This window comes from Malaclemys terrapin, chromosome 22 (assembly GCF_027887155.1).
Source record: "Malaclemys terrapin pileata isolate rMalTer1 chromosome 22, rMalTer1.hap1, whole genome shotgun sequence".
NCBI lineage: Eukaryota > Metazoa > Chordata > Testudines > Emydidae > Malaclemys > Malaclemys terrapin.
In genome coordinates this window covers 16,863,817-16,989,349 of record NC_071526.1, presented here as the reverse complement: position 1 = coordinate 16,989,349, position 125,533 = coordinate 16,863,817, and the positions used below count along the sequence as shown (strand labels likewise).

Genomic DNA, 125,533 nt, shown 5'->3' with positions numbered 1-125,533 from the left:
TGGCACCGGCTCGGTCACTCAGCTGCGGCGCTGTAAGGGGAGGCGGAGGCACCGGCTGACAGAGCGGGGGGGGGGGGAGAGTCGCTGTCCGGGGGGGGGGGTCTGAGCCGTTTTAAAACCCGTTCAGTTACAGTCAGAGGTTGGCTTTGGGCCCCTGCGTCACTTCCGCTGAGCCGGTCTTGTGCCAGTTTGTTGTCCCCACTTGCACGGGGGTGGTCACAAGGCTTTTCACCACGGAGGCAAGAAAACCTGCTTAGCAGGACGGTCCAAAAATGCCCGCGCTGCGCTATTGCTTGCTCGAGGTGGCTAGTGTGACAATGGGGGGCTCGGGTCTGTCTGCCCCATTTCTGAATGGGGGAGATTGTTCTTAACGGGATGATGAAATGACGGTCAGGGCAAGCCTGTGGGTACGTGGAGGTCCCATGCGTTAGCGGAGTTGTGTCACGTCTCTGGCAGGCCAGAGCCAATGGTGACTGATCAGCGCTCGGTAATTGTCTGCTGCCAATAGACTTGCTCAATGTGGGAGGAGACACTTCCGCCTTCTCTGTGAAGGAAAGCGGGGTTTGGGGAGTAATGGGAAATGACTGAAAGGTCGAACAAAAGAAGCAGCAGATGCTAGCTGGAGTCTGTAAAGGATCTGAGAGAGGGGAGGTCAGAGAGCTGCCCAGGGGAATGAGCTGATTCTCCCCAGATTAAGATGAGGGAGGCAGTTTGGAGGGGTGGGGGTGCAGAGAATCTTGCCTACCTACAGAACACAGATGATCTCCCACGGGAATGGGAAGCTACTGAGGAACGTCATGGTTAAGCTGTCCAGTTGTTTTGTATGATCGATACTCTTCTATGCTTTACATGATTAAATATAAAGTAGATTGAACAAAGTGTGTGTGGACTGATTCACAACTATTGCATGCCCCTGAGAGAGTTAAACTGTAACCAGAAGCTTCACACTGTTGGATGGAGTTTTGGCAGAGAAGTTGTGTTTAAATACATGGGAGTGTGAAGGCTCAGGTTGGGCCCAGAGAGTCTAGGTAGCTGGGTGCCAGATCTGCACCGTGTGTGTGTCTAGGGCCCCTGAGATTGGGGTAGTGGCTGACCTCCATTCAGACTCCAGGAGCTTGAAACACCCTGGGGATCCATAGCACAGAGGCATAGGCTTTGTCTGCACTGGCAACTGGAGGATAAAGCTTTTGTCTTTCAGAGGGGTTTAAAAAAACCACACACCTCGAAAGAAAAGTTATGCCAACAATAAGCAAAACACAGGAGCATTGACAAAGCAAATGCAGCTTGTTGGGGTGGAAGCTCTCTCCTGCTGACAAACAGTGGCTACACTGCGTGCCTTTTAGTGGCGGCACGACTGTAGCAACAGAGCTGTGTTGCTAAAAGCTGCGTACTGTAGACGTAGCCTTAGATGCTCTCTCCTCACAGCAGTCTTAGTGGGAAGAGGTGCTTGCTAGGATCTGTGACTGCTAGTACTAGAGCAGTTGCACCACAGCTTGTAAACAGAACATGATGACTCAAAACAAGAAAGGAGGGAGTTTAAATAGAAAACAACAAGGGAGAGGGGAAAAGAGTGATGTGTGGCTAGATTAACTGGTTAAGGCAAATGAGACAGTACTAACCCACAAGAGACAACTTTTAGGCTCAGTGAATTTATTCTGCCCCCTTATTTTATTGTACAGTACTTCCACTGCTGGTCTTGTTTAAACAAAGTGAAGGAATTTTAAAAACACCTTCACCTGTTATTTCCTCTTTGCATTTGTCTCAATTTAATCTATGAAATTAAAGTCAGTTTCACTTTTGCTTATTCTTGGGTTCCCTTTCAGGTTTTCAGTGCTGTACCATTTGAGATGCAGTGCTTCTGTGTTTTTAAAATAGCTGTCTTGTCTCTTAAGCTGTGGACACATTTATATTGGTCTTAAGTTTTCTATGATCTTTATTTTTACCACATTTAAATTTTGGCATAAAGTGAACTGTGTACCTTTAAATCTTTGGCAAAAACAAGAGGAAGTAACCTGACATTTTCCAGAATATACATAAAATGCATCACATCTGAAGGTGTCTGTCTTTAAAGGGTGGATGAAGTGATGCTTATGTGCAGTTTATAGTCCAGATTATTAATGTTGGAAGCTGGCAGGATGAAATGTACTAAGAGACATGTTATTCCCTTAGTAGATGTGTAGAGTGTTCCTGTAATAAATCCTCAGGAGTAACAGTATTTTTTCCTCATTTCTTTTCAAAACAAACCAATCCACAATGGAAAATGGATACACACTTATCACCCTTTGCATGGCTATGGCTCCCCCCACCCCCCAACAACCAGCATGAATTACTTGTAAGGATCACACTTAAAGGGTGGGAAAATAATGCTTGTGGAATAAACCTCTTGGAAAAGAAAGTAGGGGTAGAAGAGGGTTCAGCTGAGACTCTCATATATGGTGCATGCTGCAGAAAAAAAGTCAGCAGCCATTTTTGTGTTTCCCCTCAGCTGCAATGTGTTGCCATCTCTTCCTGCTATAATTAACTGTGCCCAATGCTTGCTGCCAGCCCCAGCTGTTACTAATGGGGGCTTGGCAGTAGCTGCCCTGTTTCTTCAGTGATTTAGGACAGGATGATTTCCTCCCAAGAGCTGGGAAAAGCAACATGGCAAGTTTCTGAAAATTTCTTTATATGCAGAAGCCAACTGCTGTTCTTGGAATTAAAGCTGGTGCTTACTGCACTGCCAAACCTGGGAGGAGAAATACATTTTCTGCTATGCTAAAGACATTGAAAGCTATAGCCAGGGCAATGTATAGAGTCATAGAATATCAGGGCTGGAAGAGACCTCAGGAGGTCATCTAGTCCATCCTCCTGCTCAAAGCAGGACTAATCCCCAGTCAGATTTTTTTAGCCCAGTTCCCTAAATGGCCCCCCTCAAGGATTGAACTCACAACCCTGGGTTTAGCAGGCCAATGCTCAAACCACTGAGCTATCCCTCCCCCGTATTAAACAACAGTTTGACAGGGAAATTTAATACCCTGATTTTACATTGATGCTGTTGGGAATAAAGAACTGGATCACATACCAAAAAAAACCATAACATGGATAAAGGCCTTGTGGCTTTGAATAGGGTGAGAGGTGGTTAAACCTCCATCTTCATGAAAATAGGCTCACATAAATGACACCAGTAAGAGGGGGAAACCCCAAATATCTGAACTAAACTCTCCCTCTACTTAAAAACACCCCAAAACGTTTTCTGACACAGGCAGCCCAGTATCAGAGCAGGACATAATGTTCCTGGAGCAGGATAAACCACAGCTGCTTGTGGTTTATGATCCACTTCCAGCCCAAGGCAGTTTAAAGTGGGATTCTAAAGAAATGCTATTATGTCTCACACCTGAAAAGCAGTGGTGACTTCCCTCCTCTTATTGACCTCAATGTTAAGGTTTTCATCCGCACCCAAAAGCCACTGCATAAATAACCTTATTTAACACTTAAGCAGCAGCGCTACTTTGCAATAGTTGAAGCCAACTTCTGCTGTTATCCCAACTCCTCATTGCTAGATCCCGGCTCCAAGGCCTCTCCAACGCCGGAGGGTTACCGCAGTGGAAACACTTGGCACCTCTGTACAAACAAAATGCTTGCATTGGAGCTCAAAGAGTTGCCAAAGCTGCTACAATTGTAATTGGGGAAGCAAGGCTCACACCCACTGCGTGCTGCACCGAATTGCTCTGCACTTCCGCCGTGCCAGCACGGACATTTTAGTTGAGCCTGGCAAAAACCCACAAATACCCCCAGTATTCCTGCTCTGCACTCAAATCCGTATGCTATCTCACTTTTGAAACTAAGCATTTACATTTTATATGTATAAAATGGGTGAAATCTGAGTGCTTATGGCAGAAGAGTGGACGAGGAACTACTGGGAAAAGCAGGAGATGTACTCAGTGAAACTGCAATGGTGTAAGGAGTGTTCTGTGTAGATGCAGTGGACTTGGTACAGCTCAAACAGGATGGCTAGTCACAATACAATCTCTAGGGTAGATAAGGCTAAGATACCAAGCACCTCTGCCAGCCCATTGGGTTTTTGCTACCACAGATACACAATGGGGAGCATACCTACAGCTAAGGGCCTTTGAACAAGCTTGTCAGGGGCATCAGTTGTATAAATGAAGGGGTAACAGTTATTGTGGCATGCAGGAAGCAGACACACAGGAACAGGAAAGGTTTTGTGGAGGCAGAAGGCCAGTGCTGGAAGAGACTCCAAGCCTAAGAGGAACCGAGTCAGAGGGAAGGGCAGGGGCAGTCAAGTTTAGAGAGCGAAAGAGATGCTGACTCCCCCACAACAGTAGACTGAGAACCACTCCATGCAGTAGTGCAGTTTAGAGAATGATCTTTGTTTTCTGGACACTAGGATCTAACATGGGTCCGGATTAAAAAAGGTTATACCCCTGCCACATGGCCATCAGTAACCACAGGCTCCAGCGGCTGCTACTACCACAATGATTACAAGCTGTCCCCTAAAACTGAATATTACACTGGCTCCTTCATCCGTTTTAAGCAAATCCCTGAACTGTGCTACAAGCTTGGCCTCGACCAAAGAACTTGAGGGACAAAGATGGTCTTTAGATTTCACAACACAACCTTAACGCAGACTTTTGGGTTATCTTCATATTGTTCCCTTTGTGCAAGACTCCTGAGAGGCTGGGGAATCAATTTGACAAGGATAAAGGCCAATCCCTTTGACGCTGTTTTTAATATCGAACCTGCAAGATTTTCCAAAGCCTGCCAAGACTTCAGGCTCACCATAAGCCTAAAAAAAGACAACGGTTCAAGGCATCGAAGAAGCATTCTCCACCAAGATCAACAACTTGGAGAATGAGTTTGCATTCCCGCGGTCCACTATTGCAGTCAGCCTCTCACCTGAAACGGAACTCAACCTCTGCATCAGAAAAGCCGCCACTACTGTATCTAGATTGAGCAAGAGGATATGGCAAAACAACAAACTGACAGAACACACAAAGATCTGTGTGTATCGTGCATGTGTTATCAGCACACTTTTGTACGGGAGCAAGGCATGGACCTTATATTCTCATCAGAAAAAGGTTCAACAGCTTTCATGTGCAGTGCCTTTGTCAAAACTTTGGAATCTCCTGGAGGAAAAGTGTCACCAACACTGAGGTGCTCAAATAGGCCATACAAACACTCCTCAAATAGAGACACCTCTGCTGGCTTGGGCATGGGTGTTGAATGAATAATGGGTGCATCCCAAAGGACATCCTCTATGGCAAATTGGCATCTGGAAAAAGACCCAAAGGATGCCCAAAATTGCATTTCAAGGAAGTGTGCAAGCGAGACCTCAAAGAAATGGATGTGAATGTGGATAACTGGGAAGATCACACTGAAGACCGCAGCTTTATTGAACACAGAGTGTGTGCGCTCTATAGAGTTGGTGCAGGAACTCCCTCACACCTACAGCAGCAAAACAGAGGAAGCAAGATGTACTGCTAACATGCTTTAGCTTTTCCACAGACCTTTATTGCTGCCTCAAGCAGTAGAAGAGTTGCATCATTAGCGGCATTTAGCCTCGCCTTGGAAAGCTATTCGCTGTAGGAAAACTGCTGTACAATATTATTGAGGTAAGTCTCGTTCTAGGTCTGACCAGCTCTGCCCCTCTTAGCTGCTTTTTGGAAACAGAATCGCATTTCCTAATTTTAATTGAGGAGGTGCCCATTTCAAACAGGGCTTTTCAGTTGAACACGGCTCTGCCTGGCAAGTCTGGGTGAGTGGAGCTCCTAGGGAAGACAGTTACAGCATGGGAGAATGTCTCAAACACAAGGAGTGGAGCTTCAGGGGGTAGCTCTCAGAGAACACAAGTTACAGGATCTAGACTTTGCTCATGGTACGAAGGGTCTAAACTGCCCCCACTGGAGCTGGTTGGATCAAGTTTGTGCTTCACACCGGTTAATCCAAGAATTACATGGTAAAATGACTCAAAAACTGGAAACTAAAAGCAAACATTTGTTTCCCTAACTGAAGTCCTGAGAGGAGTCTGTTCTCCCCTCAGTTTCAGAGTAACCCTTATTGCTAACAAGCCTGTCAGGTACATTCAGTTGAGGAAGAACAGGCCTTGCCCCCTGCACACATTCGAAAGTCATACAAGCACTTGAGTTTCTGCAATTTACATGAATACTGCCACCAGAACGGGGAGACCATTTGTAACACAAGGTTGCAGCTTTTTTCTAAAGTTAATTTCCATCCACCTGACAAAGGACACAAGCTGAAGCTGAATTTTGTTCATTATCCACTTCTTCAGCGTAAGAGGTGGCTTTTTTCCCCTGAAGAATGCACAATTCTGAGCGCAGAGTTTAGAGATTTTAATAGTTAGGATCATCCTGACCAAAATATTTTTTGTTCCTTTATGAAAGGGAAAGTACTAATGGCCAAAAACTGTTTACATTTAATAATAGTATTTTACAAATTCCCTTTGTAATAAGCAACAATTAATTATATCTGTTGAGTTTGAGGGTTCTATTAATACCCAATATAGTTCCACATTCTAATATATTTATTTTGGCTGACCACAGGCATCCCCCTCAAACGTTTGCTAAGAGCAGTGTGTATTAGCACCAAGGTGGCCTACCAGCATCTTCACTATCAACTCATAATTCAGAAGCTCCCAACCCTTGAAAATTCACTCCACACTAAACCTTGGAATATCCCAAGTTTCAGACACTCTCCCTATGCCCCTTCTCTGTGTCAGCAGTTCAAGGTCATGATGTGTTTCCGGAACCAGATTTATTTAATATATAGCCCGGGCCTTTAATCTGACTGCTGGTTAGTTCAAAAGACAAACCAGGGTCTTAAGGAATAAGAATAGCAGATGTTAACTACCACTTGGAATCTGGAATGCGTCCGGTCCATTTTTTCTATATTTTAGACCCATTCATCTAAACAGGACCCACTCCTGCAAACCTTACTCTCATGAATAGTCCCTTTGAAATTGCATGATAAACCCCTATTTTGGGCTATGGCTTAGTAAAATAGACACAGCACAAGGAAGTAGCATGACAAAGATTTGAAGGAGTACTTCAGAGGCATCCACTCAAAAATACACTGTAAAGCAACTGTTCTCTATGCTATGGCTTGACAGTTAGCAAGTAATTGCTTGTGTGGTTATTAGCAATCAATCAACACCTTCTTTTAGAAAGGGCCTTATGTTATTCAATAAATCACAATTATAATTCACTCACTAAATTCAGTTTTAAAAGTTATGTCAATACATATAGACAGGGCAAAACACAACTAGCGCCAAGCGCCTCATTAAGAGATAAACTACCTACTTTCACAGACCCCAAGCACTAAGGTGCATTGCTCTTGGCTGGTGAGGGGATTAAGTAGTTCATAAAGCATTCTGAAGATGGAAAGTGCTAAATATTATGAAATGGCACAAATCTAGAGAACGAGATTACACATACAAACCCGAAGGAAGCCTGAAATCAGTCGTTAATGCATCTTGGAGCCAGTGATGTGGGATAATAAATCTAGTATATGGAATGCAGTGCAGCTAATTTCTGTCTTAGCTGCATACTTAAATTGGAGGTCCCCCTCTAAGAAAAACTGGTTTGCCCAAGGAAGATCTATGGCCCTGTTCTATCTGGCTAGATAATGAGGTTTCACTGTACACTTTACAAACTGTACTGTTCTGGAACTTACAAGAAATAAAAAAAAATCCTGTGGGAAGATGTAAATTACACAAATGGAAGGGAACTCCTGAGCCAAGGAACAAATATATTCAACTTCATATTTAAATATGATAGCTTTCCCAACTTGGGTTTTGTAATTAAAGTCATAAAAATCTACAGAACATGTATTTACCTGTATGTTACCTGTCTGGAAACCATTAACATCAAGTGATATTGGGATCACAAGCCAAATAATTCTGGAACAAGTTACTTTTCCAGTGCTGTACACTGCTGTTTGATGTCTAATAAACTAGGAGTTCAAGTCCAACTGGAGTCAGCATTCACACAGAGAGAGGACACTTTTTATTAATAAACTTGGATTAGTTAATTAGTTAGGAAATTTTAAGAGAACTATTGGCATTGTTTTCCCTCTCATGAAATTAAAAACAGGCTGGAAACCAAGGAGACTGGGGACCCCGGAGTATTAGATGCAATCCAAGTACAGCTGAGTATTTTTGTTTGTACCTGAGCACTTCTCGATTATGCTTTTACCACTTTGTAGATGTGGTTTTCCCCAGGGGGTTCTCCCTGGATTTCACTCAGAAGTGCCACCCCAACATAACATTGCTTTTATTTATTAGGTCTTCTGCCAACAGTTACAGAATCAGACACTGGGGATTGCAAAGTTAAAATTGCAAGCATAAATCAGAACCAAGGCAAAAAATCCACAGAAGCAATAAAGCAAAATATAAATACAGTGTTCTGGAACTCTTTAATTCATTTTTTTAATAAAGAGGTGGTTATGTATTTTCTTTTGGCCTAATCCAAGGATATCATTACTCTTTACCAATCTCAATTCCCCTCATACAAAAATTGATATTCAACCTTTAAAATATAAGCCATTATTTTCTTTACAAAATAAGTTGTGCTGCTGCTTGTTTTTTAATAAGTACTGTACATCAACTGTTCATATCTATTTAACAAATGGACCATACAAAGTTCAATCTAAAGCAAACACACAAACACAAGGAAAAGAAAAAAACAAAGCAAATCGAGTGTCTTGTGAACATCTATGTACAGTTCAACAATTGCTTGAATAAGGAGGTACAAAAGGGGTTAGAAATTGAACACAAAAGCACTGGAGTCCCCAACAGTTTTCTTTCACAAATATTTTGAAGTGCAAATCACAAGCGCAAGATATGTATTTCACTTTTTTATTGCTGTTCTGCTGTCTCGCTTCCCCTCCCAAAAAGAATCAACCCATTCTTCTATTTGCACTAATTTTCCAAAAAGAAAACATTTCATTTTTGCAGTGTTCAACACTTGATCTTATAAAGGTTCAAGCTTTTCAATACTAAGTATCAGAGCATCTCAGTCTTGCAAATATCAGAACACCCTCTCTGTCCTCCTCCAAGTTCTTTTGAGGTATGTTCTGCCCTCAGACACCCCTAGTTGTTCAGATATAAGCATAATGTAAACAAGCTCATTAAACGGCTGACAGTTAAATTGAAGTTATTCTGTCTCCCACAGAACTGCAAGCACTTGGCAATGTTTCCAGTTGTACAAGGGACGTGTGCATATTCAGAAAGTCACAGGAGCTGTTTGAGTGGCTTACATGGGATTTGTACCTAACTATAAATTGTGATATGTATATAGGTTAACACCTATCTGCCCGGGGCAGTAAAACACACAGCACCCCAACATGCAGTTACTTCTTTATACTTCAGACAACAAAAGGGTAGAAATACAGAATACTGAAGCCATGTTAAAGGTACAGTGCATAATCCAATATACATAACATGCGGGTAAATCTAACCCATTGAAATGTCTTGGAAATGGAAACATGGTTCAGAGAGCACAGCAACTACAAAACTGATTTCTTTTTTTTATTGGTTTAAAATCCAACGTGCATGGGGTGAGATAAGGGCAGAACATGATCTGCAAAGTTTTCAGTGGAGCACTTCAAGAGCTATGAAGCTTTTGTGTAGTTATAAAAGTTGTTAGAACCAGGTCCTACATCGGTGTGTCTTCATTCACGGTTCTCTATGAACAGCCACCTTACAAATGAGTGCAAATCTTAAGGTCCATTTTACATTTCAAGTCTTAGTTAAAAACTGCTACAGAACAGACTGTTTCTGTAAATTCCCACACACTCCGATTTCAAATGGTTAAAAATGGCATGTGCTATGCCACAGCTACTAAAAGACATTTCAGCATTCCAGACCCAACTAAAACATTCACAAAAAATAAAACTAGAAACCAAAAACCTTTGATCTTACAACAGCAGCAAGGGACGTTCACTTGTAATGCTGGTGAATGAACTGAGTTTCAAAGAGAACCTCAACCTAAGCACAGATGTGGAGAACATGTGGAAAGACACACAACTATGTGTGACCTAAACTGAAACCCAATTTTTATCCTTAATTAGGAATGTACTACTACAAGATTGGGTGGGTTTATCCCTTCTGGGATCATCCTTTCAATTAATACCAAGTGGAGTTCTGGGAATGGAGTTGAGAGGTGCTGAGTTTGTGTCACTATGCAGGCACTTCTATAAAGGAATGTAGGCTTCTCACTTAGTGTTGATGCATTCCCTACTCTCTAACCCCCCCCCACCCAAGAGAGTTGGGTATTCGACCAACCATGAACACCTCCTGCCTCTGCCCCATGCAGATGTACAGCAGTGGAGTTCAATACAAGGTGGAAAGGAGACTATGATCCAAACACTGTAGTCTCGAAAAGTACAACTGTTCTAGATTTAGGTTCTTCACACAATGTGGCACTGGTGGGCTCAAGAGTTAGTTTGCATAGCAGACTGATCTTTTAATTCTTAACAAACATGGTGCCCAATTGGAAGGGTGGGGGTTACAAATAATTTATTGTATTTAGAATAGAGCGTGATGGTCAACATGATCTAAATTGATTTTATGGACTACTAGCAAGGCAAGTTTAAATATCAGAAGGTATGAAACAAAATGTGTTTCTAGTAATGGATATTGCTGGAGTACAGTGTTTGCTAGGCTTTTAAAACTGGTTCGCTTTGGCAGTAAAATCCTAAGAGCTGCTCCCCTTGTCAGTCCAGTAACTGGATGGACAAAGCGTTCCTTCTCCTGAAGAAAATTTGTGGTGCATGCTTAAATATTAGACTGGGATAACCTGCCCATTTACTGTAATTAATGAGTAGCTACCGCAGCTTTCCATGCAGAAGGGTAATTCCATACAGCAAAATGAGTTTAAAATACTGTCAGCGTGTTACTGTTGGGGGGAGGGGGAACCACGCTTTTTTCTTATTAGGACACAAATCAGTAGGAAATTCCCAGTGACAGTAAATTTCATTTCATTCTTCAGAATGATGAACAATCTGGCAGCATTTCAGACTTTAAAATCCCCGTGCATGAAACCAGTAACATGTGGTACAAAGAGCAGCAATACCTAGCAGCGGAAACTACCACGACAGTTTGAACATGCTGGAGTCAGACAGGTAGTAATTTAGAAAGCAGACAGCCCATAAAGACGTAATGGATTTACTTGACACATGGGAGATACACTAGAACACTCCAAAGGAATACCCCAAAGCTGCATGGACTGCAGTTAGTAATACACTCATTGGACAGGAAATTCTATAAATCTCTGGCATGAACATACAAAGTCTCAGGAAGTGCAGTGATGTAAACTCTGACAATGTTAATGACTTGTGAATTTTGGCAACAGACTTCGTATCATATAAAAATAATGCTTAGTAAAAAAAATCCCGATGTGTCCAGCATTATAGAAATTCAGAAAAAAATACTAATCTGGAGATTTCTGTCCTCATGGGATGAATGCCCCCATTTGTCAGAAATGTAGTTTTAAATAACAAAGTAGTACACTGGGAACAAAAACGGGTCAGCAGCTATTCAACTTGTCCTATATGAAAGTGCACGTCTTTCAATGGAGTTTAACCATTGTGAGGTTGTGATCTAACACCAACTGTAACTTTATGAATATAAAATCAACTCCTTTGGATGGAAATATGGACCACCACCAAGACAAGATTCCTATATTTTTTTCCTTACAAGATAAAAACGTTGAAATTTTGCAGCATCGTAGTAAGGCACTCACCCAAGGAAAAGTCTGTGACTGTTGCTTCAAATGGCAGCAGCTAACTAGCTTTTAACATAAGGAAGACAGATTTCATCAGTTCTGAGCTAAGTGCTAGGGTGCCTTACATTACCTGGGGGGAAATGTTAGTGTTAGAATTTTTCTATAAACTAGTTTCTTTCCTTAACCCATTAAAGCATCTTGTATCCTAAAATATTAGTTTATAAATCTAGTCTTCTGTTTAAGGCTCTAAAAATCCCCCCACCCCACCCCCAAAATACCAACCAGCATCTGTTTGGCAATGGAGGACCAATTCCTTTGTTTTGCAGTCGGAAGTCGATAGTGTATTGCATTTTAAAATGAAAACCTGCTTCTCTTTCCGTTTTATCCCTTCTTTAAACACCTTCATTGGTTTGGTCAGGTGAAGATTTGCAAAACCAGAAAAATAATCAGTCTCTTCCCGTACTACGAAGGTGTCTGGTCTCTCTCCTTCTGCACATGGTGTTGGTCTCCTGCCCCAAGCGACGCTGCCTGCCCTGGAGTGATTCTCATTGGAACAAACAAGGTGTCTCAATGCTTCCTTTTTTGTATGGCTCCTACAAATCTGAAAGCTTTCTTGAGTGAGGTAAGAAAAGTTAGGCTTTCAAGCAAAGTACATGGTACGTAAAGTGTCCTGATGAACCTGCACAGCCTTTGCCAGCGCCTGCGGGTCTCTGCCGTTGCTCTGTCCAGATATATGGCTGCCCTCTCCGCTGAAAGGGCAAAACACACAATTGGATCATTTAGCGTGTGCACTGTGGGAGCGTCGAGAGCCCGTCAAGGATCAGGGCCCAGTGTGCTAGGTGCTAGAGGCCCCTAAGGAAGAGAAAGCCCTCCTTGTCCTAGAGGGCTCAGAGTGTCAGTAAGTGACCAGAGTCGGCAGCTATAGCGAGCGGTGGGCTGGAGAGCACAAGGTAACTCAGGCGGCTAAGATCAGCGTCAAGCATTGGTCACAGCTCACCAGCTGCGTATCAATAGTTTAGAGTGTCCTGGATCCCCAGTCATGCATCACCATGCAGGAGAACTAGAGATTTCCTATCCCACAGTGGAAAGGGCTGGACTCTGTCCCTGGGGTCAGGGCCCAGGAATGTGCTCTTCAGCCCATTTACACTGGGTAGAAGGGCCAAAGCGGTGAAGGAGCTAAAAGTTCCGGCTCCAGCTGGTGGAGGGATTCCCCTAGCACAGGTACCTGTCTTCTGAGAACCCCCTCAACAAGCCCCTTTGTAGGGTGTGTCAAGGGGCGGGCCCACCGCATGCAGCACGGAAGCCCCCAGGGCAGAGCAGGAAGGCTGATGTAACTGACAGGGCTGTCTCGATTCGGCTGGCAGCCACTCCATCCCTCAGAGCAACTGAGGATCAGCATGGCGCAAAGGAAGACTTAAAGCCATTTTAGCATCCCCTGTCCTGGGGCTGAGAGCTCTGGGCCCCCTAGGTCTGCTGCAGAGCAAAACCAGTACCGCCCCAGTCTACACGTGCTGAGACCAAAGACCAGCAGGCTGCCTGTCCTAGCGCGGGCCTGAACGTATGACCGCTGCCCTCTTCTCTGGCCCCTCCCCACACTGCCTACCCTGGAGGGGTCCTCTAGAGGCCATCTGACGGCTAAGGTGGTGCCATACAGCCCGTGAGCGTCTCTGTGCAACAGCACCACTCACCTGTCATGCTCTTTGTCCACTAGGTGATAACGCGCCCTGAATGCCACCAATCTGGCATAATATGCTGGTGCTGGGATGGAGACGGAGCGGGTGCAGCGCACGTAGGTGTGGCAGAGCTGGTACGTAAGGATCTGCAGCTCATCTGCTGTAAACCGGTTGTCGTCCCAGAGGACGTAGTAATGGGAAGGTCTGCTCGTACCCTGGGAAGGAGGAGGGAGGAGGAGTTGGCGATACCGTCTGAGCGCATCTCGTGATCAGAGCCAGAGGTGGGTGGCTGAAAGGAAGTACACGTGCCCTCCCGCCCACCTGATCTACCTGGGAACCTGGCCAAAAGTCTGAGCAGGAGAGAGAGATCCAAGGGCTGCACTGAAAGAGGCTTTTTGCATGGGAACAGGCTGCAGAGCTGACAAACCAGCTGGGGAAACAGATGCCCCCGTATCAGCGCTCTCTTTACAGGCCTGGCAGAGCTTCTTTAGCAAGATTACACACAGACGAGAACGCGACGCAGTCTAGGCGCTGGATCAAGCCAAGGGGAGTCGGGGCGCCTGTGTTCTATCCCCGAGACCGCCAGTGTCTGGAACAAGGCAGTTCACCCTCTGCGGCTTAAGTTCAGCCTCATCTGTAATATCTGCTTCCCGACTCACGGGCCGGAGAGTCGAGGTCTTGAGAGGCAGTGAAGTGCTTGGCGATCGCTGGGTGAACGAAGCTCAACGCGAAGCACTGACTGCAGCTGGCCAGCCCATCCCCTCCCCCACAGAGCCAGTGCATCTGTGGCAAGTCATTGCCGTGGTGCTCAGGCTGGAATAATCTCCTGACCCTTCGCAATGGCAGCTGTAGCCTCGTGTGTTGGGCCAGTGACTCCCCCAGCTCCTCAGTAGCCAGAAGCCTCCTGTCCTCGGAGCGAGAGAAAGGAAGCCCAAAAGCCTCCCCTGTGGAAGCAGCTGTATGCACCGGCGGAGTTCCTGCCGCCTGTAGCGCTCTCAGCTGCCAACGCAACATCAGACTATTCGTGGCCCCTTAAAAACAGCTGCAGAGCAGACTCCCTCTGCCTCGGCAGCTGCTGGAACGGCGCTTTCCCTGCCCAGAGTCCAGGCAAGGACTGGTGTCCAGGTCCCCCCTGACAATGAGGAGCATCAGCGGGAATTCAGAGCCAGAGAACCCAAGTGAGCCTGGGAAGCACAGAAACCCAGCGGAGGCGTTTTCAGCGGGGCTGGCACTTTGGGCTGACTGTTTCCCAGGACATCCTAGGAAGAGGAGAACTAGAAGCTGCAGGTTACTGCAAACCAGCCGCTACACAGTATTCTGCCCCCGTGGATAAACTGAAATCCCAAAGGCCAAGAACGACAAGCTGAGCAGTTAAGAACCGAGTACCCTTTGCTGCCCAGGACAGGTAGCCTCTATGGACAGAAATATGAAGCAAGTCTCCCCTGAGATGGGCAAGGACCTTCTCCCCTCTGCAGAAATATCCCACAGCAACCCTGCTCAGCAACTGGGGAGAGAACAGAACACCCCCCCCCACACACACACTGCATCCAGTTGAAGCCACAGGGGCAGAGAACAACAGATTTCTCCCCACTGGAATCTGGCCAGGACCCTATCGTTAATGGCCATTGCTGGGGAAAGGGAGGTTGGGATCTTTAATGAGGAGGACTAGACAAGGCAAGGAGACTGTAGTTGATCTGCTAAGGGTGCTGGGCAGCCAGCAAACAACCTCTCAGGCCCTGAGAGAAGGAAGCCCCGGATGGTGTTGCCTCGCTCGGGCTTGGGATGCGGTACCTGAATGCCTGCATGACTGCACAGATAGAAGTCAAACTCGAACGGGTGGGTGATGTTCGTATCCACAGTTGTTCCAGCCGGGATGTTCCCACTCTTGCCAATCTGCAGAGATTGAACCAAGACCCAAGCACTGTATCCTCTGGTTACTTGCAGTGGCACAGCCCCGGGTCTGTCCCATACACCCCGCCCCCTCCAGGTCTGTCAGATTTATACTCCCCTGAGCCCTATGCGCAAAGTTAAACAGCTTCATGCCTGGCAGGTTCCCAGTGTGACCACTCATCTCAGCGAGAGCCGGGGACCATTGCTCTCCATGAGTCCACAACGGCAGGTTTCTGCCATAGCAGCTCCACCCTGTAGGGACCCTTAGCACACGCCCATCGCCCAGTTACAGAACAGGGCTCTGCAGAGCCGCTGACAGGTGGGAAATGGGAGGAAATCAGGCCCTCTGCACAGGGAGCAGTGAGGGTGGCAGGCTTGCTAGTGCTCTCTGCACACCGGAGGACAGTGCAAGGGGTGACGAGATGGAAGCAGAGGGGGAAGAAGTGCCCCAGTGTTTGCACTTTCCTACTGCAGAAATGGACTTCCAGTGGCCAAAAATTCTAGGGGCTCCGCAGAGAGCTTCAATCGCCCCATCCCCAGGCGCCTCTGTCATGCACCCACCCTCCTTCCTAGGCCAAGGGCAACAAAAGTCTCCCTTTCCCATATCTTCCCTCTGACGGGCCCACTGCCAGCTTAGGTTTGGCTCCAAATGTGGGTTTCACTTAGGAACCCTACTAGCAATAGGAGGGTTACCCTGATTTGTTTAAGTTAACCTCTTCCCTCTGTACCCCGCCCCCGCATTGTTCAGAACCCCATCACTGCAGCCAGCACCAGGGAACGAGAGCCAGGAAGAGAAACGGAGGAGTCCAGCTTTTTGCATCTTGCTGCTTGCACACTGAGAACAGCAGGGATCAAACATGTTTTCACAGTCCCTCCATCTTAACCCTCTGAGCGATTTTAACCCCTCAAGTGATGAAATGCGGAAAAATATTTTCAATCTGACACTTGCTTTTTAAATAGCATCCCTAGAGACTCACCTCCGGGGAACACGGAATGCAAGTGAACTGTGCCCGGCCTCTCAAGCCAGCACAAGAGGCTTTGCCACTGGAGCCAGGGTTAGGGTTGCAGGATCTCCTGTGAGGACTGCTCCGCTGGTTAACGCTACGCTTTCCACGCAAGGTTAGGCCGGTTCCTTTCAACAGGGCTGGCGACTAATCAATCATTCCCCACCCTCAAGACTACCTCCCCACCCCCAGCCTCGCCATCCTCACCCTTTCGTTCTTATCCGCACAGAAGAGGCGGGTGTGGTGCCGTTTCTGGACAACTATGTATGTGATGCCGGGCTGATAATCCTTCTCTAGTTTGATGCAGGCGTCTCGGATTGCCAGCAGCTCATAATGAAGAATCTAGAGGAGACCGTGTATAGAATGAGTGAACACACAGCTCTTCCCCCTCCACTGTTTGGGCAGAGCCAACACGGGGACTCCCGCCCCTTTACGTGGCAGTGCTGGCAAGACAGCAGCTAGTTCGCCAAGGGGCAGCTCCTTTATGGTAGATGATCAGCCCAGCCTCCCTGGCACCAGCCTTCTCTAACCCAAGCTTGGCACCGTGCTGCCCTTACAGCCAAGGGCACTGAAACAAGTAAGGAGCTCAGTGCATAGATCTCATGCACAAGGACAGATGTTAAGAAGTCCCAGCTCATATGTTGGGATCATTTCCCCTCCTCTTGTCAGCAAACATGTAACTAGGACTGTTGGCAACTAGACAACTGCAAGTCTCATTTTTTCAAACTACTTCTCTAGACTTCTTTCCAGTGTAATTCAGCAACCATAGCAGGGAAACCAGAGCTCCCTCTTCAGCAGCTCTGCCCGCAAACGCAGAAGGCTGCCTCAGATCCCCAGTGCACTCAGTGAGATTTGTTGCCTTTAGACCAGTGTTTCTCAATGGCTGGTCTTTGGGCCGGCACCAGTCCCCGAGATCTCCCTGACACAGGTTGGGAACGCAGCAAGCTGGACCGTGGTATCAAAAAGGGGGAGAAATGCTGCTTTAGACAATGATGTGGGGGTGGGGAGAGGTGAGAGAGGCACTGATCCCTGCCCTTCTGGCAGCTGTGACTCCTCAAGGAGGAGTGTGCGCTGCGGACACTGAAAAACAAGGAGGCACCATCAGTCTCTGGGCACTTCTCTATGCAGAGTAGGTGACAGCAGCCACGCACTCGAGCTCTTCACTTCTAGAGACCCAAGTTCAAATCTAGCCTCGGGTGACAGGCCAAAGCCAATAAACTGACTTCATCCCAGCCTGTCTGTTCTGCTCTGCAAAACAATCCCGCCGCTCTGTGTCTGAGCAGAGACTGACAGATGTCCAGCACGCCAAGTGTCAGAGGCTACTCCAGTTACGATTGTGGAGAGCTGGCAGAGGTGCCCATGCAGACCTTGCCCAGCTCTAGCCAGCGCGTTTGCTCTGCCCTTCCACACAGACAAAAAGAATATTGCGCACGTAACAAAAAACTAACCCTGGGCTGTGAAATCTGAATGAGGCACATCTGGAGCTCCTCATCTGTGTGAGCACCAGCAAATCCATAGGGGAGCGTGTGCAGGGCGCCCCAGCTTAACTGCAGCGCAAGCAACAAGCAGCCCCGCCGACAGGTTCCTTACCTGCGGGAGCTGCCCCTCTGGAACCCCGTCCCGGTAGAAGATGATCCTGGTGGGTTTGAAGCGGGTGGACTTGTAGAACTGGATGAGCAGCTCCCTCACCATGTAGGACAGGTCCTCAATGATCTCCTGCCGAGGGCGCTGGACTCGTACCGTGGCACAGTAACGGCTCGGGTGGGCATCCATGCTGCCCACAACCTGCAGTGACAAAGCAGATGGGCCGTGGTGAGCCATTACAATGAAAAGGGAGAGGGGGAAGGACACGCCTGGCTTGTCATGCTGCCTTAGTAGGGATGCCCATGACCAAGTCCCCTTGGTCAGAGCACCATCCCCCACTCCTGGAGCTGAGGGATAGAAGGAGTGTACAGAGAACCTATATCCAAAAGGAACCACTTCCAACAACCAACAGCCATGGATCCACGATGCTGGTCCACATGTCAGTACTGGGATCTCAGATCACTGCTGCCTCCCTCCTTCCCACCATGGAGCCAAGGCTGCAAAGCATTCTTCCGAGAGACATCAAGGCTGGCTGGACTGAACACGGGACTGGGAGACAAGATAGCAAGTAGAACATGCCACTCCCAGGAAAAGAAGTTCACAGATCCTTGCTAGGCATGTGCAGGTGAAGGGTTCGCTTGTTGCATTAATATAAATAAGGGAGAGGAGCAGCATGGACTGCGTGTTCCACATTGCCGTCCACAAGTGAAGTTACTGTTTTCACCCTCTTGTTCCCTGTTTAAATCAATGCAACAAAAAAACCCTCTGCAGAACCATCAAGACCTGCAGATGCCTAGTCTGAGGAACTCGGGATCTTCCCGCAGTAACCATCATCTCTTCCGTGGGTAGTCTTCCTCACCCTCCCTTACTGGGCCAAGCGTAAAGGGGACATGTGCTGAGTCGGGTAGAGTTGCCCATTTCCATGTGCTGTAACAAACCTGCCCCCCTCTGAACGGAGGCAAGGACACTTCCCCGCTTTTGTAAAGTGCTTTGAAACCCGCCGAGAGCAGCAGCTGCACATCATGTTGTTGGGCCAGGGGACAATGATTTCCAGAGAAACAGACCCAGGCTCTCTATTGAAATGCTGTTGCTGCAGCATCAGGCTACATTCCAATCCCTGTTTAATGACCACCTGAGAGCGCTATTCTAGTTAGGTTCTTATCCCAGGCCCATCACCATGGCATCTGAGCAGCATTCTGAGCTGTCCAGGAATGAGCAAAGGAAGCATTTCTGCCCAATAACCAACTCTCAGCTGGATAAAGATTTTTAAAAGGCATCTGCAGGCCCTTGGACTCTGCTAACCCTCGGCGAACGGTCCTTGAATGCACCCACTCAAGCTTGGAACTACAGAGCATCTCAGAGCCAGCAAAATCTGCCTCCGCTACTTGCTGTTCTTCTGGTTCCTAAGGAAGTGACGTGGGTCTGAGTCACCCTTCACTTCTCCCAGTTGCTAGGCAGCAGTCCTGGCCTGGGGTTCCTGCGGGAGTGGCAGGGGATTCAGCAAGAACAGGCTCTGAAAAGGAGACCTTGAAAATGTCAGGGGCAGGAAGGCCAAGAGCAGCCGCACTCGACTGTGACGCAGCCCTGAGAACGGCGTGAGTCACTGGAGAGGAGTTTGTAACGAGAGAACAAAGCTGCCCTGGAGTCCAGGAAAGGGACGCGGGGGAGGCCGCCTCGCCAGTGATACGGGAACGATTCTCTCTCCCTATCATGAGGGAGCAACTTCCACGTCAAGACTTCTTACCCGAAGAGCTACTGACCCTCTTTCCAAAGGCTTTGAGGCTGCGGCACTTGGGTAGGGATCGGCAGCATCCATCGGCTGGAGGTGCAACATACAGCGGGAGAAGACACACCCGCGCTAGCTCTGATCAACCTAGCGGACTAAAAGATGCACGGCCATGGAGGCACGAAGAGCCACCCAAACACGTACCGATGCTGGCAGACGGGATCCTACTCAGGGTGGCTAGCCCCCATCCTGGCACTTCCCCCTTTGTGGCTCTGCTGCTCTTTTTGGCACATTAGCCCCATCAGAGCTAGCGTGGGTATGTCGACCTGACCTGGAAATTACACTTCCAGCCTCGGGCTCAGATAGATCTGAAGGTAGCCAGTGCCAAGAGGCCACTACTGGATATAGATGTTCATTGAAATACTACAGCATGATTTGGGATTCACGCCCCCAACCCAGCACATCCAGTTGAAACAGACTGAATCCAATTCAGGGATCATATCCCCCGCTGTCCCCCAGGCTGGGAGGGAACTGCAAGTGCAGGAGTAGGGAATTATTTGATGGGAAAGGAGCTTGAAGGCAGGATGTGTTTTTCAGTTAAGTCAAGGGCGTCTACACCATATGGATTGGCACCATTCTATACACTGAATACATCCAGTGCTGTGTCCAAGTGCCTCCTCTAGCAGTCAGGAGCAGGAGCTGAGGAGTGTCAGGACTTGGGGATCTACACTCCGCTCTCCCACCAGCTCCTTCGATGGCACCGGACAAATTTCAACCTCCCTGGACCACGTGTACTTCCTCTGGAAACCTGGATATCAAGACACTCAGGTACCCTACACATGGAACACACCTGATTCTAGCAGAGAGAAATCTTTAAAATGGGCATAATAATCTACCTTGCCAGGGTATTTGAACTACTATTACTATAAACCTAGCAAAAGTGACCAGATACCATGGGCTTGTAGGATAAGGTAAGACCGTTAGAAACAACCGGACTGACTGCCATGCCCTACATCCAGAGTGATTTCTTATATTTCTTTTCTACTCTTCCATGTCCTGCCTACGAGTGCGAAGAAACGGCCAAAAGCATTTGTTGCCCTGCCTCCTCCTAATTAAGAAGGAAGGAAGGCTCCCAAAGATGATTTCACATGCCAAGGAAAACCTGAGCTCTGAATCCTGGAGGGCAAAGGGTTTATGAAGAACACCCGGACATGCTCCGTTATAAAGAGCGCTGCGCGGACCCCACAGCTTCCTCGGCTGGAACAAACACTGGGTGGGCATTATGTTACAATCCTGAGAAAGGGGCAAGCTGTACTGTCAGATGGTTTCATTTTCCCTTCGTACCATGCCAGCCCTGGCTGCCTCGGCCTACCAGGGGTGACTAGCGTGGCAGGGAGGGTGCCTTCCTTCAGGTCTTGCTCAAGGTCAAGCCACACTCCTGGCACTTTATTAAATACCACTGACTCCTCAGCAGGTGGTAGAAAAGAGGGCTCTGCTTCTCTTGCACAGGCCATATCTTCCTGGCTTGCTGTGACTGAAATTCACTTCTCCGGCCGGATAAGTTAAGCCCTGCTTGTACTCGAGCAGTAGATCTGCAAGGCAAGCCCAAGGGCAAAATGAAGTGGGGCTGGTGATTCAGGAGAAGGGCGTCTCTTCCCTTTGTTAGTACAGTTAATGCACTGGGCCCTTCATGGACAACTAAGTCAACGGGACAGGCTCCCCGCCCTGAAGAGCTGACACACGGAGCGTCTCTGCCCCGCTGACATTCTGCATGGGAAAGTGGGATAGGGTGACTGCTCTGAACACGGATGGACTCATTACCCTGGATGAAAAGCCACCTTTGGACATCCCCAGAGAGCTAGTGCAGCAAGCGAGCAGGTCTCTGGAAGATCGGATCGATTCTTCCAGCCCAACCCTGGAGGGAACTGCAGAGCCCAGACTGATGTGTCACAGGGTCAGCAGGATGCACTGACCTTTAGTTCACACCCAGCTCAGGGTGGTACCAAGCCCAAACTGTTAACCAGCTGGTTGCCTGTGAAATGACCGGGGAGGTCTGGGGCCAGGGTCGGAGTCCCAAAACCACCCCGAGCAGCACTCGCCCACCCCCCTCGTTGGCAGGAGGCCAAGCACTGGCCAGGGATGGTGGGACTGTGCTCCCCGCTAGCACCTAGCAGCAGCCCTGTTCCAGATCAGCATGTGGGTGAAGCGTCTTCCCTGGGGCGGTCGGTTCAGCACTGCTCACCCCAGCAGCACTCGGCACAAAGGCCCCAGCTGCTGGTGGCCGTCAGAGCTCATTCGCCTCTGCCCCAGGCTGGGAGCTCAGTCAGATGGGATCCCCTGGAGCTCAGGCAGCAAGAGTCAGAGGCCCGGGGGCAGGAATGCTAGAACAACATTGGCAGTGGCGGGGCAGGGAGAGGGCTGAAGGCCATTGAACCCAACTGTAATGCTTTTGGTTGCTATTGTTACTTCAACCCAGAGGTGCTGCCGCACACCCAGCACCCCTAGTTTGAGCCCCTGAAGAGGGGCTGAGTTCTAGCTGGGCAGCGAGACCCCCCCAAGCAGCTTCATGTGCATAGCATAGCAACAGCTTGGAGAATCCCACGGCCAGGTACCAAACCTTGGATTCATCCCCATGGGGCCGGGCGTGGCCAGTCACTTGCTCAGGAATTCCACACAGATCCCCCCCGGGACTCAACACATTTCAACACCGCCACCATCGAAGCCGTGACATTCACAGGGATCAGAGACAAGCCTGGCCTCTGCTTACGGGCCTAAACGATTTTAGGCAAGACGGCTCTGGCTGGACGGCACGAAGGGTCCAGCCGAAGCGCACCGCTGCGACTTCCTGCTGATGCCAACCCTCCCCCAAGGGCACCAGAGCGGCAGCTCCAGACGCAGCGCTGCTTCCCAACTTACAGCCGTTATGGAAGGCTTCTTCCCATCCCCTGCTGGTGGGTGAGTGACATCGGCACCCAGGAAGATCACTGGCTGCTGAAAGACGGCCGAGCTAATTGGAGAGAAGAGACAGTGGAAAGGTTTGCAGCTATTCCAGTCAGAGTCACAGACCGTGCCGGGGTTAGTCACATTCGCAGCCACTGAGTTAGAAGGAGAGTGCAGTGAGGAAACCCCTCTCTGGCCTCCAGTCTAGGCAGGACGAATTAGTCTGAGAAGGTCTCAGCCGCTGCCTTTTCCTGTGGTTTGCCCTGATCTTTGCTCATGGCATTGCAGGCTCGGTCTACCCTGGCTTGGTGCATCAGCCCCCCCAAAGTGTCACAAGTCAGCCACGTTTCTAAGCTGTTTGGGTTTAGAGGCATCTTCGCACCAGACCTCACTGGTGAGTGAGGGCAAATTAACAGGAAACACCGTGACATACCCAAACCAAACATTGAGGCCCCAATCCTGCAAACACTTCGGCATGTGGTTAGCTCGACACACTGGGTAAAGTTAAGCCTGTGTTTCACACGTATGACGTGACATATCTGCTTATGTCTTTGCATAACTGGGGCTTTAGTCGGAGTCATTAATCTTCGTGACAAAGAGGAAAATACAGACCCAGGATCTGCCGGGGCTGGGGATTCCTTTTCAGAACAGACCCTGTACTAACTTTCTTCACCAGCTGCACAAGCTGCCTCTGTTGCAGAGTGGGGACTCTATTCACATAGAACATGGCTTCAAAGTTCTCTCCTTTTGACTCTTACGAGATTAGACTGGTGGCCATGGCCTAGCTAGTGGCAGATGCAGCAGCACAGAGCTGTGTCTCGCAGCGGAGGACTGGGGGCAGAGCATTCTCAGGGAGGGGCTTCCCGCTTCGCAATTCATTTCCTTGTCTCGATTTGGAGCCTACGTTCAGTGACCTTCAGGATACACTGCCAGACTTGTCTTTTCCCTCGGGGATAGGAAGGGAGGAGTTCGTTCAGGGGCGGGAAAGGTTTATTTTGAGGCCAGATCTGTTCCAGTGCCCTTTTGACATGGTTCGATCAGTGCTGGTAACTTGCCTAGTGACTCTAGCGATGGGGGAGGGGGAGTCTCCATGGCCATTTCTGCAGCTGACTCAGTTTCCAGGTTCATGTACAAGGCAGCACCTGGGCTGTATTTCATCCCCCCCAATCCCAGAGTCAGGACAGGGGATTTTAACAGCCGCTTGCCAAGCTCTCCTACTGGTAAGGCCAGACAGAGAGAGGCTGGCACAGCAGGCTCTGCTGGGGACCCTGGTTCGGTCCCTTGAGCCCAGCCCCAAAGGAGCAGAGCGGAAGCAGCGTGCTGGGAAACAAGAGGGAGGAAAGCCCTGCATTCCTCTCCAGCAGCAGCTCCCCTCCTGACCTCTTCACCAGGGCAGAAAGGCTGCGAGAAGGTCCTCTAAGAGGGAAAGAACCCACAGAGATAAAGGGCAAGGGAGGATGTGGAGGGTCTGGGGGGCAAGCCCATCCCACTGCGGCTGGGGCCCAAGGCGGGCAGGGGACTCGTACGTACCGCTGGTGAGGCACGAGGATGTTGTTGATCCCGCCCAGTTTGACGTTGATTTTGAGGCAGAGGTTGGAGAGGGTTTGCGGGGAGGTTTTCACCACATTCTTGACCTGAACGCACTGCGTGGCCATCCCCAGGAGCGTGTCTCCAACACGCTTCACCTCCGCTGCCAGCAGAGAGGCAGAGTGTTAATCCCACAGCTCGGAAAGAAGTACATGCGTTTACAGGGAGAGCAGGGGCCGTGAGTCAGGACTCCTGGGTTCTACTCCCAGTTCAGACAGAGAGACCTTGGGCAAGTCACTTCACCACTGCGCCTCAGTGGGCCCATCTGCAGAGCAGGGATAACTCTTCCCTACCGCAGCGTTAAGCTGAGAGACTTAATGCCTGTACAGCACCGACGCCCACAGACCCTTTAAGCCTTACCAGCGCCACACGCTCTACATGGCAGGCTTGGCACTGAGTGGGAAGACGGGACACAGATTCAAGGCTGTTCTAACAACAGCTCTCTTTACCAGTGTTCCCAGGCGGCTCTTAACAATCCCAGATGCTTTGCACCATTTCATCGCCGCCTGCAGTTCAGCTGTTACTGCACTCCTGAATCCCACGCTTATTCATGGAGTCTAAGGCCAGAAGGACCCATTATGAACCTCTGGTCTGACCTCCTGCATGGCACAGGCCAGAGATCCCCACCCAGTGATTTCGGCATTGAGCCCATAACTTCTGGTGGAGCTACTGCACCTCGTTTACAAAGACATTAATTTGAGATGTAAAAACATCAAATGAGGGAGAATCCGCATGCTCCTAAATCAGTCATCCCAATGGCTAACACGCAGACACGGCTGGGATACAAATGCTGCTGAGGGGACGTCCCAATCCCACAAGAAGCTGCTTTCATCGAAATCCTTCTCTTTTTAGCATGAAACATTTCTAACCAACATTGGCATGGATCTCCCCTCATCCTGGCTCCAGAGCACAAGATGGAATCAACAGCCTGCAAGATCAGTTCTCAAATCAGCAGTGGATGGTTTCTGGACGGAGCAGCTGACACAAGAGACTAAAGAATTTCTATGACAGCCCTCCCCACATGGATGTACCATACACAGGTGTTTTCCCTGGCAAGATGACGATGATGAGCTGGAGCCCGGAGTAGGTGTTTTTAAGGTGTCGGAACATCGGCTCCACGCTGTCTGCACCCTGTGCGTATTTACAGAAACATGGCTGGCCTTGGATGGGCATCCCTGCATCCTTCGAAATCTTGCGCAGCTGGTCTGTGAAGTTCCTGTGCCGGGAGGGAAAGGAGAAGTCAGTTCCTGTGCACGTGTGGTTTCTCCTAAACGCGGCGTACTGAGCTGGTGTGTGCAGCATGGAACAGGAAAGGCGCCCATTCCATTCCCACCACTTAGCAGGATACCGTGACACCAGAGCCTGACCGATCCCAAGAAGAATGGAAAAAGGGAGTCACCCCCAACCCTAATTCAACATGCCTTTTGGCCAAGCACAGAACGACTGACATGTGTAACAGCTGAGCGGATCCAGCCTGGCAAAGATCTCCTTGCCCACGCTACGAGGAATTTATTTTGACGGTGAACAAGTTACAAGCAGCTTTTATTCATATGACAGGAAAGTGGGGGCGAGCAGATTTGCCTTGCAGGCTGGTGGGTTTCCATAGTTTTGGGAGCACTGATGTGACTCGTTCATGTGTTGCCAAACTTGGGAGAAGTTAGCGTTCTGCATGCAATCAGCTCATCCAGTGGCTTTAGATGTTTTCAGTTTGAAGCGGGCACACCCAAAAGCCCGGAGTGCCAGCTCAGCATGGCTACTCTTCACCTGCTCTTTAGAGAGGTCACAAAAGACAGAACTTCCCTTCGACTAGCTGCAACTCAAGTAGCCAAGTGGCGAAACAGTGCAAGGAGTTTAAGTGCAAGTGAGGCCAGAGGCAAGTACGCAGGGGGAATGGGAGGAACAACACCCAGGCGCGGATTTGATTAATCTGTGGGTTTGCTGGGAGTTTGAGATCCAAAGTCAGGGGTAACATTTCCAGACACCCAGCAGCCTCTCTCCATTGTTTAACGGAGGTCAGAACCCAGGTTCATGCATAAAAGCCTTACCCCAGGACAAGAGCTAAGTGGCTGTCGGTCAATGGCTAGGCTGTTCGAGCCATCCGACTGCTCCGTAATACACCAGCAGTGCTGGGGGACGGCACATTGCCAGAGTAGCCATGCATGAGACACATCCTCTTCCAAGAAGCACCACCAAAGGGTTAAACACCCTTACGAGCAGTAGGGAAAGTTCTCTGCCTTTTAAATGTAAGTTTGCTTCTCCCATTTGAAGAGAAAGCCAGAAGCAGCCACCTTAGCCTCTTCCTCTGTAGGGCACAGAGCAGACAAACCATGTTTAGTGTTATGCGTGGGTGGAGACAGCAGAGGGAGCTCGTGGGAACCAGAATCAGAGTCTGAGATGTGGGAGGGTGCAGATCTAATAAAGGAAACCAAGATTCTATATTAAATTCCAGCGTAAATCTGAAACGGGGGAAATAAACTCATGTTTGCCAGGCAGAGGGTGACAAACGTGGTACATTTCCAGGCCTCTGAGGGAGTGTCAGTGGAGAACATTACATTTAAAAGAGCTTCCAGCTCTTTACACAAAGCTGCTGTTTAAAAAAGCTAAGCAGATGTTTCAGTAGGGGACACTCACACGCCATTCCCCTGCTCTTCCCCCAGCCCCTACCGCAGGCTGCCCAGTTCCTTACTTCAGCACCTCCTCTCGACACTGCTTCTGGGGGGCAAAGCAGGCGATAGCCCAGACTTTGATCTCGATCCCGTTGTAGAACTGTTTCCCCCGCATGTCCCACACGCCCTGGTTGGGAGTGGCGATGGCCCGGTTCTGCAAGGCAAGCAATCGGACAGAGGTCACCCCACAGAGTCCAACCGGCCCAGCAATTTCCTTGCTAAAAACCCCTTTTTACATGGGAGATCAAACTGGGGAAGAGAGTGAGAGCAAGGTCATCTGCAGCGTAATGGAAGGGGCTCCCAGATACCACAGCTATGAGGGCCAGGAACGTACCTCGATAAAATGATCCATGCAATCACATTGCAAGGGTTGTTTTCTGCCCCCCCGCTACATTCCTTGGATGGAGGACAACAATCTAACTACAGAAATCCCTCAGACCCCCACTTCTTCACCGGCCTTGGGGTTTAAACGTGCTTGGTATCGAGATACAGAATCTTCACTCTTCAGATGACTGGTTCTAACCCAACCTGGGCTGGTCGTGATCCAGAGCTGTTCCCATCTGACTGCTGAGTGGTCCCATGTGATACAGATTTGGTCTCGGTATTGGTCCCAGTGGCCCACATGAAATGGGTTTGGGAGACCAACAGGGCAAAAAATAAATGTCAGATTTGAACCAAGATCTGCAGAGGTGAAAGGCCAAAGAATCCACCTGCTGGGCCACCCAGCCCCACGTGCCCCTCCATGCCACTGGGCTCCACTCAGCCCTGATAAAGCAGCATTAATGCCCAGTTAAGGAAATACTCTATTCCAAAGGAAGTTAATAGAGAAGAAAACTGCAGATCCAATCTGCACCTCTTAAATATCCCAGTTGCAAGAAATTCTCTGTCCCCCTTAAACAGGGGTCCTCTCTTTAGATGATGGAGGCTGGGACTATCAAAGGGATTTATTACTTAACCCCCCAAGACTCCTGGGGAAATCCCAGCCTTCAGGCACAAACTGAACACTCGGTTTTGTTCTGGGCAGAGAACCGCAGGCTGTTGAAACTTCCCAAGCCCCAGATTGCAACGTAATGACTTCCCCTTTGGCATGAAAACAGACAGGTGTCCAAGTAATGACACGCTCCGGCTTACCCGGCCTCCGTACTGTAAGATTGGTGCTGGAAGGACCCTCCCCGTCACTTCCGTCATGTCGTCCTTCACCTTTATCCCAAACTCCTGTATGTACGGATCCAGGTTGTAACTGGCATTCTTCATCTGGGGGAAAGATACCACTTCAGTTCCTTATACTGCTCAGTAAATGGTGTGGGCTCCTTGGCCAGCGTATGGGCAAAGCAGTGGTGGCATGAAACCTTTGAGCAGTAGCTCAGAGCTGGTTTGCAGCCCTGGGCAATGACCAAACTGACCCATTAAGAGCAGAGCTGAGGCTGCTAGTCAGAGGCGCCTGTACTGTCAGATGCAGGAAGGTGACGACTGCCATCCGGATCTGGGACAGGCTGAAGGGAACAGGTGCCATACTAATTCTCTGTGGTCATCGACATGGCAGGGATTTTAAAACTAAGGGCCAAACTCTGCTCTCAAAACTGCTCTCCATTGGATCTAACTCTGGGTTTATACCAGTGCAGCTGAGAACAGAGTTTGTTCCTAAGAATTAGAGCTTCACAACAGAGATTCAGTGTGTCAAGAAACCCATATTACGTATACCAGTAGAAAAATCAAATGTCCCTGGCTTCTGGAGCCCAGAAACCTATGCTAGAGTAACGTACTAACCACCAACCCCTCACCACCTGCCATCTGGGCAAAGAGAGGTCTCCAACCTCCTGGTGCTCCCTGATTTTCCCCAAGAGCTGCCCCAGGCAACTGCAGAGCATTCAGGCAGCCAGATGAGTGCTACGGGTAGCATGTCCCCTGAAGGGCTGGCGAGTTTTCCTAGTGGTAGAAAATCCTACTGGATCCAGTTAATGATCCCTGCCCCATGGGCTCTCAGGGGTCAGGTTTATTTCTCTAGTCTTTTATTCTGGTTTTCGCTCTAGCTCTTTTGGGTTGGGATTCCACCAATAACAAGGTTCCTGCACTGTGCACGTCGAGTTTGCATGGCCACGGAGGGAGCTGATTTTATTTGTGAGTTTCTATTTGTATATAAATACATAGGCTTCTGAAAGGGGACTTCTAGTACAATATGGCATTAGACTAATCAGATCATTATCCCCACTACGCTCTCCTGAATGGCTCATAGCTACTTCCCAGTAACAGCAGAATGGCCTATTGCGTGTGCCATTCATGCTTCACTCGCTTGTCTTACTACAGCCGTTCTGCCACTCGTACACTATGTGACAGTCGCTTCCATGCGGCTCAGAGTCCCACGTGGTTTTTTCGGGCGGGGGAGGGGGATGCTCCTCTTTCCCCCCCAAACCATCCTCCCAGAGGACAGGAACAAGTGCCACATACCAGTCGGCTGATTTCCTCTTGTCTATCCGGGGCGGATCTCGCCGTTGCTTTTATCATGGTTGATGTCTGATTGTCTGTTAGCTTCTTGATGCACCGCTGGCCTGCCACAATGTTACACACCTGCAGGGCATGGCAGAGAACGGGAGACAGCAGCCAGAAGAATGTTTGAAGACCCACCTGGTTAGCTGTCCTGAGCACTTGTAACCTATACCCCCCTTCTATGGGGTGCTCTGGCCCTCTCTAGTGGTGCCTGTGCCACAGACAGAAGTTGATGAGCCTGTCCCAGCCCTATATGGAACAGAGCCACTGAGATCAGAGGAGCTGGGTTCAATCCCTACTGCCAACAGGGGTGGTCAGAGTTCCTGCACCAGGAGAGACTGGTGGGAGGAGCAGTATCAAGAATACTACTCTGCCGAGGTACTTTGCCGTCCTTGCTTCCTGGAAGTAGCTCTCTTTAGACCCAGTCAGGGGGGCTCCCCTTAGCCTCAGCCCCTCCCTGCGGCACACGGCAGCTTACTGTCCTGAGGGTTGTAATGCTCTGGTCTAATGGTGGTGGTTGGGTTTGGCGTGCGGGTGCTGGGTGGAGGGGAGGAGGTCAGACTAGATCTGTGGTCTCTGGCTGCACACTCTAGAACACGGGCCAGGTTCTCTCTCTTCTTTGTGGTGCAAAACATTCACTCCCTGCTCACTGTGCATCTCTGCAAGCCAGCCGGTGCACCGAGGGATGGGTACCTTCGCTTCCAGGTTACCAGTTCAAGTCCAGCCCAGGTTGGACTAAGGGGGAAGGATGGCAGATTGACGAACACATCGCAGTCTCCCCACCCCTCCCAAACGACAGTCACCCGGAACTGGTCTCCCCGAGGCCACGGAGCAAGCGGGCTCGGAGAACACTTTAGGCCTTGGCAGCCCCGTTTAGGAGCGACTTGGCACTCACCTCCAAGGGCAGATATGTGTGCTTCTGTTCCTGGCCGACCTGCAGGCACGGCAGGTGGGGGTATTTCAGCTGCAGGTTGTATTTCTGCTTGAAGTACTGAGCCACTGTACACTCCACTGTCTGCCCACTTTCCAGCTGCAGGGGGAACCTGGCAGGTGAGGGAGATGCTCAGGATGCGTCTACTTCAACAAGAAACCCTACTCACTTCCCACGCCGGAGCACTCTCCCCTCGGCTTGGGGCGAAGGGAACTGATAGCGGGGGCAAAGCACCTGAGCATGCAGGGCAACCCCCGCCCCCCCAATTACAAATGGGGGAGAGAGAAAGCAAAGAGGTGACTGTACAGCAAGTCTGCACAGGAATAGCCTGACCCTCGGGTTGCTCTGAGGCCCACAAATCAAGCACTGATTTCACAAGCTAATCAGGGAAATCCTTTTCTTACAGGACACGTTGCACGTGATATTGCTGGGTACACAAATTGATGGCTACAGGGATTTATATTTGCTCATTTGCCCCCTGCAGTAGCACAGCTGGGCTCAAGAGGAAAGTCACCAGTGTATCCCTTCTTGCCACAGGACAGTGGCTCTTGAAGGGTTAAAGGGGTATGGGGAGACGTGACACTTCCGAACCAGTGGAGAATTAACTCGTGCTGCTAAACTGCACAGAATTAAATGAGGCTGCCTAACCAATGGCAGGAATCCGGACATGCAAACTCCACCCGCACCAGTCGTTTCCCAGCTCCATAAAGAGCTTCTGGAGAACCCAGAGTCACCCCGATATTCTTAGTGGGGACATAATTAGAAAGCCAAACGAGCTACAAATGCCCCTGAGGAGACATCACATTATTTCAGTACTGACTGCCTAAGACTTCCTTGGTCAAAATTTCAAGTGAAAGTCCCTGGAAGGGGTCTTGGAATGAAGGATCTACAGGAATAGGGGGAGGCAGCTGGAAGCACTCGGTGCTGGGGAAGTGAAGCGTTCTGAATCGCGCTCTGCAGCGGGTGCAGAAGGAACGCAGGAGGCAAGTGTCCAGAAAGGGATTCCTTGAGCTAAAAGGGAGGCACAGGGGAGATCTCCTGGGGAGCAAACTCCAACCCCTTCAAGGAGCCACTGCCTGCACTTGGATCTGTTCTTCCCACATATTTACCTTTGATGTTTCCAATTTACTGGGGAGCCCAACAAGTTTCAGAAGCAGCCCCATGGCATCAGAACTATACGGAGGGCTGGCCAAAAAGCGCTAATCATTTTTCAGAGGCAATTGTGAAATAAGTGTTTTTCCCACCAATGTTTCCAATGTATTTTAAGTTTTGGTTTTCAAAAAATCATTTTGGTGAGCAGATTTCAGTTTTCAAAAGCCACAAAGATCTACCCGACTAAACCAGTTTACGTTTTCATCACAAACTGTTTAAACAAAAATATTTTGAGCAGCTCTAACTACAGAGCAGGGGACACCCCGGAGAAAGTGGCCACCAAAAAAGGCTGGTACAATTCCCATTTAACACATCACACACGGAGACCTGGACCAACCACAGCTCATTCACGGCCAATTCCCAATCTACAGCTCCGACACCTGAAGATCTGTAGCAATAGTGGACTTCTGCAAGTGTCTCCTGGTGCATTTTACAGGTTACTGGGGAAATGTAGCTGGGCTGGGGAGTCCTAGAAAAGCTCTTTGAGGAAGGAACCGTCTCTACTTGTGTGCATGCTTATGGGCACATGCAAATAATTTAAGGGATTAATTTACCTCCTGATTAAACCTTCTGTTCTCCAGTGTCTATTTTTGACCAAGTACAAAGCCGAATTCAAAGAGATGCAAACTGGGCAGATTGACAGCGAGTTAACTCATGCCCTCTGCTGCATGCCTCCTAACAGCGTAAGAGCCTTCTCTCAGCTCCCACTCCTCCTCTGCATCCTGCTCCCGTCATTCATATCATGCTACATGCAGCCACGCGGGTCCCTCTGTGCAGCACATCTGCAGAGAACTGAACACCAGAGCTCCCTTTACCGTCACATGCTAGAGTTTGCCTTTTGTACCTCACGAACGCTACCAGCAGCTGCTAAATAACTAAGAGAATGGCTCAGATTTTTCCAAGGGCATTTCCCCCCCTGACTTACGTCTGGTGACTGGCTGGTCGCCTGGTAACGTTACACACTCGGTATTTCCTCTTCATCTGCCCACAGTGGGTCACCTCTACTTTCAAACCTAATGCAAGAGAGACAGAGAGCAAATCTCTGATCAATGTCAGGAGCTCCACCAAGCCTTTCACTGACCAGCTTCCTGTCTACTCCACATGTGCTTTAATTAAATCGTTAACCCTTTGGAGACTTGGCCTATCTTTGCCTGCCAATGAAGAAGATGCCAGGGTGCTAAGAGTTAAAGAGTGCATCTGCACAACCTTCATCATCCTCCCTGTTTTACAGATGGGGGGGGAGAGAGATGAAGTGGCTTCCCGAAGTTTGCAGAGAGATTGAGGCAGAGCCGGAATTAGAACCCAGGTCTCCCGTGTCCCAGGTCAGTGTCTTCACCATGGTAAGCAGAAAGTTGCTCTGTATCCTGGGATCTCAACACCCTCCCATCCACTCACAGGACATGAGCTGCTGCGCGCGCCCTTGCCGACAGAGTGCCCCGTCTCTTTACCTTTGATCTCCTTGGTGAAGCGCACCCTCTGCGAGTCTGTCAGGGGCTTTGGCTGCTCGTCGATATTCCGGATATCCAGCACTTCGCACATGAACTCGATCACGGGCTGGGCTTTGTAGAAGGCTGTTGCCGACACTGCAGGGAAGGAGTGTGCGAGATGTGGAGATCTTTCCTCTCTCTTTCAAGAGTACTAGACACTCCCTAACTGCAGGTGACATCTTAGGCCCTGCCCTAAGCCAACAGTGGGTCATCACAACCTAGCACATATTCCCGCCAGGCTGCTGTGGTCAGTCTAGCTTCTATCGTCCCAAGCAAATGGGCTTCCAGAGTTGCCTCGGGGAGACAATTTGACAAATCTCCTAGTGACCTACCTGAGAACAGAATCAGATCCTCCACCCCCTTGCGCCACCCTACCCAGCCCCGCATCCACTGGACAAAGCAGGGAGTTGTGGAGGCAGGTCACTTCTAGTGAGAAGGGCAGCGCCAGTCAGGAGTGGGACCCCCACTGTGCTAGGCAGTGTCTGAACACCCACAAATCTGCCCCTTGTCCCAAAGGGACAGTCAAAAGATTTGGCCTCTTCTAGTGCAGATCCTCAGCACTGGACAAGGATCGCAGCACTGCTGGCTGCAGTATGAAGCGTCCGACCGGAAGCTGCATTTAGCACCCTACTGGCCCTCACCTAGCCCTGCCCCTACTGAAGTCTTCTGGGCAGCTCCCACCAATTCCATGGGTGCAGTTACGCCAGCACTGAGCCCTTCTGAAATCCCCATCCTCACAGCGCAGTCCTTCCCACTGTAATCAGCAAATATGACACTCCTGTAACTAGTGCCTTGGATACATGTCTGTGTCCGTGGCAGAGTCTCAGAGCCCGCAGACTTGGGTTCGCACTACAGCCCTAAAACCTGCTGTGCAGACGCTGCAGCTCGGGCTCTGAACCCCACCCCGCAGCCCGGCGTCAGAGCCCGAGCCGCAACGCCCGCATGGCTGATTTCGGCACCACAGCGCAAGCCCCATGAGCCTGCAGACCAGGCTCAGAGACTCGTTGCCGCTCCCTGCTTAGATGCACCCCTTCGGCGGGCGAGCAGCGCTGACGCGCCTGAGCGGGACACGTCGGAGAGAGAGGGTGCAAATTAGTGGGTGAAGCTGGAGTCTGCCAGCACTGAAGGGGAGTTACCATCAATGTTGAGCATCATCTTCCACATGGCAGGCCTGACCGACTGGTGGAACCCAAACCAAACTTCCCTGCCCCCTCCCAGAGGGTGGTAGTAACCTTCAGGAGGGGAGAAGAAGGAACGGCCCACAGGGGTGTACCTGCAAACCAGGGAAACAAGGCTCATGTTATTCAAAGCAATGCCAGCAATCCGCTGTGCGGGAACAGGACTGCAAGTCAGCCTGCACGCCCGTGGGAATGGCTTAAAAACTCTTTCTAACTTAGCCACCTACATCCATATGGAAGCGCCAAAATAGAGTCCCATTCCTTGTATCGCGGGAGTACCTAGGAGTCCCAGTTGTGGGCCAGGGCCCCACTGCGCTAGGCGCTGTACAAAGAGAACAAAAAGGATGGTCCCTGCCCCACAGAGATTAGTGTCTCTCTAAGCCACCAAGATTGGGGGCGCTCAGCCCCTCAGAAGACAAGTCAAGCCAGGAAGTTAGGTGGCCAAATGCAGACTGCTGAGGAAAGCTAGGCACTCAAGTTTGGAAATTCCGGCCCTCCCAAACTTCCCTGCCTCCTCACAGGGCTATGGGGAGGGCTAGCTAATCGCCGTGCCGGGCCTAGAGAACGAGCACTGCGATGTTGAGCCGAAGCATCTTCCCCTTCACTCAGCAGGGGGGAAGCACAAGGATGTAAAGCAGTAGACAGTTATCTTAGACACAGACCCACCAGACTCCTCCATCCCTCAGGTGCAAGGGCTGGGCTTGCAGCACTAGAGGCAAAGTGACAGCACAGGCCACCAATCCCACACACTAACCCCAACAAGCACAGTGAGACTGAAGTATCCCAGCCCACAGGAGACCAGGCTGTGCTGTGCCCCAGGTAGAGAACAGGAGAGACCCGTGCCTGGGGAATTGCATTCATCGCTGCCACACACACAAGTCATTCGTGTAACTGTTACACGTGACCTGACCTGGGAGAGCTCAGCCCCCCTTGGCAACACCCCCAATGTCTCTCCAGCACACACAGTTCCACTCTGATGAACGCTCAGTTATGACGCCAGCTCTCCTCTGGACTCCGCTGCTCCTGCCCCGGACACATCACCCCATCCCGAGCGCCCAGGGGAGCAGATTACCTCATTGACGCCAGATGTCTCATGGCAACATCTAGCGCCTGGACAGATTCCAGCGGGACGGGGATCTGCCCGCTCACCAAGGCCTCGTGGAGCATCCGCCAGCTCACAATCGCCATCCACTTGATGGAGACCTTAAATATCCGGTCTTTGCCTTCCCCTGGGATCGTTACCTCAAAGTCAACCTGAGGCAGGAGGGGAAGGGGGTGGGGGGAGAGAAGTCATTAGAACACTACTAGCCAGACTGCAGCAAAGTCTTCCCCCTCCAGCGACAGCATCCCTTTACACCCACCCCTTCCCCTTCAGGGCACATGACTTTCTACCTGGGGGGAAAAAAACCCCAACATAGCTAGGAAAAGCAGCATGGTCCAGCAGACACAGCAGGGACCCAGAGTCCTGGGTCCTCGTTCCAGCTCTAGCACTGACAGGCTGCATGACCTCGGGCAGTTGCTCTTTGCCTGCGACTTCCCCTCCCAGCCTTTTTGGGTCATCTATTTAGACTATAATCTCTACAGGGCAAGGATCGCCTCCTGTGCACAGCCTGACCCAGCAGGGCCCCTGACTTGGCTGGTACCTCTAGCCACTAGTCTAGGCAATGTCTAGGCAGCACGCTTGGTTGACACTGCTAGGCAAGAACACAACACGAACAACCACCTCTGCGCCTCAGTCACCTCATCAGCAAAATGACACCATGACACTTCCCTTGTATCATGGGCAGCCAGCCGCAAAGATCTGGTCTGAGCTCACCCACTCGCCCCAGGAGCCTCGAGCCCACCCATCCCCACATCTCCACCTGTGGGCCGAACTTCTTGGCCACAGTTTGGGGAACAGGACCTCTCTTCCCATCCCCAAGATCCTTTCGTTTTCTTTTCTAGAGCCAGAACCATGCTCCCATTTGATCTTTATGCACATGGTGCTTCCTGGGAGCACCGAGTACCCCTAGCTGGGCCACCCCCAGGAGCTTCTGGTCCCCGCTCTCACTCGTTCATTTCCGATGGGCAGGGCAGTGACGGTGTAGATATTCTTTTTCCCGTCGTACACCGGCTTCCGATCTCCAAAGATCTGAGGTTTGAAGTGCTGCACCATGTATTCCACAACCTCCCTACAGAGAACAGGGGGGCAAGAGAAAGGAAGAAGAAAAGGAGAGAAAAGCAAAGCTAACTGGATCATTTATTTGGCTGGTTGATTCCCAGCTTAGCCTCTTGGGACAGAACAAGTCATGTAAAAATTACTGTAACATGGGCCATCTCAAGATCTAATAGCAGCACCTCAGGCAGATCAGAAACAAATCAGACAACCCTTCAGCCCCCAGATGAACGGGTGTGCGTCTTGCCCGGTATCTTGAAAAATCAGTGACGGTGTAATAGGGATACAAGGCACGTGGGAATGTGCACCTGTGCACTCGGAGCGGGCGGCAGCCCCGGGGAGCGTACCACAAGGGCAGGGGAGAGCGACAAGTGTCTACACATAGACAAGCTGCCAAATGGCCAGGGAACAACAGCAGCATCTGCTCACTGGCCTCCCAAGCTCTGAATTAAATATGCTGCTAGGGGCAGAGGGAGTAGGGGATCAAGAACTTACACTGGCCCAAGGACTGGGGCTTGCTATTTTTAAGTCTGCATCGGTTGCCAAAATAGCCCAGCTGCTCCGAGGGACCGGGGACAGTCTTACGGTCCAGGATCTCCTGAGCCATCAGGGCCAGGAACAAAAGCTGAGCAGCATAGGAAATCTGGGACTGTACAGGTCTACGTGTCAGCGTGTGGGTCAGCCATCTGCGTAGCTGGGGGAATGCCCACCTCATTCGGCACAGGAAGGCTTGGAGCACATTGGACTGGGAGCGTACTAGCTACATCCAAGAAGAAATACAGCTGTAGCTTGTGTGTTCTTAGTGTCTAGAGTGAACATGGATGCCATTAGACAGCCGTGCTAGTAGAATTCACTCTGCTGCCCCAGCCGGGGCAAAGCAATCCATGTGTCACAAGCCACACTACAATTAGAGGCGAGTAAAATAATCACTGGGCACTCTGGAGCGCTTTGCATCTTGTTGCACTTTCAAACCTGACCCTGTTTTTACACGGAAGGGGACAGTGTTTGAAAAATCGGTTCTGCTGGGGAAACGCGACGTTTCGTGTTCTCACGCCCAGATCACATTATCCACTGAACTTCAAAAAGGCAGCAAAAAAATACAGGAGATTTTGCAAAGAGCTCCCAGAAGTTTCACATGGTCTTGGGCACAGGCAGTAACTTCTGCACATTCTGTTCCACATCCCAGAGTGGGGAGGGATCAGAAATCACAGAAGCTTCACTCTGGTGCTTCCCCCGCACTGCACACCTTCCGGGACGGGAACAGCATTCCCAGCTGCTGCTTCTGTACAAAGGAGCTGAGTCGGGAAAGAATGCTGAATCCTTTAATACTTGCCTTACCTGTTGACTCTGCGTGGACATTTATCGGGCTTGATATCCACTTCATAGTGATACACATCGATCTTGGGAATGTCCACTTCAAAATAGTTGGCCAAGAGCTTGATAGGCTTCCCTACGGTTCCTATCCCAGGCCGACGTGGTGCTTGAAATACCTGCTGCAAGGGTGGCAGGTAAGTGCCTGCAGCTAGGGAACAAGAGACATTTGGAAGGTCAGGAGATCTGGGGAGACCCCAATAAATAAGCAGCCAGGGACTGTGAAGCTGGACTTCCACAGAGAGCTTTTGGGGACAAGAACCAGAGGAGCAGCACTCAATAGAGCTTCAAGTTATCAGATGATACGTTTGTTTTCTCGAACATGCGATTTCTCCTTTGTTTCAGGCTCTCTGCAGTCCTGATGTGGGGAGGAGATGTGATTGCAAGTTATTTTTTTTACAGACGTTTACTAGGTTACAGCATTGCAAGAGGTGGTTACAACTTCAAAACTAGGATCAGAGCAGCTAGAGATGGAAGAGGCTTCACCGGTCACTGGGTCCCTGTTCTCTACAAGTGCCGAGCCCAGCCAATGCATCATATTGTAACACTGCTTCCCTTCTGTGGTGCCTTTCACCCGTGCATCTGGAGCACCTTCCACACAGTAAACCGCCCACACAGTAGGCAAATATCCCCATTTTGCAGATGGGAAAACGGAGGCACCAAGGGGTAGCAACTTGTCCAGGATCACACAAGATGGTAACAGAACTGGGGGTGGAATCCTGGCTCCTAGCCACATGCCCTGATCACAAGTCCACTTGAAACATGAACTGCTGCTCAGACTAGAGTGGGAACCGAGGGTAGCACTCACTTATCTCGGGTGCCAGAGGCCCGGTTGTGCCCAATGCCTATTTTAAACGGAGCCCGAAAGCAGCCAGTAATTTTCCCAGGCGGCACACTGCTCTTTTCCATGCTGCACAGAAGAACTCACCATTATACACAAGTAGCCCTCCTGGCACTACTTCTGGAAGATGCAACACTCTTCCATGGTTGGAAGGTCAAGTGCAACTCTGCATTTCTGCCAAGAACCATCTCTTTCCACAAGCTGTGGCACTGGTGACAAGCTAACTGAGTGTTTGAGACAGATGGACATGTGGGATTACGGACACCCCACATTTAGATAAACTACAAAACTGGGAAGGCTGATACTTCACCACCCACCCCATCCTAATTCCCCGCAGGAAATTCTCCCGTTGGAATCTTTCCCTGAACCTCTCCGGTGATCCCATTCCGCCGACACAGAAATGTAGAGAAGGCCAAACACCGGCCTGCCTCTAGGGCACGTCTGCTCAGCTGTAAGGAAGTGATGGTAAAGTTAAACATGATCCATGCTGGGCTATCACAAATGGAATGCTTTGTTATAAGGACAGTCCTATAAATAGACTCTGGTCCTGTCAACTCCCAAGCCAGGCACTGCAGCACAGAGGCAGAAGCCTCGATGGTTCTCCGAATGAGAAGGAGGGAGACATTGTTTAGCAAACCCTCCAGAAGTGGGCCACATAAATAAATCCATCTTTGGCATCAGTATAAAGCTAGCAAGGGGCCTGCCTCTGGCAATGACAGAAGCCTGCTTGAGGAGCAGCATGCAAGCTTCAGGCTTTGCATCTGAAAGTTGTGTGATCTCATGAGCAATTAAGTGGGTGGATTAAATAAAAACAATCCCAAGAGCTTTCAAGCCGGCCACCTGCACCCTGTTTCGCAGCAGGAGGGCCTCACTGCAAGGGTGGAGGGACCACTGACTTCTGCACAGAACAAAGACCCTCTCCCACAGCCTGAAAGCAAACGGAACTTTTATCAGTCGGCCTCAGCACTGAATGCCAGTGCCCCGGAGAGACATCTGTATACACTGTTCAGACAAAGAGCAACAGATTTCAGCACCCTGCCACAGCAGAAAGACTGCGCCAAGCTACACATGGAGGTGGAAGGCATGGCACGAACAGGCCTTTCGGAGACGGCCTGAAAACAGAAAGCCAGCCACCATTCACTCCCCACTCCCACCAGCCAAACCCTAGTTTGCTTTGCCATGCATCTGGACCAGCAAAGGCATTTGGCTTGTGGGGGTGCAGCAAAGGGCTGAACATATTGCTAGCGAGGAGCACCATGGCGACAGCCCTCTTCACGCAGCAGGCACAGGCCACGGATACACAAGGTCCCCTATTACGTCCCCCCATCAGCCTGCCTGAGTCAGGCTAGAGGAACCCTCTGTAACGGGGAAGATGGTCCATTCTCCCCCTTAGCTTCGCCGCTGACGTGGCCACTGAGAGGGGTCTCTCAATGATAACTGTGTGTGACGTAGACACTGGCCACACGGGAAACAGATGGGGACAGGACCTCGGAGGCCCCTGAATAGATTCATACTCAAACATTAGCAAAGCCTCTCCTTTCCCCAGCTCCCACGTGAAGCCTTGATGCACGAGTGGCTGGATCCAAGTCAGTAAGCTCGGCAGGCCAGGGGCTGTCTCTTCACGTGTGTTTGTACAGCACCTAGCACAATGGGGATCTTTGGGCCCTGCCGTAAAATTAAGTAACAGACTCAGACGAGACCATCCTCTCACCTGACCTCCTGCACATCGCAGGCCACAGAATCTTGCCCACCCACTCCTGTAATAGACTCGGAACCTCAGGCTGAGGGACTGACGTCCTCCAATCAAGATTTAATAATACCGATGATAACGAGTGATAAATACCAGTAATTCCTGACAACTGTTCTTCACATTTTGAATGGTCAAGAGACATGGATGTTAGAGGATTAAGGGCAAATCCCCAGAGGCAAACCCCTTACCCAGACAAGGAGGGGAAAAGAGTGGCAGCAGCGGGAATGCACAATAGTTACCAGCCACATTCATTGCTTTGATCCACTCCCACCCCTCACCCAGTAGCCCCAGGTGGAAGATAGAGGATGTTTTATAGCAAAAGCAAAGGAGATTGTGTCTCTCCATGTCACATGTCGGGGTTTCAGAGCACAGGGCATTTGCAACATTTTACAGGTGAAAAGAGAAAAACTAAAGGTGTTTTAGTCCAGGCACGTTCCTCCCTTTAGGTTTTCAAATCACCAGGTTGAATATTTACTTGGGATCAAACATGTGAACCGAGTTTGAGGGCTGATACCCAGCCAGGTCACAGAGAGTTCAGTGTCAGAGTCACAGTGGAGAAGGCCCCATTGGCAATCCCCCGGATAGTTCCCCACAGCACAACCAGCTATTGTCCCCACTGAGCAGAGAGGAATCCGACTAGCCCCAGTCTCCCAGAACCCTGTCCCCAGCCTGATTTACAAGCAAGAAGCAAACACAATGGGGAAGGAACCCCGCTCTGGTGGACAGACACAGGATGGCCTGTGCTCCGGGGAACAGAAATGAGGCTCATTCTGGGAACTATTATTTTAATAGCCCCTAACGGTGCGCTGGGCACTTGGCAGGAGTCACAGACAGGCTCCAACGAGCTCACAGTCTCAAAAGCAACCCCACTTTCCATGGATTTGCTCAGCACGACCATGTCTAATAATAAAGGCTAAGGCAACTATTCCACACCCATGATATACTGTGTCCGTCATCTCTAGCATACCGACTTCCTGCATCAGACAGAACTTAATCCGTCTTGCCTAAGGCTTTACAAAGTGACCTGGGAAACTGGGATTAGAACCCAGGCAATCCCAATTTCAATTCTTGTACTCAGAACTATGGCTCTCCCCAGCAGGCTGTAGCAAGGCTGTTCCTTACAGAGGTGGGAAGGACAAGCGAACTAGGGTCTCAAGTGAGGGTGCACAGAAGATAAACACTCCTTAGCAGCTAATAAGGGAGGGAGGGGGCTATGTTAGGAGACAGTATTAACCAGATGAGCAGCACTCCCCAGTGAAAAAAACAAGACATGCCAGTTACTGTATAATGGATGAAACTACTGGCATAGATTGCCTGGCCAGGAGCCACATGACTAGCTAGCCCAACCTGTGCTGCTCAGGGGCTACTGTTCAGCTGACACTCTGATTTTGCTAGTTTTTTTTACCTTGAGGTTTATACCTTCACTAGACGCTAGGTAATAACACAGCCACAAGCAGGAACTCTGCGTGGTGGAAGAAATCACGTTTAGGCATATTTTTGCCGCAATTACAGACGGATTTATTTGGATGCTGCCAACCTCGTAGCTAGTGGAGAAGTTTAAAGGTGGTGTGAAGGTAGAGTGCTTTGCCCTACATCCTCCCATGGGTTTCCAGTCACTCCTAGAAGGGAGCTATTTGGGAAAAGCGGGAAATCTCTTATGTAGAAAAATCATTAAAAAAGCAACAGTGGGTATAAAAAGAACCTCCTTCCTACCCCAAAGCCTCTACCAGCCAAAAAAGGAATTTAATAAAATCTAAAAATGATGCCACCCTTCCCAAACCAAATCCCAACTCCAAGCAGCATTTTAACCCCATAAAGTTCACACCTGACTTGGCTATTGCTGTTGATTTTACATGGACAGTGCCCAAATACTCTAATGATGGGGAGGCAGTATGAAACCCAAGAAGAAAATGGTGGTTTCTAAACTGACGGCATCCCTGGACTCTGGTATGGCTATAAAATATTACATGAAATAATGTCAACAACAGATATCACCCCCCGCCACACACCTCCCCCACAAGGGGCTGCAGCCACAGATCCTTCCCACTCCTCTCACTGCCTTCCCACTTAGCTAATCTTCACCCAGCAGCCTCAACCCCCTGCTTCCCCATCTGTTTCCTGCAGTCTGGTCAGGTTTGTAGCCAGCTGGGCCAGTGTAAGGGACAGCGTTGCATAGGATGGTCAGAGCTCTCAATCTGCATGATCAACTGGTGTCTATGTCAACAGGTCACAGAGAGCTGGAGCTGCCATTCCAATTCCAGATCCATAGGACACGGTGCTCTGACTTACCTGGTGCTCTTCGGTCCAGTCTCTGCTCCCTACCCCTTTGCTCATATTCACTGACAGCCAGTCTCAGGTTCTATTTAAATCCAAGTTTCAATTCAAGGCTGAAAATAGCAGCAGCAGAATAAGTAGGCAGAGAAATGTGAATTTCAAATTTGCTTCTCAAATGTGCAATGGAATCTAATTTTTAAATTGCATACATCTTTACAAATGTTTTGATTAAAAAAAAACCACATGCCAATGTGGTCCATAATTCTAACAAGGGCCCTTTACTTTCCAGGTACTCACATACTAAATTCTCATTTCAATCTTAAGGGATCACAAATGTCTTGATACTCATTTTAATATTGCACAGAAGTGCTATAGTTTTCATAAATACACATGTAACACCTTTGCAAATACTGTACTAAATACACTTTGCATTTTCATCCAAGCAACTTTAACTTTACAAATGACGTTGCAGGAGGAAAGTATTTCCATTTTACAGGCAGAAAACTGTGGCTCAGAGAAGTCTGGTGAATGAGCAGTAGAACAAGGAATAGAACCCAGGAACCCTACTCTCATATAGCAGTGCAAGTGCTGTCATAGGGTAACGTCCCTGCAATTGCGGACTTTTGCAAACAACAGTTATCTGTGGACAATGAAGCCTGACAGTCCCATCTAATCTGATTTTAAACTCACACTTCCCTGCTCTCTTACTTTCCATGATGCTCTGCTAACAACTTTTGCAAAACTTCCAGGGGGGAGAAGAAAATTATCCTGCAGTTCCCCTCCAGGAAATTATTAAACTGTGCTAAAGCATTTCTTTAAAAAGTACATGCCATAGTTTGCAATTCCTAATATGCATCTCTGGCAATCCATTTGTACCAATGATAGTCTCTGTAGGGAAAGGACATAACTTCCACCGATTAACACTTTACCTTCCTTCGGCACTTGTCACCTGAGGATCTCAGAGCATTTTACAACCATGAATCAAGCCTCACCAACCTCTTCCCATGAAGTAGGCATTACCCTCATTTTACATGTGGGAAAACTGAGGCACAGAATAGGAAGTGACTTGCCCAATGCCACTCTGCAAGTCAGTGGCAGAGCTGCAAAAAAGACTCAGGAATCTCGTCTCCAAGTGTAATAGAGCAATGGTCCACAGACCCCTGGAGGTCCACAGACTATATCTAGGGGGTCCATGAAATGTTGTGTTCTGTGGTGGTAACAGCATGTGGTTCACGGACCCCTGAGGGTCCACCGACTATGTCTAAGATGTCCAAAGGGGTCTGCACCTCCATTCAATATTTTTAGGGATCCACAAATGAAAGAAGGGTGAGAACCACTGTTCTAGAGTGACCCCAAAGTCAATCCATTTCATGGTTCTGAGAGAGGAACTCTCTGGATGAAAGCAACTTTTGAAACTGCAGGCCCAGAGCTACAGATGGGCAACGTATGATTGCTTGGAATCCCGACAACAAGCCAGTTCCTAAGGTGCCGAGAGCTATTGAGAAGTGTGTCCTGCAGGAGATGAAAGAGCAAAAGCAGGGCTTCACATCCACAAGGGAGCCAAAGCAAATGGCCAGACAACACACGCTACATCCGATCCCACACGGTGCTGCTGGTGCAGCCCCGGTTCAGAGATTTGCAGAGCAAAATGAAATCAATACACTGCAGCTGTGAACAAGGGACAAAAGAACCAAAATGTTATCTATTCCCAAGCACCACCCTTTCAGCATCTTCCTTCCCCCCATTTCCCCACTGGCCACCAGTGATCCACTCTGCCAGTTACCCAATCTGCAGCTGCCCCTGAAGTTAATGATAGCGGTTGCTTTTGTGATAAACACAAACCTTGCACCTCTGTGGAAGAGGAGCCTTTCCAGAGCCTTCTCATTACAAAGGAAAAGCAATACAAGAGCTAAAAATGGCTCTCAATGCTCCCACGGTGTCAGGGCACTGCAAGCCTAATGCCATATAGACTGGCTAATAAATAAGACTCTGCATTTACAAAGCCTTTCATCCAAGGACCTCAAAATGCTTTATGATCATTAAGCCGCATAATTAATTAAGCCCGTGAATTAATGCCACAGATTAAGCAGTTAGTTCTAAGTGACAACAGGATTTGGCTCACGAATTATAGCTTGAGCCACTAAGCAACAGTGACTGCAACATAATTAAGTTGGACATCATCGCTGGAGAGATGGTATCCAAAAACTAGCACTGTGACAGTGAGTTGGAAAGGAGGGATTTCATAAGAGGAGAAAGCTAGTCTACGAGACCCTTCTGGCAGATGTGAGGACATTTAAATCCTTGGACCTGGTCTACACTGCCAACTGATGGCGATATAACTACGTCGCTCAGGGGTGTGGAAAGTCCATGCCCATTATACTGACCTAACCCCAGGTGTAGAAAGCACGATGCTGACAGGAGGCTTCTCCTGCCAACACAGCTACCATCTCAGGGAGGTGGAGTAGTTATGCTGACAGCATAGGCAGGGTCTTCACTAAGCGCTCCAGGGACGCAGCTGCAGCGCTCTAAGTGTAGTGCAGACAAGCCCTCAGACTCAGCGCAGAAGCTATTTGAGCAACCCTATGAGTCAGAGAAGGGATCCGCCGCCCCGGCCTAGAGAGCAAGGCTCAAGCTGTTATTCAGGCTAAGCAGGTGTCCTTCAGAGAATGGAAATCCATTCCTTTGGAGACAGCGGACTCCAGGTGACTGGGAGTCTGAAAACTTACATTCTGCTCCCAGTGCTGGCACTGAGCTGCCGTGTGACTGTTGGCAAGTCACCTCCCACCCCTCGCTGTGCCACTTCAGCAAAGTACTTTGAGATCTACAGGTGAAAAGCTGCTGTCATTCATTATGTCTATACAGTGCCTAGCATCGTAACTAGTGAACTGTTATTCTATGCCATGGCAGGCAGAGTGTCAGCTGGAAATTCGGGGGTTTAAAGTGGCATATGAAGAGCAAGTCGCCAGACAGCTGCTTTTATTAAACACTTGCTAGCTAGACAGGGCCCACGAGCAGGGTCTGGGGGAAACCACCTGGATAGGAATCCCAGTACCACCCTCCAGCATAAACAAACCCAGGTCTAGATGAAGAGAACGCCATTAAACCAGTAGCTAAGGCTTCTCTGGCCAGCGACAGTATTTGGGCATGAATATTTGTGCAATTTGTGGGCCACACCTTGGGACGTGCCAAGCATCTGCAGCCTGCACTAGCTTCATTTTCATGTGGGCCTGTGTCTCATCTGTTCACAGGATTTACACTTGCTACGTTTCTTTCTCCCCCCCCTCCCCTTTCAGAACCATCACTGTGCAAGTGTGCAGGGCAGCTGAACAAGATGAAAAACCACTGCCGCCCCCCACAGTATGAGAGACAGCAAATACAAATGGTTAAGACCAGCCATGAAGGGGGCAGATGCATGGGAATGTGTAAGTTTTGCCCTGGAAGAGGGAAGCTTGTTAGGAGTGACCGTCTGCCTAGAGACAGGGGGTTCTCTCCGCATACCTCAACTCTCCATGGTAAAACTGCATAAACTCCCATTTTGTCATGTAAATGAGAACGCCGAGGCAGAGTGTTTTTGCTGGAGTACAATGCATTCAGTGAGCAGTATGAAATCTGCCTGCCATTATAAATTCAGCAGACTGGGAGGAATCACAGACTTTAACACACAAAAGCAGTGCCCCAGAGCCATTAAGACAGAGGTGCGATGGGAGAGCTCTGGTAACTTCGCACCAGAACCCCCTCGCTATATACTCTCACACATGAAAAAACAGCCCCTTGTGAACTAACCAGCTCTTTTAGGAAGGGTTGTGTGTGTATGGGGTGCAACAGGAGTCAAGGTAAAAACCCATTTGGGGTTATTAGTGCTGAAATACACTTTGTTTATATATTTAGCGTAACAGCTGGCAAACACACAACCAATTGACCAACAGCTGCCTGATGGGTGAGAACCCGTAATGTTTAGGAGGGCATGAAATTAACATGTCAATTTAAATCCTCTCCAAATGCTCTATTTAAAAAAAAAGCAAGCCACTGGAATTGGACAGAGAGACAAAAAGAAGTTTCTTTACACAGCAGAGTTTGTATAGTCTCCCCACGCACACACCCTGTTCTTAAAAAATAAAGTTAGGAACCTGAGAAAATTATAAATGGGTTTTGAGGGAAAAACGGTTGCTTTACAAAAGCCTTGAGGGGACATTTGGCTGTCACCAAGTGGTGTGTTAATAAGCAGAGAAAGGCCATTAATCACTGCTACCTCACGCTCACTTTAAAAACCCTGAAAGATCTTCCACCCTGAATCAGTTCAATGAAACGTCTCATAAAAAGCGAGCGAGCAAGTGGCAACACTAGATGAAGGACAATATATTCAGGCGGGGGGAGTCAACAATAGCCTGCACAGAACGAGATGGTCGTCTATTAATTTTGAGGGGACGAGGGCTGTATTTCTCTTTTGCACAGAGCCAAGCAAAATTAAAAGAAAATATGGACCTCTATTTCCAGGACATTTCTACTAATTCAATATAATTCTTCTTAGGGCATTACCCAAACTAAGATCTCAGAACCTGCTGGACAATGCGTCCCACTAAAACATTTGCTGGGTGAGAAGGATTTGCTCAGACTTCCTTGTCAGTTTACCAGCTCACTCTCAAAAAAAAGTCACAGCAGAAGCACAGCTTCATCCACAGTCCCCTCACGTTTATTCTCAAGCCTATGATCAAAATTTAACTCGGCGAGAAAATCACCAGCACCTGTTTTCTTGAGTGTCTTGTCTTCCCTAATGCAGCAAATGGACTTAAAATAGCAAAATTTAGTATCTGCTACTACTAAATAGCTAATTACAACTATGCAGTTTCATTTGCTATAAAAGGCTACACATCATATGCAAAGAGGTTTCTGTGCTCTTAAGTTCACTTGAAGAGATTTTAATTTAAAAAGGTAGAAGATAAGTTTCCCTACTGTTTCTGGATTTTCTTTCTCCAAACTAAATAAAAGCCTGTTGCCACCACTCCAGTCTAGTCTACCCTGGTGAGTGCACATTTATAGGCCAGAAGGAACCATTGTGATCATGTATTCGGACCTCTTGTATAAAACAGGCCAAGGAACTTCCTCGCAATAATATCTAGAGCAGATCTTTTAGAAAAAGATCCAATCTTGGTCTGAAAATTATCCATGATGGAGAATCCACCACAACCCTGGGTAAATTGTTCCAATAGTTACTCTCATTGTTAAAAATGTGTGCCTTATTTCCAGTCTAAAACTAATTAATAGTAAGTAATACACTTCCCACCTCCAAGCTAACATCTTTAAATGCACAGAGGAAGACATTATTTGATACAGGGGACAGAAGAAAAATATATGAGAGTGTAGATTTATGAAAAAAAAAAAAAAAAAAAAAAAAAACTTTCCTTTACCTAATCTCTGCAAATTCACAAATTTGCACTCACTGTCTAACATTAATTCTCTATCACACAAGTTACTTTAAATGCAATTAGGTTAATATTGGCTGTAGTGGCTTTTTTGGTTCAACACTAAAAAGAGTATAATTAGAATATGACCACATGGCAGGCAGAGAGCTCAGACTGAAAACACTGATTCAAAGCATTAAACCTGTCAGCATGCTCCAGGGCCAGCCTTCTGGGGGAAAAACTGAATTGTCCAGCCACCCAAGTATTGCTTCTGGCCCGGGTTTCGGTAGCTGTGTCCAAGAAACGTGCAGAAATAGGCACTAATCTGTTTTACTATGGTATTTACTTCTGAAAGCAATTTAGCTCTTTGTAGACACTGCACAGAAAGCCTTAAACTGCAAAGCACATTGTTACGCTGTGTCAGGATCTCAGCTTTTAACTGGGAAATCAAAAGTGTTTAAATTGGAACTGCCAAATTAAAAACAACACCCACCCTTTGTCTGCACAGCCCTGCATCTTGTCTGCACTAGCGTGGTTGCAAACTTATGTGAGACACCCTAGACCATTGCCAAGCTCCAGTCACAACTGGGGAACTCCTTGAGAGTCACTGGATTTTGCAAATTAGCAATGTAGTGAGTGAAACGGAAAGCAAATGTACCATAAGGTGTAATTTGCTCATTTTATTTGAGTTTAGGTTTAATATTTCACAGACTACTAGAAAACATAATGCAGTATATTTTGTCAAATCCCTCTCAGTAATATGAGACCTCAATACAGCCCCTGCTAATAAAAACCAAGCTGGGGAGATACCACCAATTTTTTGGGGTAGATTTTAAGGAGCTTAGCATGGTTCTAATGAAACTAAATCTGGTGAATGATTTTATGACACCTGCTGAGTTAACTTAAAAAGAGATAACGGTTTTGTGACATGACAGATGAGTACAAGACGCTGCAACTCCAGCCTTGTTCCCTTGTGCTCCCCATCTGTTTGTTGCATCCATCTGTCATCTTGGATCTAAAGATTGGAAACCCTTTTGGACAGAGGTCATCTTTGTGTTATGTTTGTACAGCTCCCAGCACTTGGCTACTAAGTGCTATCACACTACCAATAAAATAATAATGATTATAGGCTCCAAGCAAAGTAATAATTCCATTCTTTGCAATCGTGCAGAGGATTAACGTCTGGGAAAATGTCTCACTCTCTGCCTCCACTACTTTGTTCCCACCCCTCGATGCACAGCACCAGCCTTTCAATTCTGGGAAGGGTCATTGAGATAAAATAGTCCCTCAAATATCTGGTCCATCTCCAGCCCTCTGTATAGCAGCGGAAGCAGACCCCGACTCCTGGCTCTGGAGTTTGTGCATAGCAGTCAAGTTTTTAAGATGTTTCAAAAAGCACACTCTCTGGACAGCAACACTCTTAACCCAATCCCAGAGTATAATGCCTCGCGCCACAGTGCCAGAAGCCACATTTGCTGCTAGCAACTAGGAAAAAGCTTTGCTGTACTCCTTGAAGTGTGGAGAGCTGTGAAGCACGGAAGTTCTCGGGAGCAGGGAAGGTGGGAAATTTAGAGCCATGACATTTATAAAACAGAAGCCCCACCACAGTGACAGGCTTTGCTGATTTCCAAGGCTAGCTCTGTTAACATCAGCTGAGATGGAAACTGAATTCATTCAAGTCACTTCCACTTGTGAATTAGTCTAGGATCGGATTCCTTTACTCCACAGATAGGAGCATACTGCAGAATACAGGCTGATTACACTATAACAAATAGAAAATATAGGAATTGCCAGACTGAATCAGACCCGGAGTCCATCTGGTCCAGTATCCTGTCTGTCTGTGATCCAGTACCAGCTGCTTCAGCGAGAAGTACAGGACACCCTGTGGTAGGCAGTACGGGACTATATATGGAAATATGTATTTGCTCACTGTATGGAAAAGGCCAGCAGTGTTTTGGAATGCTGGCTGCTCGCAAGATGCTCACAATATCTTCAGTGTGGGTTGCTAAGCCAGTCTTTTCAGTCATGGATCAGGAGTGTCAGGTCTTTGCCTTCTCAGTGTCTAGAAGAGGCAAGAGATGCCCTTGCTACTCTCGCTTGTTCCAGTAGCAGTTTACACATACAGTCATCTAGAATGTCTGCACGGAAGCCACTAAGCTGCAGATACATGGAACTGCAAACATTTGGAAACTCAATGATTGTGTTCAAAGACACAGGACTAGGCAAAGAGATGCTATTTCCTCCTTTTTAAGGATTCTACTGTAGCATGCAAAGGTATCAATGGAGCAGACCCAAACACCGCTCTCTAAATGCCAGTTTCCTCCATGCTAAAATGATTAAAGCATACACACAAAGCAGTGATTTACCAAAAAACCACCCTACAAACCAGAGCATCCTTGCAGAATAATTTCAGTATGCTTATTTTCCTGATTTCTTTTAACATCTGCCATTTTAATCATTAGTCTCACGTTTGCTTTCGTAGGTGTTGTAGCTACACAACAGAAAGCATTTAGAGATAAATCACACATGTTATGTCTTGAGGCAAGGTGCTTCTCCCGCCTTTGTTGCATGAAATAATCCTGTCCTAGAAACACAGTAAATACCCAGACATGAATTTGTGTTTCCTGAAGATAAAAAAAATCCCTTAGAATGAAACAGCTGCAGGTTTTTGTGGAGGTTAACACACAAAGCCAACGGTTAACCTTAACGGTATTTAGGAAGTTTGTAAGGGATATAGAAGGTGCCAAACACAGGGTTTAGTATTTAAAACCACCATGCATGTGTGTTAAGTTTCCTTCTTCCCCAAAACTTCCTTTCTTAGCTGCATGCAATTTAAAAGCAGAAAGGGCTGCCAAGTTCCTCTCTGCTGTCTTTCCACTCATTCTTATGTTCCACATGTCTGCATTACCTTTTTCCATACAGTGTACTATTGAATCAAAGATGAGGATTATGGTATTATTTGACGCAAGGTTTATCTGTATGCTTAGGCTATAGCCAAAGAGGGAGAGTGGGGTGAAAGGGAGATGAACTGAGAAGGGGGTGTTGAGAATTTTTTTCTGTTGATACAGGTTACACTGAAATTGTTTACTTTGCGCATGCACCTTGAAGTTCAATGTACTATATTACAAATAATTTTAATACAGATATTTTCCCCCATCTCCTTTGCTGTGGTGTTTGCTCAAACGCTCGTGATGAGCCTAACTGGATTAATGGAAAGCAAAACAGTTCTTCTCCATGTCATTACAGAAGATTTTCAGGAATGGACACGGTGGACTTTGCGTACAGAACCCAGTTATGGGTTTCAGATCCATTCTATGAGTGAAGAGTAGCAGATTTTACAAGTAGAAACAATGGGAGGTAGTCAAGAGAGCCTCTTAGCAGATCTGTTAGATTTATGGGATAGACACAGGCACTCTCACACTAGACACTGAGGACTAGTATCCCACACTGGGCCTGGGGAGAAATGGACCTTTTCCATCACTGGCTTCCCAGCTGCTGGGCTTGGCACTGCCAGTGATGCACAGTCACAGCTACTCTACCTGGGCAGCGCCCAGAGCCTAGACCAGTAGCGCATACCCAACAGTGCACTGGTCTAGCCCACTGCTCCTGGACTGGCGGAAACTGTAGCAAGTTCATGCATGTTGGGTGTGATCCTCGTTCGGTGCTGAGTGGACTTAATTCCTATTGGCTTCTAGAGTGGCTGAGGTCACTGAGAACCACATTGACTCTCAGACACCCTTTTTGTTCCAATAGCAGCAGCAGTAACAACACCTGCCAATTAAGTTTTTCACGAGTGTGTGGTGGAAAGGAAAAATAAAGGCCACCACCATAGAGCAGCAGCATGCTGTAATTTATGCCGAGTTCCCGCAGCCTCCTGCCATAACTGATGAGTAACTGACCAGAACCAGTACGGTGCTGCATTCCCATGATCCAGCCATTCATGGCAGGGTCTTTAACTGTGGAGTCTAGTCCACAAACACACTTCCCCAAGTCAGAGAACTTGAACCTGATACAGTAGAGTCCAAGGCATGCCAAGATGAACAATATAATGCAATTCTAATCTGACGCATACTTTTCCATCTGAGGATCTCAAAGCACTAAAAACTATTTAAGCCTCACTGTGTGAGGGAAGAAGGCGTCATTATCCTTATTTTATAGATAAGAAATTAGAGGCACAGAGAGATTAAGTGTTCACCCAAGGTCACACAACATAGCATTGGTAAAATAAGGAACAGAAGCCAGGAGTCCTGGTTCCCAGCTACCTGCTTTAATCATGAGGTCACACTAGTCAGAATGCTAATAAAAGTCAGTGTTAAGTATTATCTTCTAGTTATCAATGTACAGATGAGCTATTTCCCCTAACACTGAAACACCCACGTTATAATTTAGGCTTCAATACGTGCAAGTTAAATTAGTTTACTTCAGAATTAAGCCAATCCCATTTTAACCAGCGCCACACTCATCAGCTTAGTTTCAAGAGCCTATAGAAGCCGATGATCTAGCATCACTACTGATTTTCTTCTCTCCACCCACCACCCTTTATTTTAGGCTGTAATATTCTGTAGGAAATTAAAGTCACGCATTTGAGATCAAATTAAGACATCCATGGAACCCACATTAACAAGAGTTAAATGATCCGCTGCTACGAAAGCAGCAATTTAAATGATGTTTGGGGGAGTTATGCAGGGGAGGGCCAGGCAGTTTGAAAATCAAGCAACCAAGGAAAGGACAGTAGCAGAATCCTTGTTCGCCGCTCACATTGTTTAATTGGGTGTGCTGGGGAGAAGCAATGCTGAGGACACTAGAATGAATCTCTTTAGCAACAGTCGCTGCCTCCCCTCTCCAGCTGTCAGGCGTGCAAAGGAAGCCCAGACTTTGCGCATGCCCAAGCACAGAGACAGAAACCACTTCATTCGGTCACAAGAAAACGGCCGCAACTGGCCCTTGTGTCCAAACAAGAGAGCACCAGCACTCCTGCTCCAAGGCAGAGCACCGTCTGCTGCCTCTCACCCTAAGCCTCTCCTGCATGCATTAGTGGGGGAGGAGGATGGGTAGAAATGGGGGATTCTTCCTCCCCTCCTTAGCCTGGAAAAATAAGCCATTTGCTGAGGTTTGAGATATAAAAGGAGTCTTTGGCAGTCCAGGACCTTAGCAGCAGGATTCATCTATACACACCATGCTCTGCAGGGACATGCACCTGCTGCTCAACTCAGCAGCCCCTTATCCTGCCCCTTGCAGCTGCCTCAGTCCCCCCCAGGCTCCCTCCCCCCAGTCAGCCTCTTGCTGCCTCCCACCACCATCCTGACGGGGCTTGCGGCTCCCTTACCCAGCACTCCCCTTCCTCTGCAACCAGCCCCTTGCACAACCCTGGTTCAGTTGCCAACCCATCCCCAGAAGCCCTCTCTGCTCCATGCAGCACCCACCCCACTTCTTCACTAGGGGGCAGTCCAAGAAATCTCCCTCTTTCCATGCTTCCTCTCCCTGCAGCTGTTGGGTATTCTCATTTATTTAAAGGGTCTTCTCCTTTCCACCACCCCCAGGCCCGCTACCCCCTCAACAACCCATCGCACCCCCTCCTATACAATGCTCAGCCCCCCAAGGCCCCTCCCTTACAACACCTCCCATTCCCCATCCTTCCTTGACACCCCCAGATAGCAGCCCTGTCCTCCCCCTTCCCACCACTGAGCCCCCATTTTACAATACACAGCACTGAACAAACGCCAATGCACAGCCTTCCTGGCCCCAACGTCACAGGACCCCCCCACTCCCAAATCACACAGCCCTCAACACAGAAGACTCCCTACACCTCCAGTGCACCAGCAGCCAGTGCCTTTCCACTGCACAGCCTCCTTGGACCCCATACTGCATCAACCGCTCCTCCATCCTTTTGCACAGCCTCTCCCCCACTGCAACCCCTAACTACACACGGCACCAACCCCACATCTCTTTTCACACCCTCACTGTACAGCCCCCTCCCCTATAAAACAAAGTCTTCCCTGTCCTCCGTGCACAGCTCCCCCACTTCCTTCTCTCCACTGCAGCCCCATAACCCCATATTGCACAAACTCCCCTTCTGCTTTTGTAACCCCACTGCACCGTCTTCCTTGGCAGCACTCCACATACCCCTTCCCCATATTGCACCAATGTCCCTCTCTCCTTTTGGGCAGCCCCTCCCGCACTGCAGCCCCCACTACACAACCCCTATCCCTCTTCCCCCACTGCACCACGTCCCCAATTCCTCCCCATCACAGCTCCCACACATTGTACTAGCTCCCCTGCCCCCAGCATCCCCATTGCACCCCCCGCCCCAGCTCCCCTGCCCCCAGCACCAGCTCCCCTACCCCATTGCACCCCCCTGCCCCCGCTCCCCCCAGCACCCCCCTGCCCCCATTGCAGCCCCTTTACCTCCCCACCCCAGCTCCCCCATTGCCCCAGCTCCCCTGCCCCCAGCGCCCAGCCCCCCAGCACCCCCCGCCCTCCAGGGCCCAGGGCCGGCTCCGGTACCTGCTCCCGAGGGTCCTGCTTCCATCCCATCCACGCGGGCACGGCTCCGAGCTGGGCTAACCGCGAGCGGGGGGGGGGGGCGGGCGCTGCTCCCTCCGCCTCCCGCTGCTGCTGCGGCCGCCGCAGCCTCTGGGCAGCCTCCTCCTCCCCGCCTGGGCCCCAGGGCGCAGGCGCGAGCGTCCGGCCAACCAGCGCCGCCGCGAGGGACTCGGCCCGGCCCCAGCGCCAACAAAGGCGGCGGGGAGGGGACAGCGCCCCCTAGCGGCGCGGCGCGGCGCGGCAGCCCCCTGCGGGCCCATAGCGCCTATACACAGCACCGCCATCTTGGATCCATAGCGAGGCTGGGCAGCTTTTCTAGCAGCTGCTGTAGGGGTGTTCTGGCTGTGCAATGGGGGGCTGGGGAAGGGGTGCTGGGGGTGCAATGGGGGAATGGGGGTGCAGTGGGGGGAATGGGGAGGGAGTGCTGGATGTGCAGTGTGGGGTTAGGGGAGGGGGTGCTGGCTGTGCAGTGGGGGGCTGGGGCAGGGGATGCTGGGGGTGCAATGGGGGGCTGGGGAAGGGGTGCTGGGGGTGCAATGGGGGGAATGGGGAGGGAGTGCTGGATGTGCAGTGTGGGGTTAGGGGAGGGGGTGCTGGCTGTGCAGTGGGGGGCTGGGGCAGGGGATGCTGGGGGTGCAATGGGGGGCTGGGGAAGGGGTGCTGGGGGTGCAGGGGGGATAGGGGAGGGAGTGCTGGATGTGCAGTGTGGGGTTAGGGGAGGGGGTGCTGGCTGTGCAATGGGGGGCTGGGGAAGGGGTGCTGGGTGTGCAGAGGGGATAGGGGAGGGAGTGCTGGATGTGCAATGGGGCTGGGGGTGCAGTGGGGGGAATAGGGGAGGGAGTGCTGGCTGTGCAATGTGGGGTTAGAGGAGGGGGTGCTGGCTGTGCAGTGGAGGGAATAGGGTAGGGAAGTTGAGAACATTGAGTAAGCATGGCAGGGCTGACATAGTGCCAACTCTACTCATGCAATTTACACATACACCGGCAATCAAGAATATATCCAATGCCACAACAACAATGAAGCTGAACAATTCCTTTGAAGTATAAAAATGCCTTTTCCCAAATTGAATCTGACAATTTAAATTTGGCCCATAACTTATATTTGGGTAAAAAAAGGTTTTATAGAACCCAAGATCAATAGAGATGTTTCCACAATTCTGTTTTAATGCCAGTAAAATAGTTGTTTGAAATAAATAGGCATTCTCCTGCAGTGGGATGGGTTCGTTTGTTTGACATCAGGGGCGTTCGGTAGTGCTGTGTTAGAAGCACCCCCTTGTGGTTATGTGCAATGTGTAAGGATAGCTACAAAGAAAAGATCCACCGGGCTACAAAGGCATGGAAGAAAAATGGGATCTGAAATGTAGGAGTCAGTGAAAGTGTTCAGTTTACCTGCACACTCTAGAGCTCCCACCTTTACCCCATTCCTAGAGCTCAGGGCATAACCTTCTGCGGGTTTGCAGGCTCTTTTACTAGTGAAAGAGCCTTACACATATATCCTTAAACTCTATTTATTAACAATCACCAACACAGACTGCGCACGCTAAGCAGACAATGCTCACCACTCCCAATAAGGCAGACAAACTTTTCCTGGTGGCCAGTCAGGATCAGGTCATCCAGGGACTCCAGCTTCTGCACGATATAGTTGGCAGGTATTGAGATCTGGCAGCTCTGATCTTGGGCTGTGTCCTGGAGTTGGTTCCAATTAACTTCCTTTTGGACCCCAGTTTATATAGTGAAACATGAGTCCTGCTTAGTGATACCTTAACTAATTATTTTACTAAAATATTACAAAGTAATTATTTGACCAATCCTAACATATTGCAAAACAATTCTTTACTCACTAATACTCCACCACCTTAGTTGATTTAAATCTTGCAAAATTAGTTATGCAGACAGAAATCAAACAACCAGACAGGTAAACAATAGAGAAGTAAGGACCATAAAGGCCAGAAGCTGGGAATGGGCGACAGGGAATGGCTCACTTGATGATCACCTGTTCTGTTCATTCCCTCCGGGCACCTGGCATTGGCCACGGTCGGCAGACAGGATACTGGGCTAGATGGACCTTTGGTCTGACCCAGTATGGCCGTTCTTATGTAAGGCAAAACTATAAGGAAGTAGAGATTTCACAACCACAACTGTTGATAAGTGATTCCTTGCCAGACAGAATGCTGTCAAACAAAGTTTTCTTTAAACACCTTTAGATCTGTTTATCTGGTGGTGGTGGGTACTATTAGGATAAGAGCAGCTTCTTTACAGTGTGCTATTTCATTGTTTGAATGTAGTTTAGATGGAACGTGAGGATGTGACTTTCTGCTTCTTGGCTCATGCTGTCCTAATGGGGCTGCAGAAAAAGGCCTTAGACCTTACAGTCACCATCAGCATAGCAGGGGCTTACAACAGTAACTCCTGATAGCATTGATGGGAGCACCCCACATCCATGGGACAAGGTCACAGTGCCCTTGGATTTCTGAGGCAGAACTGGATGCTGAATGCTCCTTGGCCCCTGGAGATTGAAGATGGCAGAGAGCAAACTGAAGCCTGTAGCGTTCAGTTGTTTGAGAACAGCAGTGTCTAAATAGTCTGCCTCGGGGGTCAGGTGCATTTGTCGCTTGCCTCATGCTCAGGCATTTCCTGCCCTCTCTGCTCTATATGGTGGTATCAGCAAGTGCACATAGAGCAGTTATTTATAAACTCTGGGCCAAATCCTTCTGTCATTATTGACTTAGGCACTCTGGGGGGAATGTGACCCGCCAGGATGATGATGGTGACACTGAATTTTTTTTTTCTTTTCTTTTTTGGAACTAGTTGTTTTCCCCATTGTCCTGCTGCAAGGGCTTGCAGAGGACAGAAGTAATGAGCAACACTTTGACTGCAAAGTGTGAACTTTACAAGACCATCTCACAAGGATGATCTGTGTGAAATACTCCAGGAACAGCTCCCTTTCATTAGAAGGCAGCCTACATTCCTGACCCCACAGCAATCCTGAGCTCCGATCTTGCAATCTGATCCATGCAGCTGGACCACCATGTCTATCTCCTCAATACCAAAGGATCAGATTGCCTGACCAGGGCCTTACCATTATTACCGTTACATAACATTTATATTGCTGTAGTCAATGCATAGTAGTATTAGCCAGATCAGGGCCTGTTGTGCTACACATCGCTCTGAAAGCATGATAGATTAACCCAGGTGTGACTTAAAAAGTAACCTTCACATCCCAGTTTTCTTTCACAGTCGGTTCTCAGATTATCATTTTAAAGAGCAGAAGCTAATTTACTAGAAAATGCCATTGCAAACCAGGGGAGTTAGAGCTGGGGACTGGGCAGCAGGACTCCTTGGTTCCAGTCTTGGCTCTATAACCTTTGTGCCTCAGTTTCACCCTCTCTGGAATCTACACCCTAATACTTTGCTACAAGGATTACCAAGGCAGAGGATTGTGAGGTTTAATTAATCGTAAAGCATGCTGAGATCCTCAAATGGCAGAGACAAATTCTTATCGTTGTCGGTGAGGCACAAACGTCAATAACTCAGGTAGTTCTGAAACTTAACATCTTACTCTCATGGAGTTAGTTCAGTTAAACAGCATTGGTTTCATGCTTAGCATTAGTACTTTTTAAATAACTACCAAACAAAAAGCCTGCCTGATATTTCTGAAGACATGCACACAAAACCACCGGAGTCTTCAAGCAGGGGGTTAATAATGACCACGGGATTCAAATGACCCACTTTCACTTATGCTTCAACCGTGAAAGCCCAGAGCTCCTCAGAGAACAAAGGAGATTGACTGTGGCATCATTCTAACCCCATTTATTGTTGACGTTCCCCTAAGAGGCTGTAATAGAAGCTTTGGCAACGGATTATTTAATTGAACTACACATTGTACATGCTAATCAATGTGAATTACACTGTTATGGGATGCCATTTGATAATATAAACAGTGTGATATGTATCAGACAGGTGACCCCCTCTCTGCTAAATCCTAGAACCTATGTTCAATCCCCCCGCAGGAGAGGATTCTAGAGTTGGCAGATCCACTTTTCCTGACCTGCACCATTAGCCCCTTGTTGAGAAGCAGCACCTCCTGGACTAGTTATTCAGACCCCACCAACATCCCAGTGGAGGATCTGTAGTCTAAATAAGACTAGGATACCAACCATGAGGAGGGTTAATACTGACCAACTCAAGTCATTTTTGTTTGGCTGTTGCTATACCCCTAGTGAGTCAAATGCTCAGCTGATGTTTCATTCATTTTGGGGTGTCCACAAAGTACTGTAAATCTGGGGCATGAGCATTAGTGTTAAGTGGTAAAACAGAAGGGCAAGAAACAATGGAAATATGCACAGCCCCCAGGAATGGATCAGTCTGAAAGGATTTAATCATCTACAGCAAGCAGACTTAACATTAACATTGTCAGAGGTTCATCTCCTCTGAAGAGTAATCGTGCCAGACAGAGCTGCCTTAGCCAAGGGCAGCAATGACACCAGCCTCATTGGCAGGAAGGTTTCCGTTAACTAGACATGGTGTCAAGTCTGGTTTGTGTCACTGGAGTTCGCTGGTACCCTTTCTGCTTCCTATTTCTGTCAATTGTAGCCAAGCAGATCCAGTGAATGCAGAAGGGGGCCTGCTAGAATTCTCTGCACATTTGTGATGCTTGCATCTCACAAACCTGCTGCTGCTCATTTGACAAGAACTGGGCTGTAAATTCTAACTTCAAGCCAGACCATAACCAAATCCATTGCGGAACAGAACCAGCAACAGGGACATAGGTCCAGAACCTCAAAGGTAATTAGATGCCAAAAACACAGGGAGTTAAGTACCTAAATACCTTTGAAGATGTAGGCCTGAGCTTCCTTGGATGCACTGTCTACTCTCACTGCATTTCCAACCGTCACAACGACCAGTTTAGTAACATGATGATAGGCTATGGCTACACTACAGCTTAACTAAGTCAACATAAGTTACATTGCTCAGGGGTGTGAAGTAGCCACCTCCTGAATGACATAACTTATGCTGATTTAAGCGCCGGTGTGTACAGCACTATGGCGGCAGGAGAGCCTCTCCTGCTGACATAATCCCCCCAACGAGCGGAGGAAGCTAATTGAGTTGACAGGCTGTCTATAGCCATAGCCCTAGTGTATGGGCCTGAAACTGCTAGACCCCCATGCACCACTCCTGACCCCCATCAGCACTTTCAGACTCTCTGAAGTCATGCTAGGCATTAAGTGACATCACCTTCTCCTGCTAGGCAAGCAACTCCATCAGCAAGTGCTTCCCCCATCTTTGTTTTTTTTGCCTCTAACTGGCTTATTCAATTTAACCCCCTGAACAGTTCCTCCTCTTACTCAATACATGCAGAAAGAAATTGGAGATGCAGGAGGTGGTAGGTTATTCAAGATACAAGTTATTTTAAGCAGTCAAGTGTATTGAATTTCTGTTTATAGTTGTGATTGTTTTTCCCTTTGCACTGGGCACAACCGTTTTTGCCCTTGTCACCTACTTGTGCTGCGGAAGTATGCAATTATTAAAAGGAAACAATCCCTCACTTTCTTATTCAGAATTTTGATTAGCTCCTGTACTTACTCTAATTTGTGCCCGGATAATACAGGAATTGCCATGCTGGATATGACAAGTGGTCCATTTAGTCCAGATTGCATCAATGGGCAATACCAGATATTTCAAGTGTAAAAAATGCCACCGTGGACAATTATGGAATAACCTACCTATAGGGGACATTTCTTCCCACATCTTGTCAGTTAATAGTTGGTTTAGGCCCTGAAGCAGGAAGGTTTATTTAACATCCCAATTATATTTAAGAAGGTATCAGTACAAGCGTCTAATCTTTGTTTAAATCCTGATCTTGTGGGCTCAATATCCTGTGGCAATGAGTTCCACAGTTTCAGTTACATGTGATGTAAGATTTAATTTACAATTTAAATAATTTAAGAAAGACGTTTGTTTACAAGCAACAATAACTGTTGCTGATTCTGTACATTGCATTTTTATTAGACACCAACAAGGAAAAAAACAGAACATTTGGCACAAGAATGCCAATTTTTTATTTTTTTGGACACATGAACACAAAATATCCCTGCAGGCTAAAAAAAATACATTGCAAATTGTACACGACCAGCATCTTATCGCAACATAGGGCTGCTAACCCACCCATAACAGTTTAGAAAGAGTACCTCGTATTGCTATAGACATACAGCCAGTCCAAATTTAATAAAATACCATTTTGAACATTACAAGTCTAACAATAGAGAAACAAAAATTACATCATAAGTCAAAATGAACAAATGCAAACATTTTACATTGAAGTTTCAGCCTCTAGACATAGAAATATCATGAAAATGTCAATAGCAAGGTATAAGAAAATCTGTGATATTACAAGATCTTTCCTCAAATTGCACAAGGAAAAAACCTTGCAGTTGAAACAGTATTGATACAATGCCCTCCAAACTCTGCTTTCTTAAAATGAAAGTAGAGCTACTGCCTTGCTATTGAGCAAGAAAAATCCTACAGCACATCCACAAAGGTAGTTTGGGGTGGGGTGGGAAATGTGGTTAAACACGATGTGAACAGGAGGATGCCATTGCCCATGTGACGGGCAAGACTTTTGATATAGGTAAATAAGCTCTGAAATTTGTCTGGAACAAGATACGTACTGTGCGGGCTGGTCTACGCTTGAAACGCTACAGCAGCACCGGTGCAGTACTTAAGTATGGACACTCCCTATGCTGGCGAAAGAATTCTTCCAAATCGACCTAGTGCTGTCGACAGGTCAGCTTAACTACGTCCCGCAGGGGTGTAGATTCTTCACATCCCTGAGTGGTGCAGTGAAGCTGACCTACTTTTCTAGTGTAGACCAGGCCTAAGAAGCATGATTGCCTGTCTATCACAACCTTTTATGCCCTTTGGATGCAGCCACAGGCACTACACTAAACTGTAGTACTTACAGTAAGAATAAATAAGTTGGGCCTGTCTGAATGTCTGAGACAGGCCAACTGGTTCCTTCCAGAGCTTGTTCAGAATCCAACGGTTTACAAAGAAAGCAGAACTGGTTCAAAAGTGGGGTTTCTGCTGTTCTTTACTGTCAACTGCCCCTTCCCCCAACTCATTAAACTTTGCTACATTTAAAATCTTCCACACCACATAGCTAAACAGTGGCCAACAGGCTTTATTTATAAAAAACCAAACACCCTAAGAACTACAGCTACAGAATGCACATCTTCCCATTGATTGACACATGCATAACGATTCAGTCAGTCCCAAGGGGTAATTCAGATCATCAAGCTGCACCTCATCACTCAGCTTTCAGAACTCTATACAATATTGCTGCAACTTTGATCTTGCAGTTATAACCTCCCAAAAGACACACCCTTCAATGACAATAATTCTAAATCTAAAATGTTCTTCGGTTCTCTCTACCTCTCAAAGTGAGAGCACTGCACCCTTACCAGTATTTTAGTCCTATGATGTTCTAACACAAGTTTGAGTTAGAAAGTTCTTGCCATGCTTCCCAGAGCTAGCGGAGGTCTCATAATCTGTACAGTTTGAGGTTAAATATTCAGGCTAATTGCAGGCAAGCAGATGAGAGGCTCTCATTTAATTCAATCTGAACTAGGAGTGCTTGGCACTGGACATCTATCTATCTGGTGGTAAAAGTTAAATCTCAGTCTTATCCACCCTTGACTAATCAGTCACATTCTTGCCTAGTGCATGAACCCACAGTGATCTTTGATCCTATAAGCTAAAGGGTGCTCAATTTCTCTTCAAGGTGCCAAAATTCACCACAGATTGGGTCAAAGTTCATTCTAAAAGGGTTTTCTCCCTGAACAAGTATTAAGAAAAGCAGCCGTCTAGCTGAAGCAGCAGTCAGTCTCCCACCCACATGTCCTGATTATTATCCAAGTGAGGTATTCTTTAAAAAAAGTTTAACAAATTAAAAAGAATCTTATCTAAACCTGTCCACACTACACACCAGGAGCAGAGCTTGCTTCAGTCTCATTTTCCAACAGAAAAAGTTTAAACTAATTTTAAATGAGGCATACTACTCTGAAAGTAGGTTATAAAACTGTCTTCAAGACAAACTTCAGCTTACTCAGGTACAACTGAAAGACAGCATTTAAAAATGTAAACTTTATTTTATGTACAAGCTTATTTAGAAGACTGAAGGAAAAAACAGCATTTCATATTGCTGAGATTTTGAGAGGGCTGGTTTCCAAGCTCGGGAACAACACAATACTTAGCAGCAAACTCCACACCAATGGCAGAGACCACAGTGCAATAGCTGGTGACTTTTCAAACTTCTCTTGGCTTCTGCAGTGGTGTAATGTTAGCTAAGTTGAATCTCGAAATAAGATTTTAGTCTGTGTTAACTCATGTTAACACTAAAAGAAATCTATTCTCAAAGTACTACGTTTGTGAGTTCCAAAAGTATTAAGTGAAGCAGAGCCCCTCTTCCTTTTTATACATTTTAGCTGAAAAAAGCCAAGCAAATAAAAACAACTAATTTCTAGTCTGGGACAGAATATATTTGATTTACACTTTTTAAACATGCTGTTGAATGCAATTGTGTGAGCAACCTAGATTTCCAGGGCGGGGGGGGGGGGGGGGGGAAGGGAGGGAAGAAGAGAGAGAATTAAAATGCTGGTACCAGTCTTCAGGTTGCTATTGTCACACAACACACTTAGAACTGTACAGATTGGCAAGCCTTTCCTACATATAACACCCAATTTCCAAGCTTATAAAAAAAGTGGTAGACAGGACACCAGTGAATATAAAACAGTTAAAAATAATTATTTAAAAAAAAAAACCCATGGAAGTGCGTCTTTTCTGATTAGTTTCAGAAACTGCCAAACTGTGTGTTCAGAAAACGACACAAGAAGGTTGGTTAAACTCATGCACAATCCTCAGCTAGAATTTTACACTGTCAGGGGGGCTTAAAAAAAACATTTATTGCCAAAGTTAAATCTTCTATGAGAAAAGTTTTAAAATCACCTAGATTTATCAAACCACACAGCAGCATAAAGTGGGCACTTTTGTAAAAGTTTGAAAAATATCTAAAAGCTAATTTTTTTTAAATATTTTCTCATTTTTAGAAGGGGAAATGGTTCAGTACTTGTTACCATATCATGGCAGTATTATTTGTAACCATCATAATTAAAACCTGCTGCCAGGCATCACTATCTGGTTATGTTACACATTCACAGAACAAGAACCACCTAGCTGAATCCGCAGTATAGTGCAATTGCTTTGCAGCCCAAGTCTGCAGAGATTAAAAAGAGAACTAGTAAAACTGACAAAACACTGCAATGCCTGTGAAAGTTAATGTTTGTTAAAAGGCATTTACAGTAGTGAAATCTAAAATCTCCATAAAAAAAAAAAAAATCTATGGCCCCACACAATAGAATGGTTAAATTGAATTGGAGTAAAATGTTTTGCCATAATATGCATACTTACTAAGCAGTGCATGAAGAAAGGGAATTAGTCATCTTGATAAACTAGTGGGATGAGGAGATAACTTAAAAACCATAGCTAGCAAAATATTCAATAAAAATCTTTCATGCCAAGTCTTTTAAAAATTTCAGGATGATCGGCCTTTTGCGCTTTGAGGTAAAAATTCAGTCCAATGCATCAGAAAAGACAGTTCATGAATTTCTATTACTTAAAACAACAAAACAAATGGCTCAATTGTGTTGGTGCATCAGACATTGCTGTGAAGTGTAGATTCAGTGCGACTGTTCAGAGCTGCTGGTAGTACGCAGTCTGAAATAAACTGAGCCCTAGCTATAAGCAGTAGGCGTTCAAAACATTTCAGGACTGCGTGGGTTGCCGGTTCTGCCTCGTCTTCCCAGATGGACTCAGGCAAAATACATTGTATGCTGGGTATCATGGTGGATTTGCACTGCCTTTGCCAGAGCCTGGGGATCCCGGCCATTGCTCTGTCCTGAAACGTGGCTGCCTTCAGCACTGTAAAGATGTAGACACATTTAGAGGGCTATGTACAATGGGACAAAAACAAACACACTTAAACAGTTCATTTCTCAAGGTTCTGTACCTGCGATCTCTGGCTACAGGGATAGTCTGGTCCTGGAGCACTAACTCAGGCCAGTAGCTGATCATACAGATTAGTGCAAGGAGGAGCCCTCCATTAGTATAGTGTACGTAAGTCTTTCCATTTTAGTCCAACAATCGCCACTTCTACAGCACCTTTCATCCAAGGATTTCAAAGTGCTTCACCAACATTAATTCCTACCAACACCTGTGAGCTAAGTATCTCCTTTGTAATGATGGGAAAACAGAGGTGAAGTGACTTGCCCAAAGCCTGACGGAGTCCATACTAAACCTGGATTAGAGGCATTCCTGGCATTTGGACCTATACATCTTCTGACCAATGCTGCCTCAAATGCACCACCTGAAAAGTACTAAGGGATCTTTTGTGAACAAGAGTCACCAGAAACTCAGTTTTATGATTCCTCCCAAGTGCACAAGGAGCTGGAGAGAAGGAAACCCTAACTTTCTACTACAGTGCTTTAGCTGCAGTAGCTCTAATACAAACCCATTTAAGGGCACAGGGAGGCAGAATGGTGGAGTTACATTTTCAAACTTACATAAAGAACAATATTTTTTTTTCCCATAATGAAGACTGGAAAAAAGCTCACACTGCACTAATGGAAAGAGTAATGATTTAAAAAACACCCAACACCAAAACACATAAGTGTGTTGTAATAAAGACTCTTCTGACCTCAGCTTCAGTTCTTCCCATGACTGTTACACACTCTATTTTATTTAAATGGATGGTTAAGAACTAACCACCACATTTTATAGTTTGGCTTTTTGAGGCATATCCAGTCTACTGAGAAAGGCTAAATTTTTAAAATGTTATTTTAGTGACTTTACTGATGGACTGACAATCCTGGAGACCTACATCTGCTATCTATGCACAGGGCAGGTACAGAGCACTGCTCTGCCAAATTGCCTGCCCCTGAACTTGTTAACTGGGATCCCTCCAGAAGGGGGAAGCGGTCTCCATGCTCCAAATTAATTCTTAGCCTCTCAACACTGTCAGACATTGCTATTTGAGGTAGGACTAGACTGAGAACCCACCAAATTGTTTCACACAGAAGGCCAGTTCAAATCAGTGACTGGTATAAAGGGAAAGGAAGAAGAGTTTTATTCTTCACTTACAAGTAAAACAGATCTTTTTAGACATGTTAAACAGTCTACTGTAAAGAGACAGAACCCTTTCACTCCTTACCTATCATGATCCTTGTCTACAAGATGATATCTTGCCCTAAATGCTACCAGCCTGGCATAGTATGCAGGAGCTGGAATGGAGACGGATCTTGTACAGCGGACATACGTGTGACACAGCTGGTAGGTTAGCAGCTGCAATTCATCTGCGGTGAAACAGTTGTCATCCCACAAGACCTGATAATGAGATGGGCGGCTGGTACCCTGGTGAAGGAGGCAAATACATGTTTAACTGGATTATATCAATCTAAGGCAGATGGAGCTCTAGACTTCTTGAATCAGTATCATTCATTCTAGAGATATTTATATCCAAGTGACAGATCAGAATCTTAGCACTGATTCTTCATGTGTTAAATAAAACTGATAGAACTGCAAGTCTGCTCAAACTGTAAACAGATGCTGTTGTTATCTGTGAGTGACAACAGCTCCCAACAGCACAAGTCTAGTGCAGATTGAAGATTACCTGAATTCCTGCATGGCTACAGAGGTAAAAGTCAAATTCAGAGGGATGTGTGATGGTGCTGTCCACGGTAGTCCCCGCTGGTACATTACCACTTTTACCCACCTGTTTGGAAAAAGATTGTAATTAGTACATTTACTTCTGCATGTGACCAGGATGGACTTATTTTAAGCTTCTAGTGAACGTAGTGCTCATGAAAGTGAGGAAGTACTAAGGTCTTTTCCACACTAAGGATTAAATGATGTTCGCAATGTGGCAGGTCATTTTCTGGGAACCTTGCTATAAATGCCTCTATGTACCTAGCCTCCTAGACTTGAGCAGTTTTAACAGTAAAAATGTGGCCCCAGAAAAAGCCCATGCCAGTCAGTATATACTTAAACAGGGCTGTTGGTAGCACTATTATAACTATAGGTGAGAGTAGGCCTAAAACTGGATAATCCAGGCACATCACAAGCTTTCACTGAAAGTTTAATTTCCCAACCCTACCCCTGCTCAGACCCTCTCCCTGGGACCTGCAATGGGGGAGGGATAGCTCAGTGGTTTGAGCATTGGTCTGCTAAACCCAGGGTTGTGAGTTCAATCCTTGAGGGGGCCATTTAGGGATTTGGGGATTTAGTTGGGCCTTGGTCCTGCTTTGAGTAGGGGGTTGGACTAGATGACCTCCTGAGGTCTCTTCCAACCCTGATATTCTATATGCATGCAATCTTAAGCCCAGGAACTTCCCTGAGAAGAGATGGCAGTTTGGTGATGTGAACAAGACTCACGCATATTTAGAGACAAAGTAGGCAAGTTTCCAGACCCCCAATTTGGTGCCAAGAATCACCCTGCCACAAGAGCCTGATTTGCTTAGAAACACTGCTTACTGCAGAGTAGGATCATTCCACTAACTGGACATCACCCCAAGCCAGCTGTTCTCACATTGCTACACAATTCCTCCACTTGTGTAGGCAACATTACTTGCCCTTTCAGTTTTGTCAGCACAGAAGAGTCTAGTGTGATGCCTTTTCTGCACAACAATGTAGGTTATTCCTGGTCTATAATCTTCTTCCAAACTGATACAGGCCTTCCGGATTGCAATCAATTCTGGCCAAGCTACCTAGAAGTACAAGTGATGAATTCAGTATGCAGGACAGTATTCTCATTGGTTTCTCTGAACAGGTGTAATTTCACAACAGTACAATTCAAAGCACAATTCATTGTGTGCACACCTAAGGGGGAAAACAAAAGGAAAATTTAAAATGTTGCTTATATGAAGATTGCTAAAAAAAAACCCTTGTCCTTCACGTTTGATTAAGAAGCCTCATTCTTACCTTAAATTTCTAGAGACTTACAGGAAATATGATTTAATAAAAAAAACCAAAACCTGTAGAGTTTAAAGGTATGAATTGATCAACTAATTTACCTTACATTTACATTCACCCCCAAAAGGATCCGATAGTGTATTTATGTAGCTATAAAACAGCCTCACTAACAGAGCCATCTCTGGGGTGGAGGGTGGCAGTCTATTAGCCACAATATTTCACTCACAATGGAAAGGAGGAGAACTTTAACCTTGAGTAATCCAGAGCAAACCCAGCTCTCCAGAAAGCAGGACTGGATTTTTAGCACCCGCATGGAGCAGACAAGACCTCTTGTCGAGAGTCTCTCACCCCAAAGGCTTCCAGATCTGATCACCTGCACTCAGTCTACCTTTCCCCAAGTACTGTACAAAGGGCTGTCTTGATGTTCACAAGATTCAAGCCTCTGGTTTTACAGGGTCTAGGTGTTTCAAAACTGAAGCTTAGCACCATCAAGCCACTCTGAGCAGAAATGTTTGTAAGAATCTAAACAGCTGATGTAGATAAAGGCGAGCTCAGGCTGCCCTGCGTGCCAGGGTGCCATCCATTACGGATTCTCCCCTCCAGTAGGGTTCATTTGCCAAGACCATTTAGATTCTCAATGGCAAGACTTCATTGAACCCCAAAGAAATGTCATTAGAAAATACCTGTTTCATCTGTCCCTCTGAAACTCCTCCTCTGTAGTAAATGATCCGTGTGGGCTTGAACCGAGTAGATTTGTAGAACTGGATCAGCAGCTCTCGTACCATGTTAGTCAGGTCCTGGATCACTTCCTGACTGTACAGCAACTCCTGGGAAGTCTCCTGACGGGAGGTCTGCACACGCACTGTAGCACAGTAGCGACTAGGGTGGCCGTCCATACTGCCTACCACAGCAGCAATGGACGGCTTCTTTCCATCCCCAGCAGGAGGGTGAGTGACATCTGCTCCCAGGAAGATGACTGGTTGCTGGAACACAGAGGGCCTGTTCAATTAAAGAAGGCTTAGTCAAAAAGCAAGGAAGGAAAAGAGTTAAAAGTAGCAAGTCATCTGACAAGGAAAGATTAGACAAGTAGATCTGAAATATCCTTAAGAACTGAAAACTTGCCAGGTATTTTATACAGGAGAGTCCCTGCCCCCAAACAGCTTGCAATCTAGAGAGAACAGACAAGGGAAGTGGAAAGAGAAGCACCAAAAAAGAAAAAAGGGGGTGGGGGGGGAGAGGTGGTGCAGGTGGCTGAAAGATGAAGTTTAATATGCCACAATTTCACTCACCTCCCCACTTTCTCTCACTTATTAGAAGAGCACCACAAGAAGGGAAGAACTAGTGTTTACAGGCCTCACAGAAGAAGTGTGTTTTTAAGGTGATACTTGGAAGGGAAGGTGGAAGGATCAGGACACAGAAGCAGGAATGGACAGACAGAGAGTGGGGGTTATTCAGGGAGGTTAGTGGAAATGAGCAATAGAACAGGCTTTCCAGTTTACTATAGAGCTAAGTGATGTCTGTGATAAAGACAACAGGTGTCTAATCAGGAATCATAGCCACTTTGACTAGGTGCTCCATATGTAATCAAGCAGCAAGAAAAATAGGTTTCTTGCTTCAGGACAATTTTGGATGTAGTCATCCATCAAACTGTATGTCTAGACAGTTTACTATATATTATTGGTTATAGAAGTAGACGTGAAAACATGTCGTCACAAGACGGGTGACAATTCCCAATGCAATTCAGAAAATGGTCATGTGCTAATAGAAGACCAACACTGATGGGACTTGAGAATTTTAGAGCTCTCCCATCTTTTCATTTTATTTTACTCCAACCCTTTGTCTCCTTTTCAGCCACATTGCTGGACAAGTCTGAAACCTGAGGCAGGCTTTAGCCTAAGGTACAATGTATAAAATAGCGTGTTGTGCAGCTTCAGTTCTAAAAACAGAAGGCATGATCATTTGTCCCATTTAATACAAAAGCATCAACATCTATAGAAGATTTCTAACCCACCCATTGTTTGGAAAGGTACCGTTTTAGTTATTAAAAAGTAGGCAAAATGATTATTTTGGTCTGCTAAGTTAAGCCTTCATTAAAGCTTTAAATTTGATCTAACCTTTGATGAGGTACAAGCACATTGTTGATCCCTCCAAGCTTTGCATTTATCTTCAGACAAAGATTGGACAGAGTTTGGGGTGAGGTTTTTACCACATTCTTCACCTGAACACACTGCGTGGCCATTCCTAAGAGAGTGTCACCAACACGCTTAACCTCAGCTGCAACAGAAAAGCAAGGTGATTCTGATTATCAGAAGCATCAATGCTCCCCTACCTCCCGCTTGTAAGACATTTGAAAAGTAGGTCAAGATTCGACAGTGAATGAGAGTCCACTCTAACTATATCTGTACAAAAGTAGTGAGATATTAACCAACCTCTAGAAAAAACCCATCACAGAAAAAGGCATTGCTACTCTTTACCCATCTCATCATTATGCACCTTTAAATACAGATGATGTACAGTGAGCTAACTTTATAATCTCCTTTCCATACCATACACAGGTGTCTTTCCAGGCAGGATCACTACTATGAGCTGCAGACCCACATAGGTCAACTTCAAGTGTTTGAACATCGGCTCCACGCTGTCTGCGCCTTGTGCGTATTTACAGAAACATGGCTGGCCTTGGATTGGCATCCCCGCATCCTTGGAGATCTTGCGCAGCTGGTCTGTGAAACTCCTATAAAACAAATGAAGTAGTAGCTTTTGGCAAATCAGTCCACACAGTTTCAGTCCTCTGGCAACTGGGCACGTTATCTTCTACATTATTCCATTGAATGGTTAGTTTTATACTGCTAAAATTCTCTTTAAATTATACCCAACTTAGACCTTCACTAGCACAGTTCTAGTTTTGACTGAAGAGAAACTTTTCATGTCTTCACACACCGCAATTGTTCAAATGTCCTGTCAGCCACATGAGTTACATGAGCACAATTTTAGAAACCTGAATCAGCCATAGATACTTCATCTAGGACAGGTGCCTTTGGCATGACTGAAGAAATTTGGCTTAGCAATAATGGGGCTTATCCTGAAGTCCTTACACACAGGTAACGCTCTGACGTCAACAGGAGTTTTGCATGCAGACAGTCACATTTGAGTCTCACATTAACAAAAGCCACAGTTTATTTGGTGTGATTTTCCTTTATCATCAAATCACTACACCCACCACTAAAACTCAGTGATTATTAAACAGCCCAAAGCAATACTACTATCTCCAACAGTTTAAGACAGGAAATGACTTCTGTAAACTGACCCTGCAGCAAGAAGTTAAATAGCAACTTAATGCAATAATTACAGTTAAAATTAAAATGCACACACAGGAAATTCAGTTATTGTTCCAAAATCAGCTAACCCTGCGTCATTGCGCACAGAACCGATAAGCACATGAAATATATAATGTACACAAGGACAAGGAATTATTGGCGCTGCAGGTACTATTATAAGTGCATTAATGGAGATGTAATGCCTCAAACACCTGTCTGTACCAAGCAAAGGAGAGAGAGTTCAACATTACCAAAGGAACAGACTCATTAAACATTTAGTTGTGTTCATTTTGTGTATTGCAGAAGTAGGTAAGTAGCTATCTTAAATCCCCCCCAACATGACCAACTCCACTGGACCCTTATATTGCACAGCTCTTGTGAGCAGAAATACTCCAGCACATACATTTAAAGTAGCCATTGTCTGAAACCACTGAAATACTGAAAATACAGTTAGTCAAGCAAGGTTCTCCAGATACTCAGCTTCCTTGCTTTTGCAGTTTTAAGCCGGTCCTCTGTAACAATCGAATCCTAAACAGTTTGACATTTCTAGTGATCTTCCTTCCCCTCCTGAATCCCTAAAATGAAGCGCCAAAACCCTCAAAAATTTAGTACTTCCGTGTAATATTAACAGAGAAAACAAAGGACAATGTCTATTCTATGTTCTGTAAAGTACCATATATATTAACGGTACTAACCAGTTAACAGTCTGGTTTAGCGACACAATGTTAATAATGCATTTCGTTTATATCTAAAAATAAAGACATTTGAACTGTGTAAGAAGTGAGTTCAGTAGAACATTACACAAACACTGAATAGCTCAATAAGTACATCCTGCTCTCTGCACTACTACAGTGCTTTACAACATGAAGGATAGCCTAACTCGGACTCTCTGGCATCAAGAGTACACCACCCGAAAGCCTGTATGGATATGAACCAAGATGAAACTTAGAACTTTTGTAGGTTATTTGGAGAAGAGGGAAGGAGTACATGTTGATTGGGAAGCTGATCAACCATGAGCAGCAAGTCAGGTAAACAAAGGGACCAGTCATCAGAAGAGAAACATAGGCCAAATGCAGGCAGTGAGAGGAAAAAAGCAGAGGTATAAACACGGTTGTCGTCTTCTCCAAAGATAGCATTTCAACAGCAATATAAGCACCTTAATCCTTTTCCTAGTTTAACAGTTTACCAATTCAGGTTACAGACTTGGTTATTCCCCACCTTCACATTGCAAATATTTAAGCTACTAAAGGCAAGGATTTCCTGCTTTTACTGTGTTAGATGTGTTCACATCAAGTTATCCTAGAAATGTAGGACTAGAAGAGACCTCAATAGGTCATCTAGTCCGGTTCCTTGCACTAAGGCAGGGCTCAATATTATCTATACCATCCTAGTGTGGTGCATGTTCTTCGTAACTGCTGGTAGCACAAACATACTCACTTGAGCAAGTCTTCTCTGCACTGTTTTTGAGGTGCAAAGCAGGCAACAGCCCAAACTTTAATCTCAATGCCAGCGTAGAACTGTTTCCCTCTCATGTCCCAAACACCCTGGTTTGGTGTAGCTACAGTCTTGTTCTAAATAAAGACAAAGACAACTTAAAAATTAAAAACTATGATCAGGTTGATAAGGCAGTGAACAATATTCTCTATAGGTTTGTGCAGAAGTGAACTTTTAAATTACAAAATACCCACCAATGCTTCATAAGTCTGATTCTAACAACAAGCTATTTTACAATAGATACCAAGAACTCACCCGGCCTCCATACTGCAGCATCGGTGCTGGCAATACTCTGCCTGTTAACTCTGTCATTTCGTTATGGACCACAATGCCAAACTCCTTCAGATACGGATCCGGTCCACCTACCATACTGTTGCTCTTCACCTGGAGATCATCATCATAACCATACATAGTATTTCAGGTGGTTGTTATTAGAACAATAAGCACAGAGTGGCTCAAGCCATATCCCCTTACGTCAGTGGTCTCCAAACTGTGGGGCGCATCGAGAAATGTCCAGGGGTGTTTGGCAGGGCCCAGACCAACCCCCATGAGGGGGCTGAGAGGGAGTGCCACCTAGCCCCGCTCTGCCCCGGCCCTGCCTGCAGCTGTGGCCCCTGCTCCCAGCCTGGCCATGACTCCACTCCTGGCATGGGGAGGTGGGGCGCAGACACAGTCTATTACTGCTAAGGGGAGGGTGAGAGCGGAAACGTTTGGGGACCACGGGCTTATATTAAAAGAGAAAAAAAGTCTCTTCCGTTTCTTCTATTCTTGGCTAGTCTGCTTATTCACACAGGTACCTTAAAGGGATCAGAAATTCTATGGATTTTGCTACAATTTTCCAATGGAAACCATTTGAAAGATATACACAAAACCCATCTATGGTGAAAACTTGAAAATTTTCTATCAAAAAACATTTGAAGGGAAAGGGAAAGTCTTACGGCTATTTTCCATAAAGCTGAACTACAGCTACTCACAAGTCTGCTGATTTCTTCCTGTCTGTCTGGTGCCGACCTTGCAGTCGCCTTTATCATAGTTGATGTCTGATTGTCTGTTAGCTTCTTGATACATCGTTGGCCTGCCACAATGTTACATACCTACACAGCAACAGAATTAGGGATGGTTTATTGCCTCTGAAACAAGGCGTGTAAGTCACAATGCAGTGCCAGTTAAAAGTTACCAGTCTCCTTTACCTCAAGTGGTAAATAAGTGTGTTTCTGTTCCTGTCCCACTTGGAGACACGGAAGGTGAGGATACTTCAGCTGCAGACTGTACTTTTGCTTAAAATACTGAGCTACTGTGCACTCCATAGCCTGTCCATTTTCCAGCTGCAGAGGGAACCTATTAAAAAAAATGCACTGCTTTGATTACGCTTCACAATTAAGTGGTTAATTCTTTTTAAAAAGTGATATGGAGCATATATTTGAAAGCCCTGAAAATGCCCATTTTCTAGAGTTATTATTTCTCTTTATGTAAACGTATGTATAAAATAGTTTCTCAGTGGGCATTGGACTTAAAGCCAAGTTAAAAAAATTATGGCTTTAGAGACATTTTAAAAGCCAAGGCAGCTCTCTAATTATTCATCGTGTGGAGAAAGTACAGTTGTAGCCCAAATCCACAGTCATTGTTCCAATCAGTCTCAAAATTAAGAGTTCTTTTAAAAGCCATATGGCTCCTGAGCCAGCTACCCTTGTAGAAATAAGCCACTTAGCATCTCCAATAGCTTTCACTTTATAGAAGATATTGTGTACATACGTCTGATGGCTCGCTGGTCGCCTGGTAACATTGCAAACTCTATATTTTCTCTTCATCTGGCCACAGTGGGTAACCTCTACTTTTAGACCTGAAAACCCAAGACAAAAGCCACCAAAATAAAAATCAGACACAGTCAACCTATTACCACCTCTAAGATTTACTTTCAACTGGAAAAGATGAGTGACAAGGAATAAGCCAGTTTCCAGGGTCTGCAGCCTGTGAACTCTGGTAGCACAATTTAATATGCTCACAGGCTTCCAATACTTTGCACCAGCAGTTTTAAACTATGCATTTACCTCGGATTTCTTTGGTAAACTTAACACGCTGGGAGTCTGTAAGAGGCTTGGTCTGTTCATTGATGTTCTGAATGTCCAGGACCTCACACATGAACTCAATGATAGGCTGGGCACGATAGAAAGCAGTCGCCGATACTAAGAACAGAAAGACAGGATATTTAGTCTAGAGGAGGTGAAGGTAGGGGGAGAAGGAACTTTCTTATGCCATTAAAAACAGAAGTTCTTGCATACCATCAATATTGAGCATCATGTTCCACATGGCAGGCCTGACCGACTGATGGAATCCAAACCAAACCTCCCTGCCTCCTCCCAGAGGGTGGTAGTAACCTTCAGGAGGAGAGAAGAAGGAACGGCCCACAGGGGTGTACCTGATGAAACAGGAAGAGTTAACACTTAGATTCTTTCTTTCATTGTATTCCCTTGGTTCCCAAAAGTTCAAGTCCTAATATATGTAGGTCCCATGGGGCAGACCATATTTCTTCTAACGCATGTATCAAAAATGTATTAAAAAACAACAACGAAAAATAACCACACAACAGATCCCTTCACCCCTTTTGCAGCAGTATAGTTTAAGTTTGGAGCCACGGCAAATAGGCATCACTTTAACAGATTGATTCAAGCGGAGACTGATTAGGAAACCTGCAATCAAAAGTACCCACCTCATGGAGGGAAGGTGCCGTGTGATTACATCAAGTGCCTGTACGGAGTCTTCAGGAACTTCATTCAAATGCCCTGCCAGAGCTTCCAGAAGCAGCTGAAGGCTGACCACTGACACCCACTGAATAGACACTTTAAACGTCTGGTCCTTTCCCTCACCTGGGAGTGTCACCTCCATATCCACCTAAACAATCAGAGCAGATGCAGCACAAACATAAATTAACAGACTCAATATCCTAGCGCAACACTAAGCAACACTCATTCTCATGGACTTGCTTTGAGTCTACAGGTGATTTCTCAACTAGGATGTAATAATTTAAGGGAATTCTACAGCAAACACGAGTAGTTGCATAGAGAAGTTTGAAACCTGGTAATTTAGTCACACCAAGAATCTGCTCTGAGGTTCTGTTTGTATTAGCCATTATCTTCAACTGGAGGTTAATAGGGTGACACCAAAGCACTTAAGAAGAGAGCTATGATTAGTCATCCACTTTTTGTCCCGAAGAATTAATAGGAAGAGGCTGGTTGTGTCCATAACAACACAGTAAAGGTATGTTAACCTCTAGTCTTCAAGTCAATGCATTGAACTTCCTCGGGAACCAGTCAACACCACAATTAATCACCAAGGGAATCAAAGATCTATGAGGGATGCAAAGTATTCCTCCCCAGAAGTTGAGCACTCTACTTGAAAAGTACTGTCTTCTACCATTAGTCTACAGGGTCTCCCTCACGTGGCAGTGTGCCACCAGTAATCTGGTCCTCAGAACAGAGAGTAAAGTAGGGTTATTTTCTCCAGAAAACTGAGTATCTACACAGATGTCACCCAAATCTGGAAGTTTTGGTATATATTTCTATCTACCAATACTATTAAAAACTAGGACACACTAAAATATTTCAGTTGAAAATTACGGAGTTGTAAACATAAGGCTTGACTGGAAGGTGACAGTTTGTTAATGTTTATCCTCAGAAAGAGTAAATTTAAAGAGGCCCACTAACTTCCTTGATATTGTTGTGAGAAACAAAAGGAAGCATCTGAAATATCTGGTAACTGTTGATCCATAAATGCTACATTACACTCTGTGCTCAACTTCCTTCCCCCTCCTCCCTTGTTCCTATTTACCTCACCTTCTTCTGCTATTTCCCTTCTCTATACCTCTGCCACCATTAATAAAAATGTATTTAAAAATAGGAACTAGAACAAGTCAAGTGTCTCATCAGCCAGATCAGTTTGCTTGTATGTCATGTTTCCACACTACTCTTTGCTTTTAAAGTGTGTTTTAGTCTGTTCTGATTAAGCAGTTGACTGTCTTCCTGTGTCTTTGGATAGCACCTAGCAGAACTGTGTTCCACTCCAAGTTTAGGACTTTGGGTACGACCATAAAATAAATCACATCATCAGGCAGACAAGTTGATCTTCTGTTGAAAGTCTTAGAAAACCGAATATTAAGAGAACCTAATGATTCTACTCAAATTTTCAGTTTTAATGAAAATGTTTCTTGCCTTGGATTTACTCAAGTAAATTTACATGAGTAAATTGCTAGCATAAGTAAATTAACATGTATAACTAATGATTTGTACTATGAGACCATACGTCTGTAGAGAGGAAGTGAGTTACAGAAGCCTCTGTCTTCAAATAGATGAGGGGGAAAATTGAGAGTCTAGTGTAGAAAACTGTTCTTTGTTTTGGTTCTGAACTTTAAAACCAGGCCTGGCAGCAACTAGTTTAGCTGGCGCTAGAGCATATTGGCCCCCTGGCACTCCTTTCCTATATTAGGACTTGCCTAAACAAATCCAATTGAACCAGAACAGCACATTTGCTGCAAAATACAATGTAAAGGTCATTCAACAGTCAAGCAGCTAACAGTATTGCCCTTTAAGTGGTTTTAACAACCTTTTTGAGAAAAATTTACACCAAGAAGTGTGATCTGTCTTAGCAGCCTCCAGACCACAGTGTGTTGGTTTACACTGTCGAGGCCAAGTTCACAAACACAAGAGCTCTTGGAAAAGAGTCCACTGAAGAACCCAGATCCTTGGATTTCATACAATTCCTATTGCCCCTTGGTTTTCAAATACTACTAACTGTAAGGTTGCTTTCTATTGCACCTTTTATCCCAGCACACTTCATAAACGATACATGGTATTGCAGTGTTGGTACTGCAACACGTCACTGGAAGATTAAAGCTGTCTACTACAACACTTACCCTATCTCTCCCAATAGGCAATGGGTGTGCAGTGTACATGTTCCTTTTGCCATCATATCCTGGCTGCCGATCACCAAATATCTGCATCTTGAAGTGTCTCACCATAGTATCTACCACCTCCCTAAAGAGGAATGGCATTGTTCAATAGATTAGTTTGAAGAATAGGCAAATTCAGTGATGCATTAGCAAAGTTGTTATGATTGGCCATAACTGGACTCAAGCCTGAAACCGGTTGCTATCAGAGACAACAATGCACTTGATTCTGCACCTACCCAAGTTGCCAGCAGCCCCTGAACAGAGACACAGGGCAAACACACGTGCAGAATGGAGAACAAAAATGTGATCCAAAGAACAAATGGCTGCTACCAAAATTCCACCATTAGTTAAATTATAGACAGAAAAAACTATTTGGCCCACTGGGAGACCAGTGTAGGATTGTTCCTACAACATATTTCTCAATGTTTTCTACATCTACAGGCCAACTGTAAAAGCTTTGAATACAGCTTTCTCTGAGAATAGGATACAATTTGTTTTTCCACAGCACCTAGGAGCCCTAAATTGGCAACTATTACCTACATTGCATAGATAAAACTATACTTGACAGCAGCTGGAGACCTGCTAAAAAGTAGAGTTTCCTTAAATTGAGGCTGCTTTAGTGTTTATTAAGCCATCCTTACCTGTTCACTCTTCGGGGCCGCTTTTCTGGTTTGATATCTACATCATAGTGATAAACATCAATTTTAGGGATCTGCACCTGAAAATGATTGGCTAAGAGACGGATGGGTTTCCCAACAGTTCCCAGGCCGGGGCGGCGGGGCGGCTGGAAGAGGCTGGCTGGGGGCCCTGTGAAAGTCAAAGAAAAAAGTTTGAGATAATAAATGATCACGTAACACAACGTCCTCCCAACTGGAGATAGGACTGTAATTCAACTGAAGGCTCCTTATGACAGACGAGGGAACGAAGTCTGAAGTGCCTTGCCCAGGTTGCAAGATTTACAAATGAAAGTGCTCCTTAGTGGCTCCATTGCCTTGTAACAGCTCTAAATGATTTTCATGAAGAACAGAATCATGTACCCAAAACACAAACTAATTACAGCAGTATGTAAGAAATCTACTTTTGTAAACATGATTTATGAAGTCAAAGCCCTGTGATGGAATTTAGTCTTTTGTATACTATATATACTCATCACCACGTATAGTATCATTAGTGAATAATAGAGAGTTTATAATTAAGTCCATTACAGGCTTCCATGTATTATGCTCAGAGTCAGGATTTAATGACGGATTCTTGGCATGATCAAGTGATTAGAGGTCCAATTTTTATCTGAAAATTGATAGTATCTGGAATTGGTGAAGAGTTTTTTATTCTATAATATAAATTAAAAATACCTTTTTTATATAGTACTGACAAAAAATATTGTGGTTTCCACTACCACAAAAAATGCTATGCTGTTTACATGCTAACCGGGAAATGCGATTCAATGTAAACAAAGCTCAGGCCAATTTCAAATTCCAACACAAAGATGGGAGTGAGGAGGACAGTTTCCCCTAAAGGAAGAGAAACAGTAAGGAAACAGTAAGAGTAAAATGTTTTCAACAAAATTATTAGTGTAAAGACATCCATGTCTTGTTAATAGAATGGGTTATGGTTGCTTATAAAAATCTGGGTTTTAATTATTTCTACTGAGAACATTTGCAGAGGCTTCAAGAAGGAAGACATATTTGAACTCAAATTAGGCAATGTCATGTTTTGCCCGTTTCCTCAAAGATATAAGTTAGAACTGAAATGTTACATAATTTAAAGGAACTCTTATTTGAAAGTCAAATGTGTCTGATTTTTTTAAAACTCACTATTGTTTAAACACTTGAACTGAAGTGACTGAATTAAAAAAATATTTTTTCAGTTTATTTTGTGCATTTGACAGCCTTCTGTGTAGTCACAATTTCATGATCCCACTTGTGTAGGCAGCTTTCCATGCTTGAGTCTTTTGCATAGCAACAAAGGAGAGAAAAACGTTTGAAAAATAAAAAGCACGACTTTAAAGCCACAAAAATTGGTAGGATAACTTAGGAGAAATTTAATAACTGAAGCTGCTTCAAAAGCTTTTTTTACCTGACAAAATGTTAAGCTGACAGTGTCCCTTTCAGTCAAAGGGCTGACGAACAGAGGGTCTGAATTTATCCCATTGGGCGGGGAGGAAAACAGACATGTCGGGAAACCTTAGAAATGCAGTAAAACTTTTGCATGCAAGACTAAATCCCAAGAAGCCAAATACCTTTGTTTTATAGGAAGACTTCTAAGTCTCCACTAAATTACCAATTTTTATTTATAGATTAGTGTTAATAGTCAAACAAACTATTTTAAGTGCTAAAGTACTTAGAGGGTGATACTCCAAGTAGATGTAGTCCGTTTGATATATCAATTCTCCAAAGTTGAGGAGAACAGCACACCAGCTTCCTTGAGGCACAGCGTTTGTCTTACTAGATATCAAACACGCCATGTGCCCCACTGGCACTGCACCTGTATAAATATTTTTATTTATTTTAATTTAAGGGTAGCTTGTCATAGGATACAGTTTCATTTTTAAAAAGTTAAAAAGCATCAATCATCGCGGGCAATCGAAGTTTGCTGTGCTTGTTTGGATACTAGGGAGATGATCCATTAATCCTGTGCTAATTAATCTGAAGCAGTATAGCTTTTGTGGGCACTGACCTGCTAAAAGAGATTAAATGACCAACTATATTTACCCATTTACCGTCTTCAATATTTGGAAGTTTTGTAAATTAGGAATCGAAACAATTCCAGACATTTGTTGTCAAGAAAGGAGGTTAATATTACTGTACATCTTCTCTTTATAATCATTCTTATTCTTTCTGATACAAAGTAGTAAATTAAATGCTATTGTCCATCTGAAACCAGGGCTTCACTACAATTTATATAATTTGTTTCCATAATTTTAATTTTGTCCCTTTAACTTCACTAGGATGAAATATTTGTATCCCACACTGTTGCTCTAGTTTTCCTGCCATGTGTTAACAGCCTATAACCAAGGTACCCCTCCGAGGGGAAGCAGTTTGACACAAATGAAAGAGGACCTCTTGGAAATGTGTGAATTTATACTGCATCACACATTGATTAACAGATTGTAAACATTCAAAGTAACACCTATAACCGTGATCTTTCAAAACATCTCCCAAGACGCGGAATTAATGAGGATAGATTTGGTCTTCAGATCAATAACTTATTGCTGTAGATTTTGCAGAGTTCCTGAAAATATCAACTTGCTAGGACCTAGAACCTATTCTAGAACCTAGGTGTAGGTATACATTCTTCGGTCAAGAAATACCTCTTGCACACATTTTAATCTTTAACCATTATCTCATGTGACAATACTCACCAAGTTCCGCATCCGATAAAAGGTGACATTTCGTCATATACCAACAGCTTTTGTTTTAATGACCAGGTAAGTCTCAAGATTTAGTCAAAACTCTTTCTACAATGGCCCACCTTCAAAAGTTAGGCATGTTTTTATGACATCATGCAATTTATTTGCAACCATAATGTGTACGCCAATTTTCAAACCTATCACCCTACTGCTCCTCTTTCCCATCAAGTAACTTCCTTGGCTAAGGCTATATTCCACACTAACTCATCTACATTTTTACGAAGTCAAATCATATTGTAGTATGTCTACGTAGAAAAACTCCTATAGCAGACTGAGTGGCCTGTCTGTCATGCAGAAAGTTTTGAGTGTATAGTGAATCTGCTGGTAAAGTTTAGCAACCCATTTAAGTTCCTCTTTAAAAGTGACAGCTCGCTGAGATACTGACATGAAACCAGACTAAGTGTAACACCTCTGCCAGAGAGACCTCTACACTGACCAGGCAATAACCTCCCACAACCATATCCCAATTTGTTACTTACACATGTAGCAGTGGAATGAAACCATCACTACATTCAGGGCATTTTTAATAGCATGGCCTATTCTTATTAGGAAAAAAAACAACAACAACACCACCACTATATATTTCTTAGGAAATACTCAACTGAACAGTATAGAACAGAAAGTATCACTGATTTGTGAAAGGCCTAAGAGCTGCAGACAGGGTTAACCACACATTGCAATGTAGTTAGCAAATTATTAAACACGCTGCAGCAAAAAACATTTAGAGAAGGCGAAAATACTCTGGCTGGAAAGTTACCGTGGGCAGAACTTAGAGGGGGAATGGAAATTTTCATAGGTTCCTTCGCCCACCTATGAATCAGTCACTGCTAGTAATACGTCCAATGTCTTTACTCAATATCAGAATACACCCGACACAAAAAAATAACTGGATTTAAAGCACAGCACACAGTTTGTTGGCATCAGGTGCCAGACCTCCTGGACTCAGGAGGCGGAAACAACTTCCTTTCCCCTCCCTCATGCATTTAAAGTACTCTTGAGAAGAGCAAGGATATCATCAAATAAAGAGCTATGTGTCCCTAGTCAGATAGGGGCCCATAACATGTGGGGCCTGGAGAGAGGGCAAGGGTGACAGGCCTCTGATTAAGGGTACACACCAGCACCCAGCGAAACCTGGGCTCTCCCCCACCAGGGGGCTGGGCACCCCCTGAAGCAAAGGAAGCCAAGCCCCCCAACCTCCTCAGGACCCAGTGTCACCAGGAATCAACCCCCACCGCTCCAGGAAGAAGCCAAGCCCCCCCCTCCCTCCCTCCCTCCCAGCACCACCCACCTGGGGACCACCCAACCCTCCACCCCCTGTCACCTGGGAGCCCCCAACCTCCCAGAGGAGGACGTCACCACTTTCAGGAGCCAGCCCCCCCATGGAGGAAGCTACCCCCCCCCGGAGCCAGCCCCCCCCCCAGGCAGAAGTCACCCCCAGGAGAGACCCCCAGGGAGCCGGGGCTCACCCCACCCCCGGGCACCCCGCCGCTCACCGGGTCCCAGCGCCTCCATGGCGGCGGCGGCGGCCTCGCTGCGGTCCCCCCCGGCCGCCCCGGGCCCCGCCGCCCCCGGCCCCGCCGCCGCCGCGTATCGCTTGATCTCGGGAATGTTGGCTGCGGGTGGGGTCGGTACCGGGAACGGGGTGCGGGTGGGGGGCGGGAGCGGAGCGAGGCGGGGCTGGGGGGAGCGGGGCCGGGCGCGGGTGGCTCCTGGCGGCGGCGGCACAAACAATCCGCTCTGCGGTGCCACCGAGCCCGAGCAGGAACCGGCGCGGGTCCGGGAGCGCGCCCCCGAAGCCGCCGCGGGGACGCGCGCGAAACCCCCCTTTCGCGGTCGGGGTCGCGCGCGCCGCTGGAGAAGCAGGGTTCGGAGGCCAACCCAGCGGCCTTCCCGGGCTCGCGCTCGCCCCGCCCTCTTCCCGCCGCGCGGGGGCGCGCACGCCGTCACCTGGGCCGGCGAGCGTCCTCTGTGCGTGCGTGTGCGCGCGCGCGCGTCCCCGGCCCCTCCTCCGGCCTTTTAAACCCGGCAGCGAGCCCGGACGGGCAGCTGTGTGGGGGCCCGGTGCACGGAACTGCGGCCTGCTCCCCACCACCCAAACCCCACCATCCCGACCCCCCACTGCTTCCTCCCTAAAACCCACCCTAGACCCAAATAACCCCTCCACTAAATACCCCTTCCCCAAGCCCCACCCCAGACCCAAATAACCCCTCCCCACAAAACCCTCTGTTCCCCAAACCCCTCCACTAAATACCCCCTCCCCAAACCCTACCTATCCCCCAGTGTCCACCCCCACCCCAGACCCAAATAACCCCTCCCCACAAAACCCTCTGTTCCCCAAACCCCTCCACTAAATACCCCCTCCCCAAACCCTACCTATCCCCCAGTGCCCACCCCCACCCCAGACCCAAATAACCCCTCCCCACAAAACCTTTCCACTAAATACCCCCACATATCCCCCAGTGTCCACCCCACCCCAGACCCAAATAATCCCTCCTCACAAAACCCAAATGCCCCCTCCTCCCTAAAACCCAACCCTCCCCTTATACTCCCAGACCCCTCCACTAAATACCCCTGCCTTAAAACCCACCTTCTGCAAAAAAACAAATACCCATCCCATAAAACTCACCCCCCCCAAATATCGCCAAACCACCATACCCAAAATACCTCTTCAACCCCCCCCCCAATATCCCCAAATACACTTCTTCCAAAAAATACCTTTCTGCAAGTACCTCCCCACGCCCTGGGCGCACACACTGGAAAGCTACATCCCCCCCAATTGCCCCAAACTTTTTTTTGGGGGGGAGGGGGAGAACAGCTCATGTTGAATTTTTTTTTTTTTTATTAAGACCTCACCTTGTTAACATCTTAGGTTATCAAAACTGAAATAAAATGAACTGGGTCATAAATGATGTGGATCACTTAGCATCCCTCAGCTTTGGCACTTAAAAGTCTGGGTCACTTTCATTTGCATTGGCACTCATTTTCTGGCTGTCATGTGCTGGCACAACGCTCTGTGCTAGAGTAGTGAGCAACAGGTAACATCTTAACCAGAAACATCTCTGGAATTTCTTTTAAAATTAATGATTGATTTTCTATTGATTTCATTGGTCTGAATCAACTGGGTCCTTTTGTGCCATGTTTCCATCTCAGGTACTTTATGTGCACCATCACAATCTTTAATGTATTTATCCTCACAATACCCCTGTGAGGTAGGGAAGTGCTATTGTATTTATTTATATAATTTTACAGATTAGGAACTGAGGCACAGAGAGGCTAAGTGTTTTACCCACAGTCCACAGGAAGCATGTGATGGAGTGGGAAATTGAAACCAGGTTTCTCCAAGTCTTCGGTGAATGCCTTACCTACTGTATCATCCTTCTCCCCCTGTACAGAAAAGCAGGATTTTCCTGCCCTTTCCAGTCCTTCCACACTTGGCTTTTCAGTGTCCCATTCCATAGAATGGCAGTTCTCAACCTGTGATGTACAGACCACTGGCCCACAGAACTAGTTGAGCACATGGTGCCTGTTCATTTAAATTCATACATACTTTCCTAATACTAGTTTTTCATATAAACAGCTGCCACAGAGATTGCGTGATTGTAAACAGGAGGGAAATCTGAGACACGCTGTCTATTAAGATATAGTCTGCACTATGAAAAAGTTTATGAATCCATAGGAATTGCCATAGTGGCTGAGACCCATGAACCATCTAGTCCTGTACCATCTTGCACACTGGCCAGTATCAGATGCTTCAAAGATAGGCACAAAAAAAACCCATGGAAGACAGAACTGGGATAATCTGCCCTCCTTGGAGATCTCATCCTAATCCCTAATAGAGATTGGTTTAAACTCTAATACCTCTCCTACTTTAGTTTTTGATTTATTATAACGTGGCTTCAACTGCTCTGGAACCTAGATGATAGGCCATTACCAGTTGCGCTAGAATTTTCACAGGAAATAATGAAAGTTCCTTTGCAGCTACCCAACTAGCTCTTTCCAGTTGACTTTCTGAATGACATACAATACAAATTTGGTTTTAGGTGCACATAAGCAATATAAACCTATCCCTAGTCACATCTTTGCAGAGCTATGATTTTCTAGGATCCTCACTCACTAAAGGTAATACAAAAACATAAGAATGGCTATACTACGTCTGACCAATGGTCCATCTAGCACATCATCCTTTCTTTCGACAGTGCCCAATGCTAGATGTTTCAGAGGAAATGAACAGTATAGAGCAATTTTGAGTCATCCAACCCCTGTCATCCAGTCTCAACTTCTGGCAATTAGAAGTTTAGGGACACCCAGAGCATGGGGTTGCGTCCCTCAGCACCTTGGCTAACAGTCAAGGATGGACCAATCCCCCATTAACTTATCTAATTATTTTTTTAACCCAGTTAGACTTTTGGCCATCACATCCCCTGGCAAGGAGTTCCACAGGTTGACTGTACATTGTGCGAAGAAGTACTTGTTTATGTTTGTTTTAAACCTGCTACCTATTCATGTCATTAGGTGACCCCTGGTTTTTGTGTTATGTGAAGGGGTAACACTTCCCTATTCACTTTCTCTATCCCATTCATGATTTTATAGACTTCTATTATACCCTCCACTGCCTACTCATCTCTTTTCTAAGATGAGCAGTCCCAGTCTTTTAAATCTCTGCTCTTATGGAAGCTACTCCATACCCCTAGTCATTTTTGTAGCCACGTAGAATAGGAGATCAGGAATCTGAGTAAATACATATCCCTTTTTAAGAGAGAAAAGCCTCACCTACTTTCAGAAACATTTACTTTAGTCCCCCTTACAGAAACTGTCTACCATCCACTTTCCTTCTTAGAATTTAATAAACACAAAACTTACCCACAGTTTGGAAATATACAACACCATTTCTTTCAACCTCTCTGTGAACATCTTCCTCATGCTCCTCTACTGTTTCATAACCCATGGTTCCAGCCCCAAAGCTCTTCATGTGAGAATTATCTTCTTCTACCTCTCCAAGCCCTACGTTATGCCCCCAAGCAGGGTATTTGTTTAACCTAATTGCAGCCAATATAACCTCCTTCTGCAGAGCAAATTGTATTAATTAATGAGCTTCATTAGATCTTCAGATGTTTTGAAGAAATGAAAATTATACTAAAAAACCATTTCAAATTTGAACTTTAGTTACTCCTCAATATACTCACATGTTAATGAGAATAGCTATTTTTTGTGCAGGGTTACAGTGCTCTGGTAAGTGTAATAGTTTTTCTTACTAGTGTTAATGATTGATTAATACCCAGCAGCTAATAGTTAACACAAAGAGATGGATCAATAATAATCATGGGATGTCACTCAGAATTTGGCTGGCAAGTGATTGCTTGGGAATTGGGTGGTGTCACTAATAGTTTGGTCATTAAATACTTGGGATGCATTTTGCATTGTATTCTACATTAATTTACACAGTAAGGCTTCAATCCTGCAAACATTTATGTCCACGAGTATCTTTACTCACATAAGTAGACTCGTTAAACTCAGTGGACTACTCACATGCGTAAAAGTTACATAGGTGTGTATATGTTTGGAAGATAGATGCATAAACAAATTGTAATTCCAGATTAAGATATAAGGGATATCAGGATTCATTGCTTCTAAGGTAAGAATCTAATAATTACAATTCTGTAGTTGGTGCTGCTTCTTTTCAATGTGATCTAATAAAGTATAACATACGTGAACCAGAGTGAAGACACCTGGTGTTTTGGCTGTAAAGTGACATCCCCTGGATATATGTAGCAATATGCAGTCTTAAATGTGACTCCATGCCAAGATAAATTGATGCCAAAAATTAAGTCTTAAACCTCTCATTCTTCTGCATCCAGGTAAGAATATACAATATAGTTATTCAGCAAAAATATCAATACAGGCAGGGAGAGAGTTCTGCAGTCCCCAGAGAAATAAAGAAAAAGGCTAAAATAAGTGGTTAGAAATTAATCTTAATAGTTTAACAAAATTTCTGAGAGACTAAAAATATAAAGCACTAGATAGAAAACAGTATTTGAATAAAGCTTAACCCCTGTATTATGACCACAAATCAGGACTTCTTTAAATCACTAGCATAGCTACTAGGCGTTTACATGGCTTTCTGTTGGATTCCTCCTTATTTTCCCGTTGAAGCAAGGGTTTGCTTATTTGCTTGGAAATCTTATTTTTGTAAGTGTACATTTCTCCACAGCATTGCATTTCACCCTTAAAGGTGAAGATGTTGGATTTTGTATGAACATCCTGACCCAGTCCCCAAACTGTTTTTTCCTCTACAATGATACAGATGGAGTAGTTATTATTTATTTATTTTGTTGGAGAGATCTGTGACAACTTTATAGTGGGTGTGTATTCACAGAATTCCATCTGCCTAGATCCCAGCCAATTATACCCATCCTGGAGCACAAAGAACAACTTTGGCCTCAATCCTACAATGAGCTGTAGGTAGGCAGAAATCCGTGTGGGTTCATGTTGATACAGACGTACTGCAATATAAAGATCATTGCTAGATTGTGGCCTTGCTGAGGATGTTTCTTATTTATCAGGATAAGGATATCTGGTGGGCTAGATTTTATTTGAAACTCAACATAGCCAGGCACTGTCTATCTGTTTAAAACATTATGTCCTTCAGGGCAAATATATGTCAGAAGCATGGTTTGTTTGGTAAACTACACTCTGCTGTGGGCTATGCCTGTTTATTTTTTCTTTCTTAGTAATTTTTTTTTTTTAAACCAAACACTTCTCTAACTTCCCTCTTACAGGGCTGCCAACTTTCTGAACAAGTGAAGGAAAGCATTCAACACTATTAGTAAAACTTTATAATAGTATATGCTAGCATCCTTTTACTACTAGACCAAATATGGCATTTGTATCTATAACTCTTGAAATGCAGAATTCTGTGGGGATCATGGGCTATTTAATAACAGAAGCCAATTGGTAATGTTTCCTGGGTATCAAGAAAGCAGCTGCTTCATGTTGGAATTATACCTGGTTTACTCTCTGAGGGTGAAGCTCACCGCTGTGCCACGGGCCACAACAATTTGACATGCCAAGACCGCATGAAGTAACAATTGCTTTAAATTGTTGGCAGGCTGCATGGGCAAGAAGGAGTCTGCCCCCAATTTACTGAAAGGCTCTGTCTTGCTTGGCTCCACTCAGTGGGGTTCTTGTAGGACACAGGGCTGGGGAGGAAGGGAAGAGCGCCCCAGCACTAGAAATGCCATTAACCGTGGAAGCTGCCCCATGGCCATGCTTGCCTACCCTAGGCCATCCTGGGGAAACTGAGGCCATAGGCCCTAACCAGGCCACCCCCCATCCCCTTTGGCCAGAGCTAGGCCACCCATAGAGGGAGGGGGGGGTGCCCCCGCCCCCTACAGTACCAGAGAGGCGCGGCCCTGATTGCCGCAATAGCCCCGCGCTATGTATTCTGCGGCTAGAGCGGCTGGGATTGGGCCTCTCTATCCCCGCGGAGCAGACGAGGCGATGGGGGGAGGGGAATTGACAGCGCGGAGGCACCAATGGGATGCTGGCGGGGCGGGGACATCCTGTTCAGAGCGGATTGTGATTGGGCCACAGCGCTGTAGGGCGAAGCGCGTTAGTCGTCCAATGGGGTGCTGAGTAGGCGGGTGCTGTAAGGGAGAGAACGAGCTGTGATTGGTCCGGAGTAGGGAGGCGGGGCCAGCTCAGGCAGAGCGCGAAGAATCGAAGGGGCCTCAATCGCTGGCTTGGTGTTGGCTTTAGCGGCGGCGACTGAAGAGAGCCGGGCGGGGACCTTGAGGGGTAGCAGCGCCAAGGGTCCCGCTCGCCACCGGACAGCAGGAGGCCATGGCGGCTGAGGTAAGCCCGTCCGGCCTGCATCGTCTGGCCGGCGCCGGGAGGGGATGCCGGGGTGCAGCGACCGCCCACCCCGCGCCACTCTCTCCCTGCCTCTCGGTTCCGAGTGACTGGGTCTCCCGCAGCTGGCGGGAACTACGACTCCCGCCATGCACTGCGGCCACCGGGCAGGCGGCACCACCCTGCCCCGGCAGCTGCAGGGGATACTACAGGTCCCAGCATGCACCACGCCCATGTAAGGACTACATTACCCAGCGTGCACTTCGGCACCCTGAGCCAAGGGGCCTGCCCAAGTGCACGCTGGGAGTGTTTGTGTGGCCTGGCTCAGGGGCTCTCAAGATTTTCAGACTGTACCCCTTTCAGAGTCTGATTGGTCTTGTGTACCCCAAGTTTCACCTCACTTAAACTCCTTGCTTACAAAATCAGACCTAAAAATACAAAAGGGTCCCAGCCACACTCACTGAACAATTGCTCACGGTCTCATTTTACCATACCCTGCGTACCCTATAACTAGAACATAAATCAATTGGAATATAAATATTGTACTTGCATCTCAGTGTATAGTTTATAGAGCAGTATAAACAAGTCATTGTTTGTATGAAATTTTAGTTTGTACTGACTTTGTTAGTGCTATTTATGTAGTCTGTTGTACTACTAGGCAAATATCTAGATGGGCTGATGTACCCCCTGCAAGACCTCTGCGTACCCCCAGAGGTATGTGTAATCTTGCTTGAGAACCACTGGTCTGGCTTACCTCTCGGGGTGAGGGATAATGCATGCTGGGATGCCTGGCTGGCCAGGTACACCATAAAGGTGTCCGCACTGGCCCATGCTGGGCATCTGATCCCCTGGTGGGATGGGCGTACTAGTGTTGCCAGGACTCTGAGCCTGGTTAAATGACAATCATTCAAATTCCTACACCTTCGATCTACTGCTGTCTCTACCATCACTACCTGGGATGGGCAATTGAATGCCTGAGTTATGTCAGTGCAGATTCCTGTTAATTATGAGAGAAGTGCCCACAGAGCATAAGACCCACACACAAAACAAAGGAAGACCCCAAACTATGAGATTTGGAGGTGCACATATTGGCGTGGCATCTGTTTTGTTTCTAAATGTCATGGACTGCATTTAGTCTGCAGCCCTGCTGTAAGGGCTTTCTCCATTACTACGTCTATGGCTATTCCTCTCTGGCTGTGCAGACGATGGAGCTCCTTGGCTGCTCTCTTTCTCCCCCCCCCCCCTTGCCCCTTCTGTCAAGGACATGTTTTTCCCATTTCCTTGGTAATGCACATTAAGAACTCTTACCTCATGCTCCATATTATCCCTCCATCATCATCTTGATCAGATGCCAAAAGGATGTTCTTCTAAGAGATGCTTAGCTGGTCTGTCTTCTGTCATCTTAACTATGTGCCCTGCTGCTGAAGTTGTCATGATTTCACTACATTTGTCCATTACACAGAATAATAATTAATGACCTGTCGGGCTGTCACCTTCCTGGAATGATTTTAATTGCTCACACAATTTGGGATGGCTTTATTTTATGTCAAGTTACATAAAGTTAGAAGTGTTAATATGTCAGGTGAAAGTTGCAAGTTTCTCATGGCTTTTCGTGTTGTCTCAAGCAGTGGTTACCAAGCAGTGTCTGGGTATAATGTTTGATTTTTGCTTTGATGCTTTCACCGAGTTCGTCATTTAATCAACTTTATTCAATAATAAAAGATGCATACAGCATAATCATGTTTCAGTTGAATGAACTGAATTCCTAAGAGGTTATAGTGATAACATTTCAATATATCTTGTGTAATCCAATTTGATGCATTGGGATGAAATTGAATTCAATGAGTCATCTCTGTTAACCTTAATACAGTATAAGCTGCTTAATATTATTCTTGGTTTCTAGCTTAATTCAGAAGCAGAGGATCTGAAATCTGACTTGCAGAAAACCTTTGACAGTGATTCTGACAGTGGACAGGGCAGCTGTGAAACAAGCTCTCCAAGTCAATCCAACAAGGGAACTGCATCTCTTGGTGACATAGGTCTGTAATACTGTCAGGTCTCTCTTTTGGGTTTTAGTTTTTTAAAAAAACCTGGATATTGTACTTTGCATTTATAGGTGTTTCCTTTAGCAGAAGGCTGAGAGAATGTGATCTTGGACTATTTGCCCTTCAGAAGTCACACATTTGATTTGCTAACCCTTGATTATTTTTTCCATGCAACCTGCATAAGCTACTGCTTTTTCCTCTATGTATACAGACTTTAATTCTCAGATTTTTACATTTAAAAAAAAATCAGAGCAATCACTAACAACGTAAGTGTTTTTCTAAATATTATAGAAGAAAATATCTCATAACAGTCATGTGCAGTCTGACACCACTTGGCTCACTAACATACCAATCCAAAACAACATACAGAACTTATGCATGATGTAGTGTAGGAAAATCACACCAATTCCGTATTAATAATCAAAATACATGAACATATAAAATATGTCTGGTCTGAATTCCAAGTGCCCTTTTGGTTGCTCAGGGTAAGGGTAGAGATATGAGGGTGGTAAAAGGGCAGTAGTTGAGATTGAGGAGAGGAAATGCTGAGTGAGGTATTGAATATCTTAACTGCTTATTTCCTTCTTTTTTCATGACTTGCATAGCCCAGCAAAGCAGATTCAACAGCGTTAACTCTAATGGCTTAGTGTGTGATGTTTCTCTTACATTTACACCGATCCAATGTGGCCAAATTTGTAAAGGCTGTTGTGAGGTGGGGGAAGAAAGTATAGAGCTAATGCCTGGAAGAGGAGCATTTGTCTGTAGAAGTTCCATTTGAAAAGTGTTGAATTTTCTGATGCTGCAAGAAGAATGCTCAGAGCTCAGTGGAGAAGTGTAACAGCGTTTTTTATAAGGAAAGCTTTCACTTTAAGATAACATTGTCCTAATGATAGTTTCCTATTAAAGTTAAAGCTTAGTGATGTTTCCTGTACCTGGTATGGTTGGAAAAGTAAATGAGGATAAAAGAGGATTCTGAATGCACACTTTGTTCCATGTCTATCAGATGAATCAGTTCTTTCCTGATAACACACACTCAAATTTTAAGTATTTTAATAAGTATTATACACTAACTACCTTTCAATCTGAGCTCATTAGTAATTTTCTGTAGTACGTTCTGGACTGCAGGCTTTTTTACATATAAAAAAACTAAACAAATATTGATTTTTAAATAACACTTATAAAAAACTGTAATTAAAGTGCGACTAAGGCTTCTGCTGAACAACATTGCATTGTTCTCCCTGCACCATTCTGAAATACGGAACATCAGCACTCCAACCTCAAACAATAGAAAACCGGGAAATGTTCAGTTAAGGTCCCCCACATATCCTTGAAAAGAAGATAATTGGTTTTGTAAGTTTGTGTTTTAAGGTAGGAATACACACTTTAAAACTATATTTAACTATTGTATAGCACAGGGGTCTGCAACATTCGGCACGTGTCTCGCCAGGGTAAGCACCCTAGCAGGCCGGGCCAGTTTATTTACCTGCTGACGCGGCAGGTTCGGCCGATCGTGGCCCTCACTGGCCGTGGTTCGCCATCCTGGGCCAATGGGGGCGGCGGGAAGCCACGGCCAGCACATCCCTCAGCCCGCGCCGCTGCCCGCCGCCCCCATTGGACCAGGACGGCGAACCGCAGCCAGTGGGGGCCGCGATCGGCCGAACCTGCTGCGTCAGCAGGTAAAAAAACTGTCCTGGCCCGCTAGGGTGCTTACCCTGGCGAGATGCGTGCCGAACGTTGCCGACCCCTGGTATAGCAGAAGAGGAAACGTGCTCAGTGACTTGTATGGGACTAGACATTTGAGTAAAATGATGTTCCTGTTTAAATATTTGCAGGATTGGGCCATAATGTGTTTGTTATAATTCACTTAGTATATTACTATTTCCTGTATATGTTCATGGTTTTTATTATATATAAATACTTTAGTCTCAAGGAAAGAAACTAAAAACTCAAGTCATTTTGCGATGGTTCTAAGTTTCTTTAAGGGTGGATAATTACATATATTATGCCTTTTATGGGGGCGGGGGAGAATGGGTTTTCAAAGTATAGATTAAATTGGATTTGCTATGCTGTACTAAACTTCCACTAGTATTCATGAGACTTCAGGGGATAATACTTTTCTCTGAGACATTTATCTGGCATGGTGCATGAACTAATCATTTGTCAATTATCATATATATATTTTTTAAAACCATGTTGTGTGCCATAAAGAGTGTAATGTATTTCCACCAGATTCAGATGAGGAGATCTTTGTGAGTAAAAAATCAAAAAGCAAGAACGTGCTTCAGGACAGTGAGAGTGAGGGCGAAGAGGAAGGCATTCTTCCTGAGAAGACTGACATTGTGGATGGAGATGTGGAAAGTGGGGAGGAAAATGAGAACAACTTTGCCCAGAAGAACAAAAAATCTCATCGGATTCGCCAAACTCTGCGGGACAGTGATGAGAGTGACACAGGTGATCCACTGCATCCTGGAAACCTTGAAATAGATGTGAAGTCCGAATTGACTAAGGATGAGTTTGGCTCACAAGTGAGGAAACCTGTGGAGATGTCCGTGAAATCTCAGAAAAAATACAAAAAACATAAAAGTGATTTTGAGAAAGAAACAGACAAAGTGATAGGCAAATCAAGAAGGAAGACAGAAAAAGAGAGAAAAATAGAGGCTGTTAGACAGCTGAAGAAGGAAAAGAAATACAAACAGGAGGTATAAAAATTTACTTGCAAACATTTCTGGTGTTTTCAGTTGTTAAATTTCAGCATTTGGTGGTGGTCTGAAGCCTCCAACAAAATATGTGAGTCCACATCACAACAATAAGTTAGACATCCACATGGGGCCCCCCAAGTTTTGGACAGGGTTTTTCTCTGAGCCATTGGTGGGTTTTGTGTAAGTCTTCCTTGTGTATGCTGATTGCAGCAGTTGAGAACCTGCCTCCATAAATTAGCATATCTAATTTTGGAATGCTATTAAGTCAACATGACTGGCCTACAGAATTTGAAAGATTTTTGTTTTGGGGATGATGGGATGGTTGTTTTATGAATTTTGCTAATGACCCTAAAATCATGAAGGTATTTTGAAATAAACTTGTAAATTAATATAATTCTTTGTACTTTCCTTCTTATGCTTACCAGAAGGATGGCAGTGAAAGATACCATTTTAATGATAGCGGGTGTCTTCTTGCTGACAAAGAACTCTTTGAGAATGATTTAGAGGAGGAAAATGATCCCCTTCTTGAAGATGAAGAGTCACTAGAATCAATAAGAGCTGCTGTGAAAGAGAAAATGAAAAAACATAAGGTAACTTACTTTAGTTTAAGGTTGTAATATTCTTTGTAGAAGGTATTGTACACACTGAGTATGTAACGCACACTTTTGGTGACACTGGGGTGCTTCCACTTTTGGTAAAAGTGGAAGAAAATAGTCCCCACTATCACATTGCTTGCTAGAGGTGAAGGGATATTAGCGCCTTCTCTGAAGAGCGTTGTCATAGAAAATTCCAAAAATAGTATTGCAACAGAGGCTGTAGAGGCACTTAAAGAACTTGCAGAAACCAGGACAATAGTTGGCATTGGTTTATGAAAATGTTTGCTGCTTCTATTTCAAGATTGATGGCACAGAAAATAATTGTACAAAGTTATTTTGTTGCAAGCTTCTTTGCCCTTGACCGCTCCCATTTGTTTTGAAATTTAATAGACTTCTTTTTACCAATTATAGAGTAAAGATCTGTTTTCTGAGAGTGAAGACTACAAATGTGTATTTGATGATGATAGTGAGGAACCTACATTAAAAGGACCTAAAAGAAAGGTGGAATATTTCATTATAAATATCTGTTCCTTTTTAACTCCTCAGTTCTTCATAATTTTATTTGAAGGCTTATCTATATTGCTCCTCAAAGTATCTTTATTCTTCTGTTTGATTTGGGTCTTGTGTTTTTGTTTGTTTGTTTGTTTTTTAAACTCTGCTCCAACTGTTAGTTTTCTTCTTTCAAAACATCAGCAGAAGAAAGTACTATTTAGTAATATAGATACACTTCTGCACATCAGTCCTGTGGCTTCAAGGGTCTTTCTTTTCTCTGTTTAAGGAACGGAAGGCAGCAAGATTAAGTAAAGAAGCCATTAAACGACTGCATAGTGAGACCCAGCGACTTGTTAGAGGTAAAACCTAAACTCTTTGGTGTAAGGGTGAACGTAAGAACGGCCATACTGGGTCAGATCAAAGGTCCATCTAGCCCAGTATCTTGTCTCCGACAGTGGCCAGTGCCCGGTGCTCCAGAGGGAATGAACAGAACAGGTAATCATCAAGTGATCCATCCCCTGTTGCCCATTCCCAGCTTCTGGCAAACAGAGGCTAGGGACACCATCCCTGCCCATCCTGGCTAATAGCCATTGATGGACCTATCCTACATGAACTTATCTAGTTCTTTTTTGAATCCTGTTATAGTCTTGGCCTTCACAACATTAGCTGTAAAGAAGCTCCATAGGTTGACTGTGCTTTGTGTGGGGAAAAAATACTTCCTTTTGTTTGTTTTAAACCTGCTGCCTATTAATTTCATTTGGTGATCCCTAGCTCTTGTGTTATGAGAAGGAGTAAATACACTTCCTTATTTACTTTTTCCCCATCAGTCATGATTTTATAGAGCTCTATCAAATCCCCCTTTAGTTGTCTCTTTTTCAAGCTGAAAAGTCCCAATCTTGTTAATTGCTCCTCACATGGAAGCTGTTTCATATCCCCAATCATGTTTGTTGCCCTTTTCTGAACCTTTTCCAATTCCAATATATTTTTTTGAGATGGGGTGACCACATCTGCACGCAGTATTCAAGATGCGGCCGTACCATGGATTTATATAGAGGCAATATGATATTTTCTGTCTTATTATCCATCCTTTTCTTAATGATTCCCAACATTCTGTTTTGCTTTTTGACTGCCACTGCACATTGAGTGGATGTTTTCAGAGAACTATCCACAATGACTCCAAGACCTTTCTTGAGTGGTAACTGCTAATTTAGACCCCATCATTTTGTATGTATAGTTGCATTTATCAACATTGAATTTCATCTGCCATTTTGTTGCCCACTCACCCAGTTTTGTGAGATCCTTTTGTAGCTCTTCGCAGCCTGCTTGGGAGTTAACTATCTGGGTAGTTTTGTATCATCTACAAATTTTGCCACCTCACTGTTTACCCCTTTTTCCAGATTATTTATGATTAATTGAATAGGACTGGTCCCAGTACAGACCCCTGGGGGACACCACTATTCACCTCTCTCCATTCTGAAAACTGACCATTTATTCCTACCCTTTGTTTCCTATCTTTTAACCAGTTACCAATCCATGAGAAGACCTTCCCTCTTATCCCATGACAGCTTACTTTGCCTAAGAGCTTTTGGTGAGGGATCTTGTCAAAGGGTTTCAGAAAATCTCAGTGCCCTATATCCACTGGATCCCCCTTGTCCACATGCTTGTTGACCCCCTCAAAGAATTTTAGTAGATTGGTGAGGCATGATTTCCATTTACAAAAACTGTGTTGACTCTTCCCCAACAAATTATGTTCCTCTGTGTCTGACAACTTAGTTCTTTGCTATAGTTTCAACCAGTTTGCCTGGTACTGAAGTTAGACTTACCGGCCTGTAATTGCCGAGATCACCTATGGAGCCCTTTTTAAAAATTGGCGTCACATTAGCTATCCTCCAGGCATTTGGTACAGAAGCTGATTTAAATGATAGGTTACAAACTACAGTTAGTAGTTCTGCAATTTCACATTTGAGTTCCTTCAGACCTCTGGGTGAATACCATGTGGTCCTGGTGACTTATTACTGTTTAGTTTATCAATTTGCTCCAAAACCACCTCTAATGACACCTCAACCTGGGACAATTCCTCAGATTTGTCACCTAAAAGAATGGCTCAGGTTTGGGAATTTCCCTTACATCCTCAGCCTTGAAGACCAATGCAAAGAATTCATTTAGTTTCTCCACAATGGCCTTATTGCCCTTGAGTGCTGCTTTAGCATCTTGATCGTCCAGTGGCCCCACTGGTTGGTTAGCAGGCTTCCTGCTTCTGATGTACTTAAAAAAAAATTTGCTATAACTTTTTGAGTCTTTGGCTAACTGTTCTTCAAATTCTTTTTTGGCCTTCCTAATTATATTTTTACACTTCATTTGCCAGAGTTTATGCTCCTTTCTATTTTCCTCACTAGGATTTAATTTCCACTTTTTAAAGGATGCCTTTTGTCTCACTTCTTCTTTTCCTTTATTTAGCCATGGTGGCACTCTTTTGGTTTTCTTACTATGTTTTTTAATTTGGGGTATACATTTAAGTTGAGCCTCTATTATGGTGTCTTTAAAAAGTTTCCACACAACTTTTAATTTCTGTTTAACTAACTTTTTTTTTTCATTTTTGTGTAGTCCCCCTTTCTGAAATTAAATGCTACAGTGTTGGGCTGCTGTGGTGTTTTCCCAACTACAGGGATGTTTACATTTAATTACATTATGGTTACTATTACCAAGTGGTCCGGCTATATTCACCTCTTGGACCAGATCCTGTGCTGCACTCAGGACTAAATCAAGAATTACCTCTCCTCTTGTGTGTGTGTGTGTGAGAGCTATTAGGATATCTTCAGGAGAGCAGCAGAAACTCCTGACAGGCCAGATTCTGCTGTTGCTTAACATGAACTATTCAGGATCTAAAGTGGATAGGCTGCAAAACAGTTGTGTTGAAATCTTGTTCAAGGATGGTCTCTCGGTGCAAGCAAAATTCCTGATTGGAGCTTAAAACTTGCCTTTACGCAGCTGTGGGAAGTCACTTGGAGTCTTTTAAAAGTTATAGCTGGACTACACATATAACTGACTGACTTGGTGTGACTTGGGTATTTAGTTGCAACAAATTTTAGAATTGGTCTTATAATTCTGTTCTTGTTGGTACAATCTGCTTTCTTATGAGTCCCTGTGCGTGCTGCAGTCCTCACTCTTCATGACAATAGATTGGTGATTGGGAAGAGGTCCTACAGATACAACCTTTATTCAGGGTTAAACTCTGCTATTCATCTCTGCTCTGATACTTTAGCTGGAAAATACTTGTCCCAAGAGGAATTGGATTTAAAAAAATACATGTTTTGATGTACAATTTAAATGATATTTTTTTTTTTTTTCCCTTTTGGCAGAATCATCTCTGTCTCTCCCGTATCATATGCCTGAGACCAAAACCATCCATGAGTTCTTCAAGCGTAGACCTCGACCAACATTGCAGGGAAATGCTATGGCATTGCTAAAGTAAGGACCAAGCTTATCTCGTAGTCTCTCTTTTCTAAATCAGGGCTCTCAATCTTCCTGAAACAGATGTGGTCCATGTTATGAAAAAGCTATCTAATATACAGCCTCCCTTTTTATTTGCAACCACATAGGCCTCCCATCTTTCCTTGGTAATCCCATACTGCTTCTATGGCAACTAAAGCGATTGCTTCAGTGAGAAAGTAATACTAGAGAAGTATTTATTATGTTTTTAACTAAGTTTTTAATGCAGTTTAACAGCTGGAAACAAGAAGTATCACCATGTGACTAGCCAACTCTCCACAGACCAGCAGCAAGGGTGTTGATTGATCATCAATGGGACACAGACCACAGTCTGAGAACCAATGTTCTAAGTGGCAAACCTGCTAGTTTAATAACTAGTATGTAATAGCAGGGCACATCTGTCTTTCCCTGAATAGATTTATTTACCAGCTAGTCTGACAGGAGTGAAATGAAAATCCTTATTTATATTGTACTTGCTATTCAGAAGTAAAATTTGAAAGAAACATGCTCATCTAAATTCTTGTGACAGTGTCCCATTCTCCCCACCAAATTCAAACCACTGCTGTGATTTTTTTTTTCTCCATGCTCAATTTAATACCAAATCCTGTTTTAGAAGGTGTGTTGTACACTGAAATAAAGAGTATTCAGGATGCAGTTAGTGAATTTTTTTCCTTTAATTTAAAAAGAATTGAAATCCAGAGAATCCTAAAATTAATTTGCATTAATGGTTGAGATTTTAAATGCCCAAATGTCAGGTTATTTACTGTTATGCTTCCTAGAATCACCCTAACTTGATATTATTGTATTTGCATACAACTAGTAATTTCTGTTACTGAATAGAGTATTCTACATAGGCATAAAAATTATAATGTACAGTAATAGATCATTGGTATTGTCATGTGATATGAGAACCAACTCAGTTCTAGGCTTCTGAGCATCTAAGATCTGAATTACAATATTGCATTACTACAGTTGACTTCAAGCGAATATGTTAAGTAAGCAGGGCTGATTGAGCACTCCAGATTAACCCTGGTTGCCCCCCTCTCTCCCAAACCTCCTCCCACCATGAGTTTAGAGAAAGTTTGGATTAGGATCCAAACTTTTTGTGCTTGGGTCATCTTTTTTGTTTTAAATATTGTAGACAAATTGTACTCTACTGTGGCTACTAAATCTCTCAGGAATTAACTTAATCCAAGTTGTGATAATGTAATTTACTTACCAGTTGACTCTGCACCCTTTAGAGTGAACCTATTGTAACTCTTCATAGTAAAAATGTCAGATTAATTTTTGTCCATTTTTAAAACTGAGTTTGAAAATGAAGATATGTTTAAAATAAGCAGCGTTTATGAACGATGATTTTCTCCCCCCTCCCTCCAAAACTGATTTTTCAAGGACAATAAATAGAACATGGTCTTGTTGCCTTGGTTTGATTTAGGCTTTTCTCACATTTAACAGTAGTCATTTTAAGGACTGATGTACTGTGTTTTGGCTGGTGACTTTATTTTTCTGTTCTTGGCAGAACTAAATATCAGCCCTGTCTAAATGAAGAAAGTGCAGCCACTAAGAACTCAGCTGTAAATTGCAGCAATAATCAGACTGAAGAGGCTGTTCAGCCGGCAGCCAGGGAACTGGAAATGGGGTTTAACAAGGATCCTGGTGTTACCACTGTGGACAAACCGTCCCGTGATGTAGTAGAGAACTTGATAGAAAACTGTGCTGAGAAGCACAGAGAAGATGGGGCTTCCGATATTTGCGAGAGACTTACAACTGCTGGTAATTCAGAAGAGCAGCAGCAGTCTAGCCTTCTCAGTAAGGAATGCAGTGAACAAATGGAGAGTGAAATTCCCTTGGCATCTGAAGAATGTGCCTATGTACAAAGAGAGGACCAGTCGCAGAAAATAGGTGTAGAGCATGAAGAATCTGTTCAACAGGTGGTACCAGTGGTGGAGATTCAGCCTGAAAAAGTAAGGAAGTCTAAACTGGATAAACTTCGGGAACTGGGAGTGGATCTATCCATCAAGCCAAGACGTTACTCTGATAGTGATTCCTTTATTATCCTTGATGAACCTGAATCAAACAAAGGTACAATATTACCTGTTACAATCTGCTAGATTTGACAAGCTAGGTAGGGTTAAGCCAGAACTTAGATGGGAGAACTCTGAGGAACAACTAGAAGTTGGTGAATCAGTGTGCCTGCCCCTTTCTTTCTTTTGAGGAGAACTAATGTCACAGCATAGTGCTGGCTATGCTGGTGGCTGTATTGTCTTTCAGATGAGATTTAAAAACAGAAATCCTGATCCTTTTGTGATTGTTAAAGATCTCTCGGATCTGTCAATTAGAAGAGTTTAATGATGTTTTGCATACTTCAATTCTCCCTGCAGTTCTAGTTAAATAAGATGGCATTTGCTTTTTGTACTAAGCAGGAAGGCCAACATTTTTCAACTTGGGGTGCCTAAAATTAGGCCTCTAAGGTTTCTTATTCAGATACCTGAATAAAAAGATTGACTTTCAGAGATGAGCATGAGTACCTTCTGATTAGATCATTAGAAGTCATGGCTGCACAGCAAATGAAAATCAGGTCACTCTTATTTAGCACTCTAAGGATATCGGTGTCTAGCTTTAGGCACCCATGTTTTGAAAATTTCATCTGTTTCAGTGGTGGATAGGTGATCCCATATCAGTTTGTTTGCATTACACTTTGAGGTCCTATAATATCATTCTAGTAAGTTTCCATTTATACCTACATACATTTATTAATAGCATTCAGTCTGTTCTTTAAATTGTACAGAAACATGGCCTGTGCCATGAAATGATGACTCCTCCACTATCATCCTGGATTTAAATACTGTATATATGTCGGTCTGATCCTATGGGGAGGGGGGAGGAAGAGTCTGTTAATGAAATGGAATGTTGATACCCAAATCTCCAGTGAATAATTAGTTGTGGGGTGTTTAAGGTGTTCAACTGGCATTTGATCATATGCCCAAATATTAAAGTAAGCCATTCTAAGTGCATGGTTGAGCAAAGTTATCCAGAGATGGGCCACTGTTACTAATGTTATTTTCAAATAAAATAATGTTGACCCCTCTTGCATTTCAGCATCCAATGTGTTTTAAAACTTTTTTGGTTTTTTTTATAAAAAACTTACTTTAGAAATGCATGTTACAACTGTATGTATAAAAAGTGACTGAAATGATTATTTTTGCTGCCTCAAATTAACTTGATCTTAGCAAGAATTTTTCTTCTGGCCTTAAATATAATATATATATTTTTTTAAGAACTGGAAGCTCTGAAAGCGCGTTTCTTGAAGCATACACTTCACACCGCCAAGTTAAAAACTGAACGGTCTGTGAACTTGAGCATTATTCGTAAAGAGACCACTGCTGAGGGAAAAGAGGAGCTAAAAGTAGCGGTGGTGCCGGTGACTTTGGCTGCAGAAAATCTAGATGATGCAGTCCCTGCAAAGCCAGGTATATTTGGGGTGAGGGTCATAGTTGTTGAGTCTGAAAAGAAGTATATTTTCTTTGTTAAGAAACTTCTAGAATATCTAATATCCTACATCTTTACTGGAAGCCAAGGTCTCAACTGGAGTTTACTTTCACCAAAAAAGAAGTATAAGATCATTCAGTATGTCTGGTCTGGATCCTCTTTTACGTGTGTCTGCCTTGTTGATTATAAGCTTCCATGGGCAAGGATCGTCTTAGGATGTTTCATGCAAAGTAGTGAACACGCTGACAAGTAAAACTACATGCTTGCTTCAGTTTCATAATGAACTGCAATCAATAGATAAGTAATTGTGAAGAAAAACATTCAGATTCTCTTACTGGTTGATCATGGTCAATAGAACATAAGGGAGTTTTTAATCTGTGATTCTCTTTGCAATTGCAACCATATTTCCCCCTCCCTCCCCTCCCCCTAAAAGAAAAAAATCTAAAATATAAATGAGAATCCCTGCTTCCAGAATTAACAGGCAATAACCGTTCCAGTTAGCTATATTTTTCTAACCAGGTTGGTATGTTAGATACTTGAAAAGGTAACTCTTGAACTGTGTTAGCTATTAAAGAGGATGTTGCTCTGTGCCATAATTTAGCCATTCGCCCTCTGGAATCTCTCTCCTCCTGTCCCACGATTTCATATAAAACATATTTATTCTTAATATCTACAGGACATCAATCATCTACATAAAATCTGTAGATTAACCCTTGTGTGGTATTCATAATTAATAGCACTTTCATCCCTGTTGCAATTCTTAATACAGGCTGTTTGTGTATCAGATCATTTTATTTGCATGTATTAAAAATGATAAATATATGGGAAACTTAATTTGAATCACCTATAATATTTAAATGTTAGAGGTAGGTAATTTTGGCTTGTTCTACGGCATGCATGCTTTCTAGCTGTTGGTGAAATATTTCATTTGCCCAGGGCAACTGGAAGCCACTGCGCCAATCGGAAGCAAGGGAAAGAAGAACCCTTTGCTAGCTCATGGGGCTGTGCCAGTGGCATTTGTTGATAATAAGGAATCTTCCTGATAATTCATAAAGTTGTGTTACCTCTCTAAATGGCGTTTATTTAGGCTAAGAGATTTAGCTCTTCTAATTAGCAGATCAAGTCAGAAAATCTTTTATTTAAAAAAAAAAAAAAAAAAAGCATGAATGCCTTTAATCTTCTTTCTGTGTGTGTAGTTACATTAAACTTTGTGCTTGAGGCAGCAAAGTTTAAGGCTTCATTGTAGTGCATCTAATGTATTCATTTATTCACTTCTGTCCAGGTGAAAAGCTACAAGTGCTGAAGGCTAAACTACAGGAGGCCATGAAACTCCGCAGGATTGAGGAACGCCAGAAGCGGCAAGCACTGCTTAAACTGGATAATGAGGACATGTTTGAGGAGGAGGAGGAAGAAGAGGAGGAAGAAATGACAGACGAGTCTGAGGAAGAGGAATGTAACCCGGAGGTCTATTCACAGCATTTTTACATAACTTTGTCAATGTCTAATGTCTGCTGACTCCTCATAATTAACAGGGAAATGAGATAAATCAGAGTTTTGTGCAATATTAATATGCACAATTTGCCAAATAGAGACCGTTCTTTGACACTTAAAAAATACTGTACAGTAACTGTGTGTGTGTGAGAGAGAGAGAGAGACGCATGCGCATTGCCCTTTAAGTACACTGATCCCACTTTAATACACTGTGTTTTTAAGTAGATCAGCAAGTTGAGACAGCAGCTGCTGCCAGCAAGCTCCCTCCCACTTGAGCCCTGTTGTGTGTCCTCCCCTCCCCCCCCAGCTCTGTGGAGATGGGGTACAGGAGCGGGGGGGAGGGAGAATACCCTGACATTAGCCCCCCTCTTTCTCCCTCCCTGCCCACATAGCAAGGAGGAGGCTCCTGGGAGCAGCTCCAAGGCAGAGGGCAGGAGTAGCACATGGCAGTGGGGGAGGGACACCTGAACTGCCCAGCACTTGATAGCCTGCTGGGTGGCTTGCACACAGGGAACTTAAGGGAGCTGATAGGGGGTCTGCCGGCCAACCCTGGTTCCAAGCCCCCACCAGCTAGCTCCAATGGGCTGCTCTTCCTGCAAGCAGTGGACAAAGCAGGTGGCTGCTAAACAACGTTATAAGGGAGCATTGCACAACTTTAAATGAGCATGTTCTCTAATAGATCAGCGAGTAATGTTAACTGGGACGACGTTAAGTGAGGAGTTACTGTAATTAGAATGTTCAAGATTCCATGTGCTTACAGAACAGTATCCAGCAGATCTTTTTTTTAATATCAGTCTCTTCCTGACTGTTCAGTGACACTAGCACAGAGGTCCCCAGACTGTGCGTGGAGAACCGTTCGGGGGGTGGGGAGGGAGTGCCACCCAGCTCTGCTCCTGGCCCCAGCTGCCAGCCCTGCGCCCCTGGCTGGGGCTCTGTTCCCACCCCAGCCTCAGTCCCCCTTACCCCCATCTGTCCCCTGCTCCCGGTCTTGGCTGGGAAGGGTGGAGTAGGGGGCACGGACAGAGTTAAGCTGGGATGTGACCCTGAAAAGGGGACCACTGCACTGGCATCTGGCTATTAAGTGCTCTTTATCAGTCCATATGCTAGTTCAGGTTGACCTAAAACACTTGAAATATATGAATAGTCAGAATCTTTTAAAATTATTACAGCATTTTAGTGGCTAGCTGACCATCTTAGCAACTTAAAACTTTTTTCTGCTTATAGTAAATGGTTGCTTTGCCATACGAGTTCCAATAACTCCCCTCTCAGTTTAGGTATGCTACCTCCAGGATTGACCACTATCTGATCCTTCACACAGAGGTGAAGCCCTTCCCACTGTCTCACCTAGCCAAGTAAACACAATGCCTATACTTCTTTTTTTAAAATTGTTCCATTTTGAGTGGTGCCAGTATTTTCAGCTCCTGGCTGCAAGAAGTTTGATTACAACAGGATGTATGAAGACTTAATTGAGATCCCTTGGCTGATCTCAGAGATGCAGTAGTGTCAGTCTTGGAGGCTAGACATTCTTTTCCAAACAGTTATTAAGAGGTCAAAATGACTTGGTTATTCTAAGCCCCCTCAGAGCAGGCATTGGAGTAGAGAAGTCCAGGAGTTGGAAACATCCTTCAATTCTCCCCTCAATAATTCCATGTTAGAACTGGGCATATAAAGGTATGCAGGTTAAGTAGATGGTCAAAATAATAATTCCTGCTGTCATTACATGGATATGTGTTGGGTTTTTTAGACTGTAGAGTTCCTTCTTGGTGAGGCCGAAGAAGATGATGAGGAGCTGGAAGAGAAGGGTATTGAAGATGGCGATAAAGAAACTGACAAAGAATCAGTTGATGAGGAAAGGGTGGACAAGTCTGTGCATTGTGACTCTGTTCCCAAACCTTCCTCAACAGAGTCTACATTGCTGCTGTTCAAGGACAACTCCTCCAAAATGGGGTAAATAAACCGGTCTTTAAAAACGGTGAACCCAGCCTGTCCCAACTATGTTTTAATCTGATTAACATAAGCATGAGCTATTTGATTTCAGAACTAGTGGATTCATGTTTGTGTTTAAATATAAGGATGCCTGCTGTCTCACCATTTGTGGTAATATTTAGGAGTGTTGTTGCATCCTTCATGATTGCAACAGTCACATATGAAAATAATAGTTTGCATGTGAAAGTGACGCTATGATAGCAGTGATACTTTTGAGTTAATTTCCCAGACCTGAAGAAGAGCTCTGTGTAAGCTTGAAAGCTTCTTTCTCACCACCAGAAGTTGGTCCAATGAACGATATTACCTTGCTTAGGCCTGGTCCCCACTAAGCCCCCACTTCGGACTAAGGTACGCAAATTCAGCTACGTTAATAACGTAGCTGAATTCGAAGTACCTTAGTCCGAACTTACCGCGGGTCCAGACGCGGCAGGAAGGCTCCCCCGTCGATGCCGCGTACTCCTCTCGGCGAGCTGGAGTACCGGCGTCGACGGCGAGCACTTCCGGGATCGATTTATTGCGTCTTAACCAGACGCGATAAATCGATCCCAGAACATCGATTGCCTGCCGCCGGACCCTCCGGTAAGTGAAGACGTACCCTTAGCTTGTCTCAATGAATATCCTTGTCATTCGGGGAAGAATCAACCTTCCTAATGGCAGTGTATTCAGTGCATTCCACACACGTTACCTTGTCTATAAAAGACCAGGCCTGATAGTTACACAAAACAAAACTTGGTCAAAATACTTTTTTTGTTTTGTTAATAAATTGCAGATATTCTCTTCCTGATGAAAAAGCTGAGTTGGAGGAAGCTCCAGGCAAAAGACCTACCAAGTTAGGTAAAGTGAAACTGCTGTTAAAGCAAGCATTTTGCTTGGGGATTTTCAGTTCTGGCACACAAGTGATTTGCACATTTCTGTATCTAGTTACCATTGGTGTGTCTCTATCACAGGCTTGCACTGGGGCTGTGCAATGCTGCTTTGCTACTTTTCCTGGGTTGGATTTGAATTGTAAAATGTCATTTGATTAGGCATTTTAAGGGAACTGCTGGTTCCAATTCACTGTGAACTATTGAGGCCTGTGACTTTCTTTTGCCGATGCAGCCAATGTAACTCTTCGCGTTCCGTGGTTTGTCTGCACTCCTAGTACAGTGGCATTCCAAAAGCTCCTCTTAAATAGCTGCTTTCTTCCTTAGAAGACGACGATTCGTTTTCACTGCCAACTTCCGCAAAAGAGGGTAGCCACAACAGCAGCTTTGAGTTGATTGGCTCCATGATTCCATCATACCAGCCTTGTAACAAACAGATGGCACGTGGGGCCAATTTTCTATCTGCAGTAGGAGGTTTCAGGTCTTCCTCTCCAGCTTTGTTCAAAGCAAGCTTTATCAGCTCTGCTTCCAAGGTAAGACTCCTGACCCATCTTTTCTCCCTTCATTGCACTCTCCTTACAACTTCAGATGTTCTGTGACTTAAGGCCAAAGCCAAGCTTCCTTTTGTAGGTCAAGAATGTGAGTGTAGCAGATAGCCAGTGTCCCCTCTGTGGTTAATTGGGATTTAATCAATACAGAATCTCTGTCTTGACCGATAGATAAATATTTAAAAAATTCATATCAGAACAAATCAGGGTGATGTATTAAATACACATCCAATTCTAAAAATTCAAAAAGTATTGGAGGAAACCCATTGCTGTTTTTGGTAACTCTTTATGAACTATACAAAAATATTCCCATGGCCTATACAACATCTCTCACTAGTGCAACTTAACTAGGTAGCAGTACAATCATGAATGCTTGTTAACCTTCTTCTGTATTTTCATCTGTTTAAAATGACACATCCATTAAGCCTTTTTGCTTCCAACTTGTAGGACTGTGAAAAGATTAAGTGTTTATATTCTAGTTCATTATCAGATCTTGTGAATTTTATCTTCATTTTTTTTCCCTGACTAGAGTTCAGGAAAGATGTCTGAGCCCTCTCTTCCCATAGAGGATTCCCAGGATCTGTACAATGCCTCTCCTGAGACCAAGAGTTTATTTCCGGGAGCTGGAGAGTCTCAGTTTCAGTTTTCTCTGGAAGATGATACTCAGAGCCAACTTCTTGATGCAGATGGGTAGGTTACTGATTTACATCCTTCGAGGGTGGCGTTCTATGTGTGTTAACAGAAGTAGCACAGATTTTTGTGGGGTTCTTACTCCCTTAGGCTACATGAAAAGGCATGCTATTTAAAGGGCTCTGTTGGTCTTTTCTGTTATGCCATGCTTTACACAGTGTGATTGGCCCAATGATAATCTCTTTATTAATGTTGGAAACTGTAGTATATTGAGTCCCAAAGGTGCCAATGCATGTGTCTATCCCTCACAAATTTTTAGTTGGTATTTAAATATATTTTTAAATCCCACTTTAGAAAACCCTCCACAGATCTGAAGTAGGTCTAGATTTTAATTAGTTTTTTTATCTTCCAGGTTTCAGTACAGTATTCATTTGCTGAAACAGTTAAGATCAGAAAACCATGTAATAACTAAAACCTTCTTAATCAGCTGATCTGTTGACTGCTGTTAACTTTACTGACTAAAAAGACTTGAATGCATTTCACTCTTGCTAGCCAATGCAGAGCCATTGCAGCTTTGGCAGAGCAAGATGGATTTTATTCTGCATCATACATCCCCAGAACAGCCAAATTGCATTGGCAGAACCATTACTACTGGCAGTGTGAGTTGGAAAACACAACTGGATCCTCTTATTCCAGATTGAGTTTGCAAGACTGGCTGTTAGAGAAGCGATCTACCTACTTAAATTGAGCAAAGTTGATCTAGAATCAGCGAGAGACAAACATGGAACTCCCACAATGTCATGCTTAGTTATACTATAACTGAGTGTTGAGACTCTTTTGGGAGTTCTGCTTTGTCTCTGTAGACAAGCCCTCCGCATAGGTGGAAGGGCAAAATTTTCCAATATGTGGTGGGTATTAAACTGTAGTTGCCAACTTCTAAATAAAATTTACTTTCAGGTTCTTGAATGTTGGGCACCACAGGAATAAGTACCAGTCCTCAAAGCATCAGCTGTCTCTGGCTAGTATGGATGAGAATGCAATGGATGCCAACATGGACGAGTTGTTGGACTTGTGTTCTGGGCAGTTCAGCAGTCAGGCTGAGCACACTCCAAATGCTAATACTGGCAAAAAACAAAACATGGAAGAACTGCTCAATCTCTGTTCAGGGAAATTCATCTCTCAGAGTAAGTCCCGAGTTCTGTTCCCAGTGACTTTGATTTGTGACTTTTTGGGGGCAAATCTCAGTTTTAAAAAGAAGTCTTGTACGAACTAATCCTTCAGGGCTGCTCATGCCTAAAGAATTTTAATAGTGTACTTGGAACCCTAAGGGCTTAGTGCACTTTAACTGTTTGGAATCTTTATGGACATGCATTGACTATCATTTCCAAGACATTCAGTGATGTTCCAGAGGCCAAAAGGAAGCTGTGTAATGATTTCTCTTTTGGTTTCTTTCTGTAGCAACATCTCCAATCTGGGCATCTTCAGCATCCTCTAAGCCAGAAAAAGAGAGTGACACAGATGATCCAATGGCAGAAGCACTAGCACTTTGTTCAGGCTCCTTCCCAACTGACAGGTCAGCATTACAGGAGTTCTAGTTCTGCATGGTGATCATGATCTGACTTGGCTTCTGATGTGTCTCACTCTGGTTCAACAGGAGTCCAAAATGCTATTGACACAAATGTGGTTTGCCTTGGAGGTGAAGGAGTTGAGTATCTCAATGCTCAACAGTTCTTCCTTTGACCGGTGATACGTGAGAGTTGAGAGACTCCTAAGGCACTGCAGTTTCCAATGTCCATTATGAGGAAAGAGTCTCTACTGCTATTGATGGTGGAGGGGGAAAGTGGGTAGAGAATTCTGATCAAATCAAAGCACAGGATTGAGAACTTCTTGGCTCCTGTTCCCAGTTCTGCAGTTGAATGCAGGAACTGTGCGCAAGTCATTAACTTCTGCACCTTCGTTTTCCTCCTCTTTAAAACTGGACTGATTCATGTGCACTTAACAAGGATGTTATGAGACTTAATTGTTTAAAGAGTACCAACCTACTCCCAAGAGGCATTCCGTTTTACTGAAGGGGAAACGAACACAAAAGATAATGGCTTGCCAATATTACTCCCGCTAATGCTAATGGGGAATTAAGCACCTAAAGCTCCATGCTACAGTGTTTGGGAGACTGCAATGTTTCAGATGCTATCATGGATAATTGCTTGTCACTAGCTCATCCAGCAGTTAAAACCCTGCGTCAATCCATTTCATATCCATTGCTGGAGATCAATTGTAAGTGTGTGATGTGGTTCGGTTTTTATAGGGAAGGGGAAGATGATGAGGAGCAGGAGGAAGAATTTGGCAATTTTCAGCTCGTAACAGATGATCATGCCTTTGATAGCGAGGAGGTGAGTATTGACGGAATGAAGTGATAACTTCAGAGCTCTGCCCATAAGCATTCCATTTATTTTCTCAGTGATCTGTCCATTTGTGCAAAAATCTAAACTTCCAGCATAGATTACTGAAACTGCTAAAGAGCAGTATTTGGGTCATTGTAAGAAGTGCTGATTTAGAATTCTGATGTACTAGATAAAATATCTTGGTTTTGTGAGCACTTAGACTAAAACCTCCTGGATTTTTCTTGGGTTGTTTTTATTTTTAGCCATTGAAAAACAGAGGCAGTTGCTGTTCTAGGGAGTAAACGCTCTACTAAATATCTTAGGAATTTCTGAAAACTGTTTCTTGTTGACTGATAGGATGAAAAAAGTGAAGGCGCTGAGAGAAGCGAAGATGAAGCAGAAGTTAGTGATGATGAAGAGGAGCTGTTGAGACAAAGACAGGGCTTAAAGAAAAAATTGTGAGTAAATCTTTCTCCCTATCTGACCTGCCAGAAAAACGGAACCACGTCACTAGAAACTTAGTTAATAGTTAAGAGTCAGAGTTGAAAGAGCTGTTAAGGAGCTTTAAAAATAAAGAGCAAGAGACCAGGATGAAAGTAAAAGTGACTTTTTTTGTTTTTGATGAAATAGTACATCTCTTAATATTGCTCGTGACTTAAGATCTTTCGGTGGGTGCTGTAGTACACATTTTGCAAGTGAAATGACCTTGGTTTTTTTTTTTCTTAGAAGGCAGTTGTCCTCTTGTTAGATGGGCAACTGGTAAGAAAGCTCAGAACTAAAATAATAATGGGTGCTGCGGGACCAAGGTGAAGTAAACTGGCAGACCTTCCACACGTTCATGTGCTCTTAAACTTAAATAACTTAATCAAATTGAAAACGAAAACCGAATAATAGCATCTCTAATTTAGCATACACAGTAGTTCCAGAAAGACTTCGCTCTTGCTTTCAAAGATTCACGTGATGCAGCTAAACGTTCTAACGTTAACTCCTTTGGAAATTCTTATAGAAAACTGCAGGATTTCTTGGAAGATGAGGCAGAGCTGTCGGGGAGTGAAGTAGGAAGTGAGGATGAATATGATGGTGAAGAGCTGGATGAATATGAAGAAGAGATTCTTGATGAAGAACTCCCTACCGAAGTGGAACTACAGGATCAAATTAACAAAATACACATGTCAGTAGCAATCCTAGTATGCTTATACAGTACATGAAATGCACATCTAAAAGTTATAATCAATTATAATCTGGAATTGCAAAACTAACGTAGGCTTCTCTCCCTTGGACAATAACATTAGGAAGGCCATGCTTGATGATGATAAGCGTCAGTTACGCTTGTACCAAGAAAGATATCTTGCTGATGGAGACCTGCACAGTGATGGTCCTGGGCGAATGAGAAAATTCAAATGGAAAAACATAGGTATAATGTTGGCATATTAATCTTCTATTGTAGAGCAAAAAATACAGTGTGGGAGGTCAGGGGAAGAAAACTCTTCAGTAAGTACTTTAATATGAGGCTTACGGTTGTAAGATCTACTGAGCCCTAGTTTATTGTTTTAATACACACGTTTCTTGTAACTGGGTGTGGGGGACTTGCTTTGACTTCTCTTGCCTGGTTTCAGACCACAGTAGAACCTTGGCTTGAAAAGTCTGAAGAAGAAACCATTTTAAGTCATTTTTGGATCACATGCTAGTTAAAACAGAACACTCCCAGGGAATCAATAACTTCAAGCTAATATAAAGAAATAACTTTAAAAAAAAAATAGCTATTAAAACCACTTAAGACTGGGAGAATCTTTTAAGTTCCATCCATCTAACTAAAATAGTATATAGATGCTATATATTGCTCTTCTGCAGGCTAAGTCCAGGAAAAAGTAAACAGAAAGAAAGCTGATGGGCATGACTTTGAATCTTTTAGTTAAGGTGTATATCATGATCCCCCTTATAGGTTGTCTGCAGGACTTGAACCTGGAATTTTCAGCACAGCCTCTACCACTTGAGGAGATATAGGAGCATCTCCAATCACTTTTTGTCAGCAGAAGGCTCTTACTCTATATGTGTAGCCACTAGAGGGGGATACAACATAGCCAGTTTGTTACACACAAGTACTTAATATTTTAGCAAGGCTTCATATGTTGCTGTTCTGAACTCCCTTAGGACAATACTATTGTGACAAGATACAGTCTATAGTTTCCCTCAATAGCTTTCTTTTAAGGAGTCCCTTACTTTTTTTTTTTTTTTTTTAAGTGTTGAAGTGAGGATTTCCCTGCCCCTTGCTAGATTTTGTAACTCTTCTACTCTGTTCTGAAACGTTCCTGTTATCTCTGCATTTTGGCACAGACATATTAAACAGACTCTTACTATTGATTGCCATTGCCCGTTTGCTTGGGAGCAGGCGGAATGTTTAATTGGGCAAAAGGAAAAATCCTACAGACATTCTGATTGTATATTTCTAGTGGAAATGGGCAATACTCAAATTATTGTTAATGGCTTGGTTTTAGGGTTTATTCTTGGGTATAGCATAGCACACTTAATTTGCTGGGGCAAGATCCCTTGTATAACAACTGTGCCTCTGATACAAGACTTGTTTCTTCACAAGTCAGTCTCCAGCCTGTACCATTGAGTGCTGTGTATATAAAATGTGCACAGGGAATGTTTCTGCTAATTTTGATGTCAATAAGGAATAAGCAGCAGACTGTGGCAATTGTAAATATATGGTAATCTTAATTTAGTAGCCAAGAGTAAATTAATATTATCTTTGTGTTTTAAACAAGAATGTGGTTTACATATACATAAACAACACAAATTTTGTCTGCAAAACGCTCAAGTACCCTGCTTTAGTTCTTTACATTGTTTAAAGCTGGTGCTAAACTTGTTGAATGATGCTTTCTAAAACTCCTCACAGGAAACATTTCCACTAGATATTTCATCACTGTTTGCTAAATACTTTGGTTCCAGCTGTGTCATCCATCTAAATGAGGAAGCATTCTGCATGTAATTCACTTCAGAGATTCATTGCCAGGAGTTGTTTAGGAGAAGAGAATTCTGGGCAGAAAGGATTTTGTTACAGCTTAACTAGTTCTAATTGTGTGTGTGTGTGTGTGTGTGTGTGTGTGTGTGTGTGTGTACGCACATGTGTGGTTTTTTTTTTTTGGTCTTCACTGTTTCTGAAATTCTTACTGATTTCTGGTGGGGAGAGAGTTCGTAACCCTTTCCTAAACTCTGCATGTCCACCTACTACCATCTTAAACAAAACCTATGTGCTTTGTCTGTGGAACCTTTTTGGAAGTATAGGTTTTCTTTTTAATGGACAGGAGAGCTCATCTACATTCCTCATGCCCCTCTCTGATTGGGAGAACTAACTACTGTCTCTTCTTTTGTAGATGATGCTTCCCAGATGGACTTGTTTCACAGAGACTCTGATAATGATGATGAGAATGAAGAACAGCTTGATGAGACAGAGACAAAATGGAGAAAGGAGCGATTTGAACGAGAGCAGTGGCTCCGTGAGCAGGTATTGCGTTAGTCTGCAGAAAGGCTGACTGCTTAATACTTCGGTACACCATTAACAAAGCATGCTAGACTGTTGGCAGAGTTCTTGGTTGGTCCAGTTAGTTAAAAACCATATCAATTATAGTTTTCACTTCTCCCTTATATAGCACCTTTTTGTTTTTCCTCCTGTGATCTTGGCAAGCAGTTTCCCCATCACGAGGTTATGCACTGAGTTGGTGGCAGATCCAGAAATCCTGTTTTCTGCTCCAGAATCCTAATTCCAAGGCTTATAAACTTCCAGGTCAAGTTGCTGTAATTAACATAGGGTCTGAGGAATGAAATCTGGTTGGTATCTTGAAGCTTTGACTGTTTGTAATAGATAAAAAGATGATGCTGATAAACAACCTGAAAAACTGCAGGAAACTTTAATTGCTGGTTTATATTGGCCTTGTATCCTAAAACTGATGTAGTAAAGAGTTAGTAAGTTCAAGACACTGAATGAAATGTGCATTCTGATTCTTGCAATTTGCTTATTTATGAATGACCATTTATTTATACCCAAATAAATTTGTTAGTGTCTAAAGTGCCACAAGGGCTGATAGAGTTTTTGCTGATACAGACTAACACCGCTACCACTCTGAAACCAGTCTAAAAAACATCATTTATTTTTATCAGATAGAGAAAGGAAAAAATGAAGGGGAGGAGGAGGAAGAAATTGGTGAAAATAGTCTGTTCATGAAACTAGCAAAGAAGGTGACTGCTAAGTCCTTGCAGAAGAAAGGTAAGCTTGTTTCACACTGAAGTGGCATCGAAGAAGAAAGAAAAAACCTTGACAAGCTACTGACTGTTCCAAGCACTAGTGAAAGTTGCTATTCAACTAGATATCTCCACTCATTCCCCCCATACCAGTGCAGGATGGGCTCCAAGTTTGTTAGTGCTTTGACTTGTCTGGCACTAAGAGATGCAGCTGCAATCTTGATGGCCAGCAGACTTTTTTCTTTGCTAAAATATTTTTTCCCTTAATTTTTTAAAAAAATAGTTAATGTGGCAGAATGTCCCTATGCTTTCAGTCTTCTTCCTCTTTTGGTCACTGCCTCACAAAGACTCTTTGAGTGTAGTGACATTCGACACAGCACACTACTTCCCAGAGTGCAAACTGCTTAAGGGAAAAATTGCATAATGTAGTTTAAATCAAATAATCTAGTCAATTTTTAACTTGTACATGGCAAAAATGTGATTCTGAGACTGCATAACTACTTCCGAAATAAACAAGTTCCCTGCCAGGTGCTAAAGACGTCATTGCCATTGTTGTTAGCTATCCGTTATATGGCTCATTGGTCAGTTAAAACAGAATTCTGGTGGCAGCATTTATTGGAACAGGGTTGCTGTCATTTGTGAGTATTTCCCTGTCTGGTACAAAACTTTTTTTTTTTTCTAATGATACTCAGGAATTGAATTTCTTTTCTGTGTTTTTTCTCTGCCCTCAGCAAACCCTGTAGCAGCTGTACAGGAAACAAAATCACTACCAAGAAATCCCTTTGAAACATTCAGACCTACCAGCGATCTTCAGGTTGGTACCTGCATGGCATGAAGTTGGATGTGTATTTTCATGTTGCATCTACCAAATGCTTTTAAAAATACAGATCACTGATGACTGACCAGCTATAGAAGGGTTTTGGGGAGTGTGGGTGCAATGTGGTTGTCTCTAAAGAACTGCAATCTATTAAAATTATTCATGCAATGCGTTAATGTGAAATTCATTGGTTGTCTTCAGCTAAAGAATGGATCACTTCTGAACAGACCTAAAGCTGTCCTTCAGAAGCTTGCAGCCATGTCAGACCTTAATCCAAATGCTCCCCGAAACTCACGAAACTTCGTCTTCCACACACTTTCCCCAGTCAAGAGTGAAGAGGCAAAGGAGAAATCAAAGCCCCAGGTAGAGATTTATGTGGGATGTGCCAATAGTGTCAACTTGCCTATGTTGCCATGTTAAAGAATGTTCAGTTAATTGGCTGCATTCTTACTGAATGTGCAGGTGCAAAACCCTGATAGGCAGATGGGGACAGCTACACTTTGTCTCAAATGTGCCCTTGTAATATATAGCACTATGCACAATGTAGTGAGAGTTGTTTGGGTGCATGGCCTGAAATAGGGGATGGAAAACCGAGTGGAATATTTGGGATTAGGATGTGCATATTTGCTCTCCTTGGACGGTGGTGATGGGAAATCTTGTTGTAACTGTCCTGAATAATCACAGGTCTCATGCTTTCTTATAGGCAAAGAAAAGAGGTCCTACAGTGATGGTAACACCTTCACCCAAACGGCCCAGGACTGATGATGCTGCAACACAAGGGAACCAGAGCCGAAGCATATTCCGATACTTGGAGAGCTGAATGTTTGTTTGGGGACAGAAATTGCATCATGTCTTGTTGCCAGTCGCAGTATATACTTTGCAAATCTCTAGCTTCAAGCACCAATGGAAAACTGTTTCTCTTTTGCCTGGATTCTTCCCTGTGTCAGTGCTGCCAGATAAGTCTTTGTCTCTTCCACAAGGTCTTTCCCAGTATTCCAGGACAACCAGCAAAACCTAAAAAAGTCCATGCTTTGGATGGGCAGAGACTGAGTTAATACTTCATGCCAAAGCGTTATTGAAATTACACTACAGGATGCAGATCTTGTGGAGAACAACTCCTCAAATGTTTTAACTCCGTGCCCCTTCCTCCTGACAGTTCTGTTAGTGAAGCAGACTGTTTTTAGTATAGCTGTACCACCTCTGTATTGTGGAGAACTGATATATGAAGGACCGAGGGCTGCATCATTGGGAGGTGTGGTGTCCAGAATAGCAATGGTTTGCATACACTGTTTACAATTGCAGTAATAAGGTATTCCTATCTTCCTTTGAGACCTACTGCCTTCTCTAATGCTGACCATATAGACTTGATATCCCAAAAGGGTCTGGCTTACATTTTAAATACTATTTTTTTTTTTTATTTTAAGTTAACCCTCCTTCATTTCTAGAACAGCAGTGTAGCTTTTCTCCCCCAACTAGTTACCTTTTACAGCCAAACTTCACATACATGTAGGCATGATGGAATGATGTGTATGTGAAGAGGTTCTTTTACACAAATGAAGACTTATTTTTTTTAAATTGCCTGTTGTTTTGGACCAAGGTGCCATCTTCCCTGAGAATTCACCCTTTGTAGTTGTCACGTAGTGCAGACAGAAATGTAAAGCCACCTTTAGAATGAAGCAACAAGATTTTATACTAGCGAAGAACCACTATTCCCAACTATCCTAAAGTCTGAGGCAGGAACAGAAACTTGGAAGATCAGTAAGTATGTACAACGTGCACCTGGCTATATTGTGAATTTGTGAAGCTAAAACTTATTGTAATATACAGGCTAATTCTTAAAGACTCCACATGTTTCTATGGCTCGATTTGAAATGCTCAAGATGCTGACTTGATCACAGAAGAATCCTGAGTTGTACATTTTGTAATTTCATAAGCACACTTTGGTGTGTTGGTGGTGTAAAATATTTTAATGTATATTGTGTTTATAAGGAACTATGGTACTATTGGAGTGCAATTTTACAATAAACGTGTGTTTTTAATTTTCTGTGGAAGTTAAAATTAATTTATAAAATCTCATGTAGCCGTGTGCAAGTATTTCAAGGAATACATTTATCTACCAAGTTTGCTTTCTCTGTCACTGTTGCCACACTAGAGGGTCCTATTATGGGCTAGCACAAAGAGGAACTGCTTCAGTAAAAGGTGTCTTTTACTCCATGTAAGGCCTTTTTCACAGGGGTTATATTTACATATACATTCTTGAACTTGAGAGTAAATTTCCTTAACTTCCTTTTTTAATAGTTTGTTTTTGTTAGTTTCTAAACAAAACTACTTTTATTGCTGGCTAAAAGCGTGCATTAACTGCTACACTTTGCCAGATTTGAACTGGTGATCTAGAGGTGAAACTGGCATGTCTGCGCTTGGAGCTGGGGGTGTGATTCCCAGCTCTCGTAGACATACTCACGTTAGTTCCCCTGGAACTAGGGTGCTAAAGTAGCATTGCCACAGTAGCATGGGCTAGCTGCCTCAACATGTACCCATGGGGTCTGGGTGGGTTTGTACTCCTAGACGTAGCCAGTGTCTCTTTACCAGATGTCTGTGCTTTGCAGTCTCTTGGTGCACTTTTTCTCTCATTAAATATATTCAAATAAATATTTGCACCTCCTTACTTCGTATTACTAAGTAGGCTGAGCTGTTACTATCAGTCAAACTCCTCATCACTAGCTCTGCACACATGCTAACTTGGCTTCCGACTTGTTGACACATCGCTCTTTGCATTTAGGCCATGTGGCTGCCATAAATTTAGACAAATCTCCAGTTATTTACGGTGTGGCAGGAGCATTGCACCAACCCACAAGGGTAGCAGAGAGCGACTGAACAGTGAATGTGCTAATAAGGTAAATGTTGTACTCAATGACTTCGGCAATAAAATGCCTCTTCCTACTGCTTTGAGAAAAGGAAGGCACGTTAAATCAAAGCTCAAGGAGTTCATAATTCCCTGAACATTAATGTAATGTAACACAGATTAGCACAAACGGTTACTCTGTGTAGAGTGGCTGTAATTGGGTTTAGTGCAGGGATTCTCAAACGGGGGGTCCTGACTCCTCAGGGGGTCACAAGGTTATTACATTGGGGGGGGGGGGGGGTCGTGAGCGGTTAGCCTCCACCCCCAAATCCCACTTTGCCTCCAGCATTTATAAGTGTTTGTTTTTAATTTATAAGGGGGGATTGCACTCCTAGGTTTGCTGTGCAACAGAGGTCCCCCGTACAGGAGACCATGTGCCGCCGCCACCCCCCCATCCCAAGGTAAGGGGTGTGTCTTGACTATTGGCAAGTTATGATGTACTATATTACATTCCTAATCTAAATAGTTAATACATCTTTCTCATCTATATTGAAAACAATAACATCTGACAGGGAATGTTTGTTTCCTATATGCTTCCATAGAACAATCCTGACTTGTATTTTTTTTTTTTTTTAATTGTTTGCAGAGCTGAAACCTCCTTCCTCCCCCCAGCAAATCAGGATTGAAGCCCTGTTGTGCTAGGTGTAGTATAGACACATAGTGTGTCTGTGTTTTTGGTTTGTTTGTTTTTATTTCCAGGCTTGACTATCCTTTGTATGAATGTTTTTAAGATTCTTGCTTGAAAGGTGCTACAGAAGTGCAAAGTTAAGCTGAGAAAAGTAGTTTTCTTCTAAGAGAATTTTCCAATATAGTACCCATTGTATGAAACAGATCATCAGTCAGCAGGCCAGCAGACACTTGTTCCCTGTGTGTAATTCTGCGGTATCCACAAAGCGTGCATTAGGTTGGACAATTCAGAGTGCTCCTAGCACATTTCTTGGTAATTCCATGATCTCTGTATCTGGATTTTTGGGATCTCAGCCCTCATGTTTCACTACTGCTTCTCTGTGGAGAGAATGCAAAAGGTGAGTTTTAATGAGGGACTTAAAAGAAAAGAGGATGGAGTCGCAACTCCCGAGAGTTCCTGGAATTGTTTATATTATTCTGCAAACTAAGCTAATTCAGCACAGACTTGCCTACAGGAAAACAACCAGAAGACTCAAAATAATTGATTCTTACTTTGTTTTTAAACATGTGGCTGTTTCTAACCCTAGAAAACTATTTTGAATTTTGCAGCTCATGAGAAGCTACACTACTGTTTCCCTAAAGGCTCTGCTAACAGTTCCAGCCCCTCGAGAGCAGCGAGAGAATGATCAGGCGTGAGGAGAGAGGCTAGTTTCTTAGAAGTGCACAAGCCCTTAAATAGCATCTCTGACTGGAAGGGGAATGCAAGTTAATCATGATAGTTTTCCATCATGGAATCCTAAAATATCCATCGTCACCTAATTAGACGCAGGACTACTGTGGGTGGATCTGTGGTTCCAGGATCGGACTCCTGAGTCCTCTCAGGACCCGTATGTAAATCCATGGTAGAGATCATTGAATCAAGGGATGGCCAATGATGATGAGACTCAGAATTGCCGTTTGTGTTGGATGGGTTTTAAGTCAACCACCACCTCCTAGGTGTGGTAAAGTACCCAGAGAGGGCTCACCATGTCCGTCTGAAGTGGTTCTGATAGATCTGCGGAGAGGCCAATGGGATGACCTACCATAAGAGTGGTACCTAGCTCTCCTTTAAGCATAGAACTGTTACCCAGGGATGACTATTCATAGCATGCTAGGCAGATGTCTCATAAATGGGAAAAACACTATCTGGCCCGAAGAGCTTATAACAAAAATAGAAAAAAATTTTACTGCTGAAGCTTTTGGGAGTGAAAAAACACTTTGCTTCCCACAGCAAAGGTGCAGGAGTTCAGCCGATTACTACTTTAATCTTCTCATGTTCATAACACATTTAAGTAACCACATGAGCCCGTTCATTTAGTTTAAATAACAGAACTTGATGCAGTGGATGATAGAAGGTTGGCCCTGTAGGAACCAGCAATACATTATTTTTAGTTTAGTAAAATAGCCCTACTTTTGCATGATTTAGCAGCCTGCTGTCATTCCATGATAGGAAAAACAGAGTTCTTTTGTGGGTTATTCTCTGGTCCCATGGAAATTCATGGGACTGCTGGCAGTAAAGAGAAGTATGTCTTCACAGGATTGGGGTCTAGGTTATTATCCTGGGGGTGGTTTGGTGAGGGAGGAAGAGGAACCCGCTCTGTCTAAGATTTGCCCCATCTCTAGGATTTATTTTAGTAGGAAAGGTGTGTGGGTGGGCATGTGTGTGTGGGAGTTCTAACGTGTGGAGAGGAATGGTCAATGTTGAAGGAAACTAATTGCATCAGGTGTATAGCTTACTTATATAGGAATGTATTATGCCCTTATTTCATGGGCAGTTAGGAGAATGATAGATTACATCTGTGATTGCTCATAGGGGTAAACAGTAATCTCTGCCTCCCTCTGTTGGCCACTCATGCTCACCATAGCGGGGGAGCGATTGTGAGGTTTACACCTAATTGTGCAAATTCTTGGCCTAAAACCAGGAGCTGTTATCTTGATCTCTGATGGCCACTAAGCAGGCCATGGTATGCTTCTAGAGAGAGTAAGTGGCAGAAGTGGGAACCCTCCAATTTGCAGGCTTGCTGCCATCCTCAGGCATGTAAAACTAGGACATGTCAGTAAGAAACCCTCAGTCAGTACCCCTGGTGTGGTAGTGGACAGGGTCAGAGGCAGTCTCTGTCATAGTCAGGTGCTAAGCCACATGGAGCTGCTGCCTTTGGACCATCTCTGGCTGCCTGCAGTATGTGCCTAAAATGTTCCAGTACGGTTACCAACTGAGAATACACATTATGGGCCCAATCTGGCTTTGCTCCACCAGTGTAAATCCAGCCTAAATCCATCCACTAACAACTATCCCAGGAATCAGGGCCCCATTGTGTTAGCTGCTGTACACACAAGAAAGGCAAAGAGTCAGTACCCCTAAAAGCTTCCACTATTGGTTTACAACACCACGCAGGAGGTGGATGAAACAAGCAGATGAGTGGGGGAAATGGGGCAGGATGGAGTAACCATGAAAATTAGGAGCTGTACGCAGTAAGCCGCTGTTCACAGCCAGCTCGGATCATGCGGCAGGTTTTGTAGGCAGCATGGCAGAGGTATGCCTTAAGGAGGATAAAGTTGGGGGCGGGGGCGAAGGGCCTGTGTGGATGTGATGGAGCAGAAGCCAGACTGATTCCACGGCTCAAAATAGTTTTTTTTTTTAAACAACAATGTGCACAAAGCAGAGCTCTCCTTGTGGCTTTGTATTAGGCAGTGCAGCCAGAGAACCCTTAATGTTACACTTCATTAAGTCACATCTCATGTATCGCGTCCTCCCTTTAATTTTAAGATACCATAATTATTGCTGATTTTTAAACTCTAGTTTAGATCCATTTGTCCTAATGATTACCTCTGGCTGTGTTGTGGGCAATATGGAATAGAGTGAAAGGGGAAAAACCACAAACACATCATTCATTTTAGTTTTTTTTTAAAGGGAATTAAAGTCTCTTAGTGTTTAGCCTCTTGCAGAGTTAGGCTACATCTACACTACAGGGGGGAGTCGATTTAAGATACGCAAATTCAGCTACGTGAATAGCGTAGCTGAATTCGACGTATCACAGCCGACTTACCCCGTTGTGAGGACGGCGGCAAAATCGACTTCTGCGGCTTTTTGTCAGCGGCGCTTACTACCACCTCCGCTGGTGGAGTTAGAGCGCTGATTCGGGGATCGATTGTCGCGTTCCGATGGGACGCAATAAATCGATCCCCGAGAGGTCGATTTCTACCCGTCGATTCAGGCGGGTAGCATAGACCAGACCTTAGTGTTTAGCCTCTTGCAGAGTTAGTGGGAGCCTGAGAAAGAAAGGGGCAGGCAAGAACCTTTCCTGAGGTCACCAAAAGCTGGTTCAATGCCTACTGCAGTCAGTGGGAGTCTTTCCACTGACTCTAACGGGCTTTGAATCAGGACCTATGTGAGCAGCTAATTGTTAACAAGGCTGTGGAGTTCTCATTTGAGTATTTTCTGCCTTAATGGTTAGGTGCTTGCATGATAATTGGCCTGCTATCAAATCAACCTTTCAGTAGATGAAGAGGAATTTTCAGCGACAGGGTAATGCACATTTGATTGTAGTTTGTCACTTACTTCACTTCCTATCCTGAGTCAATGCATGTGCAATTGGCCTGAAAATGGTTTAAATATGTGGAAACAGCCAATGACTGGACTTTGTGGTTTGCAAGTTACAGGTGCTTTCTGCAAAAACAGTGTTGGTTCACTCTTACCACTATGGCCCACCCCATTGTTTCTTGTCATTTCTAACCTGTAAGCTCCCTGGAGCAGGGAGTTCATTTGTCCAGCACCTAACACAATGGGGACCCAGTTCGAGCTATAAGCATTTTCTGGTGTACACAATATTCCCTATCCTACTCTGTCAGAGAAGGGTAAGGATATAGTAATATACTGTATTTATTAATTGCCTTTGGTGGAAGGATCTCAAAGCACTTCACAATCTAATTAGGCTTCACAATTAGTAGCTAATTAGATCTTCACAATCTAATTAGACTCCTCTGAGTCAGTGAATTACCATCCCCTCTTAAACAGGAATAAACTGAGGTCCAAAGGCCCCCCAGCGAACTGGTGACATAGGCAGCAGTGTAATCCTGGTGTCTCACTTGTCTTGAAAGCAGAGCAGAGTGTGCGGGGGAGGGGGTGCAGCAGGGAATACAGTTAATGGGATTTAATGATATCATTTGAGGTATAGAACTGTAGCCCACCCAAAGCTGTATGTAGGGGTCTCAAATGTCAAGCCACAAAGCAGGGAATGCAGAGATTCAGCTCCATCTCCAGTCTGAGGTACCCAGACCCCTTGTCCCATTGCCATCAGCTGGAGTTTGTTGGTGGAAGGACCAATTATCGGGGCTGTTCTTTGTCCCTCCTAGTTCAGACACATCCTGAGGCTGCACAGAGGTGGGAAGGCGACTTTTTCGTCTTTCCCAGGGGGTCAGTAACGGGGAGGGTGCTGGCAAAGCTCCCTGTAAAGCGGGGAAGTGAGGCCCTGGGAGAGGATGAGCAGCAGCAGCATCCCAGGTGGCACATTGCTCTCAGGGGTTGAAGAATCCCACCCGTAGCCCCAGTCTGTCTTCCTTTGTCACTTTCCATTTCTATTCATCTTTGTCATCGGCTCCCATCCATCTCACCGCTCCCATCCATCTCGCCACTCCCACCTCCCTGCTTCTGTTGCTGATGCACTAATCCCTCCGGGCTCCACCCCGCCTCCGTCTCTCACATTAACTCAGCCTCCTCGTCTCATTTTCAGGTATTGATCCATTTCTCTCCTCCTGGCACTGGGATGATGTGGAGAGAGAGACTCCCCCGCTTCCCCTGTTACAGCAAGCGCCATCTCTAGTCCGGACAAGCCAGCTGAATTTTCTGAGCTAAGCAAGACAGAAGGCTGGACTAGGGGTAGGGAAGCAGGACTCCTGGGTTCTCGTCTCAGCTCTGCCACTGATTCACTGTGGAACGTTGGGTAATTCACTTCACAGCTCAAGCTGGAAAATGGACCCAATAAAACTCTGTAAACATTATTAACTAACTAAGCTGCAGAGCACGCATTGTATGAACCAGATCATCAGTCAGCAGGACAGTTGTGGGTCTGGACTGGGGAACAAACACGCCTTTGGGGAAGCTCACGTAGTAGGTCCATTTCTCAATAGCTCTAGCCCATTCTCCCGTTCCTTGCTTTCACATGCGTATTTTTAAAGTGGGACATAGAACTGATGATAGATTGATGAGTGGGATCGTATGACAGGTCTGCCTGAGATGGAAGGGAGCTGGGCTCAGCAGTTCCTGGGGGTCCTTTGTGGTTCATGTCTTATATTCCTAAAATCTTTTGCTTCAAGGCTTCCAGTGATCATCTGCAGGAACCAGGGAGGTATTCCTCTTCTCCTTCCCACCCCCCAGTGATGTATTCCGGATATGGCAGGGTCTTTTTTTGTCTCCCTCTTCTGCGGCATAAGAGCTGGCCATGGCTGGAGACGGGACACTGGCTGGGGTGGCCGGGGGTGCTGAGAATTCTCTTTCTCGTGCTTTGCTGGCTGGTTAAATTGCTCACATGCTCGGGGTAACACTGATCACCACGGTCGGGGTTGGGAAGGAATTTCCCCCCAGGTAGGGTGACCAGACAGCAAATGTGAAAAATCAGGACGGGGGGGTAATAGGAACCTATATAAGAAAAAGACCCAAAATCAGAACTGTCCCTTTAAAATCGGGACATCTGATCAACCTACCTCCAGGTCAGATTGGCAAAGACCTTTGGGTGGGGGCGCGTTCACCGTCTTTTGCAGCATGGGGTGCAGGTCGCTGGCCAGGATTATCTGGGTATATCTCACCAAATCAATTCCCTGCCAGGGCCTCGGGCTCTGGGATACCTTAATCCTCCTATTCTCTGTCTGGGCCCACAATAGCTTCGTCTCCTGTGGGTTGTGATTCTTCGGTCTAGTTTCAGTTGCTAGCTTTAGTGCCGGTGCTGCCTGGTGTTAGCGGCCTATGCTATGCAGGGGTTCAGACTAGATGACCTGGTGGTTCCTTCTGGCCTTAATGACACCGTACTTTGATGCCATAGAATTTGACACCATCCAGGGACAGCCCTTCCAGGAGGGACTGAGGGGGCAGATACTAAGGGACGTTAAGATTGCTCCAGCCGTTCTGCGCTAATACAGTAAAGTAGGACAATGCCAGATCTTTGAGAGACGGAAGGAGGTTTAGCCCCCAGCTGGGTGGGACTGGCCCGGAGAGAAATCACAGCAGAAAAGTGCAGCAGCTGCACCTGAAATAATCTGCTTAGCGCATTGTTTCCCATCTCTAATCACATGGCGATGCGGGAGTCATGCGGGATGATTCTTGGGAGTCAGGACTCCAAGGGCATGTTCCTGACTCTGGTGGGGAACATGGTGTAGTGGTTAAAGCAGGCAGGTGACTCTTCAGACCACCTAGGCTCTATTGCCAGCTCTGCCATGGTCTTGCTGTGTGACCTTGGCCTGCACTTTTCTGTGCCTCAGTTTCCTTCTCTTTAAAGAGGAAAATAATACTCCCAGCTACGCGGTGCCATTCATGAATGTTTCTGCAAAGCACTTTGGATAACAGGAGCGATAAATGTGACCATTGTTATTCTGCTGGCCTTGTTAATAGAGCCAGCTCATGGGAAATCATATTATGGCAAAGAAATTAAAGAGCTTAGAAGCAAAGGGAAGCAATGGTCTTTGGTCCGTGTTAAAGGTTAACATTGCAGACACGTTTATAATCATAGCTTTCACCACTGCACGGCTCCCCAGGGGGTTCAAGGCAGTCACTGAATTATGTTTTTCTTTTTCTTTTTTTTTTCCCCTTTCTTTTTCCAAGAGACCGAAAGGGGGAGAGGAAAAAAACTATTTGTTTGTCTTGTCTAATTTAATTTATGTTATTTATCAAAGAGACAGGTTATTTGGGAAACTAGATGGACCCAGGCTACAATCATCTCTATTTTCAAAATGTGAAAAATTATATCAAAGTGGACACGTGAAAAGAAGAGTGTGTGTATGTGCATAGGAGGGGGGGGGGTGAGAAGCACATGTGAGCTTCTTGAACCTCATCTGCCCTGGATCCTTAATCACATGCCCAAACCCAGCTCTGGGGGTTAAAGGACAAAAAGACCCCCTAAGGGGTTAATGGAAGTAGGGGTGGGGGGCTTTTAGTGTCTTCTAAAACAGCCATGTCACAGTTATTTAGCTTCTCTGGTTTTCAACCATCTCATTAGCTGGCACATCCCCTCTCTGGCAGTGACGGATGGGGGCACATCTTCAAAGCCATGAACTATGTACTGAGTGCATTTGTTTTTGGAACCGAGCAGGTAACTAAATCAGCATTTGTCTCTTTTCCTTCAGGTTCTTTGTTATCAGAAATGCAATGAGGAAAATAAAGAAGCAGAAATGGATGAGGGGGGAAATCTCTCTCCTCTTCTTTTTTTTTTTTTTGGTTTTGTTTTTAGCTGAAAGCGAGCGGATAATTTAATTTTCTCCCTTGTCATAAAGAAAAAGATGTCTGGCTTAGAAGGATGCAGTGCGTTCTTTCCTTATTTACTTCTTGCTTCCCTCCTCTTCAGCGCCATGGTGCGGGCTCCCCTTTCTTTTTTGCTTTGTTAGAGTGAAACAGGGCTGGATTTGGGCAATCCAAGATCCTGTGTGCACCAGGACCCGGGCCCGCCCTAGTTCCACCCCACACTTGCCATGGCATGGTTGCAGCAGAGAGTCCCCCTCAGTTTACACCCCTTAGAGTTATTGTTCCAGGCTCTCAGCAGACTCAGGCAGACGTTGCTGAGATTCTGATGTAAGCAACTGACACCAGAAG

General features: G+C 45.2%; 3 protein-coding genes across 5 annotated transcripts; 1 reads left to right on the top strand and 2 right to left on the bottom strand.

The window, feature by feature from the left end:
* Positions 1–8,411: 8,411 nt before the first annotated feature.
* LOC128827880 (protein argonaute-1) lies at positions 8,412–54,458 on the bottom strand. The gene is made up of 19 exons (XM_054012079.1): positions 54,338–54,458; positions 37,537–37,720; positions 36,094–36,214; positions 35,116–35,297; positions 34,002–34,138; positions 32,827–32,961; positions 32,304–32,391; positions 30,191–30,338; positions 29,257–29,376; positions 27,943–28,065; positions 26,832–26,965; positions 25,177–25,361; positions 24,089–24,248; positions 22,535–22,625; positions 17,899–18,093; positions 16,516–16,650; positions 15,206–15,307; positions 13,430–13,629; positions 8,412–12,490 (listed from the first exon to the last, which is right to left on the bottom strand). The coding sequence occupies exons 1-19, from the start codon at positions 54,360–54,362 to the stop codon at positions 12,382–12,384; spliced, it is 2,574 nt and encodes an 857-aa protein (XP_053868054.1). The 5' UTR covers positions 54,363–54,458; the 3' UTR covers positions 8,412–12,381.
* An 8,537-nt stretch (positions 54,459–62,995) lies between these two features.
* AGO4 (argonaute RISC component 4) lies at positions 62,996–82,439 on the bottom strand. The gene is made up of 18 exons (XM_054012078.1): positions 82,048–82,439; positions 77,787–77,952; positions 77,110–77,230; positions 74,911–75,092; positions 74,483–74,619; positions 74,252–74,386; positions 73,956–74,043; positions 73,394–73,541; positions 73,178–73,297; positions 72,459–72,587; positions 72,147–72,280; positions 69,942–70,126; positions 69,510–69,669; positions 68,079–68,394; positions 67,056–67,190; positions 66,098–66,199; positions 65,639–65,838; positions 62,996–64,350 (listed from the first exon to the last, which is right to left on the bottom strand). Exons 1-18 carry the CDS (start codon positions 82,064–82,066, stop codon positions 64,242–64,244), a joined length of 2,586 nt encoding a protein of 861 aa, XP_053868053.1. The 5' UTR covers positions 82,067–82,439; the 3' UTR covers positions 62,996–64,241.
* Positions 82,440–88,286: 5,847 nt separating this feature from the next.
* CLSPN (claspin) lies at positions 88,287–116,212 on the top strand. Of its 3 annotated transcripts, XM_054011870.1 has the most exons (25): positions 88,287–88,405; positions 90,306–90,441; positions 92,677–93,146; positions 93,572–93,736; positions 94,154–94,243; positions 94,521–94,593; positions 97,594–97,702; positions 99,243–99,805; positions 101,002–101,193; positions 102,495–102,676; positions 104,448–104,650; positions 105,459–105,523; positions 105,880–106,085; positions 106,630–106,790; positions 107,688–107,914; positions 108,189–108,303; positions 109,036–109,120; positions 109,469–109,569; positions 110,118–110,282; positions 110,404–110,525; positions 112,489–112,619; positions 113,273–113,378; positions 114,085–114,167; positions 114,372–114,533; positions 114,874–116,212. In XM_054011870.1, the coding sequence occupies exons 1-25, from the start codon at positions 88,394–88,396 to the stop codon at positions 114,988–114,990; spliced, it is 4,041 nt and encodes a 1,346-aa protein (XP_053867845.1). In that variant the 5' UTR covers positions 88,287–88,393; the 3' UTR covers positions 114,991–116,212. The 3 variants fall into 3 exon arrangements, with proteins under 3 accessions (XP_053867845.1, XP_053867843.1, XP_053867844.1); XM_054011868.1 differs by lacking the exons at positions 114,372–114,533; positions 114,874–116,212 and having other exon boundaries at positions 113,277–113,378; XM_054011869.1 differs by lacking the exons at positions 110,404–110,525; positions 113,273–113,378; positions 114,085–114,167; positions 114,372–114,533; positions 114,874–116,212 and having other exon boundaries at positions 112,489–112,541.
* The last annotated feature ends 9,321 nt before the right edge of the window (positions 116,213–125,533 follow it).

Coding starts and splice junctions, on each gene's coding strand:
- AGO4 (XM_054012078.1), bottom strand. Junction 73,542..73,955: donor CGACCAGCGAGCCATCAGAC/GTATGTACACAA, acceptor TTTTTTTAATAG/GTTCCCTCTGCAGCTGGAAA. Junction 67,191..68,078: donor CAGAGGGACAGATGAAACAG/GTATTTTCTAAT, acceptor TTGTACTTCTAG/GTAGCTTGGCCAGAATTGAT.
- LOC128827880 (XM_054012079.1), bottom strand. CDS start 54,362: ATGGAAGCAGGACCCTCGGGAGCAG. Junction 36,215..37,536: donor TGTCCACGCAGAGTCAACAG/GTAAGGCAAGTA, acceptor TGTTCTCTGTAG/GGAGGTTGTGGAATACATGG. Junction 22,626..24,088: donor ATCCTCGTGCCTCACCAGCG/GTACGTACGAGT, acceptor CTCTCCAATTAG/CTCGGCCGTCTTTCAGCAGC.
- CLSPN (XM_054011870.1), top strand. Junction 109,121..109,468: donor ATGCCTTTGATAGCGAGGAG/GTGAGTATTGAC, acceptor GTTGACTGATAG/GATGAAAAAAGTGAAGGCGC. Junction 112,620..113,272: donor AGCAGTGGCTCCGTGAGCAG/GTATTGCGTTAG, acceptor TATTTTTATCAG/ATAGAGAAAGGAAAAAATGA.